The sequence below is a fragment of the Caretta caretta genome, chromosome 4 (assembly GCF_965140235.1).
Source record: "Caretta caretta isolate rCarCar2 chromosome 4, rCarCar1.hap1, whole genome shotgun sequence".
Classification (NCBI taxonomy): domain Eukaryota; kingdom Metazoa; phylum Chordata; order Testudines; family Cheloniidae; genus Caretta; species Caretta caretta.
The window spans coordinates 23,820,831-23,964,257 of NC_134209.1; the positions used below are offsets into that span (position 1 = coordinate 23,820,831).

Sequence of the window (143,427 nt, forward strand, 5' to 3'; positions counted from 1 at the left end):
AAAAATACCTCCTCCCACCCCACTCTCCTGCTGGTAATAGCTTATCTAAAGTGATCACTCTCCTTACAATGACAGGTTTCAGAGGAACAGCCATGTTAGTCTGTATTCGCAAAAAGAAAAGGAGTACTTGTGGCACCTTAGAGACTAACCAATTTATTTGAGCATGAGCTTTCGTGAGCTACAGCTCACTTCATCAGATGTTTACCGTGGAAACTGCAGCAGACTTTATATACACACAGAGAATATGAAACAATACCTCCTCCCACCCCACTGTCCTGCTGGTAATAGCTTATCTGAAGTGATCAACAGGTGGGCCATTTCCAGCACAAATCCAGGTTTTCTCACCCTCCACCCCCCCACACAAATTCACACTGCTGCTGGTGCTAGCCCATCCAAAGTGACAACTCTTTACATAATCAAGTCAGTTTAGATGAGCTATTACCAGCAGGAGAGTGAGTTTGTGTGTGTATGGGGGTGGGGGGGATGTGAGAAAACCTGGATCTATGCAGGAAATAGCCCGACTTGATTATGTAAAGAGTTGTCACTTTGGATGGGCTAGCACCAGCAGGAGAGTGAATTTGTGTGGGGGGGTGGAGGGTGAGAAAACCTGGATTTGTGCTGGAAATGGCCCACCTGTTGATCACTTTAGATAAGCTATTACCAGCAGGACAGTGGGGTGGGAGGAGGTATTGTTTCATATTCTCTGTGTGTATATAAAGTCTGCTGCAGTTTCCACGGTAAACATCTGATGAAGTGAGCTGTAGCTCACGAAAGCTCATGCTCAAATAAATTGGTTAGTCTCTAAGGTGCCACAAGTACTCCTTTTCTCCTTACAATGTGTATGATGATCAAGGTGGGCCATTTCCAGCACAAATCCAGGGTTTAACAAGAACGTCTGAGGCGGGGGGGGGGGGCGGGGAGCGGGTAGGAAAAAACAAGGGGAAATAGGTTACCTTGCATAATGACTTAGCCATTCCCAGTCTCTATTCAAGCCTAAGTTAATTGTATCCAATTTGCAAATGAATTCTAATTCAACAGTTTCTTGCTGGAGTCTGGATTTGAAGTTTTTTTGTTATATCGCAACTTTCATGTCTGTAATCACGTGACCAGAGAGATTGAAGTGTTCTTCGACTGGTTTATGAATGTTACAATTCTTGACGTCTGATTTGTGTCCATTTATTCTTTTACGTAGAGACTGTCCAGTTTGACCAATGTACATGGCAGAGGGGCATTGGTGGATGTGCAGGTGAACGAGCCTCTGATAGTGTGGCTGACGTTATTAGGCCCTGTGATGGTGTCCCCTGAATAGATGTGGGCACAGTTGCAAGGACAGGTTCCTGGGTTAGTGGTTCTGTTGTGTGGTATGTGGTTGCTGGTGAGTATTTGCTTCAGGTTGGGGGGCTGTCTGTAGGCAAGGACTGGCCTGTCTCCCAAGATTTGTGAGAGTGTTGGGTCATCCTTCAGGATAGGTTGTAGATCCTTAATGCGTTGGAGGGGTTTTAGTTGGGGGCTGAAGGTGACGGCTAGTGGCGTTCTGTTATTTTCTTTGTTAGGCCTGTTCTGTAGTAAGTGACTTCTGGGAACTCTTCTGGCTCTATCAATCTGTTTCTTCACTTCCGCAGGTGGGTATTGTAGTTGTAAGAATGCTCGATAGAGATCTTGTAGGTGTTTGTCTCTGTCTTAAGGGTTGGAGCAAATTCGGTTGTATCGCAGAGCTTGGCTGTAGACAATGGATCGTGTGGTGTGGTCAGGGTGAAAGCTGGAGGCATGTAGGTAGGAATAGCAGTCAGTAGGTTTCCGGGATAGGGTGGTGTTTATGTGACCATTGTTTATTAGCACTGTAGTGTCCAGGAAGTGGATCTCATGTGTGGACTGGACCAGGCCGAGGTTGATGGTGGGATGGAAATTGTTGAAATCATGGTGGAATTCCTCAAGGGCTTCTTTTCCATGGGTCCAGATGATGAAGATGTCATCAATATAGCGCAAGTAGAGTAGGGGCGTTAGGGGACGAGAGCTGAGGAAGCGTTGTTCTAAATCAGCCATAAAAATGTTGGCATACTGTGGGGCCATGCGGGTACCCATAGCAGTGCCGCTGATCTGAAGGTATACATTGTCCCCAAATGTAAAATACTTATGGGTAAGGACAAAGTCACAAAGTTCAGCCACCAGGTTAGCCGTGACATTATCGGGGATAGTGTTCTTGACGGCGTGTAGTCCATCTTTGTGTGGAATGTTGGTGTAGAGGGCTTCTACATCCATAGTGGCCAGGATGGTATTATCAGGAAGATCACCGATGGATTGTAGTTTTCTCAGGAAGTCCGTGTTGTCTCGAAGGTAGCTGGGAGTGCTGGTAGCGTAGGGCCTGAGGAGGGAGTCTACATAGCCAGACAATCCTGCTGTCAAGGTGCCAATGCCTGACATGATGGGGCGCCCAGGATTTCCAGGTTTATGGATCTTGGATAGTAGATAGAATATCCCAGGTCAGGGTTCCAGGGGTGTGTCTGTGCGGATTTGATCTTGTGCTTTTTCAGGGAGTTTCTTGAGCAAATGCTGTAGTTGCTTTTGGTAACTCTCAGTGGGATCAGAGGGTAATGGCTTGTAGAAAGTGGTGTTGGAGAGCTGCCGAGCAGCCTCTTGTTCATATTCCGACCTATTTATGACGATAACAGCACCTCCTTTGTCAGCCTTTATGATTATGATGTCGGAGTTGTTTCTGAGGCTGTGGATGGCATTGTGTTCCGCACTGCTGAGGTTATGGGGCAAGTGATGCTGCTTTTCCACAATTTCAGCCCATGCACGTCGGCGGAAGCACTCTATGTAGAAGTCCAGTCTGCTGTTTCGACCTTCAGGAGTCGTCCACCTAGAATCCTTCTTTTTGTAGTGTTGGTAGGGAGGTCTCTGTAGGTTAGTATGTTGTTCAGAGGTATGTTGGAAATATTCCTTGAGTCGGAGACGTCGAAAATAGGATTCTAGGTCACATAAACCAATCGGAGAACACTACAATCTCTGGTCACACGATTACAGACATGAAAGTTGCTATATTACAACAAAAAAACTTCAAATCCAGACTCCAGCGAGAAACTGTTGAATTAGAATTCATTTGCAGATTGGATACAATTAACTTAGGCTTGAATAGAGACTGGGAATGGCTAAGTCATTATGCAAGGTAACCTATTTCCCCTTGTTTTTTCCTACCCCCCCTCCCCCCACGTTCTTGTTTAAACCCTGGATTTGTGCTGGAAATGGCCCACCTTGATTATCATACACATTGTAAGGAGAGTGATCACTTTAGATAAGCTATTACCAGCAGGAGAGTGGGGTGGGAGGAGGTTTTTTTTTTTTCATGCTTTGTGTGTATATAAAAAGATCTTCTACACTTTCCACAGTATGCATCCGATGAAGTGAGCTGTAGCTCACGAAAGCTTATGCTCAAATAAATGGGTTAGTCTCTAAGGTGCCACAAGTACTCCTTTTCTTTTTGCGACTACAGACTAACACGGCTGTTACTTTGAAACCTCCCAATAAACGGGAAAGCTTGTCTCTCTCACCCACAGAAGTTGCTCCAATAGAAGATGATATATCACCTACCTTGTTTCTCCAATGTCCTGGGACCAATATAGGAACATCAACAGTACATACTTTCCCCTTTTTTGTTTAAAATAAAACAAACTTCACAGCTTGTTCAATCAAATGATTGTGGATGTGCACAGTTCGGGTATTCTATTGTCCAAAACTGGCACAGTTAGTGGAAGAATGGGATCTGCATGACTGTTCTAAAACAATGCCCCTCTCCTGAACCTGACACCATATGGGGCAGAGATTTGGCCATACTGAGTCAATTGCAGAATGATGCCTAAATCTGCTGGAAGATGAAATAAAGTGCATGTCTATACCACCCCCTCCCCCCCGCTGATAGCACCGAACCAATTACTTTTCTGTAGCGTTTTGCTATGCAGTTTTTTTATTAAAAAATAATAATTTGCATCCTGTTTGTCACATTTCCCCCTCTCATCTCTGTCCTTTTTGTTGTCTGTCCCTCTCCCCACCTTGCTTTTCTTTTGACAAGTTCCCTTTTAAAAACACTTCACACTACGTTGCAAAGCCCGAAGTTAGAAGCTGGATTGATTTTTTTTTTTAATTCGTTTTCCCTCCCCTTTAAAGGTTTCTACACTAGAAAATGTAAACAGTAGCTAATGCTTTGTTTATCTGATACCCACACCACCTTTAAGAGTTGGCCGGAAGCCTGAGTCCATACCTGTAGGAAGGGGAACTGCTGCCTTGGGTCCATTTGTGTATGCATACAGAGGTACTGGAAGTAGGGGTGCTGCTACGCTGCCTGGCTTGAAGTGGTTTCCCTTTTATAGACAAGCTTTACAGTTTGGTGCAATGGCTGTCAGCACCCCCACAATTTAAAAAAAAAAAAGAAAGAAACGGTTTCAGCCCCCACCCCACCCCCCATATGCAGCTAGAGCCTTGTATAAATAGGGACCAGAAGCCCTAGGAACGCAGCGTTCGTGGTTTAAGGCTGGCGCTGGCTGAACGGGGATGGAAGGAGGCCAGGCCTGGCTGGGTCGGTGGGGCTGGAGCCAAGCGAAGGGAATGTTTTAAAAGCTTTGCCCCAAGGCCCAGCCTGCTGCTCGGGCCCTGACTGAAACCTAGCGGCTTCACAGCCCGCTTAGCACCCTTTGGGGTGAGAAATCCGTTTCCTTATCTAGCGCCAGGGATTTACATCCTCCCCCGCCCGGGGGCAGAGCTTCCCTGCCGGAGCGGAGGGCGGCGGCTGCGCGGCCCCGGCTCCGCCCTGCCCCGGGGGCCGCTCGCCGCTCGGAGCAGGGCCGAGGGCGCCGGGGCCATGGGCGCGGGCTGGGGCTGCGCGCTGGGGCTGGGGCTGCTGCTGCTCTGGGGCGCGGCGGCCGCTCCCCCGCTGTGCAACGTGAGCCTGGAGCAGGCCCCGCAGCAGCGCTGGCTGCCCGCCCTGCGGCACTTCGACCCGGCCTTCCTGCGGGCGGCCGTGGCCCGGGTCATCGAGTGAGTGTGTGTGTGAGCGAGCGCGGCGGGGCGGGCTGGGGCAGCCGCGCCTCTGGGGGCGCCGCCCGGCCCCGCTGTCTGGGCCCCCCACGGTCCCACACACCCAGCCCGGGGCGTGGCTCGGGGGGGGGGGGTGTCTCTCCCCTCGTTTTTCCGAGGGCGCCCATCACCGTGGCGCCCGGCTGGTGGGCCCTGCCTCAGCAACGCTCTGCACAGCCCCACTCGGGGGGGCATGGAGCCAGCAGAGCACCCTGAGGGCGCAGGGAGACCCCCCCCCCCAGCCCGAGTGCGGGCAACCAGCGTCGTCCCGCCGCCCTTTGCTCTCCGCTCGCCTTCCCCACCCGCTTCTTTTGCCTGGTGTCTTGTCCAGGGGCTCTCAAACTGGGGGTCGGGACCCCTCAGGGGGTCGCCAGGTTATTACCTGGGGGGGGGGGCGGTCGCCAGCTGTCAGCTGTCAGCTGCCACCCCCAAACCCCGCTTTGCCTCCAGCATTTATAATGGTGTGAAATATATAAACAAGTGTTTTTAATTTATGGGGGGGGGGTCGCACTCAGAGGCTTGCTATGCGAAAGGGGTCACCAGTACAAAAGTCTGAGAACCCCTGGTCTTGTCCGTAGCAGATCTCCCCATGCCGGGACGGCCCCTGCTGGATGGTACCGGAGCTGCTGCTTTGCTTGGAACCTGCCCTGGGGCTCTGCTGGCTGAACAGCTGCCTTGCTAGCAGGCCTAGGGGCCGTGCAGAGGGGCCCTGGAAGGCCATGTTGCGAGTGGGTGATGATGGGCTGGGCCCATACTTTGCACACCTGGGAGGAAGGGGAGGTGGCTGGGTGAGGGTGCTCTGAGTGATGGTGGATTTTGCCAGCTTCAAGCCCCAATACTCAGGCTTTATGTAAGTAGAGTGAATGTCACCCTAATAAATAGCAATTTTAAAACCCCCAATACCACAGTGATGGCTGATTAGAAATGTATAAAATTTGGAGTTTGAGGGGACCTAATGGGAGAGGAAAAAGCATTGCACCCTGTAAAGCCTTAAGCACATGCTTCCCTTCCCTTCCCTTCCATGAATCCTGCTGAACGCCGCGGGATTACTTATGTGGATCAATGGCTGTGGGATCGAGGGATAAGATCGTGAGCCCTACAGGCAGTCTAGCACAAGTGTGGCTGCTAATTAATAATTGATAACGCAAAACAACTTTCTGTCTTGTGCTGAGCAGATGGGCAGTGAATCCAATAACTGGTTAATGTGTGAGGTGTAGATACTGTACATACCACTCTGACTTGCTCACACCCCTCTTCAAGGGAAAGATTAGCTGATATTTTGGATTTGTCTTTCAGTGAAAGTGTACCTAAGTGGGTCCATGCTGTCATTCGGCCAGTAGCAAAAGAACTGGAGTCTTTTATCCCTCAACCCTTTGCAGGAGAGATCCTGGGAATGTGCAAGGCACTGGGGATTAGTGTTGGAGATGGAATTCTCATGAATTTGGCCTATGAATTTTCTGCGTAAGTATCTTACTTATCCTGGGAAATAAATTCAGAATATTCCAATTTTAAGGCAGTGGAGCAGAGTGTCTTAATGCAAAATGGCTATAAAGTATAATTGATTGAAGATGATAAATCTCTGGTCTAATATATGAGATGGAATCAGACTGAATTTTGAGCGTATAAATCAATCAAGCAACATTAATGCTCTAATGGGGGGTGAGATGGTGCAGTGCAGTAATGTATATATTGAAATTAAGGCTGTCAATTAATCGCAGTTAACTCACATGATTAACTCAAAACAATTAATCGTGATGAAAAAAATTAATCGCGATTAATCGCACTGTTAAACAATAGAATACCAACGGAAATTTATTAAATATTTTGGATGTTTTTCTACATTTTCAAATATATCTATTTTGATTACAACACAATATAAAGTGTACAGTGCTCACTTTATATTATTTTTTATTATAAATATTTGCACTGTAAAAATGATAAACAAAAGAAATAGTATTTTTCAATTCACCTTATACAAGTACTGTAGTGCAATCTCTTTATCATGAAAGTGCAACTTCCAAATGTAGGTTTTTTTGTTAACTGAACTCAGAAACAAAACCGTGTAAAACTTTAGAGCCTACAAGTCCATTCAGTCCTACTTCTTGTTCAGCCAATCACTAAGAGAAATAAGTTTGTTTACATTTACGGGAGATAATGCTGGCCACTTCTTCATTACAATGTCACGTGAAAGTGAGAACAGGCATTCACATGACACTGTTGTAGCTGGCATCACAAGATATTTATGTGCCAGATGCGCTAAAGATTCATATGCATCTTCATGCTTCGGCCATCGTTCCAGAGGACATACTTCCATGCTGATGACGCTTGTTAAAAAAAAAATAATTAAATTTGTGACTGAACTCCTTGGGGGAGAATTGTATGCCTCTTGCTCTGTTTTACCCACATTCTGCCAGATATTTCATGTTATAGCTGTCTCGGATGATGACCTAGCACATGTTGTTCATTTTAAGAACACTTTCTCTGCAAATTTGACAAAATGCAAAGAAAATACCAATCTGAAGTTTCTAAAGATAGCTACAGCACTCGAACCGAGATTTAAAAATCTGAAGTGCTTTCCAAAATCTGAGAGTGACGAGGTGTAGAGCATGCTTTCAGAAATCTTAAAAGAGCAACACTCTGATGTGGAAACTACAAAACCCAAACCACCAAAAAAGATGCCACCAGCAGAAGGTTGATTTTCTGACTCATAATGATGAAAATGGACATGCATCGGTCTACACTGCTTTGGATGGTTATCAAGCAGAACCCGTCATCAGCATGAACACATGTCCCCTGGAAGAGTGGTTGAAGCATGAAGGGATATATGAATCTTTAGTGCATTGTGCATGTAAATATCTTGTGACACTAGCTATAACAGTGCCATGCGAAGGCCAGTTCTCACTTTTCGGTGACATTGTCAACAAGAAGCAGGCAGCATTATCTTCTGCAAATGTAAACAAACTTGTTTGTCTGAGTGATTGGCTGAACAAGAAGTAGGAGTGATTGGACTTGTAGGTTCTACAGTTTTACCTTGTTTTATTTTTGAATGCATGTTTTTTGTACTTAATTCTACATTTGTAAGTTGCACTTTCATGATAAAGAAATTGCACTACAGTACTTGTATGAGGTGAATGGAAAAATACCATTTCTTTTGTTTTTCACAGCACAAATATTTGTAATCAAAAATAAAGTGAACACTGTACGCTTTGTATTCTGTGTTGTAATTGAAATCAATATATTTGAAAATGTAGAAAACGTCCAAAAATATTTAAATAAATGGTATTCTATTATTGTTAACAGCGCGGTTAATTGCAATTAATTTTTTTAATCGCTTGACAGTCCTAATTGAAATGTCAAAGCAAACTGGCAGGGAGCATCCCTTCAAAAGCTCATTAGATCCTTACCAGTTAAAAAGTAAATTAGATTCGTTTAATCATTTAGGCTGTAGGATTTCACTCAAAAAGCAGAAGTAAGGAGGATTTGTCTGCTCTGAGAAAATGAGTTTTGTTTTTTGTTTTGTTTATTTTTGAAAAGTTGTTTGTTAAGTATCACTTAGCTTCCGCTTGGAAACAAGTACATTTGTGTTTAAAACTGTCATGTTAGCTGATTGTGGCTATAGCCGCAAGTTACTTTTTGGGTTTGTCTACAGTGGGAAAATGAGGATAGTTCTCTTTTCTATGAACGAATCATAGAATATCAGGGTTGGATGGGACCTCAGGAGGTCATCTAGTCCAACCCCCTGCTCAAAGCAGGACCAATCCCCAATTTTTGCCCCAGATCCCAAATGACCCTCTCAAGGATTGAACTCACAACCCTGGGTTTAGCAGGCCAGTGCTTAAACCACTGAGCCACCAAGCTTATATGGGGGGAAAAAGTTAACTTTTGTTTATTTTCAGTCAGTCAGTTAGTGCATGAGGACAGAAACAGGTTGTTTGAGTTCACAGCACTGCAGAGAAATGTTTAATTTAAAAAAAAATGACACTCAAATTTTTCATCTGGAAAAATTCGCTCTCCATGTTTGGTTTTGACCCCTTTTCATCACAGTAGCTGAATGTTGGGCTTACTCTAGGTGACACTGTCTCTTTGCAAGCATAACTATCTGATATGTAAAAAGAACAGGAGTACTTGTGGCACCTTAGAGACTAACCAATTTATTTGAGCATAAGCTTTCGTGAGCTACAGCTCACTTCATCGGATGCATAAAGTGGAAAGTACAGTGAGGAGATTGTACTCCTTACTGTACTTTCCAGTCTCCTCGCTGTACTTTCCACTTTATGCATCCAATGAAGTGAGCTGTAGCTCACGAAAGCTTATGCTCAAATAAATTGGTTAGTCTCTAAGGTGCCACAAGTACTCCTTTTCTTTTTGCGAATACAGACTAACACGGCTGCTACTCTGAAACCTATCTGATATGTGCGGGGCCCCTGCTGTGAGGTAGTCAGTGCCCTCTGCTCACAATGAAGCCATTAAGAGTTGAGGATTCTCCGCAGGACACTGGATTGGGTCCTAAAACATATGCGAGGTGGTGATGAAATAGCAACAGAAAGCTAATTTGTTGCTCATCGTTTTTATGATCTAAACATAATATATTTTACATGTAATCCTGTAAAAACAGCCTGGGTGCTGTGTTTGGAATCCTAGATTGCTGCATATTATGAAAGGAGAGTGACATATTTTTTTCTTTATCAGTTTTCTTCCAGGATCCTCAGGCATCTATTCTCTTTTATGGAAACAGTGTGCCACTATTACCATAAGCAGTAGGTTATTACATAGAGGTGTGTGTACCTTATCTAGACAGGGAAAAATATTGCATTAACACATTCCTTCTAGTTCAGGTCAAAGGTATCCTGGGTGTAATTGGGTGCAGTTCCACTGGAGTCCTTGGAGTTGCACCTGTTGAAAAAAGAGCTGAATATGGCTTTTAGAGTTTGGTATATGCTCCTTTGAGTGTGCCGTGATCTACAAGTGATGGTCAAATGTTCAGTAATCATTCAAGTGTTACTGCATGACTCAGATGCCACTCACAATGGATAAAATTCTATATTTTTAACAGGAGATTTTTATTTTGTGATGTGTAAGTTGTTTCTTAATGCTAATAAAGGCCAGATAGCTCTGGTTAATTACTTTCTAGCTGAAGAGTTGTCTATTAAGAGTTAAAGACTGTAAGGTATGGTTTGCTATGAGAGAGCAGTATTAGAGGGAGACCGATTGCTATAATTAGGGTTCTATTTACAATTTGCATTTTAAACTCCTGGTTACCAGTTTAAGTTACTCATAACTTCTCTGAACTCTCACATTTTGGGTTAAAATCTGCCTGAATTGGAATTTATGTTTTGGGAAACTTTGAGCCAAAATTGTTTAGTTTTCAAGTAACGGGAGAGTGGAAAAAATTATGCTTTCATCAGTATAAAAATGTTCTTAGTGGCTTTTTTATTTATTTTTTTTACGTTTAAATGCTGCAACAGCTGGTGTAAGGAAACTGAAGTCGAAATTTGGTGGGGATATCTCTCTCATTGAAGGAAAGTGTCTTAATGTTCTGATGAAAATTTATTTTGATTTTACCAAGTCTGAGCATTTGAAAATCACATTCTAAGTGCAGTGAGATTTTAACTAAGAAGTGCTAAATGTATAACATGCACTGCTAAAGGTTATGTTACAAATGCTTGAGTGGCAAATTTAGCAATCCAGTAACAATGAGCTGTGAATACCTCAATCACTGTTAGAGCTGGTTGTGAAATTTTTGACTCAACTTTTTTGTCAGACAGTGCCAATTCATCAAAACTGAAATTGTTTGCGGGAAAGGGTTGGTTTCGACAGATTTCTTGTCTGTCTCAGTTTTGGGGAAGTTTTGAAATTGTCGAAATGTCCTGTTTTGAAACATTTGAAATGAAGAATTTCCATTTTTCTGTTTAAAATGACTTTTTATTTAGAAATTTAAGTTAATTATAGTTTAAAATATAAAACATTAAAAGGTTGAAATCAAAACAAAGCATTTTGATTGACCTAAACTGATTTATTTATTTATTTATTTATTTTTGGATTGTCAGTTTGCAAAAACTTTTGAGACTTCAACTTTTTGTCCCTATTTGGGATGGGAAAATTTTCCCAAGACAGGAAAAACATTTCCCACTCAGCTCTATTCACTATGTCTTGTAAGACAAAAAACTGCACAACTCCTGGGACTCACTTCCCTGGACCTCATGATGAGTAGGCTAGGGCATTGCAGAGATGTTAAGTTGCACAGTTAAGCACTCAGGTCAGGAGCAGTCAGTGTTAAGAGGCTGCATGTGTAATTTGAACGCCTCTCTTGTGTACATACATCATAATACAGTCTTTCATTACATGATTACATCCTGTTTCTTAAATAATACAAATTTTTTCTACAACCATAAGTACACATAATTTTTTAAATTCTGATATATTTTTATCATTTTCATTGTCAATAATTCAATATCTTTTTTGATTTTTGCCTTTAGAGAGTTGAGAACCAATATATAAAGCATGCATTTTAATATCGGGCCCAATCCTGTTATATTAAGGGTAATTATTGTTTAGTCAAGGGAGAAGAGAGAGACCTAGCTAAGTTAATTCTTTTTAACTTGACCCTGGGCTTGTCAAGGTAAATGTAGATACATCATTTATTTTATGGGCATAATTTTAGATTTTTTATATCCAAAGAAACTGCTGAACTGGTTGATAATTTGCAGCGGGCTGGGGATTGGTACCTTTAAGGTTAGTGAATGAAAGCAGCATGTTACCTGCTTGAAAAGGTATTTTTATGGTTGGAGGAAACTGAGATGCCTACGTACCAAGAGTAGCACCTGACCTTTATAGCTAGGAATTATAGTGCTGGGTTATAATTGTGTTTGTCCTATAAATAACTTTCATGGACTCTTTTCAGAGTAGCAGCTGTGTTAGTCTGTATTCGCAAAAAGAAAAGGAGTACTTGTGGCACCTTAGAGACTAACCAATTTATTTGAGCATAAGCTTTCGTGAGCTGCAGCATCCCATGAGGTGAGCTGTAGCTCACGAAAGCTTATGCTCAAATAAATTGGTTAGTCTCTAAGGTGCCACTAGTCCTCCTTTTCTTTTCATGGACTCTGTTGGTCTGTCAGACAAAGAGTAGCACATAGTACTATAGGATATTATAGATGTGTATCTCAGTCAGTAAAAACAATTGGATGGCAATATGTACAGTATAGAAATGGTATATAATTAAAGATGGCATCGTAATACATATGCTGAAAGGGGCGGAGAGAAGGTTGCAAACGCAACTTTTACTGTCACAGATGCGTGTTTACATTGCTTTGTGGTCTCCACATGTGGTTTTTTAAACTGTAGCTGTTTAACATTTGTATATGCAATGCCATAAGTGCTAATGGCATTTTACAGAGAAAATAAAATAAAGGTTCAGTCACGGCCGTAAGAAATTTCCTGAAAAATTATTCAATATTGAAAAAATCTCTGTGTTTTGGGGTTTTTTAGATAGTTCCCTTCTGCTTTTGTTTTCCAAGGTTCTGTACCAGTATTGTTGCTCAAGATTCCAAGGGAAAGATTTACCATGGTCGGAACATGGACTATGCTTTCGGAGATATTTTACGCAAGATGACAATTGACGTGCAGTTTATGCAAAACGGGCAGGTATGGTCTGTTTTTGGTACGGGTTGATGCTGTTTTCTGAGAATGGCACACAGGTCTGCATATCTTTAAGCAGCTGGACTTAGTGGTTTGAATAACAAATCCACAGAGGAGTGCAAGAAAATGAGTAATAGAATATTTGCTGTTTAGAGTGCTTCGCCATCTGTCCAGGTTTATATAACAGAGCTTTGTTCATCATTGTAGTATCTGAGCACCCCAGCCTCTCTCTCTGGGGCTACGGTGTAACTGCATTTGAGTTATTCATTTTTGGGCACCACAATATCAGAGAGAAATTGAAAAACCGGACAGAATTCATACTAAAACAAAATTGACCTGGGGCCAGGAGAGACCTACTTACAAGGAAATATTGAAAGAGCAAAATATGTATAGGATAGTGAAGGGAGAACACAAGTTTACAAATATTAGAATGGTGAAAACTCCAAGAATGGAGAGGAATTATTTAAGGTGGTACATGGGTGTATAACAAGAGTTTAATGGAAGGAAGTTAAGAAAAGGGGAACTCAGACTGAGTTTGAGAAAAATCTTCTTGATTGTGCGATGTATTTGGCTGGAGAATAGTCTCCCAAGGAGACCAAACGCAGAGCACATTTAAAACATGATCAAAATATTTGAACACATGCAGTAGAGCTCAGTTTTGGTGAGGAGAGGGATTGGAGAGCCTAACAAGTAATTTTCGTCTCTGATTCTTCCCTTTCAACACTATCTTTTCCTTTTTAAGAATCTTATTGCATGGCTGTCAGTCTGACAACTTCCGCAAATATTATATGCGCTGACCAATGTGTGTGTTTTAGTTTTTAATATTTTAAATGATGTATTTGCTGTTGCAGTCTCCTCATATCTGTCTATCTTAGAAATGGAGGATTCTGCCTCACAGTCAGACACTCGCTAACTTGAACAACATTTTAATAGCAGTTGGGTTATCCTTAGCAATGAAATGCAATGGAATTTAATCTTCGCTTTTTTTAATCTCTAGTTTCCTTCTTCAATCATGATGCAGATATTTGAATGTCATAATGTTATTGCGTTAACTTTTTCAAATGACATATGTTGGAATCCAGTTATTTCTTCACTGGAAATCCACAGGTAAAATGTAAGAATCTGTTTTGGACCATTGTATTAAAAACATGTCTGTCCCATAACTGTAGAATGGTGTACATTTTCTGATTTCAGGTAGCGTATAAGGGTACCACATTTATGGGCTATGTCGGCTTATGGACCGGACAGAGTCCACACAAGTTTACAATCTCTGGTGATGAACGAGGTAAGTCAAGCTCACAACCATAGCACTGTCATACCAAAACATTTCAATAGTTTAACTCCTTAGTTGTAAACGATGTAGTTGAACATCGTTCTAAAGCACTTTTGTCTAAGTGAGGTTGGAGCTATCACCTTATGCCTGACAACTCATCTAAGTTAGATGGGACTTACTGCAGTTCAGCTGCTTTTATCCTTGTCCGACTCTTCTGCCGGAGTCTCCCTCAAACATGCTGGCCACTGAAGTGGGGTAGAGCACAACTTTCTGGCCTCCTGCATACATAAGCACCTGTGGCCACCCCGAAGAGGAGAGATGTTTAGATGTCTATATGGCAGCATTTGAACTTCAAACAGCAGAAGCAGGAGATGGGGGAATTCTGGGGAGGCAGCAGGAGGAGAATTTGTGGCCCTTTGAGGAGACGCCACTGAGGAAGGGAGACATGGGGCTGAGAGAAAGAGACCATCTTGTGCAGGGAGTCAAAAGCCTGGATCCCCTGGCCTGTTCTCGTATGGTAGGGCCCATGCATACGGGGGAAAAGAGGAGAAGAGAGGCAGTTGGATCTGCAGCGTGGGAAAAGAAGGGTTGAAGAAGTGGTTGGAGACAGTGGATTAAGGGATGAGGGAAGACTGAGAAGCAGTGCAGACCCACTTGAAGGGTCATTGGAGAGAGAAGGGACAACTGATGACAATGGAAAAGCATTTGAGAGCAATGAAAGCAGAGGTGGCAATGTCCCTTTAAGTTAGAGGCCAGTCTCTTCCCCTTGGGAACCTGAGTTTAGATTGAAAGATGTAGAGGCATGTATAGAACGGTCAGACCTTGGATCCCAGTTTTTGAAGGAAGCAAACCAATGTTTAATGAGGGGGAGGCAAAAGGAGAATTAAGCATTGTAAATATTAGAGATGGGTCTGAGAACCAGAGTTGAGAGGTAGTTCGATGTGGGTCAAGTTAGGGCACCCTTGTCCACCAGGCACTGGACTGAGATGATGATCTTGCTTCATATACTCTTATATGATAAGGATGTATGACCTTGGTCTCTACAAAGAACAATAGCACCAACAGCAGCGTGCGGGGAGCATGTATTGCTGTTGTGCAGAATAACAACTGCCGCTGGCTTGCTTTTTTTACCTACCGCTGAACTATTGAGATAAAATTGAGGGAAGGAGTCATGAGACTAGAGGAGGTGATGGCTCTACATTATCCTAAAAGTTATTTAAGTGACAGGAAGGATTCTTCCTGTGGACTTTCTCATTTGTGTTTCTGGCCCGTGGATAATTTTAACCATGAATGTCAGTTTCTGTTCTGCTTAGTTTTCTTCAGCCAAAGAGTCATCACTGCTTTTTTAGCTGTGCTCCAGATTTCTGCCCAGTACTTTTCATTCTTTGTAGAATTAAAATACAATAAATTATACAGGGAACATAAAAGTAGGAGCGTTTCCCCTAGAAGCTGTTAACAGTTTAGGCGTGGCTGGCTGAATTGTGACCATGTCGTTAATGTGTGTTACAAGACTCTGCCCTCTGTTACACTAACCTCAGCCTTTCTCTTGCCCAGTATTCTGCTATGAAGAAATAATGTTTATAAATGGAAAAGCCAGTGAGTCACCAACTGTAATGGGAAAGGAAGGTGGGGACTTTACGACTGAAATTGTTAGTGTTGGTCTTTCCTGAGAGGTGTTGAGTACTTCTTGTGACAGTGCCCCTTAAAGTCACTTGATATTGAGTCTCCTACAGTGATTTTACTTTTGGGTTTTTGGTGTAGGTAAAGTGAGAAAAGACTAGTTGTCCCAAACTCTGTTGCAGTATTGTTCCCTGACGCAGTGGCTGTCGCATTATAGCTACCTGGTGGGTCATTCTCCACCCAAAAGTTGCTGCAGCTGATGCTGAAGTTGGTAATCAGTGGCTGTCACTTTGATTCCCAATAGCAGCATGGCTAGAGAATTTATTGTACTGTACTTTGTTGGTGAGGGAGAGGATTATAGAGATCGAAAACAGAGCTTGAGAGGAGAAGTGAAGGATGGTAAGATGGGGAGAGATGATGAAGATACACAGTATAGGTATTGGTTGGCAGCAGGAATTGCCTGCGTGTATAATAGCACTTCCCTTTTCTTTTTTCAGATAAGGGAAGATGGTGGGAGAATGCAGTAGCTGCTTTCCTGAGTCGAAACGTCCCAGTCAGCTGGCTTGTCAGGGATGTACGTATGCAAAGTGTTCTATCTTCTTTATCTTAGTCACATACCACTAGCTGTTTGAAGACGCAAAGTATAATAAGAACTTTGTCGTTCCATTTTTCATTTGTGTTGAAAATTACATAGATACCCTGGCAAGTATATGACCTGTATAGGAGCGTATTGTATTGGCTGAGAGTTTTTGAGCTATAAACTGTCCGAAGGCAGGAAATAGAGGCCCTTCCAGTACTGCAGGGGCTTCTTGCCAAGTAGCTTGAATTTATCACTCAGTAACATTTAAATTTCTGTGAAAAGACGCCCGTCCCACAGAACAGGAAGTATTTTAAGGGACCAGTGGCTACAAAGTAGTGTAAATGCATAATAGCTGCACTGTTAGCTAGACATACAGGTGGGTATGCGATAGGGAAGGTATTTTACCCCACTCTGAACTCTAGGGTACAGATGTGGGGACCTGCATGAAAAAACCCCTAAGCTTATTTTTACCAGCTTAGGTTAAAACTTCCCCAAGATACAAACTATTTTACCTTTCGCCCTTGGACTTTATTGCTGCCACCACCAAGTGTTTAATAAATATATAACAGGGAAAGAGCCCGCTTGGAAACGTCTTTCCCCCCGCCCAAAATCCTCCCAAACCCTACGCTCCCTTTCCTGGGGAAGGCTTGATAAAAATTCTCACCAATTTGCATAGGTGAACACAGACCCAAACCCTTGGATCTTAAGAACAATGAAAAAGCAATCAGGTTCTTAAAAGAAGAATTTTAATTGAAGAAAAAATAAAAGAATCACCTCTGTAAAGTCAGGATGGTAAATACCTTACAGGTAATCAGATTCAAAACATAGAGAATCCCTCTAGGCAAAACTTTAAGTTACAAAAAGACACAAAACCAGGAATATACATTCCCTCCAGCACAACTTATTTTATCAGCCATTTAAACAAAACAGAATCTAACACATATCTAACTAGATTGCTTATTAGCCCTTTACAGGAGTTCTGACCTGCATTCCTGCTCTGGTCCCGGCAAAAACAACACACAGACAAAGAGAACCTTTGTTTCTCCCCCACTCCAACTTGGAAAGTATCTTGTCTCCTCATTGGTCCTTTTGGTCAGGTGCCAGCGAGGTTATCCTAGCTTCTTAACCCTTTACAGGTGAAAGGGTTTTTCCTCTGGCCAGGAGGAATTTTAAAGGTGTTTACCCTTCACTTTATATTTATGACATAGCTGCACTGGTAGCTAGACATACAGGTGGGTATGTGATAGGGAAGGTATTTTACACTATTTGCAAATATAGGTGCATATTTAGGCTATTGCTTCAGCAAGTATTCAGCTTCACAGTGAGAAGTACACAGGCATTTAAACTCTGGCTATTATTATGGTTTAATGGAATCCCACGTGGTTCATACATATATGCGATGTACTGGGTAGTTGGCGAGATAAAACTGCGCTGCTTCTCAGTGTCATGAATTACAACAAACAAGATGCTTTCATTTCCAAGTAAAATAAACAGTATGTTCCACTGCGGAGCAGGTGTGTGGTGTCTGAAAGCAGCACTGTAGTTGGCAGTTTTGATAAATCTGTCACAAAGGGTCTGTCTATTCTGCAGTCAGAGGTGTGAATACAGCGCATGTAGACACACCTGAGCTGGCTTTGATTTAGGTAGATCAGATAACAAAAGCCGTGAAGCCACGATGGCATAGGCGTACAAGTTCTTTTGGGTCCTTGGGTCTGTACTTCAGCAGGTAGTTTGTGTTTCCATGTCTTCACTGATATTGAGTTAGCTAGATGAGAGCTAGTCTGAATCTTCTTGAGAAGATTCAATTCCCATCTCAAACTCAGAAGAACCTGAATGAACACTTCTGCAGAAGCTAGTTAGTTGTTGCAGGGATTCGATTTAAAATAACCACCTGCTTATCCAATGTTTTGCCTTCAGCAATATGTATGTACTGAAACAATTAGTGTAACAGTTTTTAATTGTAAAGCCAAATGCCTTTTGCCAGAATATCTCAAAACGAAGACATTGAAAAATAATACACACCTGTTGAGGCATCAAAGTGGCATTGTGGGATCTTATATTTGATTCATTTGGTGAAACTCCAAAGGGGAGAGATTAAATTTTCAAGGAGGGAGTCGTTATGTGTAACACTGGGTGTTTGTTGAAAGTTCGTGAGTATACTAGAACAAAGAGGAGTCCTTGTGGCACCTTGGAGACTAACACATTTTTTTGGGCATAAGCTTTCGTGGGCTAGAACCCACTTCATCAGATGCATGGAGTGGAAAATACAGGAGCAGGTATAAATACATGAAAAGATGGGAGTTGCCTTACCAAGTGTGAGGTCAGTCTAACGAGACAATTCAATTAACAGTAGGCAACCAAGGAAGGAAAAATAACTTTTGAAGTGGTAATGAGAGTGGCCCATTTCAAACAGTTGACAAGAAGGTATGAGCAACAGTAGGGGGAAATTAGTGTGGGGGTAATTAGGTTTAGGTTTTGTAATGACCCAACCACTCCCAGTCTTTATTCAGGCCTAATGTGATGGTGTCCAATTTGCAAATTAATTCAAGTTCTGCAGTTTCACGTTGCAGTCTGTTTTTGAAGTTTTGTCAACTTTTTGAAATGGACCACTCTCATTACCACTTCAAATGTTATTTTTCCTCCCTTGGTATGCTACTGTTAATTGAATTGTCTCGTTAGACTGACCTCACACTTGGTAAGACAACTCCCATCTTTTCATGTATTTATACCTGCTCCTGTATTTTCCACTCCATGCATCTGATGAAGTGGGTTCTAGCCCACGAAAGCTTATGCCCAAATAAATTTGTTAGTCTCTAAGGTGCCACAAGGACTCCTCGTTCTTTTTGCTGATACAGACTAACACGGCTGCCGCTCTGAAACCTGAGCATACTAGATTTCCTGAATTGCAGAGTTCTCCCTATAGCTGATTACTGAACCCCCAATAGTAATAATTTTTTTGAAATGCCAGGTACATCTTGTCCAAAAGCTAAAGAAAATTAACTGTCTGTAACCAAACTCCATCTTGCCATGATATGTGGAATGAAGATAGAAATGTACAGAGGGCTGCATAGGAAGTATGTGCACGAAGCTCTAAGCAATTATTAGGATTTCAGTGCACAGATCCCAGGCTAAGGGAACCAAACAAGTGACTTTGAACAAGGTGATGAGAGGAGAGCACTTACACATTGTGACACACAAATCCAACCTCCTGCTTCTTTCCTGTTTGGCTCTCATTCACACACCTGATACTAGTTCAGCACATCTGAAATGAATTTGCAGGTGCAGTCTAGACAATGGTAGTGACCTTTGTACCATACGCACCATATGTTTCTTGCATAACTGCAGTGGAATAATGAGCAAACATTGAGACAGCTGTATATGAGGAAAAAAAACCAAACCTTTGGTTACCGAGAGCCTGACATTGCTAAACATTTAATTTCTTCATGTACCTTGTTATACAAGGTGCCTGCTGTCTCATTTGTTTGTTTTTATTTCACAAGCCCTGTTTTCTTTTAATTCCTGTACTGTGTTAATTTGTTAGGGTCAGTTTTTAAGGGAGTATTTCCTACAGCCGTAATCTTGCAAACACTTCAGCATGTGCATAGTTTTACACTTATGAGTAACTCCATTGACATCAATGGGACTAGCCGTGTGCATGAAGTTACGTGTATAAGTTTGCAGGAGTAAGGTCTAAATAACTCATTTGCATTTTTATCTCCCCACTGCCACCAGTATTCACATAAACCAAAGTTAAAACCAAGGCCTGGAGAAGCCTTTTTTCTTTCATCCCATAATTTAGGGCTCAGTCCTGCAAAGTGCTTCCGTGGAAATTGACAACATGCTCAGGTCCTTTACTTTTCATCATTGATGCTCTCTGGGTACTTTCTATATTTTACTCAGTTCGGATGGTGAAACCAGAGTACTCAATTCCTAGTCATTGTCCCTTCCTGGTTCTTATGCCGAATGGTGGAAGTCGGGTTGGACAGCTATTTTCATGGAATTTTTAAAAATGTCACTTACTAGCTGTGGGGAAAAATGTGTGTTCACCAAACCTGGACCTACCTGACAATCGTGTGCTTGGGCTGGGATATTCAAAGGAGCCTAAGGGAGTTAACTACCCAAGTCCCATTGAAAGTCAGCTGGGAGCAGGGGCCTAATTTCCTTAGGCTCCTTTAAAAATCCCAGTCTTGGGGTTGTTTTTCTCTTGTTTGGTTTCCTCATTCTTCCTAATGGGCCTGATGAGTTGAAAGGAACAACTCTTAGCATTAACTTCTCACTAGTGGGAGGATGTGGTTTACAATTTGGGTTTATATATGGTTCCAGTTCTGCCAACATTTAGATGCGTGCTTAAGTTCAAGCACATTGCCTAGTCCTCTTGGCTTCAGTGGGCCTGCTTAGAGTGCATACATTGATTGCAAGATCAGGGCCTAAATGAGAAACCATTCCCATACTACACAGATACCCACTCTACTGATCACTAAGCCAAAACTGACCTTTTCCATAAAATGCAGCCTTCACTGGAGCCAAGAGCCCCTCGGCTCTGAGCTGTCTTGATGCAGTGTCTCGGCAGGCTGTGCAGTATTGATTCCCAGTGATTTTGGTTTTGCACTAGACCCTGAGCAAAGCTGCAGACTTTCAAGCTGCCGTTCTCAAACTGGCTGCGACCCCGATCATTGCGGACGTTTACTTCATCGTTGCAGGAACGTCGCCCAAAGAGGGCGTGGTCATCACAAGGAATAGAAGGGGGCCGGCAGACATCTGGCCTCTTGAGCCCACAGCTGGAGCGTAAGTGGCCACAAATGTTGCTTTGTTTCACCTTTGTGAGCTGCTATTGGGAAGAGTGTTCAATAGACCCAAGACACGGTGGGAGGGCAGCATCTTGTGGTCTGCAGTGTCGACTATGGTTGAGCCAAGAGATGCTTTCGCTAATGTCTCTGAATGGAGCTCCATCCAGCCCTCCTCAGCCAGGGAAGCCACTTTCGGACAGGGCAGGGGGCAGTCCTCTGAGAACCGGGGGGAGAAAAGGGACATGTGGATTGTTTTTTACTGAGGACAATACACACAATTGAGATTATATAAGCCTGTGACAAGAAGTACAATTCAGTTACTGGTACAGATATGAATGCTATCCAATTGCTGAGCCGCTTCACTGGCAATAATATGGCAGTCTGCATGTATGTAGGAGATTCAGGGATGTTTCAAATTCATGTGTGTCACTGATGTACAGCTCAATTTACAAGTAACAGGATGTTTTTCTGACTGTTAGCCTTGCACACTCACTTTGGGATCTGAAAGTTATGCTGGATTCTTTCCTCCTTTTGTATCATCGCTGGTAATAAAAGATTTGCATGCTAAACTGGGCTATCTGTGACCTATCTGCAACCCCACTAGGTTCAGATATTACTATTGGGTAAATAATTTGTCGTCGTAACTAGAATTTAGCAGACAATTCAGTTGATGCACAAGATGAATCCAGCTGATTCTCTGTTAGTAATGCTGGCTTTGCAGGGCTAACAGAAGTAAAAAGCATTTTAAAAAACCTTATCTTTTTCACTAAAGTAAAACAAACAAACATGCCAAAAAAACCTCATGTCTGTTTTTATTAGCCACCTGTGCAACTGGGTGAAATTACACTTGCTTTTTTGGTTTGTTTTGTGGTGTAGGTGGTTCCGTGTGGAAACAAACTATGACCACTGGGTTGCTCCTCCTCCATTTGATAAACGAAGGTGAGTTTGAGTAGGAGTTGTGACCCCGGATGCCGTTTTTGTATTTAAGAGGTGACACAGGCTTCTTGGGTGCTTCCCTAGGCAGCTTCATGTGCTGAGCAGGCAGCCACTTCAGCTCCTGCAGCCTCACTCAGAAGAAACTAGACCAGGTAAGGAGTGATACTGCCTGGTTCCAGTGCTCTTTGGCTGGAAGCACAGTGGTTACAGGGTGACAACTCTCTAACATGAGGCAGAAGAAAATCGTGGGAAGGGAAAGATGCTTGGTGTTGGTGTCCCAGTAGAAGACAGAATTTAACCCTAACCATAGTGTTCAGGCCTCACAATGACAGGCTGTTTGGAGGCATTGTTAAAAGCCTCAGCAACGTTTTTAGTTGATTTGGCTGTTTGATGCAAGGGGGCAAAATGTGTTGGCAGATTGGCTGCAGTTCTGTAGCTGTATCCTCTAATGGTAATGCCTCTCATTTAATTATGGTCTATTGGATTCAGCTCATACCATCTTTTAGTGTAATTAAGCCCCAAGCAGATGTTTTGATGTGGATTGATTTAGTGGCCAACATTTCTCATTCAGGCTGCATAACGTTTTCTATGACCGTTATTTTTGTTGAGTGACGTTGCATCCTTTCCTTGCAGAACTGCAGCCATTAAAGCTCTCAATGCCACTGGATGGGACAATATTAATTTTGAGACCCTCTTTCAGGTATTTCTTTTAAATTTTGCATCATGATGTCTGGATGTTGACTAAAAATTCTGCTGTTTGGAGAGAAGGTTAGAACAGCGATTAAGGAATGTGACGGTTTTTAGTGAGGATTTGGAAAATTACACAGGCATTTCATGGCTAAGGATATACAGCAAAGGGCTCATGTTTGCTCATTTGAGTGGCGATTGTCGTCAAGGGTCACTTGAACTGCGCTCTAGTGATGGAGAACTGAGCCAGGCTGTGCTGCTGATTTAGTGTATTACCTTGGGCAAGTCACTTAAGCCCAAATTTTCCAGTGTCTTTGAATTGTGGGTGACTCAATTTTGGAGCGCCCAAGTTGAGAATCCTGGGGTTTAATTTTCAGCCCTCATTGGCTTCAGCTGACACTGTGGGTGCTCAGCTTCTCTGAAAATTAGGCTACAGTGGTCTCAAACTGAGCATCCAGAATTAATTGGGCAGCCTTGATTCTTGTGTGGGGTTTTTAGGCAGTAATTCAGATATGGTAGACTTTCAGAAGCACATTAGAGAATTAAAAGTACAAGTTCCACTGATTTCTGCCCGTTATATACTATAATTGTAGTGGTTCCTTTTAGGATGCTATGAACTATTACTTTTAAATGAGAAACATGTGTAACATAGCTGTATTCTGACTGCTCAGACAGGAGCATGTGAGGAACGCAGGTTGACTGTATCACCAGCATTATTAGATGATTTCTTTGGTACAAGCACAGGTATAAATACTGCAGACACTTAGAGAGGGGGTAGAAGGTTGATACAAGTTCCTCTTAAATGCAGGAACTTGACAAAACTTTGTGCATTTGCAAAGCTTTTTTGTTTAAAAATGTTCAATAAAGTGCTCTGATTTTTAAAAATGGATAGGGTAACCTTTGATCTTGCGTTATCCATCTTAAATAATTGTATCCGACTGTTTCTAAATAGCCTTAAACATTTCTTTTAATCTGACAAAATGACAGGCTCTTTAATTTTTTTGAATAGGTATTATCAGTGAGGCCGGTCTTAAACAAGTAAGTATCATGTTTAGAAACATAGATCAATGCCCATTGCCACACCAGGGCAGTTTATATTTAATTTCGATTTAGATTATCAGAAGATTTTCCTTTAACTGTGCAAAATATCCCATGATTTTCCCCAGCCATAAACACTGCTCCAGTGCTCAGTGCTTTTCAGTGTCTGCCCTCACTTGGGTTTCTGACTTCTTTGTCGGTCACTCACTGTCCAGTAAAAGAACCATAGTTCATAAGGCTCAGTCCTCCTGTGTGTGGAGTCTACACTTCACAATAATATGCAACAATGAAGCAAATTGATACTCAGACCAGCCAGTCTTCCCCTGAGTGATGCATCTTGCTCCTGATATGTTGAATGTTCATTTTCCACTTAGTTTTTGTTGCAACTCTTGCCTTTGTTAATCAGTGTTAGTAAATTTGCTTTGCTTTGAAGAGGAAAAAATAATACATGCATACCGTAGCTACTGAGTGTAGTTTTACAAGCTACTGCATGCCTAACCAGTGCTGAGTTCTTTCACTTGCTCCATAATGGCTCTGTTTTACAAAAATTTGCATCTCCCCTTCTTCCTGTTGTCCTGTTTTATTTTTAGACGTAGCTCAGTATCTCCACAGCTTCCCTCAATCACGCAAAGAGCTCTGGAATTGGTTCCTCAGGGTCAGCAACAAGGATTTAAGCCCCTATATATTGTGCTTATACTCTTCCTCACAATTTGAATTCTGTCACTGTAACAATTGAGATCAATACTATTAATATTCTAGTAAACTGATCAAATAGATGCAGACTCACAATTTAGGGCATATTTTCTGCTGGGTAAAATTCCCTTGATCTCTATAGAGCTGTGCCATTTTGCACCAGGAGAGAATTTGGCTGTCAGTGTTACCAAACTCTTCCGGATATTTCAACACTCTGTGCCTTTTGATTGTTTTGATTTGGACAAGTAGAATGCTTCTTTCTAGTAAGATTGATTCTATTGCTTTGCTGCTGTTACCCGTATCTTCCTGGATTTGAGATGGTATTTTAAGCACACAGTACATCTTTTTTCCCCCTTTTCCCCCAGTTACACAGTATATACCACGGTAATGAGTGCTGCAGTCCCAGACAAGTACATGACACGGATCAGAACCTGGGAGTGAACATGTGTAAGTAACATATTGGTGCTGATAGTTGTTTTCAATGAATATGAGCTCTCAGTGGTACCTATGGATAGGATTTCCTGTCCTGTTGAGGTGAGGGAACTTAGCACCTGATTCCCTTAGGCTGAGATTTTCATAAGAGCCCAACTCCCATTGAAGTTCAGTGGCCTGCTCTTCCAGTCGTGGGTTGGGCCTAAAAATCACACTTAATTTTATGAAGCTTTTAATGATGCAGTTTAAATGTCCAGCAGGGACTAGAGGTACAGTCCTATAAAACAGTGGTTTTCAAACTTTTTCTGGTGACCCAGTTGAAGAAAGTTGTTGGCGCCCATGACACAATGGAGCTGGGGATGAGAGATTTGGGGTGTGGGAGGGGCTCAGGGCTGGGGCAGAAGGTTGGGGTGAGGGCTGTGGGGTGGGGCCGGGAAAGAGGGAGTTTCAAGGTGTAGGAGGGGCTCTGGGCTGGGGCAGGGGGTTGGGGTGTGGGAGGGGCTCTGGGCTGGGGGTGCAGGCTCTGGAGTAGGGCTGGGGATGAGGGGTTTGGGGTGCAGGAGGGGAATCCGGCTTGGGGGCAGGCTCAGGGCTGCGGCAGGGGGTTGGAGTGCAGGAGGGGGTCTGGGCTGGGGATACAGGCCCTGGGGTGGGGCCGGGGATGAGGGATTTGGGATGCAGGGACGTTTGCTGCTTCCTGCAACTCCCATTGGCCGGGAACGTGAACCGCGACCACTGGGAGCTGCAGGCAGCCATGCAAATGAAAACAAACTGTCTTGTGGCTCGCCCGCGGATTACCCTGACAGGCCACCGGTTGCCCGCCACTGCACTATACGGTAAGTTTTCCTTGAGGGTCCAATTTTGCTGTAATTTGAATGACTTTGGGTGTCTCATATGTCAATTAAACTACAAATCACTTCAGTTGTTCATTTCCCTCCCGCCCCCAAGAAACAGCATGTGCATGTACAGGGGGTGACAATTGCAGTCTAAATTAGATATTTGTACTTTGACCTTCTAAAATTACAAAGCAAAGAAATTTTGTGGCTGCTGCTGCTGCACTCCCATTCCTGGAAGAGAGGAGAATTCCTTCAGGGCCAAATCCTGATGCTGCTGATGTCAGTGGGAGTTTGGCTGTTGACTTTAGTTGGACATGGATTTGACTCGAGGGTTAGCAGTGGTCATGTTGAGCTTTTGAGATAGCAGGGTTTATTTTTTTTCTGTTGGAGAATTTAAAGTGTTTGCTTTATTTCTCTGATCTGTGCGGATCCATGCTCATTTCTTTCTTACTCTCTCTCTCTCTTAACAGACAAAAGGGGGAAAAGCTGAAGCTTTCCAAGTCCAGCATTACGTTTAAACTAAATTAATGCATTGTAGTTGTTTTGTTGAAAACAATTCCATGAACATTTCAGGTAAAGCTGACTTGCAAGATTCTGATTTTGTTCATGTTCTGAAATGAAGGTTTTACTAATTACGTTGGCTTTCTAGCAGATTTTTAAAAGAGAGGGAACTGATTTTCACTCATGTTTCTGGAATGCAATGTGCACTTTAAATGAATGTACTGATGAGTTTATTAATAATAAAAAGTCTCTATTTTTGCTTGGCTGGTAAGAAAATACTGAAATAAAAATATTCAGCAGGCCGTCTGGCTTATGTAGGGCTATTTTGTTGTTGTTCTTTCATCTGACATGTTAGGGGCCTGTGATCCACAGTGGAAGCCCTATAGTCCTCTCTTTAGCACCACCCCTGAGTAAAATGAGCTGAGATCTGGATCAATCCCTAGGCAGGTTGGAATGGGCTGTGGGAAGTCTGCAGGCACTGTTACAGCATCAGGGTTACAGCAGCCCTTCAAATTGGCTGCTCCTCCATGGAACTGTGTTTGGTTAACGGATAGGCCTGTGTTCTTCCCAGCACACAGGGGCCTGGATCCCCAGTGCGGGCTCCCTGCAATACTCCTCCCATGGGACCCTGGAACCAGACTGGTTCTCCTGTGTTCCAGCATTTCCTTGGCCCTTAGTTGGACTGCAGGATGATAGGTGATGGAAGGGTATGTTTTTCCAATGATACCCCAGAGCAATTTAAATTGCATTCCCTTAGCATTGCTGTAGAATGGATGGAAATACACCGTTAGTCTTTGATCTGAATTGCTGGTTTTCCCTGAAGATTACCACTCAATCTGAGAGGTGGTTATTTATGCTAAAGGAATGTGCAGAGCAAGTCTGGACTGTGTGTAACTTACAATTAATGTGCTTTCCTCCAGGATAGAACAGCCAGGCTCAGCTTAGGGGATATAATGGCACTGATTGTTATTTCCCTAACAGATTGGAGGATCCTCAAGTCTAAGGGGAACAGAGACTGAATTTCCTTTGCACAGTTGAAGTTCACATCAGTAGAAATTTTGCAACTATGTTCCCTTTGATCGTGCTGCAATTGTGCACCAGTCACTCATTCAGTTTGTGATACTGTAGCAAAACCACAAGAGTTGGAAGGATTGATTTAGGTAAATACCTACCCTTATAGTTTCAGTGTTTAGGATCTGATTCCTGACAGGGCACAATTTTCATTGATGTCAGTGGGAATTTAGCCTGAGTCAGGACTGTAGGATGGGGTGATAGGTCTTCAAATAAAAAGTTTCCTAGGTAAGAGCTGCAGTAACGCCTCCGATTGCAGTGTAGACCTACCCTCTGCCAGGCTAAACCCCAGGGCCGTGGTGAAGTGGGTCGGACATGGCATTCTGTATTGAATACTGTACCGTAGGTATATGCACAGCATGCTAAGAGGAGAGCTCAACTGAAATGTACTCAAACTGACTGAAGAGGAGACAAATGTATGTTTTTTCGGCCTCCACCTGCCACTTTCTCTTCCCTTTGGAATCACAGAACATCCACATGGTCCTTTCAGCAGTGGCTCATGTGAAAAAGTAACAGTGGGCAAGTATTTAGTGTATCTTGACTGTCTTTCTACATAATTTAAAAAAAAATAGCTGGGGTTTTGCCTTTCTGGTTTTCTATGCAGGACACTTCAATATAGCAGGACTTCAGGGATTGTTGTCTGGGTGTGGAAGTGGAGGCTGGGCATGCAGCCCTTCCGAAGTCTAGGAGGTTGAACAGCTGGATAAATTCAGACAGCATCTCAGGACCTGGAGTGCTCTTCTGCAATCAAATTTAAATACAATTCATTGCGTAGCAAAATAATTTCCAAAACAATTGCTCCCTTTAAAACATTGATTCACAGTGTCCCTTGCAACATTTTTGAATTGGTTGTGTGAGCTTTTCCTACCAGAGCTTTATAGAAACGTGTCCTTTATCTCCTCATGCTGTAGCTAGCTAAATGTCATTACGTACTTACCTACATGCTCTACTTTTACCTGGATAAAGGCACTGCAAGCTTTTCTTTGACCCAGTTTACTCAGGAGCATCAGTTATAGAGCTAGTGTCGTAATTGATGTGAAGAGAAACAGAGGGTTCCAGGAAGAATGTGGGAATAAAGGAGCCCACACCGATTTCTTAATTCCGTATCTATGTCACTTTAATTTGTAGAGCTGGCAGCCACTCCTGCCTCTCTCTCATTCACATATCTTCTCATAACAGCCACACCCAAAGCTAGGGGACCAGATATTCAGCTGGTGTAAATAGGCATAGGTCTATGGACTTTTCCTAGAGGTCTGCTGATTTACATTCGCTAAAGATCTGACCCAGAATCTTTGTGGTTTATAGATATGATCAAATTACTCATTGCAATTAACATTTGTTATGAATATAGCTTTTTTCCCCCCTGTTTGCAAATGGATCCTGGTTTTGCAGATATTTGTCACCTGTAAGTACCCAGTGAATAGTTTATGCAAACAAATGTCAGTGTGGTTTGTTGCAAACAGTTTTCACAAACACCCAGCAGCAGTCTGGTTACTCATGAACATCTAATAACAATGAACCGAGCTCCGCTATTTTAATTCGCCATTAGGTTAACTGCTGTAAATGAAGTTGATGGATTTCCACTCCATACGGCTAAATTCAGTGCCTTGCATAATGTCCAAGTACCTTTATTTTTTTTAAATTTAGGTTGATTTTTCCAAGTGTGGCAGAGCCCCACGAGTACGAAAGAGTTGCTGCTGCATATACAGTGTGACTTTTATAATGGTTTCTTCGGGCAGTCTCTTCATTACTTTTCCTAAGCAAGGGATTGCCACAAGGAGAGATGACATAAATTCACTGGGATTCAGTACAGGGATATTGGAACAATGTGTACAGTGATGGTGCTGAGAGCCATTGAACCAAACTGTAAACCCTGTGTATGATGGAAACCACTTCAAGCCAGGGCGTGTGGCAGTATCCCCAGCACCCTTATTTCCAACACCTATGGTTCAATAAGGATTTTTGCATCTATGTGGAGGGCGAACCCTTTAGAACTGCAGTATACAAGGATGGTGGAAGAGGCTCCTTTCCAGTTCTCTGAATCCAGAATTTAGCTAGGAATGCAAAACTGCATCCACTGGGATTCACATTTGGTTAAAAACACTATTATATTCCCAGCAAGTATAGTGGTCCCAGATGAGATAAGTACGGATTTTCTGGCTATGAACTGCCCTGTGCTGGCAAGGGTATCTGTATTACTTTGAAGCTTTTTGTCTGATTAGGCCTAAAAGGAACCAAGACAAAGCCATTCTGCAATTCCAGGAACTAGGAGCTTTCTCTTTTGGGTTTTAATTTGCCTATGTCCTCTGCACTGCAAAATCCTGACCGGAGCAAGGGACCTTTCCTCCCAAAGTAGGGATTGAGTGGGAAATTTTTCCCCAGAGAAACTTTTCATGTTACAAAAGGCAGCGGGAGGTGTATAAGAGCTGGTTGCTCAGTTAAAACGTGAGAGGCCAGCGTGCTATATTTCCCATCCATAATCCCTGCTAGTAATCCTAATCCATTTCAGATCTCTTGCCTTTTGTAAGAGTCACATGGGGAGGGCTTTGAAAGCATCTCAAAACAACTGTGCAGTAAATAAATCCTAAGGTCTGTGCTCTCTTTGGAGACCATCACATGTGCTTCATGCTGGACGTGCAAAAGGAAATGGGAATTTTCACAGAGTGGCTGAGGGGAAGATATGCTTGGAGAAGCTCGTTCATCATTTTAAGGCCTCAGATGGGACTGTCCAACTAAATCATCTCAGAGACTCTTAATCATATTGGGCATCAAAGGCTGATTTTATATATATATATGTGTAAACATGCACAAACAACAAACCATGTTTTAAAAAAAACCACCCAGAGATCTTTGAAGTGTTTATCCAAATAAATCCTTCTTTAAACTAGAGATTGGGGACAAGGTAAGTTTTCTATTTTTTCTTTCTTTGTAGCAATGTCTTGTGTGGTAGGGTTATTAAATAACTCCTGTGGAGGAAAGTGGACCTTGATGAAGTTCTTTGGCTTTTGGCTATGTGAGACGGCAGTGTTTTTTAAGTGCAGTTCTCTTTGCCAACACCCCATCTGCTGCCCATGTGCAGATGACTGTTTATAAAACATAACCCTTACCAGCCTATGGTTGGATCCAATTCTACTGCAAACAGTGGAACACGTGTATTTGCTATCAGGAGGTAAAGACAAGGTGTTGGGTCTTTAGTGTCAGTTACCTTTAATTTTTTCTTGTTGTTGGACTTTTATTTTAACGTTTTTTTTTTAATTTTTTTTCTTGCAAGATCTTAATTTGTATTTATTGGTTGTTTGTAGATGACATGGTAACATCTTCCTTTTTACAGCAGGCTTGGCCGCGTTCCATAGATGGTCCCACTACTTAGTAATAATACAGTAGAATCCCGATTATTCCAACTCCCCCTTGTCCTATCCATCCCATCCAGGGGTGCTGGAGAAATGTGTATAGTGATGGTGCTGAGAGCCAACGAACCAAACTGTAAACCCTGTATATGATGGAAACCCACTTCAAGCCAGGGCGTGCAGCAGCCCCCCTAGTTCCGACATCTGTGATCCTATCTAATGAGGCGCCAGTGTATGTCTATTCTGTTGAATTCTGATTATCTGAGCTCTTGATTATCCAGGCATATCTGCAGTTGCCAAAGCAATGTGGATTCTGTTGTGTAAGCCCCACGTGACATACGTTCTGGGTAGAATCTTTCTCAGCTGTGTTTCTACTTTGTAACAATGCATTTTCCTGCACCTAAACAACGTAGTGTTTTCGCGTGATGCCTTAGATTCCTGTAGCTGTGGCAGCAAATTCTGTGCTGATTTACATCCTGGACAATCTCAGGGAAGTTCATGTAGCTGCTCAGTGCAAAACTGAGTCCCATAAAGTTTTATCAAGAATATTAATTCTTGGAAAAAGAAAAGGAGTACTTGTGGCACCTTAGAGACTAACCAATTTATTTGAGCGTAAGCTTTCGTGAGCTACAGCTCACTTCATTGGATGCATACTGTGGATGAAGTGAGCTGTAGCTCACGAAAGCCTACGCTCAAATAAATTGGTTAGTCTCTAAGGTGCCACAAGTCCTCCTTTTCTTTTTGCAAATACAGACTAACACGGCTGCTGCTCTGAAACCAATAATTCTTGGGTTGCCCAGGAAATTTTTAGCTCTGACTTGCAAGTTATTTCTTTTCTCTAAGACATGCTCTGACTCAAACCTTATTTCTTCTGAATCATTTGCCTTTTTAATGTATGTATCCTGGGTGTTTAGAAAACTCAGTGATAAGAATCGTCACACCAAAACAAACTTGCAAATCTGCAAAGATTTATTGTAGTCTCAGTTTGATACCTGACCCAACAGAGGAGTATATATGCTGCATTGGTAGGAGGTGTGGACTCTTGTACGACTTGTCTATATTTAAGTACAATAATTATAACTCTGCTGAGCAGCGAAATTGCACTGTGCATATGTTTTTGTTTTTTCACGAAGACGTAACTTGTACTGCTTTGCTGACTGGCTCAACCTGACTGGCAACGCAGTTGTCATTCTTTGGTGCTTTTGTTCTTTCTTTGTCTTCTATTTTTTCATCTGTTCGGCTCTGGTTTGAAGAGTAGGTGGGTGTGCTTGGTCATTGTGCAGTTTTTTATCACTGTTGCTTTGCTTTTTAATGTCTGTTTATTAGGACGGTCTCCATGCACTTAGACTGTAAACTCATTGGGGCAGGGACTCTCTCTTCTGTGTTTGTACAACACAACGAGGTCCTTGCCCAGGACTAGGGATCCTAGGCACTTGGGTAATACAAATAACACAGCATCACAATTAGATGGAGAAACGAGATCCCATGCTGCGATGTTTTTGACTGTGCTATAGTTTTCCAGAAGTGAAGTCTTGTCCTTGGAGTCATGTGAGACCAAGCAGTGGAGGAGACCCAGGAGGGACGATCTGGACCTGGCAGTAAGGTTGAGTCGATGTCTAGGATTAGATGGGAGGATGTTTTCCAGGGCTGCATTCTGGGATTAAAGCAGACTTCTGTGGTGCATCCCGTCTTGGGGCTGGTACTGCTGCACTGCACGGGTGGTGTCCCGCCGGGAGTGTTTGGTGTGATTCTTTCCTATGGCACCCAGCAGTGTCTCCTACCTCCAGCCATCCCTAAATCACCTGGCAGTGCCCCCTCCCCTCAATCACAGGTCCGTGGCCCCTGCCTGCAGAGAGTGGGAGGGTCCGGCGGAGGAGGCATGTGAAAGGGATGGCGGGGGGGGGGGGAAAGAGAGAGTCCCTGTTTGACCTGCCCCTTCCCCCACTCACCTGGTTCATTGGGGGAGCCCCCACCTACTCAGAGCTCTGTTGACTGACAACACTGTGGACCGACCAGTCATGGCTCTCCTGTGAGGGTGAGGCTCTGCGAAGTAACCCCAGGGTCTGCTCAGAGCACCCCACTTCACTTACAACCTGGGGAGGCTGCAGTGCAGCTCAGCCAGGGCTACTCAGGATAGCAGGAGGGTATTACTGCCCTCCCTCTCCTGCTCCGCCCCCCTCCTCTTCTCCCCCCCCCCCCCCCCAATGGTGTCCCTGCAATCAGCACAGGGCAGGGAGAGTCAGAAAATTGTACAGTTTAGACTGGAATGTCCAGGGGTCCCTGTTTGGCTGCTGCTGCCCCTGCCAGCTGGAGTCTAGGGTTGGCACCTCTCCGCAGTTTTTCCCAAAGGCCCCATGGTGGTGGGGATTTAATGCTGGGTTTACAGCTGCTGTTTGCACAGCTCTCACTTCAGTGGTTTCGCTCCTTTAATGGCACCAAAACGGAACTGGATTTTCCTATGTAGGTGAGAATAAGCTGTGCAAATGCCCTCTTATTGTAATGCCTTGTAGGCGTTGTTACTTAGTGTTTGTGAATGCACTTGGCCAGTTTGGGGAGGCAGGTGCAGAGGGCATGGAGAGGGAGAGGTGAGGGGCCCCCTTCCTCCAGAGCTAGGATTCTGTGTCCTTCAAAGCTAGTCGAGTTCTGGTCTGCCACTCCCACCATGAATCTCTCCCCTCTTCGCCCCTCAGTCAGGTCCTTCCCTGCCACCCCCTGCGTCTCCTTCCTGACCATCTTTCTGTCCCTCAAGAATCCCGTTGGAAGTAAACCCCATAGCTTTCACATTGCGCTGTCTGTGACCAATGCTTCACCATCAGTTGAGTGTGGGTGGCTGAGATGTTGCCAGGAATATTGCTGACCAAAATGCTGCACGTTCCTTTCATGGCAGATTCCTAAAATGTAGGCTTCTGTCCCACAAGCTTTCGTATGACACTTGCCGCCTTCCGTCGCAAATCAAAGCAGTGCACCTTCCATCCACTCCAGTCTCGGAAGGAACGGACAGGACCACCTTAGCTGTGTTAGCCTTCGGGACTCCTCTGCTCATTCTAGTTTCTTCTGTACCGAGAAGGAGTATGAGCTCAAAGGCTGTGTCTGTGGGCTCCGAAACGAATGGCAGGTTGGCTGATGAAAAAGGAATCCCACTGGCTTGGTTTTATTATTGTTCCCCAGAGGGAGAGATTTCAGAATTTGGCTGATACCTGAAATGTGTTGCAGGCTGGGTGCTGTCAATATGCACCCTTGGCAATGGTGAGAATTAAAGAGAGTGGCTGGGATCCAAGCAATTCATTGATGGTGTAATACCCCCAGGAGTAAAACCAGAAGGTGAAGAAAAGCAGTATTTATTTAACAAAGCTGATTATTTTCTTAGGACAGCTAGTTGTTTATTTTAGACCAGTCTCTACTCCAGCTGTGATAAAGCAAATAGATTTAAATGCCATCCCCTGTCCTTTCATTCCTTATAATTAGGGATATACCCTAGGGAGAGGGCATGCTTATGTGTGTGCGCAAACACAGGCACCCAATGGAATGAATGATGTAGTGCACCCCAGAGTTATTTATTTTAATACGTCATATGTGCTTGGGGCTCGCTTTGCATCATTCTCATGCTATGACATCCCCAAACTCCCAAGGAAAAGTCCCATGTATAATTTCATACGGTTGTCATCCAGTATTTAGAAATGACTAAACTTGTTCAGTGCAAGGGGAATGCATTCCTTTAATTGCCCTGTTCTGACTAACTTTATTGTAGCGTTAAACTTTTGGTGACCTACCTGATCCCTCCAGTCCACTCCACCCCATGCATACACGGGAAATGCCTGCCTCCAGCCACCTTCTCAATACATCTTTCCTGCTTCCAGGCTTGTCTTGGACATCCTATCATTTATCTGCACCTCTGCAACCTCTGATTAGTGTGACCCTGCCATTCAGGTTGAATTTCTGAATGAACCCCTGTAATATGCATCGTTTCCAGGTGAAAATGATGTAATTGTATGGACTGTTTGTGGTTCTGACTGGCCTCAGATGAAGCTATTTGGCCTGAATTTCTTAGGCAAATCATAAAATATGGTCTAGGGTGCATAAATATTTGTCTAACAACCTTTCACTTTTTATAAATCAAATCAAGGTTCAGACTAGTTAGTCTTGTGGGTTACCTACTCTTCAGACATGGGAGCCTAAAATTAGACATCTACATCAATATATTGAAACCTAAATACTGTACCTGTTTTAGGCACATAATGCAGTCTTGGCATGTAGGCACCTAACGTTCTAAAACATCTCTGTTTAATTGAAAAACAAAAAACTTGCAAAATTTCCTTTCATATATCTGACGTGAAGCTTGGAGCAATCAAACTGGTGACCATGCCAAAAGAGTCCATCCCAGGTTGCGCGCAGATGTACATTATGTTGGAAAAATTAGATGTCAGGGTTATACTTGAATCAAGATAGATCACCTGTAAAGCTGTGGTTTCTAAACCTTACTGAGTATTAATATATTCACGGTTGTCTCCCAGCAGCTTGGGACACAGAGCACCCATCCTGATTGTGATTGAATGCTCTTTCCACTGCTTGCTTGCTTGATTTTGATGATACTGTATTTATTTGCAACCCCACAGAAACGTTGTTCGGTGATCATGGGATGTAGTAGTTCCACAAATGCCTATTACTTCCTGCGGAAATCGGAAAAAGGTGAGTGTGTCTCATAAAATATTTCAGTCTTTCCTGGTGGATTATAAACGTCCCTCTAGAAAGTCACAAATATTCAGCATAGAGATGCATCAGCTGTATTGCCTGATGACGTTGTGTGGCCCAGTTGTGTCCCATAAAAACAGACATTGAGTTCCCAAAGAAGATAATAGTAAATAGCTTTTAGGTGAGGCTGAGATTAAAGGCAGCAGAGGCAAAGCTGTAAAGCAAAGCAAATCTGTTGCAGTCGTTGCCCACGTTAATTTGTCAGTTACTGGTAAACATGCACGTATTGTGCTCTCATGCTCTGATAGTGAGAGCTGTGCTGGCATGAACACTACTTTCTACGGACTTTGAAATTGAAACCAAAACGAGGGCTGGTTTGTGCAGTGGGTTTGCTAAACTAAACTGGGATGATGGAGAATTAACTGCTTTGGCTCTTTTAGAGGTTAGATGTTGGGGTTAAGCAGGTTGAGAGTGTCTATATTAAATTGTGTTAATGCAATGATCTTGTCTCGTCACTGGGGATTGGGTTTGACAGAGTTCGATTTTTAATTTTTCTAATTAAAATGGATCATGTCAATGGTTATTGTTTGAGGTTTTTTATTTTTCTCTATTTCAGTTTTCGCAGATATCGCCCTCACATAGCTGGCATCATGAAACTGATGTGTATTTGTAGCTCTACTATAGTATAAACTGGTTTTTTGTTTGTTTTGGACATAAATGAAATAAAAAATCAGTTTCTCAACAGAATGCAGCAGTTGCCTAAGACTGTAACAGGGTTGGAATCATTTTGAAAAAAAACAGTGTTTTGATTTTTTTTTTTAACCTGAAACCATTCAGCAAAACAAACACAAATTACTGCACTGTTTTGGTGGCACCGAATCTGCATTTATTGCCCAAAAAAGTTTCGGTCAAAAAACCTTGCCCAGCTGTAAATACAATAAGGCATCTAGATATTGATAGCCATGGTATCTTAAATTCAGTGAAGTCCATACATATTGTTAACCATGTTCTGTATGTCCCTACTCCACATTCCCAAGTAATCTCGGTAAATGCAGCCGGTATCTTACATGAGTATTTTGTTTGCAGTGTTGTTGTATCCATGTCAGTCCCAGGGTATGAGAGAGACAAGGTGGGCGAGGTAATATCTTTTATTGGAGCAACTTCTGTTGGTGAGAGAGACGAGCTTTCAAACTTACACAGAGCTCTCCTTCAGAGCTGTGTAAGCTTGAAAGCTTGTCTCACTCACCAGTAAAAGAGAGTGCCTCACCCACCTTGTCTCTCTAATAAGTATTTTCCGAACATTAGGGTTCGGTTAAAGAGCTCCATGTCACACAGGGTGGTGCTGTTAGCATAGACACAATAGATACCTCGTATGTTCCTTGTGCAGAGGTACCCCTAACAGAGCATCTTTACATCTTAAACCTATAATCAAGGCCCTGTCCACTGTGCAGCCATGGTACTTGTTGCTGAGTCTATCACATACCCTGGAATCACGCTTCAGAATCTTTGTTTTAACTGTAATTGTTTCCTGCCCTTATGGTTGTGACAACCACTTTGAAAGGGTAGCTGAGTGTACACCTGTTCAGTACTGTCTTCCTGAGTCCATAGACAACCTGAAATACTAGCTCTGAGTGGCTACAACGGCTTCATTCATTTCAAATGTCTGTTAACTCTGAAACCTACAGATGGCACTTTAAATAGGAACATTACTAATTTCATTGCTGATCATTTTACCAGAAACATCCAGTTAATGTTTATTCCGCAATCCGAAACTGCATCCCCAACTGCCAAAAGTCTCACGTGCCTTGTACCCTGCTGTCAAAATAATCAGCTTCCTCCTGCTGACTTCCCATGCAGCTGCGCTTGTCAGTTAAAAACGAGATTCTGAAAACTAGAACATACAATGGAATTTAGTTTAAAATAAGTAAAACAGAGGAAACTGGTCTGAGTGTAATATTCATTTTCAGATTTCATTCATTTAAAAACTGTCTGTTATTTAATGAGACTGTCACAGAATATGTCTGCCACATCAGAGTACTACAGAACCAAAGGTGTTGCTGTGTGGTTCAGACCCAGCTTGCTGCAGCGTATACAGGGGTTGGTCTATAACAAACTGAACATAATCTTCAGCTTTTCTTCAGATAAGGAATCTGAGTTTTAAGCTATGCATGTGCAACTAAGTACTGGATCTGTTATTTGGTCCAAATTGTCCTGGGTCCACAAAATCCCTGCCTCTGCAGCTGCATTACTGGCTTGTCCTGGACCTTTCAGAAGCCCTGCTACAGAGCTGTGTGGAGAGGGATTAGGGGCAGAGCCAGATGGACATGTATTATCTTCCACCAGCCCCATGGCCATTCTAAGGGCAATAACCCTGCATTCTGTGGAATCACCTGGGAATGTTTCTGTTGGAAGGCATGGGCTGCAGAAACCCTAGCAGCATGACTCCATTAGACCCATGCTACAGTGGAACCAAGAAGGGGGCAGCCTGGACAGGGAGCCCAAGAAAGAGTGCAGAGGGCCAGGACTGCACACACATCTCAGAGGATCCACTGGGACCAAGCCCCTGTCCATTTCCCAGTGAGGCGATCTCTGATCTCTCTGATGGAACTGTGGAGAGGAAGCTCCACAAGAGAAACTTCAAAATGTCATTTCAATGGACTAGCTCATTTTCCACTTCTAACCTCTGAGTCTCTAAGATGGGGAAAGCACCACTATAAAACCAAAACCCTACAGCCTCCCCTTGTAGCTTTAGTGTGAAATTCCCACTTCTGATGCTGTTATAATGAACAAGAAGACCAGATCCTCAGCTGGGGTAAATTGGTGTAGATTGAGGCCATGGAGCTTCGCTGAGATACACCAGCTGTGGATCTGGCTCTCTGGAGTTCTTCACCAATTCCAGTTCCCATTTTAATACTTGATTTTCTTTTATTTAATATGGACAGGATCTGTTAGACCAATTTTCAGTGAGGAATCCATAACGTGCAGTTTGAGTCTCTCTTTCCATTCTTTTCAGGCTTGAGATCATTGCGTAAGCTGATCCAAAGCTCTCTGAAGTTAATGAAAGTCTTTCCTGGTGGACTTTGGATCAGGATCTAACATCTGCCCTTTTGAAGCTGGTTCTTTTTTAACCATTTGGGGCTTTCTCCATTTTTAATTCGTCTGAGAGTTTCCCAGTGCAGCCAGAGTCCCTGCATATGTCTGAGTAAAATGTAACCCCATTTGTTTTATTAATGCTACAACAGGCCACCAGGGAGCTGCCTTCTCTCTCGCATCCTACCTGCTGCTGGTCGGTTGATTTGGCCTCAAACTGATCCTATGTCTCATCTGCTTTTTGTATGTTGCCTTACGCTCCAATGTGACGTTTTGCTGAGCAATGTGTAAACCATGTGGCACATCCCCCAAAGGACAGAATGGTTTTGTCCATTTGTCCACATTGGGAAGCAAGGGTGTTGTTGCTTGCTTGAACTTGTTCTCCTGAGCACCCCAACTTTCCTGAATGTTTGAAATTATGGATTGTGAGAGGTGCCTGTTAAGTAGCCACTGAATGGGGGTATAACCTTTTTTAGCTCTGACCCCTCCACTGACTGAAGTCAGAACTAAACTCCAGTCTCTGCCCAGAAGGTACTTATTACAAGGTGTCAATAGAAAATGTAATCTTCAGGGTGTGAGGTGGGAATGGAGCGAACCAAGCCACTTGAAACACTAGGAACCAGGCAGAAAATAAGACACTGAGGTGCTTTCACGTTTTCCTTAAAGTGAATGACATTGTGGTCAACCTGGAGAGGGTGAAATCTTCCATCTTGCTATACACAGTAGGGCCAGAGGCACTGGAGATCAATGAGGCATATGAGCAGGAACATGAAGGGGACTCCAGACTGCTAGACAGTTATCTAGGGCTGCCAGTTTTGGTTGGACAAGTTCCTGGAGGTTTCATCACATGACATAGTCTTTAATTAAAGATTAATCTTCAATTCCTGGAGAATCCAGGACAATCCTCAGCAAAAATGTCACTTGTGCAAGGGTCTATTTTCTTTTAGTATGGTAATTGTATTATTTGGGAAATATGGTAGTATGTGACTGTCGGTGAAGACTGCATTGCAATGCATGTGCACAAAGGGGCAGTGGTGAAGATGTGTATGGTCTTAATGTTGTTATTTCTTGACTTTTGTTATGTTTAGGCACGTAACCTTAATTTTTAAAATTTAAAACATTAAGTTGAAAATTTGCCAAAATAATGCACCTTACTTCACATTTTTGTTGATCTTATCTTAAAGTTGCTAAGAATCATAAATCTTCACTTAGGGTAGGGAACCTACGCTGTTGATTGATCTACTTTTGATACTGTGTAGAGGTTTGAAAGTAGGGTTTCCTTAATTACACAGGCATTAAATTAAAATCAGACAGTTTATTCAACTACCTATTTGTATTTCTAATGTGCTCATCCCTGTAATATCTAGACAGGTTGACATTCTTCCAGGGAAGTTTGTTTAAGGGATACTCCTGGAAAAGTCTCATTTGAGTGACCAGATTTGGTTATTAATGATTTCAGACAAGGTGAAAAGGGCAATATTTTATTCACCATTGATTTGGGTTTTATTGAATTGTATTTGCTACAATGAATGGGCATATTTTAGTTTCTGATTACCTCTGTTTGGGTTTGCTGAACAAGCAGAGTTATATCCTCTAGTGAATAATTACGTGTTTGTGTGTGTCTGCTGTTCAGTTTATTACTCAGATCCCCATAAAATGTGAGAAAATCTTTATTTTCTTCTTCTTTCTTTTTTTAAATCAGTTCAAACACTGCCAGATGCAGCTCACCCAGGTAAGTTGGTTGATTAGAACACATGGCTTTTTCAGTTGTTCAATTGTAATAATGTATAAAGCAGCACAACAAAACAGTCACTTACCTTTTGATACATTAGCAGTACTAAATAATGCACATGTGATGTTAGATGCTCAGTGTATGGTCACTATTGAATCTTTTGTGGACTTAAAAGATCTGGTTTTAAATGTAAATGACTGGTAACTCAACTTTCTGAGGGCTGTCTTTGCTGTTTCTAATGTGCAGTGGCTTTAGAGAAAGAGGGAAGTACTGCTTTACGTAGGGGGACTGGGTTTAAATTTCAGTCCGTGGATTCAATTTAAGATAAAGTACCTGGAATATTTTGCCCCAAGTATTTAAGCAGAATGTCTTTGGATATCAGTGTGGAACATGGGTAGATCCTGTCTCCTGAGGGAGGGATTGTTACCAAGGGATTTTCCTGGCCCCATTGATGTCAATAGTGAAAGTCCCATTGACTTCAGTGGAGTCAGGCTTTCACTCTTGAGTCTGGTCCCATCTGTGCCACTGATTTACTCTGTCACCTTGGGCACTTCTCTTTTAGGTGGTCCAGCTATATAACACATTTAGTACTGCACATGAGGTCATGCAGGCATCTTATTATCTAATTGCACCTGTATATTAGGCAGTTTCTGTTGCCGATAATTCTGTCTGCAGTTTGCCAATTTGTTCAAGGTCCTTTCTCTCTGTGATCTGAAACCATGGCCTAGCACGAACAAACTGTTGATATAATTTTCCCAGGCCGATTTTGTGGTAAGTCAGATGAATCATGGGGCCAGATCTTCAGCTGGAGTATAGTCAGAATAGGCCCTGATTTACACCAGCTGAGGATCTGGACCATGATTTATGAGTCTCTTTTGCTTGCTTTGCGGACTGTGTGGAGGGCAGATAAGGGCCTTAAAGTGGGCGTATGAATTCCTGAGTGAGGCAGTGGAGACTTGACCCCTTGTGGGGTCCCAGAGCCTGGGCTCCAGCCCATGCCTGAACATCCATACTGCTCTTTTATAGCCCTGTGAGCCCCCGTCAGCTGACACGAGCCAGCTGCGGGTGTTTTGTTGCAAAGTAGACACACCCTAATGCGCTTGTCCGGGGGTGGGTTTATTTTTGGCCCAGCTGTTAGATTTTTGAAGCAGCTGCCTGTCCCGCAACCCAAGCTGTCAGTGAGGAACAGTGTTAAAATATGCTTTAAGCCTCAATGTCTGGAGTAGGGCCTAAAAATAATGAGAAAGTCATTGCGCATAACAAAGAAGTAGGTGTCAGATGATGGAGGCGGCTGCTGAGATGGCATAGATTTTCCCCAAATAGTCCCACAGGCTAAATCAGGTCAGGAAATCAAACTGGCAAATTTGTGTGTGTGTGTGTTTTTATATATATATATATAAAATAATAACCCCCCTCCCGACTTAAATTAACTTTCGATGCAGGCCACTAAAAGCTAGGATTTTCCAAGGTGTGACTAGGTTTTAAATACCCAGGATAGGTAACATACTGCCCTGATCTTAGACACCTGCAGTTACTAGGCACAGGAGGAGAGAGATTTACAGTGTCGGACGGTGGACTGAGCATGGGGAAGGGAGCCAGGAATTCCTGGGGTTTGTATCCTAGCCCTGCCAGTAAATTGCAGTGTGACCTTGGGCAAGTCACCTGACCACAAGTGTAGTATTGTCCTCATTTTACTCTCAGGGTGCTACGAGCATTAACTAGTTAATGTGTGTACAGTGCTTTGAACTCAGGGCTTTGTTCACTCATCTGTGGAGTTGGCAGGCTAGCTGGCGAGTGGTTCCATTCCTTCCTCTACAGATCTTCTGAGGCTGGCACCCCACAAGGCCCCCACCCCAAATCTTTTCCAGTGCCCGACAGAGTTCTGGTCTACCTGCTCTCCTATTCATTGTTCAGGAGATAGTGAACTGACTAGGGCTGCAAGCACCATTAATATGCTGATGGTGTCAATCTGGGTCTCCTTTGTATCTGATTTGCAGAGGGTGGTGTCCTTGCTTTCCCAGTGCCAGACCAATGTAGGGACTTCTGTGAGAGTGAACTGGCTGGATGAGTGCTGGCTGACTAGGGAAAAACTCAGAGTTTGAGAGGTTGGTCGGGATGGTGCCTGTCCTATCATTGTGTGCATACACCCATTCCTGGGGCCCATAGTTTAGGGGGAATGCTGGACAGGGGTCAGCAATGTGTCCATGGGAAAAATGTTGAGGTCCGTGGTAATTTTTCAAAAAAGTGAATGACATAGCCCCCCCCAGTGTCCGTCACTAAGTATGGTAATTTTGTCAAGTGTCCGTCACGCAACATGGTGGTGCTGACCCCTGATTCTGGACCCTTTATTGATCCTGCTTTCCCAGCTGGCTTCACTGGGTGGAAGTGCATATTCCTAACTGGGGACAAATACTGGCAATGGGCTCTTTAATCTCACAGATGAAGGTTGGACAATATCCAGTGGCTAGAGGTTGAAGCTACACAAATTCAGACCAGATATAACGTGTACGTTTTTTAACAGCGAGGATAATTAGCCATTGGAATGATTTAGCAAGGGTTGTGGGGGGGAGTCTCTGTTGCTGGCAATTTTAAAATCAAGAGGTGATGTTCTTCTGAAAGATCTGTTCTAGGAAATCTTTTGGGGAAGTTCTGTGGCATGTGTCAGACAGGAGGTCAGACTAGATGAGCATAGTGTTGGCCTTGGAAGCGATGAATCTGCCGAGTGTGAGGATTGAGACCTCATCTCTCCTGTGTGTAATCTGTCACTTCCAGCTTGGATTACTGCAGTGTGCTCCATGCCGGGCTAACCTTGCAGACCGCTGGGACACTGCAACTGCTGCAGAACATGGTTGCCTGCAGGTTGGCCATAGAGAGGACATTACACTAACAGTCCAAAGGCTGCACTAGCTTCCTGTTTGTCCCCAGGTGCAATTTCAGGTGTTCATTTTGGTCTTGAAATCTTAGCTCAGGTTGCGAGGACCTAAACCTGAGCTATCTGCCTCCACTCATGTCCCATTGCCGTGATGAGATCAGCTGAGGTGCTGTTACTAACAGTCCTTAGATTTGAACAGTTGAGGTTGGTAGCCTCAAATTCACGCTAACCCACTAGTCTGAGGTCACATACGTTTGCAGCCATTTATAGGGCAGTGTGCAAAGTATATGTGTTCATTGTGGCTTTTGACTGTGATGGATTACAGTAGAACCTTGGAGTTACGATCTGACCAGTCAACCACACGCTTCACTGGGAACCAGGAAGTACACAATCAGGCAGCAGCAGAGACCAAAAACAAAAACAAAAAAAAGGAAATACAGTACAGGACTATGTTAAATGTAAACTACTAAAGATATTAAGGGAAATCAGCATTTTTCTTCTGCGTAGTAAAGTTTCAAAGCTGTATTAAGTCAATGTTCAGTTGTAAACTTTTGAAAGAACTACCACAATGTTTTGTTCAGAGTTAGGAACAACCTCCATTCCTGAGATTCTACTGTACTTACGATGGGTGTCCTTGTTTTTAGGGTTGTTCAGGATGTTGCCTTTGTGTTCAGGTTTTTATTAGCGCAGGGAATAGCTGTAAATTCAGGGATTGCTTAATGAATGAATAAAATGCAAAGCACTACTGATATATGCGTGCTAAGTATTAGCACGGTTCATTGGCCGGAAGCATGTTTCAAACCTAGGCGGTGGCTTTTGTGTGTTCCCAGTGGTTTTGGGGAGTAGATGCTTGTTTCCTATACAGGAATGCATGGGTTGGAGGCTCACCTCAGAGTGGATGGGCAAGAGTTGCCTACAGAAATGTGCTGAGAGCTAGGTTAAAGCAGAGGTAGAGATTTCAGGTCTGCTTCATCACTGTGTTAGGCCAGTTCTGTGCCAGTGTAACCCTTCTGAAATCAGTGTAGTGATAGCTGTGTAAAACTAGAGTAGCAGTGATGAATCAGGCCCTGTATTTATTTGACTTAGAGCAGGCAAAGCCCAGCTTTATTAAGGTACTGGACAGAGGTCAGGCCTGGGTTCAAATCCTGGCTCTGCCACAGACTCTGTAACCTTGGGCAAATCCCTTAATATCCCTATGGCCCAGCTCCCATCTGTAAAATGAGAATAATGATACTTGAGAGTCAAGTGGAAATTGTCGATTTAGAGTTAAGCTTTTTGAGGCAGGATTTGGTTAAATAATAACTGTGCCATGAGGAGCCACCAGGTAGAGCTAGAAGTGTCTTGGGAGTCTTTGACAATAGACAGAGCTCTATGGGATCAGACTTTTCTTTCATGACAGTGGAGAAAGTGTTTCTTAGTTAGGATTTACCCAGAAGAACAACTGATAATGTCATGTTAACATCTGAGCTGGCTGGGAAATTTTCAGCAAAACGATTTTGGTTGGAAAATACCCATTTGTTGACGTAAAAACCTGTCTGTTTCAACTTAACTTTCTCTGGGAAGGTTTCCCGAGTCCGGGATGGAACTGAGAGAGAGAGACCTCATAACAGCGAAGAGCCTGGTGGTTTGGGCACTCACCTGGGATGTGGGAGACCAGGTTCAAGACCCTGCTCTCTGTGATTTGGGGCAGGGTCTTGAACCTGGCATCCTGTATCTCAGGTGAGTGCCGTAACCAGTGGGCTGTTGGCTAGTCTCAGGTCAGTCTCATTCTCTCATTTTTAAATGGGAAACGATCTTAGTTTCATCCTGATACGAAACCAAATGCCAAAATGGAATTCTCTTTTTCTGACCAGCCTGAGTTAATTCTTTCCTACGATTCACTTGTGAGGGAGAAAACTCCCTTCTTTCCCTGCATAGCTGGGAGGGAGAAGAGCACTTGCCCTGGTGCTGAGATACTGCAGCTCAGCTCTCTGGTTCTGTTCTTTGTGTCACAGCCTTCAAGGCCGCTGTCCTGATCCAAAGATGGTATCGACGCTATGTTGCCCGGCTAGAGATGCGCCGAAGGTGCACGTGGAGAATTTTCCAATCCATAGAGTACTCCTGTGAGCAGGATCAGATCAAGGTATGGTGCTAAAGAGAAGGAGACAATGGAATCATGTGCCCTTTGTTGTTGTTGTCTTCATAATTCTTATCGGGCCATGGATGTGCATAGTGCTTTGCAGACCCACACAATCTTTTCCCGGAGAGGAAGGCCCTGGGATGAGACTTTGGAGACCTGGGTTCAGTTCCCAATTGTGCAGCAGACTTTCTGGGCGGCCTTGGGCAAGTCACTTACTTATCCTCTGTGCCTCTGTTCCCTATCTGTACAATGGGGATAATACAATTCCTGTTGTCTGTTTAAATTGGAATCTTTTTAGAGCAGAAACTATGTGCATGTACAGGGTCTTGCACATGCCATCTTTTAGCATTTCATCTAAATCCAGTGGGCCCCAATTGGGTTGAGGCCTTTAGGAGCAACTGCAATAAAAATTGATCAGTGATGAAGACAAAATACAAGATCCACTGTATGTGTGTGAGCGGAGGGGAATGGATGAGATGAGGGGAGGAGAAGGGTGACTGTAAGATCATGTGGTAGGTAAGTGAGTAATATGCATATTTAGCGACTTCCACAATTGGGTTTTAAATATAGAGGAAATTTTTTCGCAAGCTTCTCTGTTCCCCTTTCTTATGTGTGTTTTCTGTTCTGCCTGAGCAGGCATGAGCTGCGTGACACTTCCTGCCAATGAGTGGGTGGCATCTCGAGGCTTTTGTGGTAGACATCTGAAGGCTGTTTCTGTGGCTGCTTGGCAGGAAAAGTTGTCTCCTGCAATGAAATAGCAGCTCCTGATTTGCTGCCTCCTTTATTTATATTTCGTACTTGGTATTAGTTAATGTCTGTTTTCTGGTAAGGTGTTGACGTCCGGATGGCTTCCTAGCCCCCTTCTGGCTCTTTTCACGTTGACTTTCTTTTGCCTGTTAGTCCCCGTTCACTTGTATATGATGGAAGCCAGAAATACTTAATCGTGAAGCCATGGGGAGCAAATGAAATGGGACAGGATTGGGCGTAATTTGGTAACCCAGCCTCAGGTCACAGCTCCTCTCTGGGGGTTTATGAACACTAGGAGGGAAGCCACATGAGCGCTTACTGCTTAACTTGGCTCAGCATTTTCTCACCTGACTGCCTTAAGCAGAAGTTTGCATCTTTTGTTTCAGCAGGTGAGATATTTTAGATCAGAGAAACAGTAGCTGAAGGGAAAATTGAAATCTGGACAGACCCTCAGAGAGGGATGCTATGATTTCTTATTTTCCATACCTGCAAATCCCTTGAAATAAAACAGGGTGGAGTGAAGCAAAGGGAGTCTTTGCATGCACTCCAGAAGCAGTTATAAGGTAATGCTCATCCTTAGCCTGATCCAAAGCCCATTGACATCAGTGGAAAGATTTACACTGTCTTCACTGGGCGTTGGATGAAGCCCTTTATTCTTGGTCTCCCAGGGCCAGATTTTTTTTTTACTGTTCAATACCCAACATGCTTCCAGTGGGATGAACTCATCTGAAAATCTGGCTGTTAACAATTAGCATTAAATTGGAAAGATGGTTACTTAAATATAACTGGACACAATGTATAATTAATTAGTGGATCTCTCCGCATGGGGATATTTTGAGGCAAACGGCTCAGCAAGAGTAAAAAAAAGATGGGTCTTTTATAGGAATAAGAGTATATCGGTAGTTTCATTGCCCAGGGTAGAAATGAGCAGGACTATCAATCCACAGGCGTCACAGTATAAATTAATAGCCACCTAGAGCTCATAGAGAATTTCCCCCCCATGGTGTAATACTGCACAATTGGCTACATTTTGTGGGTTTTACATCTTCCATGGAATTATTTTACATTGGCCTCTTTGGGAGAGTGGATACTGGTCTATATAGACCACTGTTCTGCTCCACAATGAGAACAGCTGTGACCGGATTTGCTGTATATACAGTGCAATATGCAAAGGAGGAGGAAGGAGGTGAAAGAAGGAGCTGTGTTCTGAAGAACGCCCCGCGGTAGAGCTTTCAAAGCTTTAGCTCATAACTTAGGGTGAATAACATGGCACTCCTTCTTGTCTTCTGCAGCTTCACAACTTCTTCAGCTACCTTATGGACCACTTCACCCCAAGCAGCAGCAAAGAGAGTAAGCCTGTGTATTCCATACGTAGATATGGTACTTGCGGCACTGAAGGCTGCACGCTCAGTGCAGGGTGTGGAGACGGAGGTGGACTCACATGGCTCAATGCTGATACTTCTAGCTGATTAAGGAGTGACCTTACAGGGATCTGAAGGGAGACCTGTCTAGATGTCAAATGGATCCATGACTACAGTGCATGCGTTAGACAGACCATGATTATAACGCAGGCCTCAGGAGTTTGAAGTGGGGTCAGGAGTCAAATAGGGAGATCCCATGGGGGATCTGGAGCAGCCACTACCCCTCTAGGAGTTGGTAGGGGGGAATAAAAGTACACATCCATAATATTATTGTTATAAAAGAGCTTGTCATTGTCAGATGTTCCCTAACGATAATAATCAGGGTCCTGTGGATTCCATGATTTTGCAGCTGCAGACTCCACCCTTAGAGAACTTGCTCCAGAATATTAATTTTCTTTAAAAATATTAAGTTTCTAGCCCTCATGGTTGTGGCGAGAACTGTAAAAATATGACTGCAAATCAGTGCAGTGCTGCCTTCCTGAGTTGATAGACAGCCTGAAAACAGTAGCTCTAAGGGGTATGGACTTCCCAGTTTCCCCCAGTGGTGTGTTACCTCTAACTCTACAGGTAACATGTCAGCATTAACTATTTCACTGCTGATCACTTTAGCAAATACATCCAGCTGATGTGCTTATCCCATCATCTCAAAGTGCCTCTCTCGCTTAACTGGGTGCCCCACCTTTTTCTCCCTCAACAAATCCTACAACATGATTCTGTATTGTCAATACATAATACATTTGGGCTACACTGAAGATCTGGATACAGAAGAGTAAAATACATTGACTATTATATCAAAATTAATAACACAAGAGATGCTGCCCTTGTTATACCATTCATTTTCACATTTAATTCTGGTGAGAAAAAACACAAAAAATTCACCACAGACTGGCTGCACCAAAATGCTGCAGAAATCATGAGGGCTTTTAGAAATGTTTGCCGCAGAGCATACTGGGCCTTGCCTACATCTAGTCAGAGTCACATCTAGAGCTGCATGGAAATGTTTTGTTGAAATATTTTTTTTCTGTGGGAAACCCCATTTTTGTCAAGATTGAAACATTTTAAAAAAAATGTTGATTTCAGTGAAAATTCCTGCGGAGAGAATTTTTTTATTTTTATTTTTCAAAATTTGAAAATAATTTCATTTTGGAAAATGTCCGCGTTTCTTTCAGATGTCTGAATTTCATTTTGGAATTTCAAAACGAAAAGTTTCCAAAAGCTCAGAGTTTTCAGAATGTCTGTTTTATGGGAAATTTCAAAAATAGTTGTTTTCGTTCTGCATCGGAATGAAAAGAAATTTCAAAATATCAAAATTTCCTCCATGCAGCAAATTCTGAGTTTTGACCAGGTTGAGTTCCCTCCTCTCCTCCTAATGCAGACACAGTCTAGTTTCTAACTTGATTATGTGCTTTGGAATCAAGCCTAAAACGTTGAGAGGAGCCTACTGCAGGGTTTTTCTCCAATACCCCTCCAGCCTGATGATCTTTAGCAAGTCATTGAAATTACACATTGGGCCGAATACCCTTTTTTTTTTTAAACTCCACCCAGGGGACTTCATTAGCCGCATGTTGACGGAGGAAGAAAGCTACAAAGACACAGAGCTGGAAAAACTCTGCGACTATGAATCTGTAGAGGTGCCAGATTCCTACACTGGACCCCATCTCTCCTTCCCTCTGCTGCCTGATCATGCAACTGCCTTACTCGAAGCTTTCAAACAGAAACAAGTAAGTACTCCCAAAGGGGGATTGTAGTGGTTCCCTCTCATTGCACTGCCATGGAGGTGGGGTGGTAGAAGGATAATTCTAGGGGGTTGTCCGCCTCTTTTTTTCCAAACACGTGGTCAGGAATATGAAGAGGAAATTTTTGAGAACATCACCTTCTTTTGCTTCACGGGCCCACAGAATCTACATTTGATTATTCTGGAGGCTACTGACCAAAAAGGTGAACAGAATGTTAGGAACTATTAGGAAAGGAATAGAAAATCAGACAGAAAATATCACATTGCCACTATATAAATCCATGGTGCACTGACTTCTGGAGTACTGTGTCCAGTTTTGGTCACCCCAGCTCAAAAAAGGATGTAGTGGAAGTGAAAGGTTCAGAGAAGGGCAACAAAAATGATTAAGGGTATGGAGCAGCTTCCAATTAAGGAGAGATTAAATAGATTAGAGCCGCTCAGCTTGGAAAAGAGATGGCTAACGGGGGATATGTTAGAGGTCTATAAAATCATGATTGGTGTGGAAAAATAACAAGTGTTATTTACCCTTTCAGCGTACAGAAACCAGGGGGTACCCAATGAAATTAATAGGCAGCCGATATAATACAAACAAGAGGAATTACCTTTTCACAGCGCATACAAGTGTAGAACCCGTTGCCATGGGAGGTTGTGATGGCCAAAAGTATAATTGGGATAAAAAAATAATCAGTCTAAGTTCATGGATCATCAGTGGCTATCGGCCAAGATAGACAAGGATGTAACCCCATGCTCAGGGTGACCCGAAACCTCTGACTGCCAGAAGGTGGGAAAAGACTGGGTGGATCTCTCCAAAATTGCTCTGTTGTTCACCCTCCCCCGAAGCCCTGATACTGGCCACTGTCATAGACATGATACTGGGCTAGATGGACCATTGGTCTGACCCAGTATGGCCGTCCTTATATTCTTACGTTCAAATTTTTGACGGGTGTAAATGGGCACTGCTCGGTTAAAATCAATAGAGTTGGATCCATTGACACCTGTAGAGACTTTGGCCTTACATATTTATCCCTGTTTGAACGGGGAGGTGAGCATCTGTTTACCAGTGAAGCCCTCTGTCAACTGATCTAGGAGCAGCTTTGAAGGGAAATCCATTCCCCTTGGCTGGAAGATGGAAGCTGTTATGCTTATAAGAAGCACCCAGGATCTTTTTCAGGGGGAAGGCAATACGCCATGTTTATTGAAGATACAAGAGTTAGCATATGCATTCAATCACACCCCCCCCCACACACACACACACTGTCCCGCCAGTCGATGTTATAGTTACCAGTCTAGAGTCCGGATCAATCTAGTGGCCAGCTTCGTTGATCACTGATAGGGAGGAGCTGGGTTCCGTTGGTCGTGATACAATGCTCTGGGGAAGTCTTGGCAGGACAAACCCAAAGTTTCATGGCAAGGCCCCCGATTATATAGTGATTTTTTTTCATTGGGACCAATTAGTTTTGCGCTGTCATGCTGTAATAAATTGTTGTTTGACGAGTGCTCATTTTCCTAAATTGTCCTTCTCATCCTTTGTCTTGTTCTTTCATCAAGTCTCTCAGGGAGTTACCCCTTGCTGGTTTTGATCAAAGCTATATTGTCACCATTGATAGGTGCCTGTCTTATCTTTAGAGTCGTCAATCTGCCCTCCTCTGACATTTCAGTTGGGGTGTGTTGCAGCCTCCTGGCGCCCTTGCATCTGTCTTCGGTTCCTCCCTAGAATATCTGGTTCGGTGATGGCCTTCACATTTCTCTCTTAACACCCATTCCTCATTCACACACAACACAGAATTAATTTACACAGAACATTTTGAACAGGAACATCAAGTTGCAATGCAAAAGAAAAACAATCATTGCATTCTTTTACTTATTTTAAAATGCTAAACTTACAACAAATTGGTGACCCTCAAAGGTCAGTTACTGCCTTGAAATCAGCCCAGACACTGATTCTGGCTGATGCATCTCTACCAATGGCCCATTAGGCCATTCTTTTCTGCTAGTCAAAAAGCTGGCTGGCAGGATATGGTCAAATCATACATCAGTACATTTAATACATACTACATTATTAATCTTTATCCTTCATTCTAAATTATACAAAATACAAACATAAAATCCTACTACTACATGTCCCCCTTTTGACCTCTCAAGAACAATTCTTGAGTGAGTCATATTTTATACAACTGTTTCATAGCAATATACTGAGAGGCAATTTGAGCTTGTGGTTGTAATTTAACAAACATTCTTTTTGTCCAACAGCACATACAACATATTCCTAGCAAGCAAACACAGGACAATATTAACACAACTAGTAATGGGTGAAACAGACAATATGCCCTTAGAAGTCAGGGACCAGCCAGTAAAAACATTTTACCGGTGATAGCCTGTCAGTTCTTTTTCAGACCTAGCAATTTTTAGCATTTCTCCATTTGCATGTAATATTTGAATGACACGCTTCCCTATATCCCTCTGTGTTTACTGTAAAAACGGAGTCACCTTTGTTTCTGACAACAAGCAATCAGTTAGATCGTGCCAATCCAGGCCAAGGGTAACAGAGAAATTAACCGGAGCGGCGGTTATAGTGCTTTGTGCTGCTTCTATCTTTGGTAAATAGTACATATGATTGCTAGTATATAATACATGGGCATTACATCTACATTCATTCCCTGAGGGTTGGCTAATACTTGCATCCTCCCAGAATACTGTTTCCCAGGATGTAACACATACACATTATTTGTTGTATAAAACACGTCACGTTTTCTAGTTTGTCCCATACGCATGTTCCCAAGGATGTGTCCTTGCTGCATGGTTCTGTGGTGACAGGTAGGGACCAGCACACCCATTTCTGAGGGCTCCACTCCGTACACCCTCGGGTGTCCAAAAATTACTTCTCTTTCCCAGCCCACTGACACATAACCTGGGGTAGCCAAAAGGATCCCATTGTCAATTTTGGGAGCGGGCTCACTTTCTATATTTCTGTCTCCACAGACTGTGCGTGAGCAATTTTTACAATAATTTCACCTAATAACAAATCAGACTTAACCATGCTGGAAACATATTGCATCCGTTCATGTTTGTAGGTGTCAAACAAGGACCTCTTCCATTGTTTTAAAAGATGCGTTAATACCTGTACATTCCCAGATATTACCCAAAATAGTTCATGTTCAAGTGATGCTAAACTAAGAATTTGCATCTCAGTACATCCTATGGCCAAGGCAGTTTTATTCCCTACTTCCATTTGTTGTTTATACAGCAGCCAGGAGGTGGTGGTCAACCACCCCCACATATTCCATGTTGCTTTTAGGTTTCCCAGGCCTATTTGTACCAAGTCCACAGTCATATCTGCCTGCTTGTGAATGAGACTATCTTGCAGTTGTGGCAAGGAACTTAACTTATTCTTAGTTATCTCCAGGTCTACAGTATTAATAATTCCTGCTTCAAAACCACCTCCTCCTAATATGGTGTCTACGACATCTCGTTTTGCTCAGCCATTGGGGTGTTGATGTGTTTTTATCCAGGCCTTTAGAATAGGAAGGGAGTAGGGTGAACATTTGGGTTCCAATTTAGACACGTTCAGCTGAGTCCAATCCATACCAATTTTCATTTTTACTAATTGTGGATTTAACAAGATTTTTACTGGATCACACTGAGTCAAAACAATTCTGGTTTCTTTATCTTAATTGGGGTACCTCTTTCAAAGGCATAGTCCCTGGTCCAGGTTCTGATGCATGTGTCCGGGAACCATAGGCTCAGTTTACTACGGGGTATTGGGCAGTATCCCACAATAACTCTTAGTATTGTCCCTGTCTTAACAGGCTTATCTCATTGATATGGTAATCGTGGGTAGCTGGAATGCCAGTTGTTATCCCCATAAGGACCTTCTATTTTAATCCCTATTTCCCAGTAATTTGGTATTCCTGTGGTGTTTATAAGGTAAACCTTAAATCCCACTTCCCCTTCCCAGAGATTATACATAGGTATTTCCTTAGGGTTTTAAGAGTTGGCTAGTGTTTTTATCATACCATTCCTTGAGGATCACAGGTAGGAATCCATGATTGGTTGGCAGGGAGTGAATTATTCCTTAAAGATTGGCTTATGAGCAGGGCTGCATCTTCTCCCATGATCGCTCTAATTATCTGGGCACTAAAAGTTCCCAGAAGCAGGTAAAGCCAGACCTTACACTGGAGTCTCATTTTCTGTGGATTAAAATTCTGATGGTTAAGCAGCACCTCGTGCTAAGGTTCCGGGATGTTCTTTTCTGCAAAGAATTCAAACATAATTATTTATGTAAACAGTTTAATTTGTGAAACATGGACCCATTTCAGTTTTCCATCTTTTTCAATGCGGTATACCAATGGGCTAAGGCAGTCCACTATGGAGTAAGGGCCTATCCATTCTCATTCCAGTGAGTGACCCCTTTTCCCCATTTTAAGGTACATGACTTGGTCCCGTTTCCCACAGGGCTGCCTTTGTGGGCCTCTGTTTCTGAATTTTGTTGTTCATGTGTTTGATGGCCTGATTAACCCTATACTGGAGGGTGGTTTTATCTTCTTGTAACTGTTTGAGCCATTGAAAATAATCATGCTGAGTTATATTAGAGCTCTCTTCTTGACCTTGTACTAGGTAACTAGGATCAATCATTAGGCCCATTGGATGTCCAAACAGAATTTGAAAGGGTTGAATTTTTGTCCTTAGTCTGTTACTGCTGCGGATGGCAGCCAAAATCAGAGGCTGTTTGTCCGGCCAGTCTTTTCCTGTGTGATTTACTACCTTCTGCAGCGCTTCCTTAATAGTAAAAAAAAAAAAAAAAAAAGAAAGGGAAGACTTGTGGCACCTTAGAGACTAACAAATTTATTTGAGCATAAGCTTTCGTGAGCTACAGCTACATAGGCTCCCGAAAGCTTATGCTCAAATAAATTTGTTAGTCTCTAAGGTGCCACAAGTCTTCCCTTTCTTTTTTTTTTTTTTTTTTTTTTTTTTTTACTATTAAGGAAGCGCTGCAGAAGGTAGTAAATCACACAGGAAAAGACTGGCCGGACAAACAGCCTCTGATTTTGGCTGCCATCCGCAGCAGTAATAGACTAAGGACAAAAATTCTCTGTGTATATATTCTCTGTGTATATATAAAGTCTGCTGCAGTTTCCACGGTATGCATCTGATGAAGTGAGCTGTAGCTCACGAAAGCTCATGCTCAAATAAATTGGTTAGTCTCTAAGGTGCCACAAGTACTCCTTTTCTTTTTGCGAATACAGACTAACACGGCTGTTCCTCTGAAATAAGTAACTCCTGTCTTTCTATTTTTCCTGGAACTCAGTTAGGGCGGTCTGTAGTGCCATCTGTTGGCTCAGATGTGTCAGCACAGACATTCCTTTTCTGACCTTTGGTTACAACTGCTGTGTCGTGTTGTCGGGCTATTATATCTACCCTATTATTCCAGGTGGCCTCCATACCCGTTCCTTTACTGTGTGCCTTTACATGTCGCACCTTTAACTGTTTAGGGTTCTTTGTTACCCACTGGTAAATCCATTTCCATTCCTCTGAATATGCAATATCCTTTCCATCTGCTGCTTTCTACCCGTTCCTATACCAATCATGTATCCAGAACTGTATCCCCTTCATTCAAAAATCACTGTCAGCATAAATATACATGGGCCATGGGGAATTTTCATATTGCCTTAAAACCTGATAAATTGCATGGAGCTCGGTATGCTGAAACAATCCATTGTCTAAATGTCCCTGATAGCTCACCTTACCTGATCACTCTTGTTACAGTGTGTATGGTAACACCCAATGTTTCATGTTCTCTGTGTATATAAATCTCCCCACTGTATTTTCCACTGAATGCATCCGATGAAGTGAGCTGTAGCTCACGAAAGCTTATGCTCAAATAAATTTGTTAGTCTCTAAGGTGCCACAAGTCGTCCTTTTCTTTTTGCGGATACAGACTAACACGGCTGCTACTCTGATTCCTCTTCTAACTTAATGGCAGAGTATTTTACACATCTTTTCCCTTTTACTACCATTGCACTCCTGTCAGTAAGCCAGACGTGCTCTTCTTTACTCACGGGATCTAATTCTTCCAGTGTTGGGTGCCTCTACCAAGGCAATTCTTTGCTCCAGAGTGACCTCTGGACATTCATATTGGTTCCCTTTTTCAATTAGGGCATGTTCGCATGTCTGGCTTGGATACCGTTTCTGTGGTCACCCCTCTATTAACTAAAATAAGCGTCCATTGGGCCATTTGGGTGTTTGAGACTTTACCTCCCATCAATCTCCATGACAAAATGTACTTGAGAGGAGTGTGGGTGCTTTGGATAGTAATTGGGGTCGTTCCTGTGAGGGGCTCAAAAGATTGTACTGCTCTGACGGCTGCTAGACACTCTCATTCACAGGGGTCAAAATTTATTTCTGCTCCTTGTAATTTCCAGGATTCATATGCTACCGGCACTAGCTTTCCCTCTTAGTTGTTTTGTAATAGTGCGGCAGCCAAGGGCATGTTATTGGCTGTCAAACGAATAACAGAAGGCTGTGATTCATCAGGGAAACGCAGGGCTGGGGCTGTGAGAGTCTTAGGTTTTAGCAGGCTCAAAGCGGAGTCCTGCTCTTTTCCCCATTCCCATTTTGACTTTTTCTTTAGCAGTTTCCACAATGGGTGAGTTATTTCAGCATATTTATAAATGTGTGGTCTAAGAAAATTGAATCTTCCTAGCAGAACTCTTAAAGAGTGGGTGTCGGTAGGGGCCGGCATTTCTACCAGTGCCCTTACCTTCTTCTGATCTACTTGTCTCCCTTCTTGTTCAACGACTATGCCCAGATATGTAACCTGAGGTGGCATCAACTGAGCAAGCCTTGTCTGAGGATACTTTGAACCCTGTTTCCTGAATTAGTGCCAAAACTTTTTCCGTTAGTGTTTGAGTTTGCACCTCAGTTTCCCCAAATATCAAAATATCATCTACATATGAAAACACAAAAGACCTTTCTTGTGGACTCAACTGGTCTAGCATAGCCACAACGTGCCAATGGGCAATAGCCAGGCTGTTGTAATATCGCTGGGGCAACCGACAAAAGGTCCATTGTTGCTCCTTTATTGTAAAGACAAACCCATCTTGTGAGTCCAGGTGTAGGGGTATGGCAAAGAAACAGTTGGCCAGATCAATAACTGAGAAATATTTAGATGTGGCTAGCATTTTTTGCTTGACCTGTGTCATATCAGTCACAATAGGGACCATAGGAATGGTTCCCTTATTGATTCTTCCATAATCAATTGTTAGACGCCAGGATTAACCGTCTGCCTTTAGCAACGGCCACACGGGAGTTAAAGCGTGAATTCATTTTTCGAATGACCCCCTGTTCTAATTCTTGGATGGTTTGCACCAATCGCGCCTCTGCCTCTCTCGGGTAGGAGTTTTGTTTTTGGGGAGGCACACATTCCCCAACAATCTTAACACAAGCATTAATTTTACCACAATCTGTTTTCTTTTGAGTCCATACTGAGGGAAATTTCTAACTTCCAAAGAGTACCTCTAGGCATATTAATCACCCCATTGTTTTTGAACAGCCAGTCAGATCCCAGAATAATTTCATCAACCATATCAGGAGTTTGGATCAAATCCCCTAATGTCTCAAACCCTTGCACCGAAAAGGGGACTTGGGTCCATTCTCACCCGAGACTAGGTTTCCCTTGAAAGGATTTCAAGCTACCTGTTTTAATCTTTTTTTTCTGCTTTTGAGGTTGTTTTGATTAAGGATACAGCAACTCCTGTATCTGTTACAGCTAGTGTAGGGGTACATCCACCCTGCTGAACATAGGTGGATGTGGTCATCCCCTGGGATCCCAGGAGATTGTGCCTATGAACCTCCATCTCTGTGCCCCTACGGGGGGTGGGGGGTTTCCTCATTCAGAGGGCCCCTCTATTCTTGCTCCAGAAAAGGGAGTGGGTCCGGGAAGCATTACAGTGAGGAAGGAGGGGGTGGTGCACTAGGAGTTACGCTAGCCACCACTTTTGGTGGGGTTTTCAACCTCATGGCTTCCATGACTAGTTCTAGTGTAGGGGCCCTGTTCCACTGTTCTCAGTTTGCCCTGTCCGGCGAACCTCATTTTCCGTGTGCCCACCTCCTTCATTTGATTGCTGGGAGGAGGCTGTCTGATATTACCGCAGGTCTGGATATAACCGATCTCCTTGTCGCCCCCAGTTTCCCCATCCACGGGATTGTCCTCTAGTATATCCTCCTCAGGACCCCGTGATTCCCTTTGTGCCGCGCTCATTGGTGTATGTAACTGCTGGTTCTAATGCAGCTACCTAGGCAGCTCTTTCTTTTTTTATATAGTGGGCTGTGGTCCCGAATGGGTAGTTATTTGTTGGACCAAGCCTCTTAGTTCCCCTAGGGTAGCTGGGCCACCCTCTTGCCAAATTCCAAGTCTCCCGGAGTAGTAGGGGGTTAGGGAAGCAGCAGTCTCTTAAGGATTGTACACTGAATGCCACTTTATCCAGTGCTGTGGCGTTGCCCAATGGTGTTAAGCCAGCCATTATCTGCATCAGACCCCATCGGGTTAAATAATTCTGGGGGCCTTCAAGGGGCTCTTGGGTTGTGGCTACGGCTTGTGCTATGAAATTGTGCCTGCCTATTTGCTCTCCAAAAAGTCCCATTACAGTCAATATGTTGCTGTTCTCGTCGACTCTAATCCTGTCTAGGACCCTCCGAATCTCTGAAGCCGTGCAGCCGCCCACCAAGCGGCAGACTTCAGTGGCGTTCAGCTCTTCCCTTATGGCGAGCAAAAACACATTAGAACAGCATCTGGAGAAACTGTCCTTTTTTATGGGTCCCAGACGATCAGCCATGGCTTTTAGGTCAGTGGCTGATACAGGGACAGTGGTGATAGTTGTATTTCCCCCTCCCTCTGCGGGGGCTGTGAGTGCAGTTCGTCGTATGGCTGCAATAGGGTTTTGTTTGAAAGGTTCCAATCCCTGGGGCTCATCCCATATATCTCCATTCCAAGCTTCACTAGGGTCCCATTCTCGCTCCCAGTCGGGGATCTCGCCGTATTGGGCTTGGTCCCATTCTCCTGCCAGCACAGCTGTTGCTTGGCAGGTGGCAAACCCCAGTTTTGTTTGGAGACATTTAATAATAGATTCTCAGCGGTTGTGATTGGCAGAGGCCCTACCTTGTTCTAACGTTAGTTTCTTTGCCATTTCCTGTAAAACCTGATTCTCTTTTTGTATTTTCTCTTTTTCCTCTAGCTGTTCCGCTAATCCCTTCTCTTTTATTTTAGCTTCTCTTAGGGTATCTTGGAGAATGTCTAACTGGCTTTATTTTCATTCTGAGTCAGAATGAAAACAAATTTAAAACCCCCCAAATTTCCTGTAATACAGAAAGTCCAGTTCCCGACCAGCTCAGTTAACAAGGTGGTGGCTCCTTGCATAATAGCAGTTCTCTGAGACGTTCTCCTTCAAGAACAGTGCTGTTAAAAGAGAGAGAGAGAGAGAGAGCGCGCTCTGGTGTCTCTACAGAGGCTTGGCTAGACAAACCGTCTGTGCACTAAGTATCCACGTTTGTGCCTGCTGCTGTACATGCAAAGTCCCATAATGAACTTTGATCTCCTCCACTTTGGAACAGGGGTAGGTGAGCAGGCAGGGTTCACTTGGACAATTAGTGCGCAGCAGGGCAGTGTGAGGTGGATTTACAACCCAGCTTGCCACGCACTAACTGTTCGTCAAGATGTGCCCTTAGTTCAGCAGCATTAAAGAAACCCTAGACGCGCGTGCTTCACCTGGACACAAGGCAACACAAAGTCGCACTTTCTGCGGGGAAGACTAAAAATAAGAAACGCCTGGAGGAGACTCTTTTCCTACCTGGAATATCTGGGCTGTGGCTGTCTGGAAGAGAGGCAGCAAGGTCTAGTGGATAGTGCACTGGACTGGGAGCCAGGAGTCCTGAGTTCTGTCTCCAGCTCTGTCACCAGACTGGCATGTGACCTTGGGCGAGTCACTTCCCTTCTCTGTTGCCGTTTCCTGTCTCAGCCTGTGTCTGTCTTACCTGTTTAGTTTGTAAGCTCTTCCTGGCAGGGAGTGTCTCTTCGGTGTATGTACCATGCTAGCACAACAGGGTCCTGATCTCTGTTGGAGCTTGTAGGTGGTAACAGGTAACCACTAAAACAGCTGCCCTTGTCCTGTGCCACAACACACTAACTCTCGCTGTCTCTCGGCAGGCCAGATTTTCAAACACGTTCAGGCCGCAGCAGCTCCCATTGCTCTCAGTGAAAGGCGCTGTTCAAAATCTGGCCCCTAGCATACTCCCACATAGAAGAATTGCAGCTAGTCCTTCCTAACTTGGCTACTGCTATCTCAGCTGGGCTGGCCTATGTACACAGTCCAGGTCTCCTTTCCCCCGGACCGCTCCTGGACACCTTGTTACTAGGTGTTAGGTGGCCCTTTCCATTTGGAAGTACCATACTAACAGCTTGCCCAAGTCCGTTTGCTTCTGCTCCCTGAACACTGTCATGTGGTGAACTTCCCACTCTAATTCCCTTGATTTCTCCCAGTAGCAGCTCCACGCTCATTATGTCTTAAAACTCCTGCACGAGACCAGGAGACATCTCATGCAGCTGCCAAACATCAACCATGTCTCCACCTGCTACAGCGAGGAGATCACTGTCTGCGGTAAGAGCGCTCAAAAGGAAACCCCCGCGAACATCCAGAACTAGCAGCCACACATGTGGATGGTGATTGTTCTTAAATGCAAAACAGTGTAGGCCAAATCCTGCTCTGTAATAGGTGTGTAACCCCAGTATGTGTATAACAGAGCAGGATCCGGTGCTGTTACTTGTGGTGGTGTAGCTTCAAAATGGTATCGCTGTGTCTCTGTATACAGTGGGAAATCAGGTTGGGTGTCAAAGCTCACCTTTACCTGCTGCATTCAAGTCAAATCAAACCTAACTGTCAGAGGGCCTGAGTCTCCATACTGACTAGGCTTTGCTCAGCATCGGGAGCTTTGTCAGCTGTATTCTTTCCCTATTTTAGATCAGTTCAGCCGCTGGAATATAAATAGAACTGCCCTGAGACTTGGCCATGCACATTGTGGTCAGTGAATCTAGTGATGCTAGTATTCAGGCTGCTATAGCTCTGCTGTAACAGGAGAAGTTGTGGAAGGGAAGGGGGCTTGGGTGGGGGTGCTCCACGAGAGCAGTTCGGGGGAATCCAAACCATAAAACCCAGTTAATCATTAAGGAGAATGAACAAGGCTTGTGATGCATCCTTAAGAATTAGCTGCTTTATTGAATAGACCCAGTTTTGCCATTAGTGTCTGTAGAAGTAACTAAAGGCAGAGCGTCTTTAGTTAGTGTAACTGGGCACAGGAATTGCCCATGGGAGACTTGTGTATGTGGATGGGAGTGCAATGCATGGTAAGTAGCAGCAAACAGTAATAGATGCTTCTGTGGGACTAGGTGGAGATTTTATTTTTTTAATGATTCGACCTCTTTTGGACCCCTTTTTCTGACGACAACATCTAGTGGGTCCAGGGACACGGAAAGCAGCTTTGATTTATGGAAAGCGATTTAATGGCCGTCCCTTTTGTTAAGCGACAGCATGAACAGCTTTGCTTTGTTAAATGTCAGGGAGGAGGAAAGCATGCCCTGAAATGAATGTCTTTTCATGTGTTAGGAGACTTGCATGGCCGGCTGGATGACTTGTTTCTGATATTTTACAAGGTATGTACTGTGCTTTGCTAAGAGTCACACTGGCCCATCCTGCGGCCTTTACTCATGGGAGCAGTCCCACCGATTGCAGTGGGGAGTATTCTCCAGCATCAAGCTCTCAAAGCTGCCTTCTCACGTTCAGCTCAGTTGGTTTGGAAATGGCTTCCCTAAACAAAAGCTTATCCCTGGTTGTTGTTTAAATCTGTTATTACAGCTATTGTTCTAGTTGTACATTTTTTCCAAGGGTTAATAGTCAATTTTTTAAAGCTAGAAGACAACACCTGACTGTTTTCTTACCACTTGTTTGTATCCCTACATGTAAAGTGATAGGAGGCTGCAGAGCAGATACTGGCCAAGACGCTCAGGTGGGGTAAATGGTTGTAGAAGTCAATGGAACTGCAGCCATTTGGATCACCAGAGGAGTCAGCCAATTGAATTACCAGCTTCCTTCTGCCTAATCCTTTACAGTACAGTTAGCATTATACTGGGTGAAATCCTGGCCTTAGAAAAGTCAAGGGGAGTTTTGTCATTAACATCAGTGGGGCAGGAATTTCATCATAGGGCACAATGACTAGATGATAGTACTGATTCTTTTTAGTTGCTGACGTGTATGATAAAAAGAACAGGAGGACTTGTGGCACCTTAGAGAATAACAAATTTATTTGAGCATAAGCTTTCGTGAGCTACAGCTCACTGCTCACGAAAGCTCATGCTCAAATAAATTGGTTAGTCTCTAAGGTGCCACAAGTACTCCTTCTCTTTTTGCGAATACAGACTAACACGGCTGCTACTCTGAAACCTGTGTATGATAAAGATGCTGTGAATCAGAGGAGCTGGAACACGGATATATGTATGGGTGGCAGTGTGGAGGACGCAGGGAGGGCGGGATTTGCCGTCTGTCCCCTTCTCGCCCTGTGGCATTTGACTGTATTTCTTGTTTGTGTAGAATGGCCTTCCGTCCCCGGAGAAGTCCTATGTGTTCAACGGGGACTTTGTGGACCGAGGCAAACAGTCCATTGAGATCTTGATCATTCTCTTTGCCTTTCTCTTGGTGTACCCGAAGGAGGTTCATCTGAACCGCGGAAACCACGAGGACCACATGGTCAACTTACGGTATGGGCGTGGACTGCGGCGGGGTATTGGAGTGCACTGTGCTTGTTACTAAATGGCTACTCAAAATTGTCTCTTCTGTTTCCATCTAGCTATGGTTTCACGAAGGAGGTCATGCAAAAATACAAGGTAGATTTGCTTTGAAATCTCACACGTTCTTTTCTGTGTCTGGCACACACTTCCTGGTGCTTCACCTCCTCCTTCCTGCTCTTGTCTTTCTAGGTGCATGGGAAGAAAATTCTCAAGATGCTCCAGAATGTCTTTTGCTGGCTGCCACTGGCCACCTTAATCGATCAGAAAGTCCTGATTCTACACGGCGGGGTGTCTGACGTGACTGACCTGGTGCTGCTGGCCAAAATCCCAAGGCACAAGGTACATCTTCTTTGTGGACTCCTTAAAATACAAAGGCACCGCTGGTTTGTGATTGTGAGAGCTTGTTTATCTCTGGTATCCTGGCCAGAGAGAATAAAAACCCAGAGAATGGCTTTGTAGTGGAAGCATGTTTAGATCCCAGCTTGAAACGGACTGATTTGACTTAACTGAGTGTGTGCACTAGATGTAAAGGGGAGGAGAATAGAATAGCTTCTGGGTTTCTTTTCAGTGGGAAGAATGTAGTTTCGGTCCTGCGTTTTGATGGATTTTGATGTAGTTAAATGGATTGGCTGAGGCAGACTCTGTGATCCAAAGGGAGTCAGTAATAAGGGTTAGGACTCTGTCCCCTTGCTCATGGATTGTTTCCCTCGGTAGCACTGGTCCCCTTGCTCTGCACCCCCTGGCTTGTAATTCCTTTTTCAACACTGGGCTTGAGGATGGTCTGGTGTGGGTAAGGCACTACAGGGTGACTCAGGAAATGGGGGTTCTAGTCCTGGCTCTGCCCTAGGCAGATTCTGGAGTGACCTTACGCGGGTTACTTTCTCTCTGTGTGCCATGCTTCACCGCACTTCCCTACTGTGCAGGGGTTTGGGGAGGGCACATTTTCTTCTGAGGGATCCTGCTGTGATAACACCCACAAGATCTCTCCCTATAACCCGACGCCCAGCCAACCCACTCTCAGCTGCTGAAACTCTCTGTAAGCTCCCTTGTAGCTTTCCACATCCCCTCCAGGAATGACAGGAATCCCTGATCCCCCGCCTCCTTTAATCACTAAACTCTCCTCTTACCTTCCTAAAATCAAGTATCTTTTGCTTGTCCTGCTGCCAGCCCTTTCCACTTTCAGCTAGTTCGATTTCTGTCCGGGTACTGACATGGATCTCTTGATCATAGGATCTTAGTACCTCATAAGCATGTAAGGATTTTATCATCACATCACCCCTGTTCAACAGTGAGGCACTGCCCTCATTTTACAGATGGGGAAACTGAGGCACAGGGGGGTGGGGTGACTTGCCCAAGGTCACCCAGCAGGCAGTGGCAAAGCTGGGAATAGAATCCTGTCTCCACTAGACCATCCTTCCCAGCAACACTAGCTTGGTTACATCCTACTTTGCACAGGACTCCACAATAGCTAGGGCCAGACCAGTAAGAGAGTATGATTAATCCCAATTTGACAGAGGGGGAAACTGAGGCCAGGAGTGCTGCATGACTTGGCCAAAACCACAAAGGTGGTGTTTGTGTTGGAGCCCAGGTCAGAACTTGGGAGCTCCTGGCCCCCAGTCTGGTGCCCAGACCCACCCCTCTCTCTCTTTTCGTTCAGTTTGTTTCTGTGTTAAGGGGCAAAAAGAGAAAAGAGAAGAGTAGACACATGGACTCCAAAGCGATAAATGGCGAGAGCCCTGTGGGCGTTGATCCTCCGAGGAGCAGTTCGTTCCCTGGCTCATGCCTCCAGTCTGAGCTAGCTAGTGCTGCGAGCTCGGCCAGCAGGGCGGAGCTCTCCCAGTGGGTCCGGCAGATGGTCCAAGAGGAGCTGGAGAAGTGCCGCAAGCAGGTGGGGTTCGATGAGACTCCAGGGGACAAGGAGCTCACCTGTGTCAGCTCCGTCACCATGACCGAGTCAGAGCTGGAGTCCTGTGAAACAAGCGAGTCTAGCCAAGAAGAGTGGAAGCAGGTGAGTTCAACCTTGTTTCATTTGTCTTAGAGAAGACCGCACTAAGACTAATGTAACTTTTGAGGGAAATTAAAGTCCTGGGAACTCTTTTTCTCCCTTTAATACATTGTCGCTAGTTTATTTGTCTCTTTGGGGCAGAGACCATCTTCTTGTTCTGTGTATGTACAGTGCCTGGCACAGTGGAGTTCTGGTTCATCATGGGCTCCTAGGTGTTATGGCTATTATAATAATAATACAGAGCATGGTTGTGTGTTGCCGCACCATGGTATTGGAAATATCTCAGTATTCCCCAGTGCTTAGAGGAAATGATACCTGTGGAATCTCAGATGCTCTGGTGTGTGCAGTGTTGGTAAATGTTGGCATTGCAGCAGCAACCACTGTACAGAGTCGTCATGTATGTTTGATCTCTCAGATTGTAGATATATTGTGGAGTGACCCTATGCCTCAGGAGGGCTGTAAAATGAATACGGTGCGAGGAGGCGGCTGCTACTTTGGGCCTGATGTGACAGAGAAGATTCTCCAGAAGCACAGTCTGCAGTTCCTGATCCGCTCTCATGAGTGCAAACAGGAAGGCTATGAGTTCTGCCACAATCGAAAGGTAGCTGGATAGGCCAATGCTAATGGGTCAGAGTTCAGAGTATTGGAGTGCATTTCCGTACTATCACTTTGGGCTTCTTTTGAGTTTTGCTTTAACTCTGAATTTCTTGGAGTCTAATGTTGATAGCTGTTGTTGATAACTACTGGACAAAATGCCTGTCTGGTTTTTACCCTGAAGTTACTGATACGTGCTTTCCACCTTAAGTCACTTTCTGGCCTGGGAATCTTGAACTAAATTACACTCCAGATGGATCTGACCTGCAGACGCTGCCCCTGCACACAGACCAAGCATTGAAAGGTGCTGTACTTAGCAAAATGGAATCCTATCTCCTTCGTTGCATAATTACCCCTTGGGCTTCCAAACAGATGTTCTGTTCAAAACTGCTTGCAATGATGCCAGGTTTGAAAACCGCAACTGTGTTTAACGAGCAGACACCGAACCAAATTCTGCTCTGAGATACACTAGTGTAAATCCAGAGTGACTTCACTGACTTCAGCAGAGTTAGTCTGGATTCATAGATGTAGGAGAGGAGAATGTTGCCAAGAGAATTCAGTAAAATGACGAAAGTCTGGGGATGGTGTCCAGTGACTTTAGCCATGCACACAGAGAACATGTATCGTTTTCATTCTTCCCTTCCCAAACATTCTCCTAGAATTTCCTTTCCCCAAACAAGTTATACTCCTTGATCCGAGCTCCGATTGGTAAATGTGGATTATCTGTGTGTATTGTAAATGACTGTCCTTTTTTTTCATTTAGGTACTGACCATATTTTCCGCTTCAAACTATTACGAGATTGGCAGTAACAGAGGAGCCTATGTGAAACTGGGGCCGGACCTGATCCCTCATTTTGTGCAGTATCAAGCTAACAAGACAGCCCATACATTAACTATGAGACAAAGGCAAGACTTTCTAGTTTAGTGTTAGAAATGGCACAAAAATACAAGGCTGTTATAGTGTTAGCCATGCTATTAAGAGATGCACTTTGGATCATCAAATTCCGCCTTAGGATTAAACCAGAATTGAGATTGATTAATCCAAAACCCCAGATATGAACATTCCTGACGTTTTGAGAAAGTTTGGATCTTGATTAATCAAGACTGGGTGTCTTTCTAAAAGATGTGCTTTAATACAAACAGAAGTTATGTGCTTGGTACAGGAATTACTGGGTGAGGTTCTATGTGTTATGCAGAAGATGATCATAAACTCTTAATCTTTGGTCCATTTCCAGTCTTACACTTTATATTGAAAAGGGAACTCTTGCCATTTACAAACTATCTAGAAGTTTGACTCGATCACTTCAGAAGCTGATCATCCAGCATGTTATAGGTGGCTGATCTCATCTGAACAACCGAAACAAATGCGGACAAACCAAACCTTTGTCGGTGAATTAGGAATAACACGTGTGTCTATTCCTGGGACCAAGCGAGGCTTCTGAACCAATTTTAGCAGGGTCCTGAACTAGTTATGTGGGATGGTGGTGGGGCGTTTTGTAGCACTGGTCATAGTGCCGTGATTCGTGTTGGGATGAGTTACACCAAAGCTACGTGGCAGGGTAACTTGTGTAAGCTGGTGTTGCAGTTTGGTTTTAACTTGCCTGCAACAAATGCTCTACACTCATGTGAGACAAGGGTTTGTCCAGGGCATGCGTGAATGGTCCGGCAGGGGCAGATGCTCTTTATCTCGCTCTCAAGCGATGAGCTTTTTTAAAATGTCTGGCTCTCTTCTGCTTCTTCTAGGATCAGCAGAGTGGAGGAGTCAGCCTTTCGCGCGCTCAGGGAAAAGCTCTTTGCTCACACATCAGACCTCATCTGTGCATTTAAGAGCTACGACCAGGATGGAACTGGTAAGACTAAGCAAAGAAAGAGCTTCCTGTGCACTGGTAGGCAGTGGACAGGGCACCAGGCGGGTTTCCCTGGTGTAATGGAGCAGACTGTCTATGGCAGCTGTACAGCACTGGTTGGCAATGGGCTCAAAGGGGCATAAAGCAAGAGTGGGAAAACTTGGGCCTTGGTGTCCAGGTTGCTGCTGCCTGTGACCTTTGGAAACTTTGCTCTTAGGACAGGGAAAGATACCATATCTCTGCCTGTAGTGACATCCTCTCAGCCCCAGATCAGCTGATCTAGCTGCACCTTGACTGGAGGAATGTCACTCCAGTGCAGAGCTGTAGGAGTGAAAATAAGGCTTGTTGAGGTCCCATGTAGTCCGTGGACGATATAACCAACAGGATTACTAAATAAGAAACGCCGTTCTTCAGCCTCCGGTTCCCAAGGTGCTTTCACGAGTGTCCCTTTCAAACAGGAACCATCACGCTGAGTGACTGGGCAACTGCAGTAGAGTCAGTCTTGCATTTCGGACTGCCCTGGCGGATGCTGAGGCCGCAGCTGGTGCGCGGCACTGCAGGGGGCCTGCTGGAGTACAGATCCTGGCTGGATGACTTAGCTGTGGAACAACGGAGCAAAGAGGTAACTAACAGTGCAGCCATTCCTCAAAGCACGGTAGAAGGCTTGGACAATGAAGCCCACTTGACCACCAAACTGACAGGGCCTGCAGATCCCATGCTGATGAGTGCATGAATATGCTAGGAAAGCCTAGGAGAAATTCTTTCTGTAGGCCCTCATCCAAACCCCACTGAAATGGATGGGAAGATGCCCACTGAGTGTTCAGTAGGCATTAGATCAGGCCAATGAGCATTTTATTCAAGTAGTTAATAATTATATATTTATTTCTATTCCTTAAACACCAGCAAGTTAATCCCTTAATCCTCACAACAGTCCTGTGAGGTAGGTAGGGACCAAACCTTTTTGTTCAGGGTAGGAGCGGATTTGTGTTCCTTTTATTAGCTTTTTTTTTTTTTTGGTTAGGGTTCTTTTCATGCCACAGGAAGCCACTTAGGGGGCCAAAAATTAGAAAAGAAAAACAACACTAGAACTGGGGCCCCAACTGGCATATTTAGATCCAGATTTGGAATAAGCCATAAAATTAGAGGTGTGAAAACCTAGCCCCTTGCGAAATGCAGGCCTGGATCCCGGTTTGAATTTAGAGTTGGTGAAGTTCAGGGCTTTTCAGATCCCAGTTGTAGTGATGTGGCTCTGAGCCATTGTGTTTACGTGTTGCTGGATTTAGGAATGGCTCACCTCCCATTACTGAGATCGTAACTGTAGTGTAATCCGATATCTCAACGCAAACCCACTTGCACCTTACAATACTGCTAAGTGCTTGTAGATGGGGGTCACACTGGGATGCAGAATCATACCCAGGAGAATCAAAATGTCAAGACACCTCCAAAAGATTTAGATCTGTCTACAGTTAAAGTATTTAGTAAGGGTTTCTAGATGTTTCAGTTTGCAGCACAAGGTAATGTGAAAGGGCGATTCTTTTCGGGTGTAGATGAATTGCTTTTATTTATGCAATACAACTCGAATCACTATTCAAAAGCCTGAAATCCCAGCCTATGCTAGGACTGGGTAGTAAGTTTTATCATAAAAGGAAACGTGTTATATCTTCCAGCACATACAGTCAAGCTTGCTAGAAGCCATTTATCGAAACAGATCCAACCTGGAGACCATCTTCAGGATCATAGATAGCGATCATTCAGGTAAGGATGTGTTTTCTTCCCTCCTGCCTCTCTATTTTGTTCCATCTCACTTTTGGGCTCACACTCATTGTATGTTAAACCTCAGAAACTGGAGGCAGTTTGATCAATGGTTAGAACAAGGTCCTTGGGAACCACAATGGCCCTGTGGTTCAGCTGAGGATGGGTCTAGTTCACTCTAACTGTGGATGAATCACTTCTTTGTGCTGTGAAAATGGACTCATGTAGGACCTCAGTGCAAAAGTGATATTACCTCTGAGGATGACTCCGTAGTTAAGGTACCCTGTTGGGACCCAGGAGATCTGGGTTTTGTTCCCAGTTGTGCTACAGCTACCTTCTGTAATGGCAAATTACTTATGCACCATTAAAGACAACGGTAGTTTTGTCAATGATTTCCAGGAGTGTAGGATCGAGACCTTAAACCAGTCTGTGCATCAGTTTCCCATCTGTAAAATGGGGTTACTACCTGACAGGATCTTCTGAAACTTAATTCAGTAAATGATTGTAATACACTGAGAGCATCAGATGAAAAATGTGGTAGGCATGTAGAGTAATATGAAGTTATCCTGGATAAGTTCATTAGAAAAGAATAAGGTATGTGTAACTGTTTGAGGTTACATTTGATCTATCCCATTAGTTAATCCCTTGGGCGGAGTGGCCAGCTAGCCAGCATCAACAAAAATGGGTGAAGATTACCCTGCAGTATCAATCCCATTATCCCCAACCCCCCAGTAAACAGCCATTTTTTATGCTGTTAAAAAATTATCTGTAAGAGGGCACTGTATCTTCTCCCCTCACTCCTGGTGCATCTCAGCTGTTTAGAACTACCTTCCTGCCACAATGCATTAAACCTTTGCTTCATTTTTGCCTGTCATCTCTGCATTAGTAGTTATAACAGTACTTTAATACATGTTTAGAAAGTGCTGGAAAAGAGTAATTTAGCCTCTACACTCAATGGAGATATGGAGTATTGTCACTAGTTTATACGTGGGAAAATGAGGCATATGCAGTAAATGATTTCAACGTCATGGAGTGAGGAACATGGCTTTCCTGACTGCTGCCAGTTCTGTGTAGGACTGCACCATTGCCTACCCCCGTGTGCTGCTGAAGGGGCAGGCTCAGAGGAGGGCTGCATGGCCTCTTGTACACATTTGAGGGCAGGACTGTCACTAAACTGAATTGCCAGTTTCTTCCCTGCAGGGCTTATTTCATTTGAGGAATTCCACCAGACCTGGAAGCTGTTCAGCTCCCCTATGAACATGGAGCTCACAGCTGATGGCATCAGTGACCTGGCCCGCAGCCTAGATTTCAACAAGGATGGAAACATAGACTTCAACGAGTTCCTAGAGGCCTTCCGCCTCATTGAACACACTCATGGTGATGATAAAGCGCCCCACCCAGCAGAGATGGCTGTTAGCTAGTAGGGCAGGCTGCAATGCCTTTGGATGATCTCCTAAGCCGCAGCACAAACAAAGGCCCTGCCAGCAGCTATGACAACTTGTGGGGAAGTAGAACCGAGTTACATTTTAGACCTCTCAGTGTTGTTAGGAGTTACTGCCCGTGTTCCATTTTTTGGTATGAGAATTGGCCAAATAAGTAGTAATTTAAAAGGAAATGGAGGGAAGGTGTTGCTCAAGTAGATATTTATTCTAACACTCTGCAAGGGTATAGTGTAGCCTGTTACCCCCATTTACTGACATTTCTGTAAACTATTACAGGATCATTAACAATGTTTGTGAAGTGGCATTATTAGGAACATCTGCACTAGCTGAAGTGTTAAGTACAAACCTAAAAACAGGGTGCAGGAATTTTGTTTTTTAAATAGACTTAAAGCCCAGAAGCAACCACTGATGATGAGCTAGAGTCTGACTTGTATAAAGTCAGGCCATCGTGTGAAGTTCTCTCTCTCTTTTTTTAAATCCAGTCTTGCTTTAAAGACTTCAAGTGATGAAGAATCTGCCACATCCCTAGGGTAAGACACTCCAGTTGTTAATCACCTTGCTAAAATGTGCTTTAGCTAGTGGATCTCTTTCTCCTAGACAGACTTTTACAAGAGGGGTCGGCAACCTTTCAGAAGTGGTGTGCTGAGTCTTCATTTATTCACTCTAATTTAAGGTTTTGCATGCCAGTAATACATTAACGTTTATAATATATAACTAAACTATTGTTGTATGTAAAGTAAATAAGGGGTTTAAAATGTTTAAGAATGGGCAGTGTGAGTGCCACTGAATATCAGCTCCCGTGCTGCCTTTGGCACATGGGCTAGTGGCTGCCTACCCCTGAGATAGATACTTAAGAGCTGCTATACAGGTTCAGGTAATTGACCCATCGCCACTAACTAGTGCTGCAGAGGAAAGTGAAAACTTTCACATAACAGCGAAAACGTTTGAACAATACACTGGAAGTACTGTTAGCTCATACAGTTGGAACAAATCAAGGGCTAGATTCACCCAAGCTTCACAAAATGATGTACCTCACTAGGATTTGCTGAATAATGGAGGCAATATTTGACCCTGAATTTGCAGAGAGTAATGGTATTTACCAAGGACTTTTCACCTTGTTTAGGAACCCCAGACAGACATCGGTCAGGTTTGAGTCATATTTCTTATTATAAAAAAATATTCCAAAATGCTGTATCTAGAGTAATGCTAGTATAATGCAGGGGAAGAAATCAGGCAAACTTAATTTTTTTACAGTATGATGCTTGGTAGATTTCTTTCGTAGCACCAGTCTGCTGTATTTCAGGATTTGTTAGTCACAAGTGCCTTTGACAAATCTCCAAGTAGCTGTCTTTCCAAAGAATGAACAATGTAATTATGCCTTTTTAGAAATAAAAAGGCAACATGATAAAGGACACAGTTTAAAGCAGACATTTTATTCTATTTCCTGAATAAGCAAAATGATATAAAAATATAGCCTTGCAGTCCAAAAAAGTCACAATACACAAACACTAAATCCACAACTTTCCCCAGCAGATAAATGAATAATATTAAACATGTTTACAGGGTGATGTACAAGTTTGCAACAGCCTAGTTGTTTTTGTATGCATAATTTTGTGATGTAGATTCCTTTCATGTTCATGAAAACTTGAAAGACAAGATCTCCTTAGCATTGCATGGAAGAACAATGCTGTTGTAAAAATGTACAATAGTACATAACTTTTGTAGTAGAACAGTATCTGAACAGATTCAGTTTCTTTTAAGAAAGAATATACAGCTTTATAAGTCTAAACCTTCCAAAGGTCATCAAGTTTGAAAAGCATGGAAGAGGCTTTGCTAGTCCAAAAGATTACAGCCAATACCACATTTATGAAAATCCTATAGGAAGATATGCATTTTTTTTAAACCTAGTCAGTTTCAGCCTTTGAAAGTGAACCCTGAAACAAGATAATGCATTTGATACATCCCTAACAATAGCTTATGACAAGTCAACTGAAGATTCCTCCTCTGATAGGGATGCTCTCATTCAATCCATGTTCTGTTAGTTTTAGATCTTCCAGGTCATCTTTTATTATGCTAATCAAATGACTCAGGCCTTCTTGTTGCTGCTTCAAATGCTAGAATAATTAAAGAAAGAATGTAAGAAACACTTCAGGTGTAGCATTTATCACACAAAACTATAGCTCAGTCCTTGATGGTTAAAAGATCAGAACCTCTCTAAACTAACTAAGTTACTGTAACAGCTATAAGTTTACTTTTTAAAAGCGAAACTACACGACTTGTACAAAACAGAATACATTTTTACCACTGTCATGCCTGAAGGCCTCTGAGTGCCTTACCAAAAAACACTCAACTATTTAAATTTGGAGTACCTGTGGCACCTTTGAGCATAAGCTTTCGTGGGCTAAAACCCATTTCAGCGAAAGCTTATGTTCAAATAAATTTGTTAGGCTCTGAGGCGCCACAAGTCCTCTTTGTTGTTTTTGCTGATACAGACTAAACACGGCTGCCACTCTGAAACCTACACTCTGAGTTCACTCAAGATTAGAGCTGGTTGGAAAAATGCAGATTCAATTAAACTTTTGCCAACACATAGCGAGTTCCAGGGTTGACAGCACTGCTGCAGAGAGCGTGGAAGACCCAGCCTAATCATGCAGAACACCCACAGCTCCCCCCTGGCTCTCTGGTGGACCAGGGAGTCTGAAGTCTTAGGACTGGTTTTCCAAAATCTGCACTTCTGGGTAGCCCTGCATGAGGACTGCTTGGGGTACCACAGGAAAACAACTTCACTGCACAGGATTACGAAGAACAGAGCTCTTAGTATTTGCTTGATGCTGTTGCTGAATTTCCTCTAGACTTGAGAGGCATGCTGAAACTTCAATTCCAACACCACTGTTTTCCATCTTTTCATAAGCTGTGCACCCTCCACTCAAGCAGGCTGTTGTAGAATTCTGCATGCATTTCTCCACAAGGAATACTTACTTGCTTGATTTCTTGTAGGAGATCTGCATCAATGTAGTACCTTTCTTCTGCCCTAACTGCTCCAAAATGATTTTGCATCCTGATCTGAGACATCAGTTCATTTAGTCGACCCTAAAAATAGATGGGAATCACATGTATTAGGATAGAAAAGCAGTTTCCCCCTGACATCCATAGTCCTGAGAGAAAAATGTACCATCAGCGTGAAGGTTTTGGCTCAGCTTCTTGCATAGTTTTTTTTTTTTTTTTTTTGAATTAAAAAAAGAAGAGGGGTGGGGGATACAATACAGTAAACAAACAGTCTGATACTGTTCATAAAAATTGCTTCAGTACTTGCTGTGTAGTTTTTGACCTTGTAAGGGGTTTTTTCAAGATTGGGTTTAGGACTTGCAAGTCTGCTGACTCAAATCAACAGGGAAAATGTCAATATTCTTCCTATGAAAGAAAACATTAACTACAAATGGTTTTAACAAAGCTTTGGGGAGATCATTTTACAGCTTTATTGTAAGTACACCAAGAGCCCTTTTCTGTTGCAAGAGCTTATATATAATTCACTCACCTTGAACTGAGTAGGTGCATTGAGTTCACATTGAATGGTGTCTAACTGTACACGAAGTTGTTCCTCATCAGCCTGAATGGCATAGCCACTTTTCCTTTGAATCTCTTGTTTAATTAACACCTGCAAAAGGAACCACTGAAGTTATGACCTTTGGAATGACTTGTTTTATGTGCATAAACTCCAAATGTCAAGATTCTCCTGCAGATGTCTCAGACAGAAGAGTGGCGGGTCTAAAGGCTGCCTTGTATGTTGTATGCAGTGTTGTCACTCCCATGCTATCAGAGAGACAAGGTGGGTGAAGTAATATCTTCTAGTGGACTAACAGAAGTCCAAAGATATTACCTCACCTACCTTGTGTCACTTGTATGCTGTGTCTCAATTTATATCCTATAGTAAAATGGATTTACCATTTCTAGTAAAATACAAATCAGAGTCACAATGTTCTACCTGTACATTTGTTTCTGGGGTTTAAAACCACAGTCGTCTACTTCACTTGTGGCACGTTAGATACAGGGGAAATGTTTTCCACGAGGTCTCCCACCCCACACTCCCATGTACATCTATTCCACTTTCCCCACTCAGGTTGTCTTCTACTCTGCTGGCCCACAGATCTGAAATACATCCACCAGACAAAATTCTCTCTCATCTTCTTCAAACGCTCCTTCCTTCCACTCAATCCTTACACTTCCCCCTCTTGCCTTGTATTTGTCTTTAGAGCAAAAAATGTTTAAGATAGATCTTCCAGATCTATCTTAAAGCAAGTTACAGGTATTACAGAAAATTAATTTGTCCATTTTACTCAAATGGAGATTAGGGATTTCTTACAGAAGGAAGTTTAGAACTGCCATATAGCTAACCAACCACACGAACAAGAGAATAATAAATCCAATCAACCAGCAAGCCACTATCACCGTAACCATATTAACTGGGATTGTAAAAAAAAATTGCCATTTCAGATTAATTTGTGCTTCTATCTGCACAGTGTACACTCAGTTTCATGAGCCTACTAGGGAAAGGAGTTTATAAAGAGAGTCATGAATTGGTAGGAGTTGGGGCAGGTACAGGATCTGAAATTACTTAAAATTGGATTTAAAAACAACACAACCTGACTCGTTCCAATAGGACAACTTTCCCACAAAGTTAGGCAGCTTTTCTGGTAAGTCTCTGATCTTGACTATAACAGGGTTTAAAAGAGAACTGGATAAATTCATGGAGGTCAAGTCCACTAATGACTATAAGCCAGGATGGGTAAGGAATGGTGTCCCTAGCCTATGTTTGTCAGAGGGTGGAGATGGATGGCAGGAGAGTGATCACTTGATCATTACCTGTTAGGTTCACTCCCTCTGGGGCACCTGGCATTGGCCACTGTCAATAGACAGGATACTGGGCTGGATGGACCTTTGGTCTGACCCAGTAGGGCCATTCTTATGTTCATGAGAGGGAGACTTGCACACAAATTGAAAAAGAAACAGGAATGGGAAATAGAGCTGTTAAAAAAAAAAAAAAAAAGTCCACTCTGTTGCCAGTGGAACATGCATCAGATTACTCACTGCGTCCAAGTGTTACCTGTAAGGTTCTATGAGAAAGGTCCATTAGTTTTCTCTTGTACTGTGCTATTTTTGCCATAGTTGTGGTCTGATTTTTCTGCAGCTCACTAATATCTTCTGATATTATCTGAAAGAAAAAAACATGGTTGCAGCTGGTGGCCATCCAAAAATTTAATTTAATCTTTTTATAAAAAAAACAAAAAAAGATTTTCCTGCGTGTAAGCATGTACTAGCAGCAGCAGCATTCGTTTCCCCTGCCATCAGAGTTTCAAAACAATGATCAGTCCTAAAGGAAAAGGGGCCATATTTGAAAACACCTGCAGAGAGAATCAGATGAGTAGTTCATAATGTAAGAATGCCGTCATACCCCCTTATTTAATAAGTGGGTCTATTGCAGCCCATCTCTGCCCTTACCATCATTCTGTTTTGTATGTAATTAACTGAAAGTTTTAAATATTTATCCTGAGCAGGAGAGCAGCTGAGGGGGCTTTATTCTGTCAGTGTCCTTACCCCCTTCCCACTCATGTCCCTTCAAAAAGTGAAAGTATCTGTTCTAGTCATATCCATCACTAGGGGATCGGTGCCTAATATACGCTCCCCAAACTGAGGCAGTGTCAGGTACTACGGCTTGAATTTTCAAGCACCCCACTCATTGGAAGTCAGGTCAAATGGGGTGCCTAATTTGGAGACTTTTTTGAAAATGCCTGAACTAAAAGAGTAGATTTAGACTGTCTTAGCCAAAAAGCTGATAATTCTCCTCTTGCAAGTGAGCAGATGAGAGAGAAGATATTCATACAAACCAGAGAACAGCTATTGCATAAGCCTTCCGCTCCAAGGTAGCATGGTGTGAAATCTCTGTTAATCATATACAAAAGTCTTAACAGCTTCCATAAGGGTAGTCTTAACTGAAGCTGAAACAGGAACTGCAAGTCACCTACTCAAAAGACATTACTCTAAATTCATAAATGCTCATAACTGCACAGATACAAGTGTCTATGGGTTTGTCTACCCTGGAATAAAAGATGCAGGACATGGCTGCAGCTGGCCCAGGTCAGCTGACTGACTCCAGACTCAGGCTGCAGGGCTAAAAATTGCTGTGTAGACATTCAGGCTCAGGTTGGAGTCTGGGACCCTCCCTCCTTGTGGGGTCCCAAAGCTCAAACCCAAACATCTAAAACAGCAATTTTACAGCTCTACAGTCCATGAGCTGGAGTCAGCTGACCCAGGCCAGCCATGGGTGTATTGCTCAGTGTTAATACTTCCCAGATTAGTTCTCAGCAGTCGGAAATCAGGATTTACAAAGCCACAAGAGTCACACTTTTCGAGTGCTAAATCTATTGTCTGCAACCATGTTCAAAACGAATGGTGTCAAGTTAACACTTACATCTAATCTGGTCTGATGCTGCTTAGTCATCTGCTCTTGGACCTTTAATCTTCTCAACAGCTCTTTGAAACCTACCATTGGTACAGGGATAAGCCTACAGGAACAGAAGTGTTTGGTTATTAAACAACTCAAGATTTACAGCTATATTTAACAATATATTCCTGAATTGCAGACTCTGTTCATTACAAGAATGAGAAGTCACTGTAATTATGGGTGTTACATTCAAAAGTCCTCACCACTCATCCCCACAGTGTAGGCAATGACGTTTATTTAGAGTTGCAGGACTAGCAGGGTAGGGTTGACCCCAAGAAATGTGCTGGTTTGAAGTTCACAGATATAGCGAGCTAACAACTCCAAACAATTAACATATACCCTAGAGCAAGAACTTACAGCCTTCTGCCATTTGCAACCCCCTCAAAAAATCAGCACCGTAAACCGAGACTACTTTAAGTGAGGAGTTACTGTATATTGGCTTACAAGGCAGGTAGGGGCGGGAACGACACGACACACAACGACACACACGACTTGGACCTGTTCTAGGCACCACCAAAAGTTATACAAACCTGCCACCCCTGGAGAGAGGGAGGGAGGGAAGGAAGGAGCCGCAGAGGGGGCTGAGTGAGTGTCTTTCCTTCCCCTGGGTCCTAGAGGCAGATTTACTAAAGTGGCATTTTTGTGAGGGAGATTTTGTTTGTGATTCTGTGGCAACCCTCTCATTACCTACCTTGTAGTTATCACATTATACAGCTGTACCCCTAAAATATCTCCTAAAGTTACCTGAAAGTTATTTTAGAAAGCGTTTGGTTTTTAAGGCTAAATTCACACCACAGATCCATGTTTACAAAAGAACAAAACACAAAAAAGAACCAGACCTACTTTTCAGGATCAGGATTATCCACTTTGGCCTGTTCCCAGATAATAGGATCAACACCTACAAGAGAAAATGGAAATTCTTTCCCTAAGGACAATCTCAACAGTGCTTCAATAGTTTTCACATCACATGGCTGGTAAGTGATCAGATTTAATAATGCATGTGAAAGAGCCACACTAAAATCAGCTGTGAAACTGAATCTTCAAGCTATTAATTCAGCTTACTAAAAAGGCTTGGGCCCAGGTTTTGTAGAAATATCCGGGCCAAAGAACAGTTGTCAAGCTGTCTCACTGGTAGAGAGACATGAAAGGAAAGTGAAAATGGTGATTAAAAAAAATTAAGTATCAGAAAGAAAGATTCCTTAAAGCTGTCAGGAGACCACCAAAATCTGGTCCAAAAGGAAGATAAAAATAGTAGTACAAGCAACTACATTGTGTGTTAAACAAATGACAACATCAAAATCAAACACACAAGACGTCTTTGGAAACCTCTTATCAGTTCAGTCAGGATGTCACTTATTTTGCCATTATTTCCAGTATATTAATGAATATTTATATAGCAATTTTATGATTAAATAAGCTGCAAATCTGGTATAAGACAAAGCGATGGAAAGACTTCATTTGGCTCCATCATTGCTGCTGAGCTGGCAAACGGGAAATCAAAGAAAGATCTAGCCATTAAATATTTTTAGGGCTGTCGATTAATCACAGTTCATTCACATATTAACTCAGAAAAATTAATTGTGATTAAAAAATGAATCGCACTGTTAAACAATACCAATTGAAATTAAATATTTTTGGATGTTTTTCTACATTTTCAAATACTGATTTCTATTACACAGAATACAAACTGTACAGTGCTCACTTAATATTTATTCCAAAAATAGTATTTCTGTTCCCCTCATACAAGTACAGTAACTTCACTGAACGTTGTAGTTACATTCCTGAAAAATGCTACTTTCAGCAAAACAGTGTTAAACAAATTCAATTTCCCCATAAGAATTAATGGGGGTTAGGTGGAAATTTTTTTTGTCAGACAAAAGACATTACACACACACACACACACACACAGAGTGTAAGTTTTAAACAACTGAATACTGTACACAGCCATGATGACTGTGAACCTTGGTTGAGGTGGTGAAGTCCGAGGGTGGGATATTTCCCAGGGAATACCTTACTGCTAAATGATGAACTAGTACTCGGCTGGGCCCTCAAGGGTTAACATGTTGTTAATGGAGCCTCACACTCTACAAGGCAGCACGAATGGAGGGAGGAGACACAACAGATGCATGGCAGTGGCTGCAAACATTCCCTGCGGAAACCGAGTATGATGAACCCACGCTATCCCACTGGAGCACACTACTCCCTCCACTTTCCAAAGTGCCGGGGGGTGCATGTGTGTGAGACACAGACAGACATGCACATTGCCCCTTTAAGTATGCCGACATCACTCTAAGTACACTGCTTTTTTAAGTAGATCAGCAAGTTGAGACAGCAGCTGCTGCCAGCAAGCTCCCTCCATCCTCAGCCCTGTCCCCCCTTCTCTGTGGAGACGGGGTACAGGAGCAGGGGGGACACCCTGACATCAGCACCCCTCTTCACCCCCCACCCCTTCACAGCAAGCAGGTGGCTCCCGGGAGCAGCTCCAAGGCAGAGGGCAGGAGCAGCACATGGCACGGGGGGGAGGGGGGAGGAAGGAGGGGAAGACACAGCACCTGACCTGACCTGCCCAGCAAGGCAGCCGATTTTCCCTGTATTCCAGTAACGCACAGGTGTTCCAGTAAGGGGCCTGTTGTGCTGGGTTCCTACACAAAAGACTGTTCACGTCCAAAGAGCTTAGAGTCTACGCATAAGGTAAACAGATGGGAGAAGCACAAGGTGCCAATGATTCAATTATGCTAAAGCTTCGTTAGCTGCACAAAATAAAGAAGCAGTTCTAAAAACCAAAATGTATTCCAAAACACAGATCAGTAGTTAGTTACTATATCTGAAAAAGATGGAGCAGAAGTTGTTACTTTGTGCATTGAACAGACTTTGTCCCCATATAGTCAGTTTCCCCCTTTTTGTGAGTCTTTCACATAGCAATAGGGGAGAGAAAAATCATTTAAAAATGGCAGAACGTGATAGCAGAACCACAGGTATAGTACATAACGCTATTTTGAATTCATTTTTTGAAATTGGATTAGATTTCAAATCGATTCCCTTAGTTAAAAATTTTTTATCCTAATTTTGCTACCAAAGAGCCTGATTTCCAGCTATGGAATGAAAGATTAAAATAGACTTCAATCTTTAATGTTATTTTTGGCCTTTAAAAACCACCACAAAAAAAAAGAAAAATTACACAACCCCACACATCCAGAACACAGGCAACTTATCTAAGCCAAAAACAGACAATTTGAGATTTTTGAACCTGGAGAGCAGGCAAAGAGTTATTCCAAATGTACACATATTTAAGTGTGAGAAGATCCTACAAACTATTCTCTTTAGGCCACAGACCAGCAAACAGAAGCTAAGTATCTATGATATTGCAAGTGAACAAATGAGCAGTCAAAAAGGTCACTGCACTCATCTAAAGGGATACAATTACCATCTGTGCACATGTACTGATGTGTATTGGCCGAGTGACTCAGAAAGTTGGGAGGAGTGAATACAGGACCCTATGGTGTTTATTTTACCTGCAAAAGTTACTGTCCTGGCATATCACTTTTGCTGGACTCAATGAAGCAGTTAATAAGATGAACTGAACTAATTTAAGACTCTTACAGTTTGGTTTACACTATTGTCTACCCCGTATTAATTATTTGCATAACTTTGTATCTCATCAACTGAGAAAAATAAAGTTACTTTGTTGGAAGGGTTAGAAATATTTGGAACAGACATGTTAGTACATACGGTCAGCTTAAAAACTCCTTTGATTAAAAATGTCATTTTTTCCAGTCACTTACTCTCGGACACCTGGAGAACGTGGAAGGGCTTGTTTACCAACTAATGCAACACTCCAGTACATACCAGCAGGAGGATTCTGTAGAAGCTGTTTGATTTGTGCTGGAGAAAGTTCTGTTCTGGCCATGGAAAGGGTAACTCCAAGCTGCTGCAGTGATGTTTTTATGTTAACTTGTTCAAAATGAGCATACAGGGTTGTGGCTGGAACTCTCCTTGAAGTCCCATTTGGTGACCGCTCAACAACATAAATGACAACTTCAGTCCTGAACAAGCAAATGCAACAGAAAAGAAAACTATAAGAATACAAGTACCCTAGATCAGTTAATGGTTTACAGAAACAACAACTGAAATACAATTATAAGCCTGGAGCCAACCGACGAACAGAACAGCATCATTATTTTAAATTAATACATTCCAGTCTATTTAAAAAAAAAAAAGCTGAAAATATTTACTGGTGACTAATATAGCAAACAAAAAAGTGAGCATCACATTCAGAATTACAACCACAAACATTAATCAATTGTTCAGAAGTCAAATACTTGTTTAATGAAATATAACTGAACTACAAAATTATACAGCTTTAAAAATATCTACACACAGATGCATTGTCAGTGCATATTAGAAACCACTAGGGTTCACATTTTGGGAACAAAGGAAAATGAACAGGATATCATGCACATATCTTCCTAAATTACATTAGCCTAGCCCACCCAGGGCAGAAAACATCAGCATGCCCCTCCACAGTGGCCAAGCAAAAGAAAAGGACAGCCAACCAATCAGGGGGAGAGAGGGAAGGAGTAGAGGAGAGTGGGAAGTGTGCCTAATCAAAGCAAAGAAGAAGAAAAGCAACCAGTAAGTTGGTGCTCAGGGTGACGACCCTGCTCACCCATCCCTAGAACCAGCCCAAATTCTATCATTGGAGGAAAAAGAACTGGATACTGGAGTATCACATCTCGTGTCTTTTCATACATCAAATCAGTCTATATGTCAGGATAAAGTGGAGTCTTTGCTCTAAGTTTAGCAAGTGTGTGGATGGTAACAGCCAAAAGGTGCCTACTGTCATGGGGATGTTAGAAATACTTAAAGCAGTCCAGTGTAAACAGTCCTCTGGCACACCACAGGCAGAAGTAGCCAGTAACAGTCAGTAAGCAGACTTAATTCCGAAGCAAATATTTCTTGGCTCAAATGCTAGAATACCTTGTCAGCACTGGTCCCCAAAAAAACCAAACACAAACACCACCACTGTCTACCTCAAGTATCTTACTGGTGAGGAATGCCCTCCGCTTTCTAAAATATTTAGTGCATTTAACCCAGTTGCAGTAACCACTACGCATATCCCCTGATTTTTCCTGCACTGCTGCGGAGCAGAGGAATCACAAGATTATTCTATTGCCAGAACTTTACTGGCCTCACTGGTGATACAAATGCCATATAAACCAAGGAAATCGGATTTAGTGATCCGAAAGAAACAGTGGAAAGAAACGAAAGGGGGGGAAGGAAAAAAAAAAAAAACAGAATAGGCCAAAACCTGTACACAAAAATGGATACCGTCGAAGAACACAGATGATACTATATTGAGAATACAAACAAACATATATTTGAATATCCCTATAAGACTCTTAAAAGGAGTTTCAGCAGAAGCTTTGTACTGAAGCAGATTGACCTTAAGAGAGCCAACACATTATACACGCAGAGAAAACCAAATAGCGAAGGGGGCAAAATTGCACAAGAAGATATTCACGTACTGATCATCTGGCAGTGTTTTAACACCTTCTACGTTGACCGTAAGGGTCTGGTTTCCTCCCAAAATTTTGTGCAGTGATTCTACTAGCTGCTGCTGCTGGTTTCGAATGTCTGCTTCTTTTCTATTGAAGACTAAGACCACCAGGCCATCTTCATCCTTGTTGTTGGGCATGCAACTGTAGCCCACAGCCTGTGGAAAAAGCCAAATTGGATGTTGTTAAAGGTTCACCTGAAAGTGGGATACATCAAGACATGGGTGTAGGAGAGAACACTCACAGAACTTCTAAAATGACAGACTGTACTCTAACGCATGTTTTTAGTTTAAGTTTTTAAAAAGGTAAATTTTCAGAAATGTCCATTCTCTGCCTGGGGCAAGTCATTGAGATCTCCTGATACAATATAGCAAAGACAGTGAATTGCATGGAGGGGCTACAAATGGATCTTTAATATATGATGCATTGTTGCACTTACAACTCTTGTGTCAGTATACGCTCTACATTCTTAGAAGAGAAAGTCAAACGAGATTCAGCAAGAGTTCCCTCAAAGCAATTTCACTTGTGTACAAAAAGTCCATCAGCCTGAATCAACCCAGGGCAATACTCAAGGCCCTAGGACAAATAAGATTAAATATATAGCACAGAAATGCACTTCCCAGAATTAATGAAAAGCTAAATTTATGAGAAAGATTAAGTGTATTGTATAATTTGCAGAAAGCACTCGTAGCTCTCTGTTAAGAGCAGTCCTCTTATAAGTGGGTGTAAGACTTTTAGAATTTATACCTATATTAAAGTGATTGCTCAAAAGTGTCAAGTTTCCCACAAGAAGCTCCTATTAGTAGACTGCACCATAAAATACATTATGAAGACAGACAAATACCTGCCATCTTGTTTTACACCCCTTTATGTATTTACTATACATAGGTTCAGTTTTAGAACATTTCTAATATTCTGTGACTTGTAGGTCAAATCCAGCCTTAATTATACAACGAACTACATCAATATTCAGAGTAAAAACTGCTTCTCTTAGGGAAGTATCTCAAATGTGTACAGAAAGCTAGGCTTATTACTGTCTTTGATATGTCCATTAATTGACCTGTAGCTGAGCTAGAGTAAGCATCATCAGGTCTGTGGAGGATGAGGAACCCTGTACTCTTTGCTGACACAGCAGAACTGGAAACTGGGACAAGGCATAAGGACAACTTAAAGACTCCTGCGGATAAAAGCAGATGAGTTCAAATCAGAATAAGCTGGCCTGAATTTGCTGATGCAGAAGAGAATATGGGCAGGCCAAATTTAGAAAACATTCTCCTGTTGCTGAGGTTGATGCAGGGAGCAACATTAAGTTTGCTGTTCTGGATCTCAAAAAAAACCCTAATATCCTGGTCTTCTAAAGCTTAAAAATTTGAAAGAATTTTAAGTGTTACTATTTAAGTGATCTGCACCAGAAGAAATGCATTTCTAATAGATTAGTGCTCATCTTGGATGGTTAGTGACCTTAATTCTCCTAACACTATCCTGGAATATTTTATTTGTCATATAGCTCACATAAGCATGCATGTCATTTGTAATACTTCATCAGGGCCTAGATTTTCAGCAACCACGCCACTCAGAGCTTTGTCCCAGGCATATTAGAATGGGACACATTACCTTGAAGAACATACTATGTTACATAATTTAGCTATTGCTAATTCTAAGCAACTCCCATGATGCATTTAGGATTAAAACAGAAGACTGCAAATAGTCTCAGAATAAGTACTCTGATAAATACCAGAAGTATCATACCTTAAATCTGCAAAATGGGTTTTCCTGCGTGAACTCCACCGGAGCAATGTTGCTGTTAAAATATCCTTTGCCTGCCCCCCAGAAGGCTTGCAACTGGTTCCACTTTGCCAAAATAGCATCTCGCTCATCTCCCAAGAGAGTGGGAGCAGAAAGTGCACTGGCTGTGTTTATCAGCTGGTTGGACTGGGAAGGTGCCTGAGTGGGCTGACTGAACAAGCCACCTAATGCTAAAATCAGATACAGAAAACACACAGTTCTTGAGGAAGAAAGAAAGATTAACTGATTAATGCACACCATACTAGAGCTTCTTGTGCATTTGGGGGGCGGGGAGGGGGGGGAAGACACCAAGAAGTCAGTGGGTAAATAATAAAGCACAAAGTTTGATTTTCTGAATGACATTATTACCCCCTACCCTTCTTAAAAGTGATGATGGAATTGTCTGACATTCAATTACATAGAGGCACACCTTTTAAAAAGAGATCCCTCAAATGGGTAAATATAGACATGATTGGATAAACATTCTTGGATGCTTTAAAATCTGAACGGTACATCTGTTATTGTGACACAGTAAAGCAGTCAGCAGATCATAGATCTATACATATCCTGACTTTTCTTTAAACCAAATCTGTAATCAATTCCTTCCTTTCTCATGATGCTGTTACTGCCACCATCAACTTGGTAAAGATTCTTGGTGCCAATGCTAAACCAAAAAAAGGGACCAATACGACACATGGAGATCCCAAGGTAAAGCGTAGGTATTTCTGAGGGCTCCTATAATGGGGCTGTGCAGATATGCATGCTATAACCAAGATGCTCAGAAGTCTCCTGGACTGACAACAGCGATCACCAATGTGCTGGATTCCTTTTTGATACATTTATGCTCCACTATCCAGAATTTGTTGGATCAACCCACACTTCTTGGAGACCAAAAAAATAAATGGAACAGACTTTTGTAAACCTTTTAAGCTGGGGCCAAAAGGGAGCACTGCCTGAATTTGAAATCGACAGTTGATGGTGCTCTAAACTGATTCCTTCTTTACAGGAAAGGAAGGAAGATGGGATGTGACTGCTTCAGGAGGCAGGGGAGGAAAATAATTCAGTTTATAAAGTCACTACAAAAAGCGAGCTATGTTCAGAAGCAATGTTGCCCCACGCAGCCAGGAACTGCAAGCAAGTCTCTTGCTATGGGCCGATCCTTTGGGCAATGTCTCAAAGAGTTTGGCCTGGTTCTCTTGGTCTCTTTCAAATAAGGAATGAAAGGCCAAGTGCCATTAGAATTTAACCTACATGTTTTGTAGATAAAGAGAAACGAGCTGAAATTTCTGTTTGATTTATAGAGACCCTTGGATAAGACATGTCCACACTCATACAGAGTTTTTCCTTGTTAAGACATGGAACCCATGCCCTGATCTAGGCTATTCCCAAAGCTATCCCTCTTGGAAAGGGCGGGCAATATTAAACTTGGAAAAGAACTACCTTACCATAGGATTTAGCTTGCTCTGCAGTAAGGATGGCTACATTGCCAACAGAAAAGCAAAGGCCATCCTGAGGCACATTGTGAAGGTACCTGGGTATTATGCTGCAAACAGGAATGTTAATCCGTTAACTTTTTAAATGATATTTAAATTATATCATTTACCCGGTTAACTGATTAAAGGGAGAGGGGCCCGCCCACGAGGCCAGGGGTTAATGGTTAGCTGGGTTAACCGGGAAGACTAATGCTTACTGGTTAACTGTTTACTATTTTACATCCCTAACTGCAAAAGGACAACACTCTCCAGGATGCTCTACAGAACTCTTGCTCTTCCAGCTTTTTCATGAGATCCCTTGTTGAAGACAGACAGTGTACAGCATCAGCAAGACAGGTAGCAGATAACTCAAAAGGTAAGTGATCCATCTCTTTTTTTGGTCCAAGGGGATGGACACTCTACTGGTACATCTTGAAACTACTGGGAATGTGCCAAAGTTTTTCATTCTCATGGAGAAACCTGCAGCAGTTTGAGCAAGAGGTACTTGAAGTGAGGGGCCTGCCAAATGGTGAATTTTTAAGCATTCACATTAAAATGTCAAGGCTATTTGGTCTTTTTTTTCCACAACAGAGCACTACTGAGATATGGGGCTTGGAGGTGAATTTAGTGCTGTGAGTGAGGTTTAGTTGCCTCATCTCCCCCTTCAGGTTCTGGTGCTCTGTGTAAAAGGCTTAGACTATGAAGGGTGCAGAGATCTTTAAACCCTTCACTGATGGTTCTGGGGGCACAAAAAAGCAGCTTAATATATTAGGTTGCTAGAATTTTCTATTATTTGCCCATTACTCAAGTAAACTCATGCTAATATTTTGATTACTCAGGAGCGATGAGCAAGAGATATTTTGCTTACTAACATTAGCTTTTAAAAGAAATAAAGAAGTCTTTGTACTTACTGGGCTGCTGCTGTTGGGTACTGAATCCTCCAAAGCCTAACCCAGTTCCTAAACCAGTACCTAGGCCGGTACCAGTTCCTGCTCCGCCAAAACCAGTACCAAATCCAAAACCTTTGTTTTGGGTAGCACCAAACAGTCCTTAGAGGAGGGGAGAAAATCAAAGATAAATAGAAGAATTACACATGAACAGCAAAAAGAGATAAAACTTCTAAAAGACTGATGCTAAGTTTAATTCTAAATCAAAATGATGGCATCTCACCAGCGGTGCCTGTGTTGGTAGGAGCAGAAAAGCTAAATACTGATCCAGGAGCGGTGGTAGTTGTCCCAAATCCTCCAAAAGCACCTAGTAAATAAATTGTACAAATAAACAAGGTGGCTTTGCCACAAGGTTCAATCTCTTGTAGGTCATGGTAAACTGCACATTCCAACGCAATGAGTTTTATGAAGGGAGATGCTGACAGATGAATGTATTGTGACACAAGCAAATTTTTCTGATCATAGTTATTTACTTTATTGACAATAAAGTAAACAGGAGAGAAAGTGGAACCAAGAAAGCAATACATAGTGACAAGTGACCTATGGATATGAAAAAAAACAAAAAAACACCACACCCTTAGGCTTTAGTTAACTTAAGTTGCTCAGTCCCAGATGTGCTCTCCCCATCTACAGAAAATTATAGCTAGTACTAATATTTGTCACATTAATTCTCTAGAGTCTAGAATAACTGGATTTTTGTGGGATGGGGTGGTAAGTTTTTAATATAAAGGACCCTGGGTATCTGGCTGGTGAATCTTGCCCATATGCTTAGGGTTTAGCGGATCGCCATATTTGGGGTCGGGAAGGAATTTTCCTCCAGGGCAGATTGGAAGAGGCCCTGGAGGTTTTTTGCCTTCCTCTGTAGCATGGGGCACGGGTCACTTGCTGGAGGATTCTCTGCTCCTTGAAGTCTTTAAACCACAATCTGAGGACTTCAATAGCTCAGACATAGGTAAGGTTTTTCGCAGGAGTGGGTGGGTGAGATTCTGTGGCCTGCATTGTGCAGGAGGTTGGACTAGATGATCATAATGGTCCCTTCTGACCTTAGTATCTATGAATCTATTTAATTAAAAATATAAAAGAACTACAAACACTTTGGTGGAACTAAGCATCTTACATACGATGGTTGCATATGAGCAAGAACACAGACAGTAATGTTTGCTTAAAACTCTGGAATAATGTATGAATTCTCTTTTTTGTGGAGTTATGTTTGTGTGTGTTTTTTTTATAACTACAACACCCCTGTGGCAAAGCCAGCGTCCCTCATGTCAGCAGGATGACATTCTATGTCCCAATCCTGCAAGAAAATCTATGGGGGTAGACTCCTGTGGAATTCCACTGACTTCCATGGGCATGGATGAATGGGTCTCTGTGACGTTCTGTACCTAGTGGGAACACACTACACCCCCCATGTTCATCCTCGTAAAATGATTGTGTGGTATCGAATACAAAGTTTGTCGTGTCGGGTGTCTTTGGAAGGGTCATGATGCACTGAGCATTGTTGTTATAGTGATGCTATAGAAATGGTTGTTACAGTAATGTTATAGGTTGTAATTTCATGTATACAGCGATGAGGCTGAAAATGTGTCTTCATGGCTTAAAATAAGCCCAGGCAAAAACTCTCCAAGAGCAGAGAGGCAGTTCACATATCATTAGGGCATGTATGGGACAAACCCAGCCCAGCCTCACAGGAACAAAGGATGCTGGCTTAGGCAGCAACAAAAGGATCTGTTGGATTCTTGAGTGAGTCACCCCCCCCTCCATTCCTTTGGTCAGTTTGGGACTGTGATGAGCTAATGCTCACCTGACTCTGAAGGGGGAAGGTGGGGACAAAGCCAAGAGGGAAGAAAGAACATGATAAAAGGGAGAGACGTTTGCCATGCTTCCTCTCTCTTCCACCTCCATCTACAGACGTCACCATCAAGTGACTGAAGCGCTGATCAAAGGGGAGAGCCTGGCAACCAGCCAGCCTGTGGTGAGAAGTTTGTACGGGCATTGAAAGTGTTAAGATCAGCTTAGAATGCATTTTGCTTTTATTTCATTTGACCAAATCCGACTTGTTGTGCTTTGACTTATAATCACTTAAAAAAATCTTTATAGTTAATAAATCTGTGTTTATTCTACCTGAAGCAGTGCGTTTGGTTTGAAGCATGTCAGAGACTCCCCGTGGGATAACAAGCCTGGTACATATTATTTCTTTGTTAAATTGATGAACTCATAAGCTTGCAGCGTCCAGCAGGCATAACTGAACACTGCAAGACGGAGGTTCCTAGGGTTGTGTCAGGGACCAGAGATACTGGCTAGTGCCATTCAGTTGCACAATCCAAGGAGCAGTTTACATTGCAGAGGCTGTGCATGAACAGCCCAGGAGTGGGTGTTCTCACAGCAGAGCCTGGTAAGGCTGGCTCCCAGAATCAAGGATTGGAATGACCTAGCAGAACACCGGTCCAAATTGTAACGTTCCCTGGTGTTGTCTCTCTGTGGAGATCAGTTTTCGGGATCAGGTCCACAGCGTGGAACACAGGTTGTTAGGAGGATGGATTTGTCGGAACAGTTTACAATGCAAAGGGAAGTACTCAGTTCTTGAGAGGAACAGTCAAAGGGCCATACAGTAGAACCTCTTTAACATGTAAATATGTAAGATATCTGTATCTCAGTTCAGACGCTTGGGCTGAAATGTCCTCAGTAAATTGATAACACCCCCAATTTTAGAATATCACCTCTTCAAATCTCTAACGCCGACCGTGCCATCTCACTGCCTGGCCAAGACAGCAGAACAAATACAAGGCAGTACTTCAAAAGATTTGACTGGATAAGACTGAGTTATTGCCATAAGATGAAGGGCTATCAGGATTTCATATATGCAGGGGGAACCTTTACCCTGACATTAATCCCAGGCACATTTAAAAAAAAAATAAAAAAATCAGTACCTTGAATCATTACTCTTAACCAGCTAAACATAAGCCCACAATCTTTTATCAACAGCAAAGAGTGGTCCTCTTCCAGCTCTGAAATATTTGGAAATTGCAAACTTTCCTTCTGGGTGTGGATTTCACAGTGGTAAGCCATGCCTTTGTGATCCCCCTTTACATTACTGCAATGTACATGGTTTGGGATGTCCCTTGGTCTGCATTTGTAAGAGGTAGCAACACCTGCACCCTCCAAGATTCACTGGCTGTATGAAGTCCAGCAAACATGCTTAAGGTTTTACTTTTATTAGCCAAAAATTTAAGTCAGCAGTTCCCAAACTTGGGGTCTGTGAACTGTTGACTAGTCATATGGTGCTGGATCCCCTCTATTTCCTGCTACTTCTACAGGTGTTCAGGCCCTTCATGTTAAGAGTCTGTAAGAGCAGCTGGAAACCTGAAGAAACCAGACTAGATGCCTCTACTAGGGGCCTCTGCTACACAGTATTAAAAATAGGAACAGAACCCCCGGGACTTGGAGTCACCAACAGCAGAATCATGTCCTAGTAACAAAGTACTAGGGGAGCATAGGGAAAAAGAGGACCATATGGCTGAGCAGCATATCCAGGGAAAAAGGGAACCAAACAGAAGGGAGCACGTGTAGGGAAATGAAGAGAACAAGAAGAGAGATTCACTTTTCAATTACTGTAGCTGCCACAGAGATATGTGATCATAGATAGGAGAGGAGGTGGTCTGCAAGACTCTCTTAAGATGTCCAGGTGTTATAATTTGTACAGTATAGGGCCAGTCTGCCTGAGGGACTATCAGCTGCTTTCCCATCACAGCACTGAGGCTGTATCTACTGATGATCCCATGGTAAAATCTCAAGAGATAGGCAGCAGAGGAGGCATGGTAACTTTAAGACATGCTCACGTTTTTATATACCGGAATGCCTCACTGGTCTCATTCAAGACAAGGCTGAGTAAGTGGTTTTCTTAGTTTTTGGGTGGCGAACAGAAGTGGAGGGGGAGAGTTAGTTTGTAAGTTTTGTTTAGATTATTCTTTGGCTTTACTTTTGGCAAAAGCTTAGACGCCTCCACGTGAGCGCCACTTTATAGTTAGGGTGTATAGTTTGGTGGTGGGCACAAGTGGACAGCATTTATTTCTACTGAGATATTATACTGCAGCTAAGTATTATGGACACATTTTTCATCCTCAAAATTTCCTTTTAAATACATAATTTCAAGCAGATATATAATAATAATTGACTGCCACTCAAAGTTACCCAACAAACCAACCAGACAAATTATATATATGAGCCATGCACTTTGCTCAAGAGCAGCAAACTCAGCCATCTCCATCCTTTTTGGGGGGCAAAGGGAGCAAACTCCAGAGTCCAGGGCCCTGTCCCGAGAAAACAGTTTCCAGCCCCAGACATTTGTAGCTGAGCCTCTTGAGCTCTAGCTTCTCGCAACTACTGCGGCTGTACTGGGGAAAGCAAGAGCCTTCTACATATCCAAGATTCAAACCATATACAGCTTTATAGATTGAAATCAGCAACTTGAATTTAATTTGAATCAAGAAGGAAGCCAATGCATTTATCCAAAAAAAGGGGCTACGCAGCTCCTTGCAGCTACTGTTCCCCACAGACAAGCAGTGGTGTTTTACACCAGCTGCAAACATTGATGGGCTTTCAGGGGTAACTTCATGCGGTGTGCATTGCAATAATCCAGTGTAAAATTGCTCACACACATATTCCTGATCCGGACACGTGTGAAAGTAACCATCACCTTATTAGAGGACAAAAGATTAAAAATATACTTTATTTCACTGACAAGACTTGGGTATCCTGGAGCATTAAGAGGTCAAAAAGCAATTCTAAACTGTACTCATAGACAAAGATGATTTAACTGGGAATTGGTCCTGCTTCGAGCAGGGGGTTGGACTAGATGACCTTCTGGGGTCCCTTCCAACCCTTATATTCTATGATTCTATGAAAAGATAGAAATTCTCCTCGAACAGAACCTAAAGAAGCCATCCCATTATACCTTTGAGATTCTTTAACTCAGCAAATCGGATCACCAGTCCACTCTGATCTTACTCCTGAACTTGGCCAGGCAGCAGAAAAGCAAAGACACTATATCATATAGGTTAGATGAAAACAATGGCATTACAGTCTCCCCCAGGGGCCTCCTATACACATATGGAGCAGGAGGAGTGATAGCACCTCACAGACCCCAACTAAAAAAAGAGTCCACTATGTAGACCAGCTGTTGTAAAGCCATTTGTAAGTTATATGTAATAAAATTAAAAAAAAAAAAAATTTAAACTTAGTGTAATGAAACAGTCAGCTTGAAATGGCATGTTATGTATGGCAGGAAAGCAGTTATGAGTGGAAAAATTATACAATCTTAGTTAAAATTGCAAGATTATATTCAATCAAGAGCTTTATATAGAAATATCAAACAGTATGGTGTACATGATTCAACAAATGGATATAGTCATTGGAAATGACATGTCAGTTTATCAAAATACAGTTTACATCTGAATCAAAACAAATCATGTTTTAGTTATAAATCTATTATATTTACCATCCCTGTGCACTCAGAATGAAACTTAAACCAGACTTAATTTTCAACCTGATTTGATTTTTACTCATTCAGAGCATCAGCTTTATGCAACTGGATGAAAAAGGTTTCCAGTGATAAACCCAGAGCTTCAAACTCACTGTGTAATGACAAACTGTGTGAGAAGCACTATCAGATCATGGGATTTTTTTTAATTATTATTATTATTTTGTACTTTGGCCAACTTGATACCTTTGCTTGAAAATTATTTAACTGTAGTACTAAACTGCTAACACAATGAAAACATGCATCTCAGGTTTGGTTTTAATTTAGCCCATATCCATTAGAAAAAGACAATTGATTAGAATTTGTACCAGAGTAAAATCAGTTAAATAAGATTTACATTGATCATCAGGTGCATGAAAGTGAGATGGGTGCTAGAATACAAAAAAATATGGTAAGACTGTGGAATGCATGTAATTCCTATACGAGCAGCTGCAAGAACAAGATCCCAGGGCTAACCCTCCATAAATGGAAACATATGAAATAGTATACCACCACACAAGGCACACATATTTTCACGTAAAAAAAGGTAAGACTAAATTGAAAATAAATCAATGTGATTACTCAATTGACTAATTTACACTGGATTGCTGATTCACTTCACAACAAATAACCAGTGTCCACACTAGGAAGAACAAAAAAAGCTAGAGCATCTTTTAAAGACAACCTTGCATCTGGGCATTATTTCAGCAGATGAACAACAGTACTTGAACAGAAACAAAAAGCAAGGGTGATTGATTTTGTGCTGATCGTATAAAATTTGTTTCTCCACAGAAACTAGTTAAGTGTGGTGTGTTCATGATAACCAACTGAAGTCCAATGAAGAGACATAAGGAAAGATGAAAAACATGACTACAGTAGTCCAAGAATCTAAAGTAAGGAAATGCGTCTTTACAGATTTACTCTGTAATTATGCAATATTACCAATATCCGAACAAAGAACTGAGATTACAGTGTGTCAGTAAATCTGACCATTTGCTAAATAATCAAGACTTAGATTTAGACTGGCAGGACACCATGGTTTATTTTGTTTTTAGAGAAAATGGGCATTTGACAGACCAAGTAGTTTTCTTTCAACAGCTATTTCACTGGATTTGCATAGAAAACCCAGAAATTAGTGGAAGTGTTTTAAAAATCACATTTAGAGATTTTGCTACAAGTTATTAAAAACTTTGTTCCCTAATTTGGGCCATACAAAAAGTATTGAAGTAGTTTTTTATACTTATATACCAGAGATCTGAAAAGAATTCTTGGACCCCTGCTATCAACATTCATTACGAACAAGTGTGTGTGTTATCTACCTGCACTTGCCAGACTGTTACCAAAATTGAATGGTGGCGCTGAGGTAGTGGACACACCGAAATTCCCAATATTAAAATTCACTGCAGGATTGGCAGTTAATCCGAAACCCCCAAAATTAAACCCACTGGCAGTGGAGTTTGCAGTCTCAAGCCCACCAAATCCTAACAGGTGGGAAGCAGAAAGAGAGCACGCAGCATTAGTTTGAAGCAAAAAAAATAGTGTTTTCCATAGCCAGGGACAAGAAAAACAAATAGTTAAAGAAATAAAAAGCATAGAGGAGAGAACTTATTCCATTTCAAATGAGATTCATTTAACACAAACGGAGTAGTCCAAAGTTTTCTGCTATTTAACCTATGCTGTTAGCAGATACAAAGCTAAAGCACAAATAAAAAAGTGTAAGACTTCTCTCCCCCTCCCGGCCCCACACACACACTTATGCCTGATCTACACATGAACGTTACAGTCATGTAACTGTGTCAGAGGCACAATTTTTTCTGCTATGGTTATACCAGTACAACCCCTAGCATGGATGCAGGTATATCAGTATAGAAGTGACATACTGGTCTAGTTATTCCCTCTCCCATATGGGAAAAGTTTTACAACAATGTAACAGAGTCCAGACTAGGGAGTTGTAGCATTTTAACTCTATTAGTACAGCCAGTATAGCTAAAGCAGTACAACTTTCCAGGGGTATGTCTTCACTGCAGAGTTAATTCGGGTGATCAGCACTTGGGTGTGAGTGGCACACTGCAAAGCCATATTCAAGTGTGTCCATACTGTGTCCACACTGGTACTATACTCACGAGGACTTTCGTGGTTATATCCCAGCATTCTTAACATTGCAATAAGATGAATCACTCTATGATTCTCTCTCAGTGAACTGTGGGAGAAACTGTGTTTCTATGCACACAGGAGGACTTTTGGGAAGGCATTGGAGAATTATCAGCACGCGAGCGTTTTAGCCTGTATCTACGCTGCAATATGGGGGGGGGGGTCACCAGCCTCAGTGTAAGCAACACTCAGGCTGTAGCCTGTACCCTAGGCCAGCTAGCCAGCCTGGGTGTAAACACCACCAGCAGTCAGGCAAGAGGTTTTTGTGCATGGATGGGAGCCAGACTAGGGGCACCACTCAAGTCAGAGCCTGAGTTACCTCTGCAGGGAGGATAAATGCCACGGCAGACAAAGTATTGGAAGTCTAAGCCCTGGTCTACACTAGGACTTTAGATCGAATTTAGCAGCGTTAAATCGATTTAAACCTGCACCCGTCCACACAATGAAGCCCTTTATTTCGACTTAAAGGGCTCTTAAAATCGATTTCCTTACTCCACCCCTGACAAGTGGATTAGCGCTTAAATCGACGTTGCCGGCTCGAATTTGGGGTACTGTGGACACAATTCGATGGTATTGGCCTCCGGGAGCTATCCCAGAGTGCTCCATTCTGACCGCTCTGGACAGCGCTCTCAACTCAGATGCACTGGCCAGGTAGACAGGAAAAGAACCGCGAACTTTTGAATCTCATTTCCTGTTTGGCCAGCGTGGCAAGCTGCAGGTGACCATGCAGAGCTCATCAGCAGAGGTGACCATGATGGAGTCCCAGAATCGCAAAAGAGCTCCAGCATGGACTGAACGGGAGGTACGGGATCTGATCGCTGTTTGGGGAGAGGAATCCGTGCTATCAGAACTCCGTTCCAGTTTTCGAAATGCCAAAACCTTTCTGAAAATCTCCCAGGGCATGAAGGACAGAGGCCATAACAGGGACCCGAAGCAGTGCCGCGTGAAACTGAAGGAGCTGAGGCAAGCCTACCAGAAAACCAGAGAGGCGAACGGCCGCTCTGGGTCAGAGCCCCAAACATGCCGCTTCTATGATGAGCTGCATGCCATTTTAGGGGGTTCAGCCACCACTACCCCAGCCGTGTTGTTTGACTCCTTCAATGGAGATGGAGGCAATACAGAAGTAGGTTTTGGGGACGAAGAAGATGATGAGGAGGAGGTTGTAGATAGCTCACAGCAAGCAAGCGGAGAAACCGGTTTTCCCGACAGCCAGGAACTGTTTCTCACCCTAGACCTGGAGCCAGTACCCCCCGAACCCACCCAAGGCTGCCTCCTGGACTCAGCAGGCGGAGAAGGGACCTCTGGTGAGTGTACCTTTTAAAATGCTATACATGGTTTAAAAGCAAGCATGTGAAAGGATTACTTTGCCCTGGCATTTGCGGTTCTGCCTTTGCAAAAGGTTTCTGGGGAGGGCAGCCTTATTTCGTCCTTCATGGTAGGACACTTTACCACTCCAGGCCAGCAACACGTACTGGGGAATCACTGTAGAACAAAGCATTGCAGTGTATGTTTGCTGGCATTCAACCAAAATCCGTTCACGCGGTGGGAGGAGGCAAAATGCGACCTTGTAACGAAAGCACATGTGCTATGTATGTAATGTTAACTTTCAAGGTTTACCCTGAAAGAGTGTAGCCACTGTTTTATAAAATGTGTCTTTTTAAATACCGCTGTCCCTTTTTTTTTCTCCACCAGCTGCATGTGTTTCAATGATCACAGGATCTTCTCCTTCCCAGAGGCTAGTGAAGCTTAGAAAGAAAAAAAAACGCACTCGCGATGAAATGTTCTCCGAGCTCATGCTGTCCTCCCACACTGACAGAGCACAGACGAATGCGTGGAGGCAAATAATGTCAGAGTGCAGGAAAGCACAAAATGACCGGGAGGAGAGGTGGAGGGCTGAAGAGAGTAAGTGGCGGGCTGAAGAGAGTAAGTGGCGGGCTGAAGACAGGGCTGAAGCTCAAAGGTGGCGGCAGCGTGATGAGAGGAGGCAGGATTCAATGCTGAGGCTGCTGCAGGACCAAACCAGTATGCTCCAGTGTATGGTTGAGCTGCAGCAAAGGCAGCTGGAGCACAGACTGCCACTGCAGCCCCTCTGTAACCAACCGCCCTCCTCCCCAAGTTCCATAGCCTCCACACCCAGACGCCCAAGAACACGGTGGGGAGGCCTCCGGCCAACCAGCCACTCCCCCACAGAGGATTGCCCAAAAAAAAGAAGGCTGTCATTCAATAAATTTTAAAGTTGTAAACTTTTAAAGTGCTGTGCTTAAAGTGCTGTGTGGCATTTTCCTTCCCTCCTCCACCACCCCTCCTGGGATACCTTGGTAGTCATCCCCCTATTTGTGTGATGAATGAATAACGAATGCATGACTGTGAAGCAGCAATGACTTTATTGGCTCTGCAAGCAATGATTAAAGGGAGGAGGGGAGGGTGGTTAGCTTACAGGGAAGTAGAGTGAACCAAGGGGCGGGGGGGTTCATCAAGGAGAAACAAACAGAACTTTTACACCGTAGCCTGGCCAGTCATGAAACTGTTTTTCAAAGCTTCTCTGATGCGTACCGCGCCCTCCTGTGCTCTTCTAACCGCCCTGGTGTCTGGCTGCGCGTAACCAGCAGCCAGGCGATTTGCCTCAACCTCCCACCCCGCCATAAACGTCTCCCCCTTACTCTCACAGATATTGTGGAGCACACAGCAAGCAGTAATAACAGTGGGAATATTGGTTTCGCTGAGGTCTAAGCGAGTCAATAAACTGCGCCAGCGCGCCTTTAAACGTCCAAATGCACATTCTACCACCATTCTGCACTTGCTCAGCCTGTAGTTGAACAGCTCCTGACCACTGTCCAGGCTGCCTGTGTACGGCTTCATGAGCCATGGCATTAAGGGGTAGGCTGGGTCCCCAAGGATACATATAGGCATTTCAACATCCCCAACAGTTATTTTCTGGTCTGGGAATAAAGTCCCTTCCTGCAGCTTTTGAAACAGACCAGAGTTCCTGAAGATGCGAGCATCATGCACCTTTCCCGGCCATCCCACGTTGATGTTGGTGAAACGTCCCTTGTGATCCACCAGAGCTTGCAGCACTATTGAAAAGTACCCCTTGCGGTTTATGTACTCGGCGGCTTGGTGCTCCGGTGCCAAGATAGGGATATGGGTTCCATCTATAGCCCCACCACAGTTAGGGAATCCCATTGCAGCAAAGCCATCCACTATGACCTGCACATTTCCCAGGGTCACTACCCTTGATATCAGCAGATCTTTGATTGCGTGGGCTACTTGCATCACAGCAGCCCCCACAGTAGATTTGCCCACTCCAAATTGATTCCCAACTGACCGGTAGCTGTCTGGCGTTGCAAGCTTCCACAGGGCTATCGCCACTCGCTTCTCAACTGTGAGGGCTGCTCTCATCTTGGTATTCATGCGCTTCAGGACAGGGGAAAGCAAGTCACAAAGTTCCATGAAAGTGCCCTTACGCATGCGAAAGTTTCGTAGCCACTGGGAATCGTCCCAGACCTGCAACACTATGCGGTCCCACCAGTCTGTGCTTGTTTCCCGAGCCCAGAATCGGCGTTCCACAGCATGAACCTGCCCCATTAGCACCATGATGCATGCATTGTCAGGGCCCATGCTTTCAGAGAAATCTGTGTCCATGTCCTGATCACTCACGGGACCGCGCTGACGTCGCCTCCTCGCCCGGTATCGCGTTGCCATGTTTTGGTGCTGCATATACTGCTGAATAATGCGTGTGGTGGTTAATGTGCTCCTAATTGCCAAAGTGAGCTGAGCGGGCTCCATGCTTGCCGTGGTATGGCGTCCGCACAGAAAAAAGGCGCGGAACGATTGTCTGCCGTTGCTCTGACGGAGGGAGGGGCGACTGACGACACGGCTTACAGGGTTGGCTTCAGGGAGCTAAAATCAACAAAGGGGGTGCCTGTACATCAAGGAGTATTTCAGGCAGGACTGCACGGAGGGTTCCAATAAGAAATGGTGCACCTAAGTTATCGTTGTTATTGGAACAAGGAGGTTAGCCTGGCCTCTGATTGATACATGGCTAGATTTACCTCGCTGCACCTTCTCTGTGAGTGACTGCAGTGTGACCTAGAGGAATGAGTCCCCTAGACAGGGGAGGAGGCAAATGAGTACAAAACAAATCTGGTCTATTTCTTGTTTTGACCCACTCCATCTATCTTTTACATCTTTGGCTGGCAGCAGACGGTGCAGAAGGACTGCATGCCATCCACATCTCATGGCTGCTTGGCAGAAGATGGTACAGTACGCCTGCTAGCCATCCCCATCTCTTGCCTGCCTGGCAGAAGATGGTGCAATACGACTGCTAGCAATCCTCATCTCTTGCCTGCCTGGCAGAAGATGGTACAGTACGACTGCTAGCAGTCCGTATCGCCTGCCTGCTCACCATAAGACGGTTCAATAGGACTGACTGCAGGACTAAAGAGAATGACCTGGTCAAGTCACTCCAAATTTAGTCCCTGCGCCCATGTCTGCCCAGGCGCTCCCAGCCGACGCGGCCAGGAGCACCTCGGACACGATGAGGACGACTACCAATCGTATTGCACCGTCTGCTGCCAGAAGGCAAGGGGTTGCTGCTACTGTGCAGCAAAGCCGTACCGCGTCTGCCAGCACCCAGGAGACATAGGGTGACGGTTACCTGAGCGGGCTCCATGCTTGCTGTGGTATGGCGTCTGCACAGGTAACTCAGGAAAAAAGGCGCGAAATGATTGTCTGCCCTTGCTTTCACGGAGGGAGGGAGGGAACGGGGGCCTGACGACACGTACCCAGAACCACCCGCGACAATGTTTTAGCCCCATCAGAGCGCTCCATTGTGACTGCTCTGGACAGCACTCTCAGATGCCCGATTGTTTGCCATTGCTCTGACGCTGGGAGGGGCGCTTACAGGGTTGGCTTCAGGGAGCTAAAATCAACAAAGGGGGTGGCTTTACATCAAGGAGTATTTCAGGCAGGACTTCACAGAGGGTTCCAATAAGAAATGGTGCACCTAAGTTATTGTCCTTATTGGAGCAAGAAGGTTAGCCTGGCCTCTGATTGATACATGGCTAGATTTACCTCGCTGCACCTTGACTGCAGTGTGATCTAGAAGAATGAGTCCCCTAGACAGGGGAGGGGGGGGAAGCAAATGAGTACAAAACAAATCTGGTCTATTTCTTGTTTTGACCCACTCCATCTATCTTTTACATCTTTGGCTGGCAGCAGACGGACTGCATGCCATCCACATCTCATGACTGCTCGGCAGAAGATGGTACAGCACGACTGCTAGCAGTCCGTATCGCCTGCCCGCTCACCATAAGACGGTTCAATAGGACTGACTGCAGGACTAAAGAGAATGACCTGGTCAAGTCACTCCAAATTTAGTCCCTGTGCCCATGTCTGCCCAGGCGCTCCTGATCGACCTCACAGAGGCGACCAGGAGCACCTCAGACATGACGATGACGGCTACCAGTCGTACTGTACCGTCTGCTGCCACAAGGCAAGGGGTTGCTGCTACTGTGTAGCAATGCCGTACCGCGTCTGCCAGCACCCAGGAGACATAGGGTGACGGTTACCTGAGCGGGCTCCATGCTTGCCATGGTATGGCGTCTGCACAGGTAACTCAGGAAAAAAGGCGCGAAATGATTGTCTGCCCTTGCTTTCACGGGGGGAGGGAGGGAACGGGAGGCTGACGATATGTACCCAGAACCACCCGCGACAATGTTTTAGCCCCATCAGGCATTGGGATCTCAACCCAGAATTCCAATGGGCAGCGGAGACTGCGGGAACTGTGGGATAGCTACCCACAGTGCAACGCTCCGGAAGTCGACGCTTGCCTCGGTACTGTGGAAGCGCTCCGCCGAGTTAATGCACTTAATGCACTTAGAGCATTTACTGTGGGGACACACACACTCGAATTTATAAAACCGATTTCTAAAAAACCGACTTCTATAAATTCGACCTTATTCCGTAGTGTAGACATACCCTAAGTGCTCTGAAGGATCTGGAAATGACTTGCCTTTTAGCACAACCTCTTAAAGCTTTGGTGTCTAGTTCACAAATACAGCTATGCCTAGACATGCCAAAAACATTTACAAAGCTTAAAAAGAACTTTCCCCTCCTCTGATTTCAAGTTAGATGTATCCTTTCCTCCTCCCCACATGCTAGAAAATGTCACACAAATGATAAACTATCTAGGGACGCCTCTTAAAAAGCAAAGAGCAACCACCCTATTGTGCTTGAACATGAAGACTTTTGTGAATACTTGAGTTACCTGATAACAATTATCATGACTGACTAATCAGTGCCAACTAGTACACATCATGTACAGCCTCATCTCAGCTAACCGTGAATAAACTTTTCATAATCACATTAAATTATGTGATTATGTGACTCAAGACAAACCCTGTTTAGTTTCTGGTTTGGGTTTTGTTTGTTTTTTTACACTGCTCTGCCATCTGTGCCTCTCTTTAGTGCAAAGGTAACGAACCTCCAGCTGGCTTTACGGAGAAAGGATTATACCATAATGTGACACTATCTGCAGAAGCAGCCTACAAGAATCATAGAATATCAGGGTTGGAAAGGACCTCAGGAGGTCATCTAGTCCAACCCCCTGCTCAAAGCAGGACCGATCCCCGATTTTTGCCCCAGATCCCTAAATAGCCCCCTCAAGGATTGAACTCACAACCCTGGGTTTAGCAGCCCAATGCTCAAACCCTGTAGGGACAGCTACCAAAATTCACCCCGGGGCCCCTCCCGCACAAGCCTTATTTCAGTGGCATGAGGCTTTAAGAGGGACGCATTTCCCGCGCAGACACAGACCAGCGCGGCTGGGGGCAACGAGCACTTGCGCCCGGGGGGGCCTGAGCGGCGCCCCGAGCTCACGCGACGGGCGCGAACTCAGCGCAGCGGTTACGCCGCCCAACGTGCTTGGTTTGGTTGTAACTCATCGGGACGGAGGGGGAAGAGGGAGGCGGGCAGCGAGCCGGGGGAACGGCCGGGGTGTCACCGCCACGGGGGCGGGGAGCGGCCGGACCCACTGCCCAGCCGCCTCATGCTTCCAGCAGCGACGCCCGGCTCCCATCCCGACCAGACACCGCCCCCCCCGTTCCAACCCGTCCCGGCGCTGGCAAGGCGGGGGGGGGGGGGGGAGGCGCACCGCCCCCCGCTCCGGTTGCTAGGGCGAGCGGCATGGGGGGAGGGAGGCACGGAGCGGACACACCCACTGCCCCGCCACCCCCCTTGCAGCCGGTCTCCGCGCCCCGGCCGCCCCGCGCGCACCTGTCGGGTTCGCGGCGGCGGCGCCGGCGGCTGCCCCGAAGTTGAAGGCCATGAGGCGGCGCGGTTGGCGGAGTGCAGCCGCCGCCGGGTCCGGCTGGGAACGGTCACCCCAAGGGGAACGGTTCCGGGTGATGGCCCCGCTCCCGGAAACATTAACAGCCCCGGCAACCCGCGCCTGAACGCGAGAGGGTGGCGCTGAATGATGACGTAATCAAATTCGCTAGTTCGTCACCCACACGCACGACCAGCCCCTACAACAGATGGGTGGATCACGTGGCACGGCGGGGAGGGGAGGGGGCGGTCTGGCGCTCTGTTACGATTTAGCGGTGACGTATGGGTGTCGCGCGCCTCTCAGTATCAGAGCTGGGACTGAGGGGGAAGGCGGAGAGAGAACATTTGTTGTGGAACATACCAATCAGGCTAATGGAGGGGGGAGGGCGGAAATCACCGACTCAGGGCTTTACCATGCGGCCTAGGAGGGGGAGGTGCCCTTTCTTGTGGCAGAGTGGTTAGAGCAGTGGGCTGGAGCCAGGACACCAGGGTTCCATTGCTGGCTGTGCTGCCAGCGTGGGGGAGCTGGGCCCAGATCCCCAAAGGAGCACAGGCACCTAGCTTCCACTGATGTCAATGGGTGCGTGGGGTGAACACGAGCCCGCTTCCCCGCAGGGCATAGGGGGCTGGTGGGCGACTCCTCGCCTGCAGGACAGTTCCCCCATGCCGTCCCACTGCATGTTATACAAAGACCCCCAGCCCGCCCCTGACAGCCACCTGGCCCTTGCTTTTCAATCAGCTTCGTGCTCAGTCATTGCACTCTGACAGGTGATGGGAGTTACAGATTTAAAACGGCAAGGGAGCCAGCAAGGTTACTGCCTTCCACAGACACGCCTTTGGATGCTCGGCCGTTAAAAAGAAAACTGCAACAGGGTCACAAGTGGATAAAATAATTTTTACCTAGCCCTAGATTAACACCTCTCCCATGAGGCCAGGTAAAAGACAATGGGCCAAATTTCACTTTTACATCAGAGCAACCCTGTTGAAGTCACTAGGGTCACCCCAGCTTAACCCATCATAATCTGAGCCATTGGGCTAGGCCCTCCATTCACTGTCACCAGACTCTACCAAAGAGGGGAATCAGGCCCATGGTCAAATCTATACTGGAAACTTACTGTACCTTTTCTACTGAAATTTCCACTCCAAATAGGTCATCATTTGGGGCCTGATCCTCCTTTCCTTGAGTATCCACAGCTCCTGAACAGAAGATGAGGTTTGGGTCCTCAAGGAAAATAAATCAGGTCCTTGGTAACTCCCTAAAAATTATCTTGCAGTTGAAATAGTTCTCCAAACAAAATGGCTATTATTTTTCACCCACTCCTTGGCAGAAAATGGTACAGACTTCTCTGGAGTCCTATATTCAGAAGGTATTTACTCTGTTTTTCAAAGAAAGGCATGAGATGAGGGCAATTTCTTATTTGTCTTCTAGCCCCAGATCCCACACACTGCTCCACACACTTATTAGGCCTCACTGGAATATATGCTCCAGCTATACAGGTGCTGGGGGAGAAGTGGGGTTCACTCCCTTCTACACAGCATCCCAAGTCACCAGTGTGTAGCCATAACTCAGTAAAGAGCAGAGGAAAGTCAACATTTTCACAAGTGTCCACTAATTTGAGTACCCCCAATTTTTGGGTACCCAGCTTGAGCCACTTACAGCCTACTTTTCAGAGGTGCCAAGCATTCCCAGCCCCATTGAGATCAACCGGAATGGTAGGGGCTCAGTATCTTTGAAATGGGGACCCTGGGCATCTCAAGTTGGGTACCAAATAACGAGGCACCCAAAATCAGTGGACACTTTCTGGTGGTTCCTACTAACTACAGACATCCAACTCACTGTATTGCTCTTTGTGAATCTGCCTCTCTATGGAACAAAATAGTGAGAAACTATCAGCAAAGCTATCAATATTCTAAATCATAGCACCTCCCTGGAAATTTACATAATCCTTATTTTACAATCCCAACTCTCTGGGTGTAATAAATGTCTCACAGCCATGTTCCACTGAGATACAAGCAGCTTTACTTTTCTCTTTCAGTGCCATCCCAACCCTTCTCCCATTAGAGTTAGGGGCACTGGTTCCCCCTAAGCTGTGCGCATGTGCACACAGATCCTAAACCCCATGCACACGGCGAAACATCACATGCACAAAAATTTGCACAGAAGCAATTTTTTGCTTACACAGCCTGTCAAAAATTAGAGGGAACATTGGTTAGGGGCCATTTTGACTTCAAAAAGAGAGCGGAGTTGGACCAATGCTGAACATTCCGGTAACAATCCCCCTCAGGTGCCTATGGTTAGGTTCCTAAATCCATATTCAGGCACCTAAATCAGTGTCCTGACTTTTAAAAGTGATGAGTGTCCACTACTCAGTGGGAGCTGCTGGATGCTCAGCACTTTTCAAAATAAGGTCACTTTTTTAGGTGCCTGAATATGGATTTCAGAGCCAAGAACTAGGTTTGAAAATTTTGGCTATGAACTGTTTTATTTCAAAAGGCACCAGATATACACAGATATAAACAAAGAAGTTGTATAGTGAAAGAAAATACCAAGTTCATCACACTTTTTATAGAAACATTAACTTTTATTAATGCAACACCTGATCTGCATTAATAGTGGAAACAAAAATTGCTAGAATCACAAAGTGAATCACCTGTGCAAACATACTGATCATCGCTATGAGTGTCTCCTCTTTAACAGGTTTCAGCAGCCGTGTTAGTCTGTAGTCGCAAAAAGAAAAGGAGTACTAGTGGCACCTTAGAGACTAACCAATTTATTTGAGCATAGGCTTTCGTGAGCTACAGCTCACTTCATTGAATGAAGTGAGCTGTAGCTCACGAAAGCCTATGCTCAAATAAATTGGTTAGTCTCTAAGGTGCCACTAGTACTCCTTTTCTTTTTCCTCTTTAACCATCAGCCTCAGGAAAACAAATACAAAATCCATCAACAAACAACAGTTGACAATTATCTCCCGTGAGTCTTCAATAATTAAAAAAGTAGCCAATGCTGCATGGAATCACTTCCACTGTGTGGAACAAACAATGCTTTACAGAACAGCTGAACAGAAGGATTATAGATGGAAAATCTTCCCTTGATTCAGGCACAAGTAATTCTTATTAATAACAGGTATATAAGGAACTATCATACAGTGATCTTAGCACACCTGCAAGGTGCTGAGTGTCTGACTTACAGTGAAGTAAGCTGTCCTTTGAAGAATCAAGACCATGGCACTTTACAAATATAAATTCATCCCCACAACACCTCTGACGGGGGGTGTGTGTGTATATATATATATAGGTAAATGTTAATAACCCTACAGATTACAACTCTGATGTCCTGACAACCAGCCTTGGGCTCTAATCACTAGACTGTGCTGCCTTTCAGTGTTAATTAGCTGCTATTGTGAGTTGCATGTGGGCATCCAGAGGAGAATGATATTCTTTGTAGTGTTTCTTTAAATGTTAACAGCTGAGAAAGATGAACAAATGGGATTCTGGATTTTTAAGGTACCCAGGGCACAGTTTACAAAGAAACAATGCAAAGGCCTGTCAAGGATAACTGCCCCTGCATATCAAATATACTGTATTTGTAATTGCATTAAACATTTAGGAAATCTACAGACCTTCTGTGTTGAGGTATGTTTGGAACATTAAAGGAAAGCAGAATAAACGTCTTTTTTTAAATACTGGTAGTAACCCTTTATAAAACACAGCTGGAAGGTCTGGCATCCAATAAAATGGCTCTCCCACAGATATATTTGACTTTTGTAGGTGTTGGATTGAGAGAGGGAGTGAAATGCTCCATTAAGAGGCATCAAACTGCAATGTACTGGTTTCACAAAACTAAACGGAAATAAAACTCTAAAATTGTATCATGCATCCTGCTTGAATGGGGTTTTCGCTTTTAACTCTGTAGACATTTTTGCTCTTGCCTTACATAGAAATGCACACACCCTTCTCCAAACTGCTTAATATCTATGCGTCTATTTGTATCTAACATATGGGATTTTAAAATGTGTTTGGTGTTGACCTAAGCCTGCTCCCATTGACTTCAGTGGGAGCAGTGTTAGGCCATGGCTGAACGCTTTGGAACATCCTGCTCATAATACAGAGCATACTATATTTCGTACATGTGAGTTAGAAGCTGAGAAGTTCCAGGAAGAATTAGATGTTCTGTAGACTAAAAGCCTGTGTCTATAAGGTACAACTGAATGATTTTGTTGGCATTTTGCCCACAATGCTCACCGCTAACTGACATGCATGTGTTTTAAAACCTGATGAAAGTCACTTTGCATGATATTTAACAGATTTCCAGCTGCACATTGGAAATTAGAAGGTGCTGCTAAACAGGACAGCTGTACAGGAATGAATGTAACAGCAGGAGCATGCAAAAAAATAAAGTGGAAACGTTTATTAAAATAACCACCTTTCCTGTATATTAAACAAATAAGACCTTTTCCCTATGGTCTAGTGGAGATTTAAGAAATAAATGTTCCTTGGGGGGAAAATTCTTCAGGGCAAGGCAGAGAATGGAAACGTTGGAGCAATGAAGTAACAAAACCAAGCAGCAGCTTAATCTGCGGTACCATATATGCATAAACATCTAGACACAGTAATTCAGACATTTGAAGAGTTCAGCTAAATAAATAAATGGAAAGGAATAATGAGCCAGATCCTGAATAGGTGTAAATTGACATAGCATCACTGACTTTGATGGCACTCCACTGATTTACATCAGCTGAGGATCTGACCCAATAAGCAGAATGTAAACATTTTAAAATTGATATGTTGGGATTAAATTCTCCCCAGTGCAGAGGATCCTGCATATCAGTTGAGACCTTGGGACAAAACCTGTTCCTGACTTCTCAGCTGAGTCCACGAATACTTGATCTGGACAGTGGCATGAGGATTGGTATTTTGCAGCAGGGTTAAGCAGTGTGTAGTCCCTCTGCTGGTCCTCTGCGCTAGCATGAATTTCACCCTGTGAGGCCTTGTCAAAATGACTTCCTCAGAAAATACCTGAGGCTTTGTAGATGATTTGTAGGTTACTACTGTTGTGCACAGATAACTTTTACACAAGGTGCTATATTTCAATGTGGATCATACAATGATCTGAACTGTACAACATAAAGACTGAGACAGAAAGGTGATGTGGAGTTCCTGATTTAGCATAATGTACTGCAAGAAGCAAATGGTCCACAAACAGAACACAGGCTTTGCAGCTACTGACTCAGTTTCCCCAGCTAAGGAAGGCTGGCACTTAATCTGAGAGGGATGTAGCCTTTCACCAACAGCACTGGGCATTCTGTAGCTGCCCCCTTCCAAATACAAGAAAGAATTTAAGAGGGACCCTGGGCCAAAGCTATTGGGATTTCCCTTAGCTGGCAGGTTTATTCCAGAGGTCAGCCAAGGAAAGAAATAAAGGGGTCCTGGGACTCAAAGAGTGGGGTGATGGGGAGGAGGTATCTACAACTGGAATCTACATATGTGGCAAAGGAAGATTATCCCCTCCCAAAGAACAACATTTGGGGTAAAGGTAAGGCGGAGTTCCAAACCCCCTTACCCACAAGGGTTTTCACATGGCATTACTTTCATCCTGGCAAATCAGAGGCTGGACAGTTTCCTCTCATGAGGTTAAATGGAGACATTACTGCAGAGCAAATCCCTTGAGATGAATGGCTGTAGTTGGCTGGTCTGAGTCTCTCACTCACTGGGAACACTCTTGCAGATCACAACGGGTTGGGAGCTCCATTACGTACAAGAGCCCTTATCTGCAGTGCGGCAGATGCCTGAATTTGGATGCTTATTTGGTTGGTTCTGGCTTGCATAAGAGGAGCCTGTCGGCTAAAGAAGTCAGCCTGGTGCAATGCCAGTATCTCTAGCCTTCTGTAATTGGTACCAATCTATAGACCATAGCACAATGGGGCTCTGGTCCAGGACTAGGGCTCCTAGGTGCTACAGTAATACAGATAATAAATAATAATAGTGATAATAATGAACTTTTCTGACTGGGACACCCCAAAATGTTCTGGATTGCTGAACAATTGATAGGCTAACACCCTATGCATGAGTGTTCAGCCAGTCAAAAAAGTAGGTCTCAATTTTTCACTGACTATTCGATGGAAATATGTTTGTGAGAATGCTCTTCCTCACTGAGGGAAAAAAGGTACCCTTATATTTTAAACTACCAGTATTTAAAAAAAAACCCATTTATGCTGCTTTCCTTAATGTTCCAAACATGCCTCAACACAGAAGGTCTGTAGATTTCCTAAACGTTGAATGCAATTACAAATGCACTTGCAACGTCTGCCTTTACAGTGCTCCACAAACTAGATATTTTGTGAGACACTGACACAGGAAAAAGGAGAACGCTCTATTGTACCCTCAGCTAACCAACCCTGTGTTTTCCAGTGTAAAAAATAATTAAAAGTTAAAAACTTGCCAGGCATTTTATTAATACCACACAATGGGATTTCAAACAATACTGGGCAGATCAAGGTGCTGTACGAAAATGTGCTATGAAACACTTGGCTCCTTAACTGAAAACTAGATATGACTAAATAGGCCTCACTTACAATTTGGCTTAGATTCACAAAACAATTTTGGAGATAAAAGGCATGATGGGTAACTACTAAAACAATCCATGTTATTCTTATTAACATGTTCATGTTAATAAGAAGCCAAGTGTGCTCTACACAAAAGACAAAATTAGACCCAGAGCAATATTTTCAAACATGCCTAAGTTCCATTTTCAAAAGGGACTTAGGAGCCCACATTATTATGGTCCTTTTACAAAGTTTACCCCACGTAATTCTAATACATGAATCAGGGTATTATACTCTCACTGATATAGTGGTTCTGAGCTTTTATGGCTTTCAACAGCACTGGGAATATTAAACACTAGTTAATAAAGCAGGATCTCAAGTCATTTTAATATCTGGCTTTAAAACTTACTTAGCAGCTGAGAAGAACAGTTTCCTCATTCATTAGCATTTTAGCTTTTTTTATCCCTGTACTACAAATAATCATAATTAGCATGGTGGGTTTTCAGGCAGCGCTGTGTGCCGGGTAGTATTCGGTATTAGATCAACTTGCATAGTTTATTCACCAAGCTCACATGGGAAGGGGGAAAAAAGAATATTAGGATGTCCTGATGAGCGGAGCCCTTTCCTCTTCAGTACTCTGAAATACAAAATGGCAAAGCAGAAAAGTTAACTGCAGTGTGTAGCCAATGTGGAGCTGGAGGACAGCAAATGTAAGACTGAGTTTCAAAGCACCAAAGAAGAGTGATCCTGGTTTTTATCACCCCCTAAGTCCAAATTCCATCCCTTGTGCCATACAGGAACAACTATTAAGGTAAAAAAGCACCACAGGGCAGATTGTGCGTGGTCTTTACATAGATATTCAAGCGGGATGATGCAAGAAGCCACCCCAATTTTGCTCACCCTATGCCAGGACCAGCACAACCGCAGCATATGCTCTACTGTGAGCACATGGATTGTTCCTCATAGGGCTCCCATTGGGAAAGCTGCCCCAAAGGGGCTGGAGAGGAGAAAAGGGCACGCCCCCCTCTTCTCTGCATGGGCAAGCGTTGCTGACCAGCCATGAAGAGGGGAGCGTGCTGCATCATCCTAGGGAATGTGCAGCAGGCACATGCTGTCTGCATTCCTTAGAGATGTTTAGGGGGTGACACAAGGATCAGTGTTAGGGCAGGGCTTATTTAACATCCTCCATGATGATGCTGGAAGGCGACATGAACAGCATATTGACGAGATTACACTGGGAGGAGTTATCTGCGCCAGTAGGGACAGAGATCATTAAAAGGGACCTATGGAGGGGCAGGGTCAAAGGCAGGAAATCTTGGAAAAATGCAAGATGATGCATCTTGGGAAAAATAATCACACTCAAAGGGATGGAGAATCCTGGGAAGCAGTAATGCTGGAGACTTATGGGCAACAGAGGGCAGGGTAATACGACTGCAAAATTAAAGGCCCATCTTGGGCTGCGTCTGCAAAAATATTGGGTCACAGAGCAGGGAGGTGAGAGCTCCTCTGCATGTGGCTGGAACCACCTCTGGAAGGTATGTGCACACTTCTGGGCACCTAGAATGTTAATGACAGACTGGAGGGAGTTCAGAGAGGAACAACAAAAATGATACGGGGCGGGAGAGACAGATTTAGAGGAAAGATTTAAAGAGTTAAATATATTGAGCTTTGCTAAATGACAATTGAGGAGTGAGGTCAGCAGTATGGTAATAGTCTACAAATAGTTTAAGGCCATAAACATGAGGGAGGGAAAAGAACTGGTGCAATACACGAGGGTATAACTTGGGCTGTAGGATTTTCATGGCCATCACCGATTTCACTGTTTGCAGGAAAGAGCATAGTCTCTGAGAAACATGAAATTCAAACTTTCCACTGTTTTTTGTTCCTTCTCTGGTGCCAAGGAAAGCCTGAGAAACGTGGCTGTGACTGATCTTGCTGGGGTTGGGATGAGGCCTTGGCTGGAGCCCATAGGCCTGCTGCTAGCCTCTCAGGCGGAGCCTGCCAACCAGACAGGGAAGGGAAAAAACTCAGGTGCTCAGGAGAAACAGGATCCGCCTCTCCCATAAAGGAACCAGGACCAGAGTCGTTAAAACATCCATTGCCAAAAGGCTGAGCAGGGTGCAAGAATGAAGCAAAAGTTTCCAAGTGGGAGCAGTCAACATTTGAGGAAAGTCTGTCAGGCTGCAGAAAGATGACACAGGTCTCTCTCTTGAGGTCTTACCACAAAACAAACCATCACAAGGCTAACTAATAAGCATGCCCAGGTCCTCACAAACTGAGAAACAGCACATGCACGGTTTGGGTCTGAATTCAGGATGCGTGTGCTTTTTCATGCAGTTGCAAGAACCTGTTTAGAAAGCAAAATACACAAAAAGCAAGACTGTCCTAGAGCAACAGCAGCTAGAAGTGGAAAAAGCCTACTAGGGTACCCTGTCTCGGATCACAAAGATGTCCATAGTTTAGCATCCATACGGGACTGCTGAAGTAGGGTGAAGTTTTGGCTCACAATCTTTGACAGCATTGACAACCTTAATGCCAATTTTTTAATATAACAGATCAGAATACCCATATGGAACACTATTATCTGTGTATGGTACTGTGGTTTTTTTTTTTTTAAAGTCATAATGTGCATTTACAGCATAAGTTTGTGCATTTGAGAAGGAATTTGGAGGAGTTGATCCACTTTGTATCGTCTTTGTATGAAGTATACTGACATGTGGAGATGCTCAGGTTGTAAGATTATAATTGCCATTGAAGGATTAAATATGGTAAGATCAAAGTTAAGGTTGTGCATTATGGAGTGATTTTCAGTTCTCTGAGGGGGACAGTATTGTTGAATGGCTCAAGTGGCAAAGCTGGGATAAGAATCTGAATTCGTTTGTAGTTTCTGGGTGTCCAGAATTGGGCTGTTAGTTTGGGAAGAACACTGGGCCTTTGGGAAGAACCAGCCCAAAGTATTACAAGAGAACCTGAAAATCAATTTAATACTTTTTCCTCAAAAGGCAACTGTCAAATTGAACAGGGCTCAAAATGTCAAATATGTGGGTTTTTTGGATCTTACCCTTCAGAGTTCACTAGACAGGCTTATTTTTACAACTAGTGTTTGTAGCTAGCAAAGGAATTAAGAACAAAAAATATTTATATTCACCCACCTTACCACGTATCAAACTGGCTGCATAGCTTTGCTTGGGTGCACTTACTCTGGGTCTATTAACACTTCTCTAACCTGGAAAGAGCATTTGCAACAAAAACAAAAAGCAAAAATGTTGTGGGAACCCAAAAGGTAAAAGTCAATGAGAGGCAAATAAAACACAGATAAACACTGAGAAAGAAAGGTCAACTTCAGATGCTACTAACCTCTTCCTTTGTTCCAGGGGGCCTGCATACAAGCACAATGAAACAAATCCCCAAAATAATTCCTAATGCCATGATTATGAAGGGGATGCTGGTTACAACTGTGGCTTCAAACAGAACACTCCTCAGTTTTTTGGCAGATGCTTCGTCAATCAGAACACTCTGGAGGAGCAGGGAGCATTGAGAAAGAATAAAATGATACATTTCAATACCTCTCTCTTATTTAGAATAAGCATAAGAGGAAACAGCGGCATCCCCTCTGCCATGACGACTGTTTGATATGCCTTTCCATGGACTAGAACTGCTAGCTCTAGTTTAGAAGCTATAGGGATACACTGGTCTGCATTTTCAAAAGTGACTGATGATTTTGTGTGCACAACTGTGGGACACCTTAAAAAGGGCTGGATTTTCAGAGGGAAGGTGCTTTCTCTCGAGCACCCCCCAGAGGGAATGGTTCATGAATCACCAGCACACTCCCTGCGATAGCTAAGATGTTCTTGGAGGTCTCCCATTCAAGTACTGACCTCGCTTGACCTTACTCACAGTCTGATCCTGCAAACTGTTGTTGCCAGGTGGCATGCTTGCTGCCAGGAGTTCTCACTGAAGTCAATGGGACTCACAACAGAAAGCACTACTCCCAGCTTTAACTATATGCAGGACTGGGCATTAATTTGTGAGACCTCAGGTTCAGAGCATGAAGGGACATGGCTGCAGGCCACAATGAAGATCCTCTGGGAGATAAAGCTCCTTCCTAGAGATAAAGGGGACTTTACAAAGACTATCACAAATCCAAGGAATTCAGGGACCCATCTTCAGTGAAGAAACCTCCCTGGAAGTCTGACAAACTAAAGGCCTGATCCATCAAACTTCTTCCCCCTCAGTCGCTCTTACGCCCATGAAAGATATCATTGAAGTCAATAGGAGTACCCACGTGAAGGGGAGTTTGCAGGACTGGGACCTAGGACAAAGATCAACCAGAAATTTTATACAAAGAACTATTTCCTACCCCCCTGCTAGTGTAAAATTAGGAGAAACATGACACATTCCCCACTTTTTTGCAGGCCCAGTGGTATCATCTTTCTAGACAGGCACACACTGCAATGGAGACCATTTACAATATTTACCTCATTTACATGCACCACGGGGAAAACCAATGTTCTGACACTGCCTGTTTCACTGTGTAAAAAGACAGCAAAGCATTCAGATTCTGCAATGGTTTCAGCTTTCTCCAGACAGATTAGAACACAGCAATCAAGGGGGAAAACTTTCCCATGTGAAAACTCCAGACCCTTCTTATCTTTATTTAAACTTTTAACCTTCCCCTCCCCTATATTAGGATAGGGATCAAGATCTAGAAACTGGAATGTAGTCTTTGTTTTTAAAGCAATAAAATATACTGGGGTTTCCTGGGGAGTGACTGGGGGGGGGGGGGCGCGCAATCCAGGAGAAGCTTATTAATAGCTGACCTCATGGAAAGTTTGTGCCAGGGAATGGCAACACCAACCGGAGTGGTTGTTGAAGGCTATATGTATTTGTGAAATATACATATGCTGTTATAAGAGACGCACACCAGCTAAAGTGATGCCTGGTATTAGAGTGGAGTTATGTTAATAGTGCCAGCAATACTGGGATAGAAGGTATTTCAATGAGAGATCTCATAACCACTAGAAAGTACAGTACAGTAGATATAAGGAAATGATATGTTAGGATCCAGTCCCCCAAAAGGGATCTGGGCAGATAAGATGCCACCTTTATATATTTTTCAAGTGCCTTGTACATACAGACTTGTGTGGGAACTTTGACGTGTCAAGTTGAAAGTGAATGGGAGTTCCTGTAAAGTTTTTAACTAGCTCCTGCTACCACTCGGACACCAATCTGGCCTCACCAGCTGGGACTGTGTTTGGCATTTGCGGTGGCAGAAATCATGGCTGTGTGTGGGTACACGTGCATTCCTGTGATAGTGTCTCTCTTATAACTAAGATAAGGACAGTCAGCCAGATCCTCAGTCAGTGTGAATCTATTTTATTGACTTCACAGAAATCATGCCACCAATACGTTTTGGTTCTGTCACATAGTGTGTTTCACATTTAGGCTTTCGCAGTTTGAAAGATATGTTCAGAAAACATAGCAGGGCCGTAGCTTGTGACAGCTCACACCTGAGTTTTCAGGTTGTTGAAAAAACTACAAATTGCCACTATGAATGTGAAACAAGAAGAAGGAACTACCCTGCCATTTTCTAGGTAAGATTCTATTGGATCGAACTCTCTCTACAAATAATATTTCCTCCAAGGACTCTGCAGACAAAATCACCTCAAATACAAAGTCAGGCAAGCAACCCTGAAATCCCCACTGCTAGAGGCGAATACTTACATAAATCCCTCTAGTTTTCTGACAAGAACATTGATCTGCATTCTCTTGGCTGCTTGTACAACTATCCCAGTCAGCTGTGAAAGAAAGGGAAACTTTTAGAGTAAAAAAATTTGGATTTTTTTTTAAAAAGTATGATTTCAGCCCAATTTTTACAGTGGGAAGGAGTTGTTAAGATGGCAAAACACCACATCTACTAGTTAAGATGGAACTGGATGGGTTTCCTGTCTCTTTACAGGAGAATTAGGTAGATGCATGCAAGGGGACTATTTTTATTTGTATCCATCCATCCAGATACTTAGATGACCCTCATTACTATAGAGCCTGAGAGTCTGTGTACTAATGGGGTCCCTAGAAGCTCCAACTGAGCTTGGGGCACCATTCTGTAAGGCATAGTACAAACACACAGTTAAGAGACAGTCTCTGTCCCAATGTAAACAGATAAGAAAGGCAAAGGGTGGAAGGAAGGAAGGAAGTGCTATTAGCCCCATTTTACAGATGGAGAACTGAACCACTGAAAGGTTAAATTGATAGGGCCAAAGTCACACAGGAAGTCTGTGGAGGAGCTGGGAATTGAACCCAGAGCCCTTGTGCCTTAACCATAAAACAAATTGCTACTAAAGCCCAAGATAGAGTGATGAATCTGGCTGCACTGCCACTGAGAAGATCCGTGCAAAATAGTCTTCTGCGAGTTGCAATAATAATAATAATCAACCAACAGCATCATAAATGCTGCAATGTCTGGCATGTTGGAGGAAGGAGATTTTTTAAGTTTAGAAGTGGTAAAATTTAGCTTTAATTTATTTGGCGGGGCAGCGGTTAGTTCATATGACTGTCAATCCCACATTGAGAAAGAATTGTGTAAGAAGGGATTGGGCAATCAGGAACCTGCTGGCACCAAGAGTTTGGATTCCAAACAGCATGTGCACTAGTGCTCAGAAAGGAGCTGCCCTTGCTGAAGCAGAAGGAAATTGTACCTCGCTGCATCCTGAGTCAGATTACTGTTTCCCCCTATCATTATGTTGGTCATTCCTTTATTCTTTCCCCTCGTTCTGTTCTCCACTGTATGTCTTCACATTTTCACTTCCAGGCCACTGCGCTGTTGTGTGGATTTACAGAAGAGTAAATTTTTAAAGCCATGGATCAATAGGTACAGTAATAATACAAATGCTGTGCCAGATTCAGCGGTCAAATCCCAGCTACCTTGTGACTCCCCTGAGATGCAAAATAGCTGTAAACCCAGCTAACGGCTCTTTGACCAAGGCCAGCAACTACCTGGGCTTATTGACATCCAGGGATGAATGCAGAGCCTCCATCTTGAACTTTTGGGGCAGTCTGAATGGATTTAGCCTCTTGAGGCTCAAGATTGGTCTCCAGTCTCCTGATTTTTTGGCCCTGAAGTAGACAGAAGATTTCACTTTCTCAGGGGAAACTGGGCGATGGCTTTGGTGAACGTGAGACAAAAGCTAGAGCGACAAGCAGTCCGCGGGCTCCATGAGCCAGGAAGTGAGAAGGAAGAGAGCCAAGTGAAGAGGGAGGGGGTTTTCTTGGAATGCTATCAAGTGGCTATGATGGAAATCACCAGCTGCATGGAAACAATCTCCACCCTTCTCAGGCAAAAAGAAATCCCATCCCACACAAAGGGAAAACTTCCTGTCAAAACCTGTCCTTGAGGAGGCTGCCTAGCGTGGGTGGGTTGGTGGGAAAGCTTGAGATATCGCTAGCAGCAAACTGATCCTTTCTGGTACTGAGAGCTGTGGAATTTGGAACAGACTGGTCCTGGGGCTTGGAGTGGGAAGTGCCTTTCTGAAGAGGTCTTGCTGGGGGGTGTCTCCCTGCCTTCCTTCTCTGGAGGAAGGTCAGTCTTGGGGTTCATCATATGAACCAGGCTACTGCTGAAGAGGTGGAGAGGGCTAGTGAACAGGGCTTAGAGAGAAGATTGCTGACCAGGGAAGAAGCCAGAATAAACACTGTGAAACCCTCTGGCCTGCCATTATCTAAGCCATCACATTCATGACATCACAAACTGGATGCCTAAGGGAATAAGGTTTAAGGACTCAAGGTTTAAGGACTCAATTCTGAGTCAATGGGAGCTGGATCAGGCCTTAGCATCTTCCTTCCTTCCCTGCCTAGGGAGTGTATTCTACAAGCCCATATCTTTGGTGAAGTCTTGGCTTTACAAAAGCAACACTAAGTGCACATATCAATACTGAGGCTCTTGTATTGCTTTTCTGCATAGAGCTTGGTTGTCTCTCTCCAGGGTCTGGTATCGTGTAATGCCCCTATTTCACTGTGGGGCAGATTGCTACCCGGAGGTGGCTGCCTTCATTTATTCACTTTATCTAGTGGAGGGAGAATCAGATTCCCTGCAAGTCATTTCAAAGGGAAGCACATACTTACAGGATTGATGTCCAGAAATGTTTCATGATCCTCCTTCCTGGGATGCATGCCCTGTATGTCCTTAATATACTGCTCAGCTGCTTGGTAAAAATGTGGGGCTGATAAAAGGATGGGGACCCCTGGAATTTTAAAACAGCGAAGTCACTATTTTCTAAAGAGAACAATGCATCAGATCCCCACCCAGCCAGCCAATCAGTGTGGCCAGGAACAGAAATAAGATACTGCGCACACACCATGAAACAACTTTCAATACAACATCACCGCTAACAAAAATTCCCAGAATCCAGTAATAAATAACTGAAGAAAACTGGTTTCTGCTGGGGCCCATTCACTTCACTGGAAGCATTTTACAGAAGGCAACATGGCCTGGTAGATAAGGCACTGAACTGGAACGCAGGAGACCTTGGTTCTATTTCTGGCCCTGCTGGCTGAGCTTGGGCAAATCACTTCATCTCTCCCTGCCCCAGTTCCCCATATATAAAATGGGGTTAATGTACAAGCTCCTTGTAAGTGCTAAGAGATCCACTGATGCAAAGTGCTATGTAAGAGCTGGGTATTGTTATTTATTAGTCTTATGGTCCAAACAAACAGATTCCAACCTAGTTCTGGTGTATACTATCTAGGTTCTTACACTCATCACTTCAGCCATCAAGTGCCTTCCAGCAGGGCATTAAGCAATGTGACTAACATCTATCACATGTAGTTTGATTCTCTCCCGAGGGTTAGGCCCTCATCCAGCAAAGCACTTGGGCACACAGGTAGTCCCACTGAAGCCAAGAGAGTTACGCTGATTGACACTAGCTGAGGATTTAGCCCAGGGGTGGCCAACTTGTGGCTCCGGAGCTGCATGAGCCTCTTCAGAGGTTAATATGCGGCTCCTTGCATAGGCGCTGACTCCGGGGCTGGAGCTACAGATGCTAACTTTCCAATGTGCTGTGGGGTGCTTACTGCTCAACCCCCTGCTCTGCCCCAGGTCCTGCCACCACTCCACCCCTTCCCCCGAGTCTGCCATGCCCTTGCTCCTCCCCCATCCCCACCAGAGCCTCCTGCGCACTGCAAAACAGCTGACTGCAGCGGGTGGGTGGTGTGGAGAGGGAGGGGGAGGTGCTGCTTGGCGAGGCTGCCAGTGGGCAGGAGGCGCGGGGGGGGGGTTAGTGGATGTGCGGCTGCTGGGGAACGTATTACGGTGGCTCCTTGGCAATGTACATTGGTAAATTCTAGCTCCTTCTCAGGCTCAGGTTGGCCACCCCGATCTAGCCCTTTGTGTCATCCATGCTGTGAGCACACTGCACTTCTGAGGTGTCGATCATGTTACAGTCTGGCCACTTAGGCACCTGTGTAACTTTAAGTACGTGAGCACTTTCACTGCACTGATTAAAAGCGATTCTACTAGGACTATTGTATTCCCAACACTGACAGGGTCTAAGGACTTTCTAAAGAGGTGTGATTACAAATGTCATGCCAATGAAGCACTGAGACAGCACAGAACACAACTTTCACACGCTGACTGGGGAAGTGACATTTACCAAAGTAGAGCTTGCCCTAGGCCAGCCCACCCTGATTAGCAAGGAGGCATACCTGAGCAGGAAACACCTGGCCCTGCAGCAGGTGTTCTCAAGGAGAACAGAAGTGGCTGCGAGCAACTCGGCTTTAGCAGAGAAACTGAAGCTGGATGAGTGAGGCAACAGGCAAGGAACGGCCTGGGAAAATGGATGGACTTGAAAACTATATTTTGAATGTGTTGTGAAGTTAATAATGCAGGAGCCCCTAACTGGGAGAAAGGTTGGGGCCTGGAAGCCAGAGCCTGAAAGGCTCAGCTCCAGCTAGGAAGGGCTGGGAGTAGCTTGCCAAAGCAGGGAAGACCCTGAACACCAGAGGAGTTTGGGGCTGTGCCCAGTTTAATGGTGGAGGCAAGGCTCTTGTGTTCAGTTTTTGAAATGTAAGTTAATAAACCAGACCCTGAGGAAGGCTTTTACAAATCCAACAACAGCTTTCTTTTGAGTTTACTGAGGAACCATACTGAGGAACCAAAAGGGGAACCGGAGGTGAGGAGCTGCTGGCAGGGCTGCCTTGAGGCCATAAGGGGTCATCTGGGCAGAGGTGCCCCATCTTCATGGACATGCCCCATCTTCATGGAGGGGAAATTCACCCAGTACAGCCAGCCAGCATGAGGCCTATGCACCAGGCTCAAGTGGTGTATAGGCCCCAGTAGTGAATTTTGCCTACTAAGAAGTGACTCTGTTGTGTAGAGCACAGCTGGCTGTGACTGCTTTTAACTTTACAGTCCCACTCCTAGGATGTGCTTCTGACTCCAGTCTTCATATGATGTAAAACTAGAGCTTGAGCAGATGACATCTTTCAGGAATGCTATTTAAGATCCGTTTTCTTCACTCCTGTAGCCTTTTAATAATAACGGGTGATACTGGGCTTGATTTGGCAAGATGCTGGACTCTCTCAGCTTCTCATGACTTCATGTAGAATTGAGAGTGCTCAGTACCCCACAGGATCGAGCCAATTGCCCCAACGTGGTTCAGTTAAACGTGAAAATGTGCTGCCCCAGAAGCATTTCCCACACTCCCTGGATACATACCTTGCTTGCAGATGCTGACATTCAGGACCCCTGAGCCGTGGCAGTTTCCTGCTGGCACACAGAATCCCGCATTGTCCGGGTTCACTGACGTATTGGCAAAGACCTTTTCAGGGGGCACAAACCGATAGGCAGGGATTCCAGACACACTCACAAAGCTATCAAAAGTTATATACAGAGATCTGTGGGGAAGAAAAGCAAGAATCTGAATTTATAGTCACAAGGACTTACTAGCCTATGCTGTACAGCCTTCAAAGTGGCATCTGCAGGTCCATTTGGATTTACAGTAAGCTACAGGCCTGCTCCAAAGCCCACTGAAATCAACAGAAGCCTTTCCACTAATTTCAATGAGCTCTGGATCAGGTCCTATACGCCTTCTTGTGGTGTTGCACGAAAAGGGTGAGCCTTTTTAAAAAAAAATGGAGGTCTGGGGCACAGATGCCTGGCCTCAGAAGGGTTTCTCAAGTCCTCAGGATTATCTTTTCAGTCATAAGATTTCAGTGGTGCTGCAGCTGTTTAAGCCACAGATCTCACAACCACAAAAGTGACAATGAAAAGAATGGATGGGGGAGACAGTACCAGCAGGTCCCAAAGAGGGCAATTCTTGAACCCCCAACATTGCCTGGATTCATCAAATGGGGGTTATTTTCCTGATTTAAAGAGTAAATGGCATGTCAATTTTGTTTTCAAATGGCAGAGAAACCTAGGAGGAAGCAGGATACTAGGTAGAATGACAAGAGAAAAAAATCCCAGGCTCTTCCATATCCCATTACTTGTGTATGTGTGCATGTGTCTCATGGTGGAAGTGATGTCATGGAATGATGCATTCTGGAATGTCTTTACTAAACTAGGAAGTGCGAGAGGATTTCACAGAGGGAAAGAAGTTTTAAATAAGGTCTGTTTAGCATGCTTGTGCTGTCTCCTCTCATCCTGCTGAGGGAAGGAATTCAGCAAATATTTCAGGATTTAACTCAAATTTTCATTTTACTTTTGTCACAAATAGTTCATTTTTAACCAGATGTGACTTGGTTTTTAGGGGTTAACTCACTCCTACTTGTTAGAGTGAATTAATAAAGGACAAAAAGAAAAGGAGTACTTGTGGCACCTTAGAGACTAACCAATTTATTTGAGCATAAGCTTTCGTGAGCTACAGCTCACATAAATTGGTTAGTCTCTAAGGTGCCACAAGTACTCCTTTTCTTTTTGCGAATACAGACTAACGCAGCTGCTACTCTGAAACCTAATGAAGGACAAATGTACTTAAGGAATAGAGCTTGTAAAACATAACATTAGGGAAAAAGATTTGAAATCTCAGAAGGATCCAGTGTGAACAGTTTGATATGTTACGTTTGGAATTATTCTCCTTACCTGCAGAAATCAGAAGAAAAGACATAAATTGTTTCATCTGTGCTTATCAATGGGTGGAAAGCACTTCCATCTGTCCCATTGATCATATTACATGACTCTGTAGTCCACCAGTTAAGTGACCTGCAGTAAAAGAAGCAGAGAGAGGGAACAAAAGAGCCAAAGAATTATTGAGCAATGGGGAGTTAATACCGCTTGGTTGGTGTGGGAAGGACCGTGATGGCCTGACTCTCATTCACACTGAAAGCATGTCTACACTGCAGTCAGAGGTTGACTGTAGCTGGGTAACGGTGCATGGCTATAGCACTGAAGACACGGTGGCACAGGCTTCAGCGCAGACTAGGAAAGTGAATACACACCCAGGTTTCTGGGTGGACTTGTACAACCCAGACTGGGGTCTACGCCATTGTGACTTCACTGCTATTTTTAGCTGTGCTAGCTAAAGCTAGTGCAACCGTGTCTACCTGCGCTTTAATCAGACCTCTGATTGCAGTGCAGACCTACCCATAGCGCAATGGAAATAGCTCTGGCAGTGTATAGGGGGCTGAAAATGCACATAAATTACACTTACATCCCCTTTACATTGGGGCCGTAGTGTAACTGAGAATCTGGCTCCCAAGCAAGAAGTTGCTGGCAAACATTTTAATTAGCAGCACAGCGGTTTGGGTTATTCACTTTGGGCTTGTTTACGAGCCAGACCACATGTCAAGCAAGTGTGTTCGAACCCCCTTCTGCCTCTAGACAGGTGTTGGGATGGTGCCCAATTGGTATGGCCGTACTGAATGAATGGTGTGAGAACATGGCTTGACATGAGTGAACTTCAAAAGAGGATTCTGGGAGCAGAATCCTTCTCTTCGCATCAGGCAGATGCCAGAGGTGAAACTGACTGGCTCCATGCTGCGTGTAGGATCAATACTGATCTTTGGGTCAGCAAATATGTCCACTTGAAAGCAAACAACATGTGTGGAATGTCCTGAGTGAAGCACGGGCTGACCGGGGCATCTCGACCCTGTTGGAGGACATCACGCAGGGGGCTGAAGTGAATGGATTGATAAGGGAGTGAATGTGGGGTAATGTTCAGTTGGCACCGCTCTGCAGTCTCCTCCGAAAGTAATAACCAGGTAGAAATTAGTAACCACACGCCCACTGGGCACGCTTTTAAGACATGTGACCCCTTTGAGGAAAGACTATAAAAATCAAGCAAATTAAACTACTGTTGGGGAATTCCTTAACCGACGCTTGAAGAAGCTGCTAGACCGAGTAGCCAAAACTCTGCTCCGTGGGCTCAAGTAGGACTGTGACCAGAGGGGTTTCCATGCAGCCGAGGCCTGGCCTTGAGGGAATCCGAGACAGACTAGAGGGCTGAGGAGACCAGACCTGGAGGGAAGAAGTCATCCATAGAATTGGTAACCACCCCCTCTGTTTGCCAAGCAGGAACTGTGCGAGACTAGCACAGGGCCTGTTTGGGTATGTTTGTGAAAGAGAGGCTCGCTAAGAGGAATGTATAGCTCTTATTGTATAGTTCTTTAATGTCTAACATAGGAGTTATGTACTTAAATGTAACCCTTTACCGCTTGTGCAATTCTCTCTCAAATAAACTGATGTGTATGCAAGATAATTACTGTGGACCTTTTTAATTGGTACGACGGTAATCTGCTCCACTGGGAGCCATTAAAAATCCATTCAGGGGTTGTAGCCCCCTGGTGCCAACAACAGGCTCCCCAAACCTTGGGTCTGGATGCAGAGGAGTAGGCAAGGCTACTTGCTGGGAACAGTGGGGAATGGTCCAAGCCTTGCCTTAGAGGCTCCACCCCACTACTTGATACCCAGAGTAGCCGACCAACTGCAGGGTGTGGGGAGCTATCCCCAGGAGCAAGGAAGCAGGGGATGACTGTAACTCAGCGGAGACGCAATGTCTCCTGGGTGGGGCAGTTTTATGCACCACCCCTTGCTAACTACTGTATCCAAAGTCACAATCTGGGTGACTGAGCAACAAAATAGCAGATGAAATTTAATGTTGATAAATGCAAAGTAACACATTGCAAAACATAATCTTAACTATACACATACAATGATGGGGTCTAAATTAGCTGCTACCACTCAAGAAAGATCTTGGAGTCATTGAGTGGATGATTTCAGAGAACTATCCACAATGTGCAGCAACAGTCAAAAAAGTGAACAGAATGTTGGGAATCTATCCCTTTCTTAATGATGAGAGAAAATATCATATTGCCTCTATATAAATCCATGGTACGCCCACACCTTGAATACTGTGTGCAGATGTGGTTGCTCCATCTCAAAAAAAGATATCTTGGAATTGGAAAAGGTTCAGAAAAGGGCAACAAAAAGGATTAGGGGTATAGAATGGCTTCTGTATGAGGAGAGATTAGTTAGACTGGGACTTTTCAACTTGGAAAAGAGGTGACTAAAGGGGGATATGATAGAGGTCTATAAAATTATGAGTGGTATAGAGAAAGTAAATAAGGAAGTGTTATTTACTTCTTCTCATAATACAAGAACAAGGGGCCATCAAATGAAATTAATAGGTAGCAGGTTTAAAAACAAACACGAAAGTGTTTTTTCATGCAACACACTGTCAACCTCTGGAACTCTTTCCCAGAGGGTGTTGTGAAGGCCAGTACTATAATGGGTTCAAAAGGGAGCTAGATAGATTCATGGGAGGATAGGTCCATCAATGGCTATTAGCCAGGATGATCAGGAATGGTGGCCCTAGCCTCTGTTTGCCAGAAGCTGGGATTGGGTGACAGGGCATGGATCACTTGATGATTCCCTTTGGGGCACCTGCCATTGGCTGCTGTCAGAGGACAGGATACTGGGTTTGATGGACCTTTGGTCTGACTCAGTATGGCTGTCCTTAAATTCTTAATCTACCCCTTTGTGTGAAAGCCACCAGAAAACAGCAACTAACAAGAAAATTTAATAGAGGCAAACAGCAAATGGAAGCAGGATCCAAGTATGTTCACTCCAAATAAAGATAAATGTCATTTGTATGATAGAAATTTGCACGAGTACACGGATGGATGTTGACTAGCAGGAAACACATGGAGCGAATCTTCAGCTTGAATGCATTAACGCAAGCTCCACCACCCTTAATATTTATTGTATACGTAATAAAATCAAAGGGAAAACTAAGTAGTAGCCTACAATACTGCTAAATGCTCAGTGAATATGATGTAGCAGTTAATTGGCAATAGTTTTAAAGTTCAGGCTGATTCTGTAAAATCAGTATGCAGAGAAATACGTCCGTTCCTATATGGAGTTTGTAGTTATAGTCTCCAGTTTTTCAGTAGGAGTTTTGACATCAAGCCAAAAGACCAAAAGGATCACAAACTAAACCCATGCATGCTAACCAAGTAAGAAAGCCCTTGGGGGGTCCCCACCTGCAGTTGACCTGGCCTAGCTACATCACAGTCAAAACTATAGAGCCTTGTCTCCACTAGGATTTTACAACAACTGCACCAATGGACAAATTTTGCGCAGTGAAGACATAACCTAAGATGATTTGTTTAACTAATCCCTGCTACAATTCTAGTGACGATGAGGCAATTGCAGTTTTAACCTATGTACCTTGGCCAAATAACACTGGTTAAAACTACAACTTCTCCCTCTTTACTAGGACTGTAACATGCGCTAGCTGAACACAGGACAGCTTAACACGTTTAAAAACTCACCTTTCTCCCAGGGAAGACAAATGCCCAGACAGAATGGACTTGGTCCAATTGTTAAACTCTCCTTTTGTGATAGAAACAGTCCTGTTTGCTGAGAAGTTACACTCACTAAAACTGAATCAGCTCCAACATCCACCCCTCCCACTTCTGGCTGCCCAGGGTGTGGGTTTGCTCATGCAGGCAGCTATTAAAATCCTGGGGATTCTCCTGAGCAACTGCAAGTTGTGGGAGTGTTTCTCTCTCTCCCTATCTATCCACCTAGATACTTATACTGCTTCCATCCCTGTAGCATCTGAAATGCCAGCAGTAATGACATGCCTCAAAGAGGGTGCAATATGTCTGTGTGGGGGCATGGCCACAACCCAGCCTCATTTTGGCACTAGCTGGTGGCCTGTGGGCAATGGTGGAGGGAGTGGATGCGGCACCCATGTAAAGGTGTTTTGCTCCCTCAGCACATTCTGCCTGCCTCTGTCCTCTGCAGGCAAAGGTGAGCTTGCTGTGGGATTTGTGGTGTGTAGAGAGCCTGCCACTAAACTGGCTTCTTTGTAAAAATGTCAGAAATGAAAGGCGCTGTCTCTGCTGACTGAAAGGTCTCAAAGGAAGGGAAACGTTTCACACCGTCCGGTTTGACAACTTACTCTTTTCCTCTCCACTCCACGATCTTCGAGAAGTTACGGTAGTTCATTTTCCCACTGAGAACAACATATTCACCGTCATCCGTTCCATTCATCTAGAAACACAGAAGAGTTCATCTGCACAGTGCGGGACCAGTCACTCCCTAGGGCAGCTGGCTGATGCACTAGAACAGGGTGGAAGGTGTCTACTGTTGTGTCGCCCTGTTACCATGCGTTGGACTCTGCTGGGGGCTGCAAGCTAATTGTTGACAGAGAGGGACCATCAACCTAAGTATTCCAGATGATTTCAAGGAGAGAGAGAAAGGGTATCCAAGATATCTATGACTCAAGCCATAAAGAACTTTAGAGACTGAATCAACACCCTGAATTGCAACCAGAAACAAACTGGCAGCCAATACAGTCTCTCTAGGGCCCAGATATTTATATTATGATATTTCCTGCAATGAAATGCTATTAAGTGGGCAGCCACATTCAGTCTCAGCTGAATTTTCCCAGTGGTTTTCAAGGCTAGTCCCACAAACAGTGCGTTATGGGGGAGTAAGGCACGAGCAACAGTGATACGGTCCACATCTGACTAAGGAAACTCTGCAATCTCGACAAGTTACCTTATTAAATAAGCCAAACTCTGAATCAATCTTAGGATGAAGCATATGAAGGGTTGACAAAAGTTTGTCTTTGTAGCCCCATAGTAATTCGTGGACAGTGTGTGTCATAAACAAGTTTTCTTGGTATAATATTAGGAGAATCTCTGTGGGTAGCCGTAGAGAAGTTGATTTGGTCCATTCCATTGCAGTCTGATATGAGAGAGGAATCAAGAACAAGTTGATACAGTATTAAAATAAAATGTACTTATACACACATAAGCATCAGAACAGGGTACAGGCATGAAGCATATTTTCAACCTTATGACTTAATGATATCAGGTAATTTACTGGTCACTGGGATTCTTCTGATATGTTCGTATCAATATATGCTTTCATAGGCCCCAATTCAGCTAAACATTTAAACACTTGCTTAAATCCATTCCTATTCAGTAAAGCACTTAAGTTTCATTCCATTAAGTTAAGCATCTCCTTAAGAATGTACATCAAGTTAAACATGTGTCTAAGTGATTTGCTGAATCGAGATGGTCCTTAAGCCCAGTAATCTATTGGCCTGAGTGACTGAATTTTACGTTTCAAGATGTTGTGGCTCTGAGGCATTAAACCAAAGTACATGCAAAAATGTTTTGCTAAACAGAGGGGGTTTGCTGAAGCACAGAAGCCTATTACCCAGAGAAGAGTTTGAAATTTAGTTTAAAAAAAGATTTGGCTCAGAGTTGTGAAACCTAATGCTGATTAAATTCTATAAAAGGTGGCCACTTCTCCAAAATGCATGGACTGGCTGCATCACCTACTCCGTGAAGACAGCATATGCTGAACGGAATGGAATTTATTTTTCCTGTAACCTGTGGTACATTGCACTTTCTACAGCTCAATAGAAGAAATTAAGTTAAACAGATAGGTGAAAAAAAAGAACAAAACTGACATAACAGATTGGTACAAATCAAATACTCACAGAACTGGAAGGGACCTCGAGAAGTCATCTAGTCCAGTCCCCTGCACTCGTGGCAGGACTAATGATTACTTATGGCATCAAAATCATGCTATCAGCAACAGAATGGAAACCTGGTTGTTCCCAGCGAGTTTCTAGCCTGATTTCCCAGATAGGTGTGGGCAGGGATTCTTTTCAGGGAACAGTGTTAGTCAAACAGCGCAAGAAACTACTTCCCTAGGTAGTCCACAATAGGGTTTTTGTACCATTGTCCTCAGAAAAAGAAACCTTAGTTCATCCAGGTCAGAGAAACCATGCTTGCAAGAGCTGCATTTAAATGCACTAACAGGAACGACCCCTGTGTGGACCAGGCTAGAGTTAGGCTTGGCAGAATTTGATTTTTATTTTAATCATTTTGACAGGTAATGTCAGTGGTTATTTTCAAGCATTTTCTTCAATTTTTATCAATTTAAATTTTCACAGTTGTGGGAACTTGTGAGCATGATCAGACCATAACTACTGAACGACAGCAGGCACTGAGATTCTAAAAGTTAAAGCTTTACATCGCATGTCAAAGATCCTCAAATCAAACTCCAATACATTCTCACGCAGCGTTTCCCTTACTTTGCCTAGCTGTACATTTTGGTTATTATCGATGGAAATAGTTTTCGTTGGGGTAAGAGGGTGGCTTGCCCCACAATCTGGAGAGCATAGGGCTAAGCCAACCCTGATTATGGAATGAGTCCTACTGAGGGGAATAGGGCAATTCCCTATAAAGTAAAAGGGGAAGCCCAAAGAGCTGTCGCAATGTCAGTAGACACTGCAGGGGAAAAAAGGCTCCTGCAGGATCATGACACCAGGGAACTTGGAGAGTAAAGCCCAGTGTGCAGGAGGCTGGGGTGTGACAGGGCTGTTGGGCGAGGGAGCCGGAAACCCTGACTCTGTTTGGGTCTGGAAGTCAGAGCCCCAGTGAGGGAGAGCTAGGAGATCAGACTCGGACAGAAGAGCCCTGAGGGGTGAGAGAAAAATACCAGAGCTAAGTATGGACTTTTTCTTAGTGTTGTTGGTATGCGCTTTAGTTTGGGACTCTGGGGTGTTGTAAACTAGTTCTGGTATTAAGCTACCACAGGCAGGGGTACTGTTAACCACAGAAACCCTTTAAGAACTCACAGAGGCTATGTCTAGATCAGGGGTGGGCAAACTACGGCCCGGAGGCTGCATCCAGTCCTCCAGACATTTTAATCCGGCCCTCGAGCTCCAGCCAGGGAGCGGAGTCGGGGTCTTGCTCCACTCCACACGGCTCCTGGAAGCAGCAGCAGCATGTCCCCCCTCCGGCTCCTACCTGTAGGGGCACGCTGCCCCTGCCCCAAGCCCTACCCCCACAGCTCCCATTGGCCGGGAACTGCAGCCAATGGGAGTTGTAGGGGAGACGCCTGCGGATAGGACAGCACACAGAGCCACCTGGCTGAGCCTCTGCTGCTTGAGGTAAGCGCTGCCTGGATCCTGCACCCCTGACCCTCTCCCATGCCCCAACCCCCTGCCCCAGCCCTGATCCCCCTCTGAACCCTTCGGTCCCAGCCCGGAGCACCCTGAACTCCTCATTTCTGGCCCCACCCCAAAGCCCCCACCCCCAGCTGGAGCCCTCACCCCCTCCCACACACCAACTCCCAAGTTTGTGAGCATTCATGGCCTGCCATACAATTTCCATACCCAGATGTGGCCCTCAGAGCCAAAATGTTTGCCCACCCCTGGTCTAGACAGCCTGCGGAAGCGAGCCTCCCAGTGCTGTAACACAGCTAATTTTAGAGCATTAGGACATGCCCTTCTAATGCAAGTCCCTCGACCCAGGCGAAGAAGCTCTTTTCCACATACACAGAGAACCTGGAAGAGAAAAAAAAGCCAGAGGCGGGGAGCCTCCAGACACCCCTGGTCGGGAGGGGATGCTCAATAAGCAGCAGTCCTTTTAAGCTGGATTCTGTGAGTATGGTAAATTGACACTTTGCCAATAAAATACTTATCCTTCCTCCAAGCTTAGCTATAGTCTTTGCAGTATTACTTCTGGCAATCTATCATAGCTGATAGCATTAAGAAGAGGTAATGTTTAAAAGCACTCATGTGGTAGCAAGGAGACACAGGGGAAACAACTGCATTGGTTGCAACCACAAATTAAATTAACTTTTTACAGAGCCTTCATTAGACCACAGTTATGTAGCCAGGCATACAAGAACCTACTTCTACCATGCTTGATACAGCTGCAAAACGAAGTGAGTGCCCCACATGATCCAAGTCAATGAGATTACTGCAGTGGGTTTGCAGATCAGACTCAGACTGCAATGCTGAGTGTTAGAAATAGTAATAAACCTGTCGTTTTATTTCTCTTTGCAACTATTACTCAAAGTTATTAGAAGGTGGGTGAGGTAATATTTTTCTATTGGACCAACTTCTGTTGGTAAGAGAGGCAAGCTTTTGACCTTACACAGAGCACTTCTGGTTTGGCGCTGTGGACCGTAGGAAGCTTGCCCTTTTCACCAACAGAAATTGGTCCAATAAAAAAATATTACTTCACCCATCTTGTCTCTCTAATATCCTGGGACCAACACAACTACAACACTGCACATTCAGTGTTATGAGAGACTATGTTTTTATGGCTAAAAATACTCCACAACAATGCAATTTCTACCTTTCCAAATCCAATTCTCATTCTTAGAGTTAAACTCCTCCCAAGCCCAAATTTTAAGATGTTTCACCACATGAGGAGCTGCACTCTTACTTGTGCAGTTGACAAATAACGTTGTGCCACTCACTAGCCAGTAGCTCAGATATTCAGTGCTGGCCATCAGATAGCCAGCTTCTAAACGAAAGGCTCTGGGCTGGTCAACGCTGAAAAGTTATGAAAAAATCCACACCCCTGAGTGATGTAGTTAAGCCAGCCTAACCCCCCGGGTAGACATCTCTAGGTTGATAGAAGAATTCTTCCGCCGACCTAGCTACTGTCTCTCAGGGAGGTGGGTTAACTACAGCAATGGGAGAACCCTGCCTGTCGCTGTGATGAGTGTCTACACTGAAGCTCTGCGGCAGTATGTTTTACACTGACGTATCAGTGTCTTCAGATGATCATTGATAGGGCCCTACCAATTTCATGGCACTGAAAAATGCATCACGGACTGTGAAATAAGCCCTTCCCCATGAAATCCGATGTCCCCTTGTTCCGAGAAGCATCTCAGCAAAGGGGGCTCCTAGCTCCGGCTAGGCTGGGGAGGGACAGGACTATCCATCCCCTGTACAGATACTTGGTGGGGGAAAAAAGAGACCAGATCCACCTCTGTCTGCTGCAGGATGCTCTGGGACTGGGCAGCAGCCTCAGAGGTTCCTGCAGCTGGAGGAGACTTGTGGAGCTGGGTCTGATCTTCCCTGCGTTGCTGGGAGTGCCCCAGCTGAGGAAGCACAGGACTTGTCCATCCCCTGCACAGCTGCTCGTGGGGAAGGGGGAAAAGGGAGATCAGACCTCTCCTCCAGCTCCGGGAACCTCCTGAGGCTGCAGGAAGTTCTGCGGTTGCTGCCTTCCGAATCCAGCTCGGAAGGCAGCACAGAAGTGAGGGTGGCAATCCCATGACCTCCCTACAAGTTTGCGACCCGCCCACAATCCCCTTTTGGGTCAGACCCCCATGGTTACAACATTGTGAAATTTCAGATTTAAACATCTGAAAACATGAAATTTACCAATTTTCAAATCCTATGGCTGTGAAATTGACCATAATGGACTGTGAATTTGGTAGGGCCCTAATCATTGAGCATCCAACTCCACCACAACAATACTGCTGCCTGAGCTTCTGCTGCTAGCAGTCACCCAAGTTCCCTGTATTGTGAATTAGTGTCCAATCTAATGAAGTTACATTCTGGCACATGAGCTGAAAGTCCAGCTGGAAGTGCAAATGAACTCACTTGAGGGTTGTTTGGTTTAAGCTTTTTGGAGAAATGATCAGCTTCCACATAAAATAATGGATTTTTACATAAAAAAGGAGAAAACTTCAAAACCCTCAAATCTTATTTTTAACAATAAAAACTTTTTATGTCAACCCCTCACCCATATAATTTGCTTTTACCCAGCTTCTTAACCGCAAACTGAACAAAAAATAAAAAGTGATTGAGTTACCAGGGATTATTAGTAGTATGGTTTAGTCTAAAAGTGCTATTTTTAGATCACATGCCACTCTGTTCAATCTATCGCAGGTGGGTCAGGGAGAGGGCACCCTTTGTCTTAAGTAGCTGACATTGAAAAAATGCTTGACTTTGCAAAACTACTATTGAGGTCAATAGGACTTTTTGCCTGAGTATGCACACTAGGACCGCACAAAATAGGGATTGGATAGCACACTCACACAGTATAAATTGTTTTAGAGAGAGAACCCCAAAGATCTGTGATGGCTGGTTTCAGCTAAGAGAAGCTAGCCATGACACTGTTTCATTAACAAATTTGTCACGCATTACATGTTCAGGTACCTACGCTGCAAGTGAGCACCCCCTTATGTGCACACTGAACAGTTCTAGGTGTGCAACACAGCCTCGTCTTCAGAACGTAGCCCACCAGGTTAAAGATTGAAACAAACCTTTGAATATGGCTCTGCAGAAAGCCACAAGATGGAGCTGGTGCCTAATCAAGCTGGGAGCCACAACTTATCATTTGTTGTTTGCAGTGTTGTTGTACCTGTGTTGGTCCCAGGATATTAGAGACAAGGTGGGTGAGGTAATATCTCTTATTGGACTGACTTAGGCTGATGAGAGAGACCACGCCTAAGCTAAAAAGCATGTCTACACTAGGAAATTAGGTCAGTATAATTACATAGCTCAGGGATGTGAAAAAGCCACACCCCTGAGCAATGCACTTACACCGACCTAATCCTTGGTGTAGACAGCACTAGGTGTACAGAAGTTGATCCAGTAAAAGATATTACTTCACCCACCTTGTCTCTCTAATGTCCTGGGACTGACATGGTTACAACACTGCAAACAAATTATAAATTCAGGCTCTCTGCATATTCTGTCTCTAGAGGTTTGTTTCCATCTTTAACCTGGTGGGGTTTTCCAGGCTGCATAGCTCCCTACCTTACACTGTGATACCCCAGCAAGCCAGACTGCCTAAACAGGCCAGCACCTGCACTTAGCTTTCTCTCCAAGGGCTATGACCAGAGTATTGTAAGTTACCACACTGCTCCTTCTAAGCAAGCACGTTTATTCTTAAGGTAAAAGTATTACAGACAAAACATTAAAACCATAAAAGAACCTACATGCATGCTAAAAAGCTTAGCAGAGGTCCTGATCCAACCTAGAGCTCTGGTCAAAACCTACACCTGGGTTTTCCCTGTGATTACAAGTTCATTTGTTTTAAATCCAGAACTACAACTGAGACTGGGCTGATCAGCCGCTTCTTTATACAGCTTGGGCCTTTGATCTTGACCTTCCATAACAGGCAATCAGCAGACAATGACCCTCTGCTCAGGGCATAGCTTAAAAGGCTGTGGTTTTGCCTAACTGGAGCAGAGGATCTGCATTAACCTCTTCCTATGGATTCCCCAGGAAATCCACTTAACACTTATTGTCCCTAAAGTCCATACTTGTCTGGCACATTTTCAGTAATCTCTGGTATTCCCAGGTCTTGCATCTGCCACACCTCTTCCTCAGAGAGGCAATTTATACACAATCCCAGCCCACATTTATACATACACGTAATAAAATAAGGTCTTTCAAAGATATTACAGGAAATTGCCCTATCTGTCACAAAGACAAGAGACAATATTTTTGTAACACAACCTTTAGTCAAAAAACCATTAAAATATTAACCACTGTATCTGGCTTTTGCATATTTCTTTAGTATAAGTCCTGCCTTTATGGGCATAGCCAAGAGCTGAAGAACAGAATCAGACAGTGGACCCGATTCTGCTACCCAGCACCTTGTGCAGTCAATTATGTCAGTGCAAAGGGGGTGTAAAACGCTACTACTGTGATCTGGGATCATTTTACACGTATTTGAACTGGTGGACATGACTACACAAAGTGTAGGGTGACGGAGAATCAGGCTCAGTTCATTTAAAAGTATCTGAGGAGTTCAGAGATCAAGTTTTCTTTTTTTTAAAATGGGGTAATGCATCCTTTAAAATGAGACAGAGCCTATGAAAGGACTGAGAGTGGTATGGTCCAGTGGTCTGACCACAGGGTTAGGATCCAGAAATGCCTGATTTCCAATCTCTGTTCTGACACGGTCTGCCTTGATGGCCTTTTAACCTCTCGGTCGCCAAGTCCCTGTCCGTTAATGGGGATAATTCTTACCTATCCCAAGAAGTTGTCATAAGAAGAAATGAGTTGGCAATTAACACGCTTTGAAGATGAGAAATACCATGCATATAAGTACAAGTTGTAGCCATATGTCAGTAGTAGCCACTTGTTAGTAGTATTCCAGCCACATATACAACAGAACTCACCACTGCAGGAATATTTACTGTCCTGATCAGATCAACTTCAGGGTCTCCAACAGACTTCTCTCGTTCAAATACATAGGTCTTTGGGTTCACAGAAGAGACTCTGGTGCCATTGTCCAAAATATGAACATTCACTCTTGGCCTGTACTCTCTGGGAGACAGAAAATTTGGGTCTTAAGGAAATTTGCAGTGGTACAAATAATATTTATTATGGCTACAGAACTCCTGCTTTAAGTGCATAAAGAGAAAGGGTGGGATTTTCATAAGCACTCAGCACCGGTCTCACTCTGCTCTCACTGAAGTTTGGATCCCTTTGGATCCAAAAGGGGCAGAGTTAGGTCAATGCTAAGCACTTTTTAAAATCCTGTTCACCCACCAATGTTCTTAATGCAGTCTAGTGAAGTTTACTTTTTTGCTTTATAAATGACAATGGAAAGAAAGATTATAGCCCAAGACAACACAAAAGGATTTAAAGGCCCAATCTAAGGTTCTGCACATGAAATACGGATTGAAAACTATAGTTTTGCCTCTTCACTGTGGGAAGAATTCACTCCTCCTATGCAGAAGGCCAGTGCAAGGTGTATGCCCCACTTAAGCCTCATCGCCCGGATCCAAGGCCAATTGACACCAACAGGGGAGTCTTTCCATTGATGCCAGTGCACTTTAGATCAGGTCCTATGGGTTTCTGTGAGACAAGACTGGAACAGGCCTTATGCTGCTCTCTGCACAGGGATGAATTTCACCCTAGGTTCTTGAATACGCCAGGTGAAACACCGGCCCCACTGAAAGCCACTGGATTTTTTCCAATGACTTCAGTGGGGCCAGGATTTCACCTCTATAATACTGTTTACCATCCCAAGCAGCTGATGTCCCAGGATTGCTCATAAACAAGCCTAACGCATAAGGGGTGGAATTCTGCCAGCTGATCTGATCAGAATTCCAGTTTTCAATGACTTCGACGTGTATGCCCCACCCTCGTACAAACTTTAACAGCCACCATTTCACAAATAATATATACTAAGTTCTGCAGAGCTGGCTTGCCCAATTTCCAAATTAACTGTGCCTAGAACTGTTCCAAAACAAAAGCAAAAGAGACAGATATAAATGTCATGTTATATGCTTTGCCAGCATTTCTTTATAGCTGTGTAAGAATATGGTTACATCTCACTAACTCCACACCAGCTCCTGAGTTACAAGGATCATATGCTGCCTTTTTCAAGGGTTGCTTCCTGAGCAAACATAATCAATGCTGTATTTCATACATTTCAACTCCCATGTTCTATGCCAACTGCACAAGAATCTTCAGAAAGATAAGGTGGGTGATGTCATTTTTTATTGGACCAACATCTGTTGCAGAGAGACCAGCTTTCAAGCTTAGAGCTCTTGTTCAGGTCAAGAAGAGCTCTGTATAAGCTCGTCTCTCTCACCAACAGAAGTTGGTCCAATAGAAGATATTACCTCACCCTCTTTGTCTCTCCAGTATCCTGGGAGCAATACAGGTACAAGAACAGTGCATACAAGAATCTTCAGAGCATTCTAATCCACACATATGAACAGACAGCTATATTTGCATTCAATTTTTTTTCCCCCCCCAAGAAACTGGTTCAACCTCTAAGCTGTTCAGAGAGATGCTTATGTTCCATGGAAAATATTTCAGTTAGAAGCCAGCCATTCCCTCTGCCCCAAATGTTTATAAATGACAGATCCACCACATTTCAGCATCCTCACTATTGGGGAACATTTTGGGATGGCAACACTTCCCATTTGACTTTGTAACAGACTATCACGGAATAATCACCCCTGGAAGCCAGGAATTGAATTGGAGGGGAGAGGGCTCCCAATTTCTATGCCATAATCAGTTTGAGAAATCTCCCACTCCTAAAAGGCTTGGAGGAGAAAATAAAACTCACCCCTTAGGGTTCCAAGGGTTGAGTCTCAAAGATGAAAGAGGAAAATCTTCAATATGGCACAACCAGACAAAATTAAAGAGCGTTTCCGAGCTCAGCAAGTTTGGACAGAAGAGCAGGCTGTGCTTTACAATAAATTACTCTTTTGATCTCCATCCTGTAAAACCAGTAAATACGGCTTCAGGTGACTAGAGAGACATGCACTAATACGATTTTTGGCTCTAGCTATAGATCTGAATTTTGCAGCTTATGCCCATCTCTGCAATTACAACAGTCCTATTGACTGTCCTGGTGTTTACTGAGTTTACAGTCTGTGGATCAAAAACATGATTTGTTTAAAGCTACGTCATTTGTCCAGCATGCCGAGTTTATAAATAGCCCTTTAGTATTGTCCAATCTTGTTTACGTCAGTCACAACACTGTTCTTCCCCCACCCAATTTCAGAGCATGTCCACTACCAAGCCAGCCTGCACTACCCCCCCCCAAAAAAAAACCACAAGCGCACGCTTCATTTTAAGCATGGTTTAAGCACTCATGTGTTTAAAGATAAGCATGCACTTCTGTGCTTTGCTGGCTTGTGGCCTGAGCAAGGAGCTTGATATTTCTCCTCCGTCCCAGTGGACAGCAGTCTACAATGGCCCCTATGTAACACAGCTGGTGCTGTCAGCAACCCACAGCCCTGGAAATGTCAATCAATCTGTTGGAAAAACAGAACTTCGGCTTCCAGTGTTTCTGTATCAGACAGACTCTATCCTGTACAGACAAATCAAAATAGGGCAAACCAAACAAAAGAGAGAGAAAGTGAATCACAGACCTTTGAAACATGCAGCCCTGGCTTACTCACGTCACACACAAGTAACTGAGACCGAGCCTGCACCACCAAGCCTGCCTCCTGCACGCTGACTGCAAAATTACATGTCATGGGACAGCTCTTGCCAAGGGATCTACACACCAGCCATTCATGCTATGTTTCTCCACATTCATACACGTGATCCACCAGCCAGAGCCCCATCCCTGATTCTCCGTCTTCCATCCCAACTGACTCTGGGGCAAGTGGGCCTTGGCAAAGACTGAATTCTCGCAGTACGCTTTCCCCACTCGGAAGGTTTCCACTCAGTTCTACCTGCTGGCTTTCTAACTTGTGCAGCCTCACAAATGTGTGTTGGGGAAGGGTATAGGGGGGAGGGGAAGAATCACTGCCTGAGAAGGATGACAGGAAGGAGGCACCCAGGGATGTGTCATGAGTACCATGAGGTGGGGGACTCTGCTTGTGTCACTTCACATAGGGGCCTACAAAAACTAGGAGCCCTGTTTATCTGTCTGACACACAGGAGAGCACCTCTGATTAGTTGTAAGTGCCACGCTCTGCCAGAACACTTCACACAGAGATGCTGCAGCAGTGGTTCCAAGCAGCATGGGTGTTGTAGGAGCTAAGCTTCCAATGCCATGGGATGGAGGCCAGAAAGAGTGGAGGGAGAATATGTGGAAGGAACCAGATTGGCCACTGTGACGAAATAAGGAGGGAGGAGAAGGGAAGATGAGAGAATAGCAGGAGCGGCAGTGAGAGAACGAGGATGCTGAGGTGGGAAACGAGAAAGGCAGAGGGAGAGAAATAACATGGGTAGGAAAGGCGTGTGCATAGACCAATATGGCTGTGAAACATGAACAAACTAGGCTCTCCCTTCAATTCTCTAGCATCCCTTCAAACACTAGGGGCCTGATTCCCTTTCACCCAGTGGTCCCCAAACTGTGGGGCAGACTAACGTTAAGGGGAGTGCAGAGGGGCCTGGAACAGCCTCCACAGGGGGCAGGGAGGGAGCACCACGCAGCCCCACTCTGCTTCCAGCTCTGCGCTGGCCGTGACCCCGGCCTTGGCCTCAGCTCTTGACTTCTGGCCCCAATGCGGTCCTGCTCCTGGCTCACAACCATGGTCCAGACCCGTTCCTGGCTGCGGCTCCCGACTGCGGATCCGGGGGGGCAGGGCGGGTTCCATTACGGGTAAGGGGGGTGCAATGGAAAAAGTTTGGGGACCACTGCTCTAGCCAGTGTGAAGACACATTCTATCATAGGTACTTATATGACCCTCATCACCATAATACCTGAAAATCTCACTGCCTTGCACAGATTTTTTCCTCACAACACCCTGCTGAGAGGTAGGACAGTACTACCTCCATTTTACAAATGGAAACTGATGCACAAGGTAGATTATGTGACTTGTCCAGAATCATACACAGGAAATCTGGAACTGAGCGACGAACTGAACCCAGGTTTCCCAAGTCCCAGTCCAGTGCCTTAGACACTAAAAGATCCTTCCTCCCTTGAGTAAACTCTCCAGCACATAACATATCAACAGGGTTTTTTTTGCTAAAAAACCTGTCATGGTTGCCCCAACCAACCCTCCCAAGTTTTATTTTTGCAAATACAGTGAGTGATATAGACTTACCTGTAAGTGTATGGCCCTATTTCTTCCACAGAAGGGGTATCTCCATTGACCACTTCTAGAGGATTGGTCACGTTAAAAAAGTAGAACTGCATGTAGACTGGTGGAGGAGGGTCTTCCCAGAGGTCAAAGGCTTCTGTGCCATTCTTTAATACTGTTCCCTACACAACAAAAAAAAAGAAATCACATGGTTGCTGGGCATTCTGTGAAGATTCACTGTACGAAGAGAAGAAACGGACCTGTGAGTTGCCCTTGGACTGAGGCTGATGAGGCCCTGCAAATACTTCTCTATGGGCTTAACTTTAAGCACGAGTAGCCCCACTGAAATTAAATGTGTGCATTAGCCTTTGCAAGACGGGGCCTAGAGCTCCAGAAATTCTCATTCTATTTCCCTCAAATGTTTGTGTCTTAAATTCCCTGGCATGTAGACCTACCAGCCAGAGCACAATGAACTATGTCCATACCAGCCAATACTGGCTACTGAGGTACAGCAATGCCCTTACTCACAATGAATCATCATTTAGGCCTGGATCTTCAAAGGTATTCAGGCACCTATATAACTTTGAAGATCTGGGCCTTATTTCACAAGTGGTTTCTTCCAGTGTAAGATGCTACTAAACCAGAGTCAGGGTATCAGAATCTGTCCCTATAATTCTGGGTGAAATGCACCCCTCCACACTTCTAAACCCCTTAGGCATTTCTCAGCCCCTCTGAAAATCAAGGGCTTAGACTGTAAATTCCTTGTTGCATTAACTTCAGTAAGATCAGGATTGGGACCACTATGCTTAAGTAGGGCATAGAGTGTTGCACGGAGGTGAATGTAACTGTCTGTATACATATAAATACAACTTAGAATCTACATAAACTGCAGGAGGTTTATCTTTGACGGTCATCTTATAATAAGTCAGATGTAGTTATACGGTAGTGACGTGCTTTAAGCTTTATCCTGTTATAAATGACCAGATTTAACCTGACAGGATCCCACCAGTATGCACCCTGGGGTCCTGGGTTCTCTAATTCATACAAACGGGAGCAGGAGGCGGGGGAGCAGGAACAGAAACAGCTAGCTGCATTGGGATTTTTCAAACCCTTTGTCTTTAGTTTTCTAACTTGGAACAATTTCTGAAGACTGCATTGCACTTGTAAAAATAGGGACAAAGGATGAAGGGCCTGTAACAGGCTGGCAGTGTTTACATGGAACACCAACACCCCCCCCCCCCCAGAGATGTTGATCCTGCCAGGGAATGCTAAATTAAATGAGTTCTGCTGATTCACCCAGGCAAGTGGATTTCTAGCCTCTGAATATAGGGGAGATGGGAGTGGACATGTAGAGATGGAGGATGTAAAGTCTGTGGCAAACAGCCCTGAGGCAGGCACCCGAGGAGTGCTCAAACTAGGAGAGAAGCTGAGCTTTGTGTTATTGTTAATTTCTTTGCTAATAAACCCAATTCCAGCAAAGGGGTGACATTTTGACTCTGCAGCATGTGAAATTTATTTTAGGTCAGACTGGCAAGAGCACTTAGTCTCAGGCTCCAATCCTGCAAGTTACTCCTGGTCCTCATATTTACGTGGACCAGGACTTAACAGCTGTTTTACCAAAATCCCTGGCTAGGCCTGGGTTCCTTTTCCACCCCCATTAAAGATTTTCCTAACAAAAAAGGAGAACACAAAATGCACACAAATCCATCTGCTATCAGCTCATCTTGCATTCTATAGAAGTTTATATAAGAATGTCCATAAATCCCTGTTATTGCAGAATCACTTAACTATTGTATCAGCAATTCATCTATAATTGCAGGCTCAAGGTCAGAATACCACCTTTTTACATGTCCTCTAGTAACATGATATACAAGACTCATTCCCAAAGTGCTCATTTTGTTTTGAAAATGACATTACAACAATGATGCAGCCCTGCTATAAAAAGAGAAAATAAATCGATATTGGGGAAAATGGTTTCAGCTCCACTACAGTCAATTCAGGGATAAATCTGACCCACTAAGTTAAACTGTTTAAGAAAAAGCACAAAGAAAACCGTATTGTCAATGCTACATCACCAGGAGGCAGAAGAGGGGGAAATAATTTGCAACTAAATCGATCACATCTCCATTCGCTCCTTTTATTTTTCTGGAAAACATATCAAATATTGTAAACACACAAGCTCAAAAGCAGAAAGGCCTGGAGAACTGCCAATTCTTGGTTGGTGCTTATAGGGTCTTAATTTCATCAATACCATTTGTTTCTTGGACACATTCTGGATCTCCAGCCTCAGATTCTGTTTTCTTTCCACTTACATTTTGATTTTTGAGTGGTTAGATTGAGCTTGGGATGACCACAATATTTCTGAGTGGGAAAGTAAGCTGGCCCAGATCCTCCAAAGTATTTGGGCACCTAACTCCCACTGATACCAATGGGAGTTAGGCAAACCCACTAGTATCTGGGACAAAGGGTTAAGGGCCTGTAACAGGCTGACGGTGTTTGCATGGAACACCCCTGTGCCCCTGCCCCCCACTGAAAGATTTCACTGCAGAGGAATGCTAAATTAAATGGGTTCTGCTGATTCACCAAAGCAAGTGGATTTCTATCATCTCTGGATATAGAGGAGGTGGGAGTGGACATCTAGAGATGAAGGATGTAGAGTCTGTGGCATACAGCCCTGAGACAGGATATCTGGCCCATTGGGTCAAATGAGTGACAATCAACCCCTTGTAGCACACTACATCATAACCATAGTAATACCCAGGAGTTACAGAGTCCTTTTCATAAAAGGATTTCAAGTCATCTATTCTGACTATGCCACATGTATTACAGAAACATTATTTTAGAAATGTTTTGGGAAGTTATTTTTTTAATTCCATGGGGACTCCCAGTATTTCTGACCTCTTGTTTCCTGTAGGTCCTGATGTCTTAGGCCCTGATCCTGCAACTCATTCCATGCAGGTGGACTCCCGTACCCATGCGAAGCCCCACTGAGCCTTCCTTAGAATTCATGCTAGTGGATTAAATATTCATTGTTTCCCCATAGGCGCGCCAAAGATCCAAAGAACTTGTAACACCTGGGAATAGTTATGTTCCCCTCCTGCAAGGTTTCATTGTGATTTTTCAAGATGCCCACACTCCTGGATGGAGTACAACTGAACAGCAGAGTAAACTTCTTCAACCACCCTGAGTAGGACTCCTTGACTCAAGTCTAGTTATATTTTTCCCCATCCTCTTGGGAATACTCACTTCTAAAGTAACATTTAAACTGGTCATTCAGTCTTCTACACCTGCATGTTATTATCTGCATTGACCATAGTGACCCACAGCTTCATCACCCCCAGTGATCCACAGCTTCGTCACCTACAGCAATTGTGACTGTTCTAGGTCTGGACATTCCTCCTACTGCACAATTCAGACTGATGAGAGCTCATCATAGCATATCATCATACCTGGCTGCAATTCCAGTTTTGCTGTAAGGCCCTCAATGGATTAGGGTCTATCTGTCACAAAGACAGCTTCTCCCTCTGCAACCTACTTCAATGGCTGTGAGCAGATGGGGTTGTTGCAGCTGCCGGAGACCAGAATAAAACTCTTGAGAACTTGGAGCTAAGGGATTTTGGCACAGACTCTGAATAGTGCAACTTCCCCATCAGGGATGGGGGAAAGCCCAAATCTTGCCACATTTCAAATGCAATGCAAGATTAATCTGTTTGCACATGATGTCCTAAAATATCACTGACTACATCATATAGCCAGAAGCTTTTTCCCTAGTATGCAAAAAAGTATGAACAACCCCACTAAGTAAATAGCAGAGTCAATGGAGTGATAGCGAGGAAAATCTTTTGGGGTTTTTTTTTGGTTTGTGCATGTGGCACCTGGATCTGACCATGAGGGGTGCATTAGATAAGCATAGAGACCCTGCATAGTAAGTACAAAGTAAAAAGCGATGAGCAGGAGAAGCACAGGGGAACCCAATCCATTAGTGAGAGCACCATTGAGCCAGTACCAATTTATTCTTACCTAATACAGGAGTAAGGCCAAAGAAGAGAGTGTAGCTAAGGGCTTCACCAGCATGTGGACAATCACAACTAAGCCCATGTCTGCCGCAGACACTCCCATTCTCCATCCCAAGCTCTGTTGTACCTCACACCCTTTGAGGTAAGAGGGAGAATACATGCAATGGTGGTGCAACCAACTTCTACTTAGTACAAAGGAATACAGTCATAATTTTCAAAAGTTCCTACGTGACTTATATCCCTAATTCTCACTGAAAGTCAACGGGACTTAGGTGCACCCTCAGTCACTTAGGTGCTTTTGAAAATTTGAAACATTACCTGTGCCGAAGCTTACCCTCCACTCACAGTTTCACATCTCTTTGCGCTCCTTGCTGTGTGCTGCACAAGGACTAGCAGGATCAAGGCCAGATTTTCTCCTTCTTCCTCCCCACCATTAACCCTTTATGCTAGGAGACTATGGCCTGGTCTACACACAAAGTACCAACGCAGTGCTTGGCAGCCTGGTCTGAGCTTCAGAAGACCTGGTTTCTATTCCCTGCTCTGCCACTGCTGTATGGACATGGCCAAACCATTTCATCTTTCTGCACCTCAGTTTCCCCATCTGAAAAGTGGGGATGATGATACCCACCCTGCTTTGTGATCTAGAATTGAATAGCACTGTATTATAACCAAATATTACTAATGATTAGCATGAAGAGTTTGCACTTACTATTAGGGCTGATGTCAGTAAATAATGATTCCTACTATAAACATTTTTTAAAAGTAACCATTAATGCTAATCGAATTGACCCATCTTGACTCCAGGCTAGAAACTCTGGATAACAACCATTCAGAAACAAAGGGCAGATAAGATGGGAGAACAAATGGCTTAAAAAAGAAAAAAAAAAAACTATGATAAATAACACCCAGGAATTAATTTTAAATGTTTTTTTTAAAAATTGATAGCCATGTGTTGTTATGAGATTTAAAAAAATACTGAATATTTTTTAATGATTTGCCATGGTTCACACCATTAATATCCTAGCCTGACAACAAATAAAGCACTGATCCATACAGAAGTCAGGAAAAGCAGAGAGAAATTTATCAGCAAGCAAAAAGGCAGAATTATTTAAGATAAATGTCACCAGGACTATATAACATGAACTGTAAGACAGCAGGTACTTAAAGCTTTATATGCTTTTCGCCACTTACTTACTGCTGCTTTGGAGTGTGTCCCTGAATTACAGTTATGAAAGCTACTTGCATCTGATGACATTTTACACGGTTTTAAAATCACACAGCTCACATTTTTAGGCTTCCCCGGGGAGGGGGCTTATTGATCCAGGATGTTTTTTGTTTTTGTTTCAAAGGCAGCCCTTGCGGTCTCATAGGCTTTTTTGCTGCCTCTCAACAGGACATTTACAACCAGCCTTTATTTTCAACGCATTTATTTCGAGCTTTCTCACGGCCGCTCAGGGGCAGCCTCTCGAGGTCTCCTCCAGAGCCTGATTTCACGGGGCCCCCCCCGCTCCCCACCCTACCTGGCATCCAGCGACGCTTCGCCGAAGGTTACCCAGGCCCCCAGGGTAGCCATCAAGCGCCATTCCCGGCCTCTCCCCGCTATATTTAGAGCTAGGGGAAGAGGCCGCCGGCGTCTCTCGCCCAGCACGGTCGGTCACGGCAGCGCTTGCCACCAGGTCTCCCCCCTGCCCCGGCGGGCTCCGGGCGGGGGACTCTCACCTCTTTCACCCGCAGGTCCACCACCCGCTGCAGGACGTGGGCCACCAGCAAGGAGACGCTGGCGATGAGCAGGGTCACGGACAGGACCCCCACCGTGGAGAGGCAGCACGTCCTCATGGCGGAGGGCGGAGGCCGGGCTGGCGCACGCACACCGCCCGCTCGGCTGCCGGGGAGGAGACCGGGAGACGGTTGCGGCCGGGCGGCCCCGCTCCGCCTACGCGAGCGCGCGGGGGGGGGGGGGGCTGGGCGGTTGGTCGGCCGGGCAACCAGGCGCCGCCCCCCGGGGCGGGAGGGTGCTGCGCGGTTCGGCTTCGTGGGCGAGGCCCGCCCCGCCGCTGAGCCTCCCGCGCTGCCCGCCGCCGCGACTGCAGAGCCTGGCCGCGAGCAGCGATCCCCGGGGCGAGAAGCACGGGGGATGGGGGGGGGGGTGTCTGTCCTTTTATCCGGGCTCCCACTGCCCGCACTTCGGACCCTGCCCCGGGGGGCGGAATGTGCAAAACCCCCTTCAGGGGCTTTTTAACGTGTCGTGCCCGGTTGGCGGGGGCGGGGTCTTGCCTCTCCCGCTGGCCGCGGATGAAGTGGGTTGCTGATCCGGACCAGGCTGGCCATCCCTCTTTTGTTTTTCTGCCGGTTGCGTTTACACAGCAATCCGCTCATTTCATCTGTGGCGGATTCATTTGTGGAGACTGGTTTTTCTAGTGCTGGGAGAGCCAGTTTGGCAGGGTGAGAGTCACAGCAGCAGAACATGAAATACAGTCGAATGGAGAGAGATGAAAATGCACTGGGATGACTCGGGGCCGGGGATTTCTCTGAAGATTCCTTTTCATTTGACTTCCTTGGGACTGAGTGATTATGACAATGTCAGTACAGTACCCACGCAGAGCACAGGTGGGGCGTGAAGAGAACTGTAAACTGCTTCCTCAGAGCTGGTCCATGCTACCAAGTTAGGTGGGCTTAACTACCTCACTAAGGGCTGTGAAAAATTTCACCCCCTACGTGATGGAATTAAGCTGATCTAAGCTCTGGTCTAGGCACCTCTTGAACAGAAGAATTCTTTCCTCAACCTAGCTACTGCCTCTTGGAGAGGTGGATTTACTACAACAGAAGAACCCCTTCTGATGCTGTAGGAGGTGTCTACATTACAGCTTTGCCACTAGCATTTCTAGTGTAGACATATCCTCCGACTTGACTTGGTTGTTTGTTTGATTGTAGGCCATCTGCACAAGTGTGCCCTTGGGTCATGGAGATTCTGGTTCAGATGAGCATTGTTTGAAGCTCTTTGCTTCAGAGAAATGCTAGGCAGCAAGGTAGTCATTGTGACTTTGGAGCTAAAATTTGAGAAGATTGGCGAAGGCAGCCAATTGATCTAAACCTTTTATCATACAGTATTGCAGAGACCTCTTCATCAGAAGTTCTGAATTAAGTTGCTGGTGAATAAACCACTGTGATGTAACCCTGCACTGATACTGCGCTGCATAAGAAGACCAAGGTGCCTACACTGCTAAAAGTCACTTTATCCAGTACCCTTTCCTGAGCACACAGGCCATGGGAAAATCCTTGGTTATTTGTTATACCAGAAAGGCAAAACCAACAGTCTGTGTCCTGGACTAAGCAGGCCTAGGCAGGGCAATGAGCTGCCCATACATCTTTCAAGGGTAACAAAACCTGCACCGATTATTTGTCTGATCTATCAGGGGGGTAAAATCTAGCAAAAGGGACATGGAATTTATGGTTAGTGCTTGCAGTAAAAGCTTCCATTGGCAGGGATCCTATTGCACATGGAATTTTGCT

At 44.0% G+C, this 143,427-nt stretch overlaps 4 protein-coding genes across 8 annotated transcripts; 2 read left to right on the forward strand and 2 right to left on the reverse strand.

Annotated features, from left to right (window-relative positions):
- Window positions 1-4,809: 4,809 nt before the first annotated feature.
- On the forward strand, window positions 4,810-26,398 carry NAAA (N-acylethanolamine acid amidase). 2 transcript variants are annotated; one of them, XR_012668015.1, is made up of 12 exons: window positions 4,810-5,028; window positions 6,364-6,528; window positions 12,582-12,708; window positions 13,897-13,987; window positions 16,093-16,169; window positions 20,788-20,960; window positions 21,839-21,901; window positions 21,983-22,050; window positions 22,532-22,598; window positions 23,595-23,623; window positions 24,682-24,763; window positions 26,055-26,398. XR_012668015.1 is itself a non-coding variant. In XM_048848105.2 (11 exons), the coding sequence occupies exons 1-10, from the start codon at window positions 4,853-4,855 to the stop codon at window positions 24,755-24,757; spliced, it is 1,044 nt and encodes a 347-aa protein (XP_048704062.2). In that variant the 5' UTR covers window positions 4,813-4,852; the 3' UTR covers window positions 24,758-24,763; window positions 26,055-26,398. The 2 variants fall into 2 exon arrangements, 1 of the variants encoding a protein (XP_048704062.2); XM_048848105.2 differs by lacking the exon at window positions 21,983-22,050 and having other exon boundaries at window positions 4,813-5,028.
- Window positions 26,399-33,051: 6,653 nt separating this feature from the next.
- Window positions 33,052-72,604, forward strand: PPEF2 (protein phosphatase with EF-hand domain 2). Its single transcript, XM_048848094.2, has 17 exons — window positions 33,052-35,189; window positions 39,985-40,014; window positions 44,881-45,008; window positions 47,045-47,102; window positions 48,719-48,894; window positions 59,443-59,557; window positions 60,560-60,606; window positions 61,541-61,707; window positions 61,797-61,833; window positions 61,927-62,076; window positions 63,395-63,745; window positions 64,158-64,343; window positions 65,100-65,242; window positions 66,080-66,186; window positions 66,642-66,805; window positions 67,851-67,938; window positions 69,136-72,604. The coding sequence occupies exons 1-17, from the start codon at window positions 35,054-35,056 to the stop codon at window positions 69,354-69,356; spliced, it is 2,304 nt and encodes a 767-aa protein (XP_048704051.1). The 5' UTR covers window positions 33,052-35,053; the 3' UTR covers window positions 69,357-72,604.
- On the reverse strand, window positions 70,790-100,761 carry NUP54 (nucleoporin 54). Of its 2 annotated transcripts, XM_048848099.2 has the most exons (13): window positions 100,580-100,761; window positions 92,473-92,634; window positions 85,859-85,942; window positions 85,600-85,737; window positions 83,181-83,407; window positions 81,402-81,589; window positions 79,723-79,919; window positions 76,720-76,774; window positions 75,844-75,937; window positions 74,479-74,586; window positions 72,913-73,032; window positions 72,357-72,467; window positions 70,790-71,491 (listed from the first exon to the last, which is right to left on the reverse strand). In XM_048848099.2, exons 1-13 carry the CDS (start codon window positions 100,629-100,631, stop codon window positions 71,363-71,365), a joined length of 1,665 nt encoding a protein of 554 aa, XP_048704056.1. In that variant the 5' UTR covers window positions 100,632-100,761; the 3' UTR covers window positions 70,790-71,362. The 2 variants fall into 2 exon arrangements, with proteins under 2 accessions (XP_048704056.1, XP_048704057.1); XM_048848100.2 differs by lacking the exon at window positions 92,473-92,634.
- Window positions 100,762-107,062: 6,301 nt separating this feature from the next.
- Window positions 107,063-141,868, reverse strand: SCARB2 (scavenger receptor class B member 2). 3 transcript variants are annotated; one of them, XM_048848103.2, is made up of 13 exons: window positions 141,637-141,867; window positions 135,926-136,083; window positions 131,579-131,726; window positions 124,175-124,363; window positions 123,573-123,664; window positions 119,249-119,368; window positions 117,884-118,062; window positions 115,294-115,412; window positions 112,897-112,970; window positions 111,651-111,702; window positions 110,530-110,688; window positions 110,330-110,398; window positions 107,063-107,809 (listed from the first exon to the last, which is right to left on the reverse strand). In XM_048848103.2, exons 1-12 carry the CDS (start codon window positions 141,751-141,753, stop codon window positions 110,369-110,371), a joined length of 1,437 nt encoding a protein of 478 aa, XP_048704060.1. In that variant the 5' UTR covers window positions 141,754-141,867; the 3' UTR covers window positions 107,063-107,809; window positions 110,330-110,368. The 3 variants fall into 3 exon arrangements, with proteins under 3 accessions (XP_048704060.1, XP_048704059.1, XP_048704058.1); XM_048848102.2 differs by having other exon boundaries at window positions 110,325-110,398; XM_048848101.2 differs by lacking the exon at window positions 110,330-110,398 and having other exon boundaries at window positions 141,637-141,868.
- Window positions 141,869-143,427: the final 1,559 nt, after the last annotated feature.

Excerpts from the sequence above, each read along its gene's own strand:
- NAAA (XM_048848105.2), top strand. The coding sequence starts at position 4,853 with ATGGGCGCGGGCTGGGGCTGCGCGCTGGGGCTGGGGCTGCTGCTGCTC. Across the intron at positions 5,029-6,363 it reads GCCGTGGCCCGGGTCATCGA|TGAAAGTGTACCTAAGTGGG; the intron begins GTGAGTGTGTGT and ends TTTGTCTTTCAG. Across the intron at positions 12,709-13,896 it reads AGTTTATGCAAAACGGGCAG|GTAGCGTATAAGGGTACCAC; the intron begins GTATGGTCTGTT and ends TTCTGATTTCAG.
- PPEF2 (XM_048848094.2), top strand. The coding sequence starts at position 35,054 with ATGCTCTTTCCACTGCTTGCTTGCTTGATTTTGATGATACTGTATTTA. Across the intron at positions 40,015-44,880 it reads GCCAGATGCAGCTCACCCAG|CCTTCAAGGCCGCTGTCCTG; the intron begins GTAAGTTGGTTG and ends TTTGTGTCACAG. Across the intron at positions 62,077-63,394 it reads CCAAAATCCCAAGGCACAAG|TTTGTTTCTGTGTTAAGGGG; the intron begins GTACATCTTCTT and ends CTTTTCGTTCAG.
- NUP54 (XM_048848099.2), bottom strand. The coding sequence starts at position 100,631 with ATGGCCTTCAACTTCGGGGCAGCCGCCGGCGCCGCCGCCGCGAACCCG. Across the intron at positions 92,635-100,579 it reads CGCCGCCGCGAACCCGACAG|GATTTGGTGGGCTTGAGACT; the intron begins GTGCGCGCGGGG and ends CCCACCTGTTAG. Across the intron at positions 74,587-75,843 it reads AGCATCAGACCAGATTAGAT|ATAATATCAGAAGATATTAG; the intron begins GTAAGTGTTAAC and ends TTTTTCTTTCAG.
- SCARB2 (XM_048848101.2), bottom strand. The coding sequence starts at position 141,753 with ATGAGGACGTGCTGCCTCTCCACGGTGGGGGTCCTGTCCGTGACCCTG. Across the intron at positions 111,703-112,896 it reads AGAAAACTAGAGGGATTTAT|TGAAACAGGCAGTGTCAGAA; the intron begins GTAAGTATTCGC and ends CTTTTTACACAG. Across the intron at positions 110,689-111,650 it reads CCGTGGTGCATGTAAATGAG|AGTGTTCTGATTGACGAAGC; the intron begins GTAAATATTGTA and ends CTGCTCCTCCAG.